Source organism: Sminthopsis crassicaudata, chromosome 6, assembly GCF_048593235.1.
Source record: "Sminthopsis crassicaudata isolate SCR6 chromosome 6, ASM4859323v1, whole genome shotgun sequence".
In the NCBI taxonomy this organism is placed as follows: domain Eukaryota; kingdom Metazoa; phylum Chordata; class Mammalia; order Dasyuromorphia; family Dasyuridae; genus Sminthopsis; species Sminthopsis crassicaudata.
This window is the reverse complement of record NC_133622.1, coordinates 134,735,295-134,879,473: the sequence shown is the minus strand read 5'-3', so window position 1 is coordinate 134,879,473 and position 144,179 is coordinate 134,735,295.

Here is a 144,179-nt window from a genome sequence, read left to right as displayed (position 1 = left end):
GCATTTTTCAAAAGGTAATACCTGGAAGATTTCTCTGCAATTCACTCTTTCCACTTAATAGGACGCCTGTCATGAAGCCGTTGATCCAGCTAAAATATAAAGAAGATAATGCATTGTGCACAAAATGTTTCATTGAAACAAATATGAGATTATTGATATCAACTATAATATCCCAAAATTCAAAAGGGACAAAGGGAAAACTTGACTCAATAGAATGTGAAATAGAGAAGAACATGTAGGAGAAGAAATTGTTTTTTCGAAAGAGAATAACTGGATCATTTCTTTGAATGTAAATTTTATGACTTAAAAGGATTGCTATTACAAAATCTTTGATCAAGCTTTAAATATAAAGAAGTTAATGAAACTTGTAGAGAAATATTCCACTGAAGCAAATGGGAGACAATTAACATCAAGTATAATGAACCCAAATGCAAGGGAAACAAAGAGAAACCTAGACACAATGGAATGGGTAATAGAGAAGAACAAGTGTCCAAAAGGAATGGATTTTTCAAAAGGAAATACCTGGAAGATTTCTCTGCAATTCACTCTTTCCACTTAATAGGACGCCTATTATGAAGCCTTTGATCCAGCTAAAATGTAAAGAAGATAATGCATTGTGCACAAAATGTTTCATTGAAACAAATATGAGAGAATTGATATCAACTAAAATATCCCCAAATTCAAAAGGAACAAAGAAAAAACTAAAATCAATAGAATGTGAAATAGAGAAGAATCAGTAAAAAAGGAATTGTTTTTCGAAAGGGAATAACTGGATCATTTCATTGAATGTAAATTTTATGACTTAAAAGGATTGCCGTTACAAAACCTTGGATCAAGCTTTAAGTATAAAGAAGTTATTGTAACTTGTACAGAAAGTTCCACTGAATCAAATTTGAGAGAATTAACATCAAAGGGAAAACTTTACATAGAAAGGGAAATAGAGAAGAACAAGTGTCCAAAAGGAATGGATTTTTCAAAAGGAAATACCTGGAAGATTTCTCTGCAATTCACTCTTTCCACTTAATAGCACGCCTGTCATGAAGCCGTTGATCCAGCTAAAATATAAAGAAGATAATGCATTGTGCACAAAATGTTTCATTGAAACAAATATGAGATTATTGATATCAACTATAATATCCCAAAATTCAAAAGGGACAAAGGGAAAACTTGACTCAATAGAATGTGAAATAGAGAAGAACATGTAAGAGAAGAAATTGTTTTTTCGAAAGAGAATAACTGGATCATTTCTTTGAATGTAAATTTTATGACTTAAAAGGATTGCTATTACAAAATCTTTGATCAAGCTTTAAATATAAAGAAGTTAATGAAACTTGTAGAGAAATATTCCACTGAAGCAAATGGGAGAGAATTAACATCAAGTATAATGAACCCAAATGCAAGGGAAACAAAGAGAAACCTAGACACAATGGAATGGGTAATAGAGAAGAACAAGTGTCCAAAAGGAATGGATTTTTCAAAAGGAAATACCTGGAAGATTTCTCTGCAATTCACTCTTTCCACTTAATAGGACGCCTATTATGAAGCCTTTGATCCAGCTAAAATATAAAGAAGATAATGCATTGTGCACAAAATGTTTCATTGAAACAAATATGAGAGAATTGATATCAACTAAAATATCCCCAAATTCAAAAGGAACAAAGAAAAAACTAAAATCAATAGAATGTGAAATAGAGAAGAATCAGTAAAAAAGGAATTGTTTTTCGAAAGGGAATAACTGGATCATTTCATTGATTGTAAATTTTATGACTTAAAAGGATTGCTGTTACAAAACCTTGGATCAAGCTTTAAGTATAAAGAAGTTATTGTAACTTGTAAAGAAAGTTCCACTGAATCAAATTTGAGAGAATTAACATCAAAGGGAAAACTTTACATAGAAAGGGAAATAGAGAAGAACAAGTGTCCAAAAGGAATGGATTTTTCAAAAGGAAATACCTGGAAGATTTCTCTGCAATTCACTCTTTCCACTTAATAGGACGCCTGTTATGAAGCCTTTGATCCAGCTAAAATATAAAGAAGATAATGCATTGTGCACAAAATGTTTCTTGAAGCAAATATGAGACAATATATATCAACTATAAAATCCCATACTGCAAAAGGAACAAAGGGAAAACTAGACTCAATAGAATGTGACATAGAGAAGAACAAGTAAGCAAAGGAATTGATTTTTCGAAAGAGAATAACTGGATCATTTCTTTGAATGTAAATTTTATGACTTAAAAGGATTGCTATTACAAAATCTTTGATCAAGCTTTAAATATAAAGAAGTTAATGAAACTTGTAGAGAAATATTCCACTGAAGCAAATGGGAGAGAATTAACATCAAGTATAATGAACCCAAATGCAAGGGAAACAAAGAGAAACCTAGACACAATGGAATGGGTAATAGAGAAGAACAAGTGTCCAAAAGGAATGGATTTTTCAAAAGGAAATAACTGGAAGATTTCTCTGCAATTCACTCTTTCCACTTAATAGGACGCCTATTATGAAGCCTTTGATCCAGCTAAAATGTAAAGAAGATAATGCATTGTGCACAAAATGTTTCATTGAAACAAATATGAGAGAATTGATATCAACTAAAATATCCCCAAATTCAAAAGGAAGAAAGAAAAAACTAAAATCAATAGAATGTGAAATAGAGAAGAATCAGTAAAAAAGGAATTGTTTTTCGAAAGGGAATAACTGGATCATTTCATTGAATGTAAATTTTATGACTTAAAAGGATTGCTGTTACAAAACCTTGGATCAAGCTTTAAGTATAAAGAAGTTATTGTAACTTGTACAGAAAGTTCCACTGAATCAAATTTGAGAGAATTAACATCAAAGGGAAAACTTTACATAGAAAGGGAAATAGAGAAGAACAAGTGTCCAAAAGGAATGGATTTTTCAAAAGGAAATACCTGGAAGATTTCTCTGCAATTCACTCTTTCCACTTAATAGCACGCCTGTCATGAAGCCGTTGATCCAGCTAAAATATAAAGAAGATAATGCATTGTGCACAAAATGTTTCATTGAAACAAATATGAGATTATTGATATCAACTATAATATCCCAAAATTCAAAAGGGACAAAGGGAAAACTAGACTCAATAGAATGTGAAATAGAGAAGAACATGTAGGAGAAGAAATTGTTTTTTCGAAAGAGAATAACTGGATCATTTCTTTGAATGTAAATTTTATGACTTAAAAGGATTGCTATTACAAAATCTTTGATCAAGCTTTAAATATAAAGAAGTTAATGAAACTTGTAGAGAAATATTCCACTGAAGCAAATGGGAGAGAATTAACATCAAGTATAATGAACCCAAATGCAAGGGAAACAAAGAGAAACCTAGACACAATGGAATGGGTAATAGAGAAGAACAAGTGTCCAAAAGGAATGGATTTTTCAAAAGGAAATACCTGGAAGATTTCTCTGCAATTCACTCTTTCCACTTAATAGGACGCCTATTATGAAGCCTTTGATCCAGCTAAAATATAAAGAAGATAATGCATTGTGCACAAAATGTTTCATTGAAACAAATATGAGAGAATTGATATCAACTAAAATATCCCCAAATTCAAAAGGAACAAAGAAAAAACTAAAATCAATAGAATGTGAAATAGAGAAGAATCAGTAAAAAAGGAATTGTTTTTCGAAAGGGAATAACTGGATCATTTCATTGATTGTAAATTTTATGACTTAAAAGGATTGCTGTTACAAAACCTTGGATCAAGCTTTAAGTATAAAGAAGTTATTGTAACTTGTATAGAAAGTTCCACTGAATCAAATTTGAGAGAATTAACATCAAAGGGAAAACTTTACATAGAAAGGGAAATAGAGAAGAACAAGTGTCCAAAAGGAATGGATTTTTCAAAAGGAAATACCTGGAAGATTTCTCTGCAATTCACTCTTTCCACTTAATAGGACGCCTGTCATGAAGCCTTTGATCCAGCTAAAATATAAAGAAGATAATGCATTGTGCACAAAATGTTTCTTGATGCAAATATGAGACAATATATATCAACTATAATATCCCATACTGCAAAAGGAACAAAAAGAAAACTAGACTCAATAGAATGTGACATAGAGAAGAACAAGTAAGCAAAGGAATTGTTTTTTCGAAAGAGAATAACTGGATCATTTCTTTGAATGTAAATTTTATGACTTAAAAGGATTGCTATTACAAAATCTTTGATCAAGCTTTAAATATAAAGAAGTTAATGAAACTTGTAGAGAAATATTCCACTGAAGCAAATGGGAGAGAATTAACATCAAGTATAATGAACCCAAATGCAAGGGAAACAAAGAGAAACCTAGACACAATGGAATGGGTAATAGAGAAGAACAAGTGTCCAAAAGGAATGGATTTTTCAAAAGGAAATACCTGGAAGATTTCTCTGCAATTCACTCTTTCCACTTAATAGGACGCCTATTATGAAGCCTTTGATCCAGCTAAAATATAAAGAAGATAATGCATTGTGCACAAAATGTTTCATTGAAACAAATATGAGAGAATTGATATCAACTAAAATATCCCCAAATTCAAAAGCAACAAAGAAAAAACTAAAATCAATAGAATGTGAAATAGAGAAGAATCAGTAAAAAAGGAATTGTTTTTCGAAAGGGAATAACTGGATCATTTCATTGATTGTAAATTTTATGACTTAAAAGGATTGCTGTTACAAAACCTTGGATCAAGCTTTAAGTATAAAGAAGTTATTGTAACGTGTACAGAAAGTTCCATTGAATCAAATTAGAGAGAATAGACATCAAAGGGAAAACATAACTACATAGAAAAGGAAATAGAGAACAAGTATCCAAAAGGAATGGATTTTTCAAAAGGAAATACCTGGAAGATTTCTCTGCAATTCACTCTTTCCACTTAATAGGACGCCTGTCATGAAGCCGTTGATCCAGCTAAAATATAAAGAAGATAATGCATTGTGCACAAAATGTTTCATTGAAACAAATATGAGATTATTGATATCAACTATAATATCCCAAAATTCAAAAGGGACAAAGGGAAAACTTGACTCAATAGAATGTGAAATAGAGAAGAACATGTAAGAGAAGAAATTGTTTTTTCGAAAGATAATAACTGGATCATTTCTTTGAATGTAAATTTTATGACTTAAAAGGATTGCTATTACAAAATCTTTGATCAAGCTTTAAATATAAAGAAGTTAATGAAACTTGTAGAGAAATATTCCACTGAAGCAAATGGGAGAGAATTAACATCAAGTATAATGAACCCAAATGCAAGGGAAACAAAGAGAAACCTAGACACAATGGAATGGGTAATAGAGAAGAACAAGTGTCCAAAAGGAATGGATTTTTCAAAAGGAAATACCTGGAAGATTTCTCTGCAATTCACTCTTTCCACTTAATAGGACGCCTATTATGAAGCCTTTGACCCAGCTAAAATATAAAGAAGATAATGCATTGTGCACAAAATGTTTCTTTGAAACAAATATGAGAGAATTGATATCAACTAAAATATCCCCAAATTCAAAAGGAACAAAGAAAAAACTAAAATCAATAGAATGTGAAATAGAGAAGAATCAGTAAAAAAGGAATTGTTTTTCGAAAGGGAATAACTGGATCATTTCATTGATTGTAAATTTTATGACTTAAAAGGATTGCTGTTACAAAACCTTGGATCAAGCTTTAAGTATAAAGAAGTTATTGTAACTTGTATAGAAAGTTCCACTGAATCAAATTTGAGAGAATTAACATCAAAGGGAAAACTTTACATAGAAAGGGAAATAGAGAAGAACAAGTGTCCAAAAGGAATGGATTTTTCAAAAGGAAATACCTGGAAGATTTCTCTGCAATTCACTCTTTCCACTTAATAGGACGCCTGTCATGAAGCCTTTGATCCAGCTAAAATATAAAGAAGATAATGCATTGTGCACAAAATGTTTCTTGATGCAAATATGAGACAATATATATCAACTATAATATCCCATACTGCAAAAGGAACAAAGGGAAAACTAGACTCAATAGAATGTGACATAGAGAAGAACAAGTAAGCAAAGGAATTGTTTTTTCGAAAGAGAATAACTGGATCATTTCTTTGAATGTAAATTTTATGACTTAAAAGGATTGCTATTACAAAATCTTTGATCAAGCTTTAAATATAAAGAAGTTAATGAAACTTGTAGAGAAATATTCCACTGAAGCAAATGGGAGAGAATTAACATCAAGTATAATGAACCCAAATGCAAGGGAAACAAAGAGAAACCTAGACACAATGGAATGGGTAATAGAGAAGAACAAGTGTCCAAAAGGAATGGATTTTTCAAAAGGAAATACCTGGAAGATTTCTCTGCAATTCACTCTTTCCACTTAATAGGACGCCTATTATGAAGCCTTTGATCCAGCTAAAATATAAAGAAGATAATGCATTGTGCACAAAATGTTTCATTGAAACAAATATGAGAGAATTGATATCAACTAAAATATCCCCAAATTCAAAAGGAACAAAGAAAAAAGTAAAATCAATAGAATGTGAAATAGAGAAGAATCAGTAAAAAAGGAATTGTTTTTCGAAAGGGAATAACTGGATCATTTCATTGATTGTAAATTTTATGACTTAAAAGGATTGCTGTTACAAAACCTTGGATCAAGCTTTAAGTATAAAGAAGTTATTGTAACGTGTACAGAAAGTTCCATTGAATCAAATTAGAGAGAATAGACATCAAAGGGAAAACATAACTACATAGAAAAGGAAATAGAGAACAAGTATCCAAAAGGAATGCATTTTTCAAAAGGAAATACCTGGAAGATTTCTCTGCAATTCACTCTTTCCACTTAATAGGACGCCTGTCATGAAGCCATTGATCCAGCTAAAATATAAAGAAGATAATGCATTGTGCACAAAATGTTTCATTGAAACAAATATGAGATTATTGATATCAACTATAATATCCCAAAATTCAAAAGGGACAAAGGGAAAACTTGACTCAATAGAATGTGAAATAGAGAAGAACATGTAAGAGAAGAAATTGTTTTTTCGAAAGAGAATAACTGGATCATTTCTTTGAATGTAAATTTTATGACTTAAAAGGATTGCTATTACAAAATCTTTGATCAAGCTTTAAATATAAAGAAGTTAATGAAACTTGTAGAGAAATATTCCACTGAAGCAAATGGGAGAGAATTAACATCAAGTATAATGAACCCAAATGCAAGGGAAACAAAGAGAAACCTAGACACAATGGAATGGGTAATAGAGAAGAACAAGTGTCCAAAAGGAATGGATTTTTCAAAAGGAAATACCTGGAAGATTTCTCTGCAATTCACTCTTTCCACTTAATAGGACGCCTATTATGAAGCCTTTGATCCAGCTAAAATATAAAGAAGATAATGCATTGTGCACAAAATGTTTCATTGAAACAAATATGAGAGAATTGATATCAACTAAAATATCCCCAAATTCAAAAGGAACAAAGAAAAAACTAAAATCAATAGAATGTGAAATAGAGAAGAATCAGTAAAAAAGGAATTGTTTTTCGAAAGGGAATAACTGGATCATTACATTGATTGTAAATTTTATGACTTAAAAGGATTGCTGTTACAAAACCTTGGATCAAGCATTAAGTATAAAGAAGTTATTGTAACGTGTACAGAAAGTTCCATTGAATCAAATTAGAGAGAATAGACATCAAAGGGAAAACATAACTACATAGAAAAGGAAATAGAGAATAAGTATCCAAAAGGAATGCATTTTTCAAAAGGAAATACCTGGAAGATTTCTCTGCAATTCACTCTTTCCACTTAATAGGACGCCTGTCATGAAGCCTTTGATCCAGCTAAAATATAAAGAAGATAATGCATTGTGCACAAAATGTTTCATTGAAACAAATATGAGATTATTGATATCAACTATAATATCCCAAAATTCAAAAGGGACAAAGGGAAAACTAGACTCAATAGAATGTGAAATAGAGAAGAACATGTAGGAGAAGAAATTGTTTTTTCGAAAGAGAATAACTGGATCATTTCTTTGAATGTAAATTTTATGACTTAAAAGGATTGCTATTACAAAATCTTTGATCAAGCTTTAAATATAAAGAAGTTAATGAAACTTGTAGAGAAATATTCCACTGAAGCAAATGGGAGAGAATTAACATCAAGTATAATGAACCCAAATGCAAGGGAAACAAAGAGAAACCTAGACACAATGGAATGGGTAATAGAGAAGAACAAGTGTCCAAAAGGAATGGATTTTTCAAAAGGAAATACCTGGAAGATTTCTCTGCAATTCACTCTTTCCACTTAATAGGACGCCTATTATGAAGCCTTTGATCCAGCTAAAATGTAAAGAAGATAATGCATTGTGCACAAAATGTTTCATTGAAACAAATATGAGAGAATTGATATCAACTAAAATATCCCCAAATTCAAAAGGAACAAAGAAAAAACTAAAATCAATAGAATGTGAAATAGAGAAGAATCAGTAAAAAAGGAATTGTTTTTCGAAAGGGAATAACTGGATCATTTCATTGATTGTAAATTTTATGACTTAAAAGGATTGCTGTTACAAAACCTTGGATCAAGCTTTAAGTATAAAGAAGTTATTGTAACGTGTACAGAAAGTTCCATTGAATCAAATTTGAGAGAATAGACATGAAAGGGAAAACATAACTACATAGAAAAGGAAATAGAGAACCAGTATCCAAAAGGAATGCATTTTTCAAAAGGTAATACCTGGAAGATTTCTCTGCAATTCACTCTTTCCACTTAATAGGACGCCTGTCATGAAGCCGTTGATCCAGCTAAAATATAAAGAAGATAATGCATTGTGCACAAAATGTTTCATTGAAACAAATATGAGATTATTGATATCAACTATAATATCCCAAAATTCAAAAGGGACAAAGGGAAAACTAGACTCAATAGAATGTGAAATAGAGAAGAACATGTAGGAGAAGAAATTGTTTTTTCGAAAGAGAATAACTGGATCATTTCTTTGAATGTAAATTTTATGACTTAAAAGGATTGCTATTACAAAATCTTTGATCAAGCTTTAAATATAAAGAAGTTAATGAAACTTGTAGAGAAATATTCCACTGAAGCAAATGGGAGAGAATTAACATCAAGTATAATGAACCAAAATGCAAGGGAAACAAAGAGAAACCTAGACACAATGGAATGGGTAATAGAGAAGAACAAGTGTCCAAAAGGAATGGATTTTTCAAAAGGAAATACCTGGAAGATTTCTCTGCAATTCACTCTTTCCACTTAATAGGACGCCTATTATGAAGCCTTTGATCCAGCTAAAATGTAAAGAAGATAATGCATTGTGCACAAAATGTTTCATTGAAACAAATATGAGAGAATTGATATCAACTAAAATATCCCCAAATTCAAAAGGAACAAAGAAAAAACTAAAATCAATAGAATGTGAAATAGAGAAGAATCAGTAAAAAAGGAATTGTTTTTCGAAAGGGAATAACTGGATCATTTCATTGATTGTAAATTTTATGACTTAAAAGGATTGCTGTTACAAAACCTTGGATCAAGCTTTAAGTATAAAGAAGTTATTGTAACGTGTACAGAAAGTTCCATTGAATCAAATTTGAGAGAATAGACATGAAAGGGAAAACATAACTACATAGAAAAGGAAATAGAGAACCAGTATCCAAAAGGAATGCATTTTTCAAAAGGTAATACCTGGAAGATTTCTCTGCAATTCACTCTTTCCACTTAATAGGACGCCTGTCATGAAGCCGTTGATCCAGCTAAAATATAAAGAAGATAATGCATTGTGCACAAAATGTTTCATTGAAACAAATATGAGATTATTGATATCAACTATAATATCCCAAAATTCAAAAGGGACAAAGGGAAAACTAGACTCAATAGAATGTGAAATAGAGAAGAACATGTAGGAGAAGAAATTGTTTTTTCGAAAGAGAATAACTGGATCATTTCTTTGAATGTAAATTTTATGACTTAAAAGGATTGCTATTACAAAATCTTTGATCAAGCTTTAAATATAAAGAAGTTAATGAAACTTGTAGAGAAATATTCCACTGAAGCAAATGGGAGAGAATTAACATCAAGTATAATGAACCCAAATGCAAGGGAAACAAAGAGAAACCTAGACACAATGGAATGGGTAATAGAGAAGAACAAGTGTCCAAAAGGAATGGATTTTTCAAAAGGAAATACCTGGAAGATTTCTCTGCAATTCACTCTTTCCACTTAATAGGACGCCTATTATGAAGCCTTTGATCCAGCTAAAATGTAAAGAAGATAATGCATTGTGCACAAAATGTTTCATTGAAACAAATATGAGAGAATTGATATCAACTAAAATATCCCCAAATTCAAAAGGAACAAAGAAAAAACTAAAATCAATAGAATGTGAAATAGAGAAGAATCAGTAAAAAAGGAATTGTTTTTCGAAAGGGAATAACTGGATCATTTCATTGAATGTAAATTTTATGACTTAAAAGGATTGCTGTTACAAAACCTTGGATCAAGCTTTAAGTATAAAGAAGTTATTGTAACTTGTACAGAAAGTTCCACTGAATCAAATTTGAGAGAATTAACATCAAAGGGAAAACTTTACATAGAAAGGGAAATAGAGAAGAACAAGTGTCCAAAAGGAATGGATTTTTCAAAAGGAAATACCTGGAAGATTTCTCTGCAATTCACTCTTTCCACTTAATAGGACGCCTGTCATGAAGCCGTTGATCCAGCTAAAATATAAAGAAGATAATGCATTGTGCACAAAATGTTTCATTGAAACAAATATGAGAGAATTGATATCAACTAAAATATCCCCAAATTCAAAAGGAACAAAGAAAAAACTAAAATCAATAGAATGTGAAATAGAGAAGAATCAGTAAAAAAGGAATTGTTTTTCGAAAGGGAATAACTGGATCATTACATTGATTGTAAATTTTATGACTTAAAAGGATTGCTGTTACAAAACCTTGGATCAAGCATTAAGTATAAAGAAGTTATTGTAACGTGTACAGAAAGTTCCATTGAATCAAATTAGAGAGAATAGACATCAAAGGGAAAACATAACTACATAGAAAAGGAAATAGAGAATAAGTATCCAAAAGGAATGCATTTTTCAAAAGGAAATACCTGGAAGATTTCTCTGCAATTCACTCTTTCCACTTAATAGGACGCCTGTCATGAAGCCTTTGATCCAGCTAAAATATAAAGAAGATAATGCATTGTGCACAAAATGTTTCATTGAAACAAATATGAGATTATTGATATCAACTATAATATCCCAAAATTCAAAAGGGACAAAGGGAAAACTAGACTGAATAGAATGTGAAATAGAGAAGAACATGTAGGAGAAGAAATTGTTTTTTCGAAAGAGAATAACTGGATCATTTCTTTGAATGTAAATTTTATGACTTAAAAGGATTGCTATTACAAAATCTTTGATCAAGCTTTAAATATAAAGAAGTTAATGAAACTTGTAGAGAAATATTCCACTGAAGCAAATGGGAGAGAATTAACATCAAGTATAATGAACCCAAATGCAAGGGAAACAAAGAGAAACCTAGACACAATGGAATGGGTAATAGAGAAGAACAAGTGTCCAAAAGGAATGGATTTTTCAAAAGGAAATACCTGGAAGATTTCTCTGCAATTCACTCTTTCCACTTAATAGGACGCCTATTATGAAGCCTTTGATCCAGCTAAAATGTAAAGAAGATAATGCATTGTGCACAAAATGTTTCATTGAAACAAATATGAGAGAATTGATATCAACTAAAATATCCCCAAATTCAAAAGGAACAAAGAAAAAACTAAAATCAATAGAATGTGAAATAGAGAAGAATCAGTAAAAAAGGAATTGTTTTTCGAAAGGGAATAACTGGATCATTTCATTGATTGTAAATTTTATGACTTAAAAGGATTGCTGTTACAAAACCTTGGATCAAGCTTTAAGTATAAAGAAGTTATTGTAACTTGTACAGAAAGTTCCACTGAATCAAATTTGAGAGAATTAACATCAAAGGGAAAACTTTACATAGAAAGGGAAATAGAGAAGAACAAGTGTCCAAAAGGAATGGATTTTTCAAAAGGAAATACCTGGAAGATTTCTCTGCAATTCACTCTTTCCACTTAATAGGACGCCTGTCATGAAGCCGTTGATCCAGCTAAAATATAAAGAAGATAATGCATTGTGCACAAAATGTTTCTTGAAGCAAATATGAGACAATATATATCAACTATAATATCCCATACTGCAAAAGGAACAAAGGGAAAACTAGACTCAATAGAATGTGACATAGAGAAGAACAAGTAAGCAAAGGAATTGATTTTTCGAAAGAGAATAACTGGATCATTTCTTTGAATGTAAATTTTATGACTTAAAAGGATTGCTATTACAAAATCTTTGATCAAGCTTTAAATATAAAGAAGTTAATGAAACTTGTAGAGAAATATTCCACTGAAGCAAATGGGAGAGAATTAACATCAAGTATAATGAACCCAAATGCAAGGGAAACAAAGAGAAACCTAGACACAATGGAATGGGTAATAGAGAAGAACAAGTGTCCAAAAGGAATGGATTTTTCAAAAGGAAATACCTGGAAGATTTCTCTGCAATTCACTCTTTCCACTTAATAGGACGCCTATTATGAAGCCTTTGATCCAGCTAAAATGTAAAGAAGATAATGCATTGTGCACAAAATGTTTCATTGAAACAAATATGAGAGAATTGATATCAACTAAAATATCCCCAAATTCAAAAGGAAGAAAGAAAAAACTAAAATCAATAGAATGTGAAATAGAGAAGAATCAGTAAAAAAGGAATTGTTTTTCGAAAGGGAATAACTGGATCATTTCATTGAATGTAAATTTTATGACTTAAAAGGATTGCTGTTACAAAACCTTGGATCAAGCTTTAAGTATAAAGAAGTTATTGTAACTTGTACAGAAAGTTCCACTGAATCAAATTTGAGAGAATGAACATCAAAGGGAAAACTTTACATAGAAAGGGAAATAGAGAAGAACAAGTGTCCAAAAGGAATGGATTTTTCAAAAGGAAATACCTGGAAGATTTCTCTGCAATTCACTCTTTCCACTTAATAGGACGCCTGTCATGAAGCCGTTGATCCAGCTAAAATATAAAGAAGATAATGCATTGTGCACAAAATGTTTCATTGAAACAAATATGAGATTATTGATATCAACTATAATATCCCAAAATTCAAAAGGGACAAAGGGAAAACTTGACTCAATAGAATGTGAAATAGAGAAGAACATGTAAGAGAAGAAATTGTTTTTTCGAAAGAGAATAACTGGATCATTTCTTTGAATGTAAATTTTATGACTTAAAAGGATTGCTATTACAAAATCTTTGATCAAGCTTTAAATATAAAGAAGTTAATGAAACTTGTAGAGAAATATTCCACTGAAGCAAATGGGAGAGAATTAACATCAAGTATAATGAACCCAAATGCAAGGGAAACAAAGAGAAACCTAGACACAATGGAATGGGTAATAGAGAAGAACAAGTGTCCAAAAGGAATGGATTTTTCAAAAGGAAATACCTGGAAGATTTCTCTGCAATTCACTCTTTCCACTTAATAGGACGCCTATTATGAAGCCTTTGATCCAGCTAAAATATAAAGAAGATAATGCATTGTGCACAAAATGTTTCATTGAAACAAATATGAGAGAATTGATATCAACTAAAATATCCCCAAATTCAAAAGGAACAAAGAAAAAACTAAAATCAATAGAATGTGAAATAGAGAAGAATCAGTAAAAAAGGAATTGTTTTTCGAAAGGGAATAACTGGATCATTTCATTGATTGTAAATTTTATGACTTAAAAGGATTGCTGTTACAAAACCTTGGATCAAGCTTTAAGTATAAAGAAGTTATTGTAACTTGTACAGAAAGTTCCACTGAATCAAATTTGAGAGAATTAACATCAAAGGGAAAACTTTACATAGAAAGGGAAATAGAGAAGAACAAGTGTCCAAAAGGAATGGATTTTTCAAAAGGAAATACCTGGAAGATTTCTCTGCAATTCACTCTTTCCACTTAATAGGACGCCTGTTATGAAGCCTTTGATCCAGCTAAAATATAAAGAAGATAATGCATTGTGCACAAAATGTTTCTTGAAGCAAATATGAGACAATATATATCAACTATAATATCCCATACTGCAAAAGGAACAAAGGGAAAACTAGACTCAATAGAATGTGACATAGAGAAGAACAAGTAAGCAAAGGAATTGATTTTTCGAAAGAGAATAACTGGATCATTTCTTTGAATGTAAATTTTATGACTTAAAAGGATTGCTATTACAAAATCTTTGATCAAGCTTTAAATATAAAGAAGTTAATGAAACTTGTAGAGAAATATTCCACTGAAGCAAATGGGAGAGAATTAACATCAAGTATAATGAACCCAAATGCAAGGGAAACAAAGAGAAACCTAGACACAATGGAATGGGTAATAGAGAAGAACAAGTGTCCAAAAGGAATGGATTTTTCAAAAGGAAATACCTGGAAGATTTCTCTGCAATTCACTCTTTCCACTTAATAGGACGCCTATTATGAAGCCTTTGATCCAGCTAAAATGTAAAGAAGATAATGCATTGTGCACAAAATGTTTCATTGAAACAAATATGAGAGAATTGATATCAACTAAAATATCCCCAAATTCAAAAGGAAGAAAGAAAAAACTAAAATCAATAGAATGTGAAATAGAGAAGAATCAGTAAAAAAGGAATTGTTTTTCGAAAGGGAATAACTGGATCATTTCATTGAATGTAAATTTTATGACTTAAAAGGATTGCTGTTACAAAACCTTGGATCAAGCTTTAAGTATAAAGAAGTTATTGTAACTTGTACAGAAAGTTCCACTGAATCAAATTTGAGAGAATGAACATCAAAGGGAAAACTTTACATAGAAAGGGAAATAGAGAAGAACAAGTGTCCAAAAGGAATGGATTTTTCAAAAGGAAATACCTGGAAGATTTCTCTGCAATTCACTCTTTCCACTTAATAGGACGCCTGTCATGAAGCCGTTGATCCAGCTAAAATATAAAGAAGATAATGCATTGTGCACAAAATGTTTCATTGAAACAAATATGAGATTATTGATATCAACTATAATATCCCAAAATTCAAAAGGGACAAAGGGAAAACTTGACTCAATAGAATGTGAAATAGAGAAGAACATGTAAGAGAAGAAATTGTTTTTTCGAAAGAGAATAACTGGATCATTTCTTTGAATGTAAATTTTATGACTTAAAAGGATTGCTATTACAAAATCTTTGATCAAGCTTTAAATATAAAGAAGTTAATGAAACTTGTAGAGAAATATTCCACTGAAGCAAATGGGAGAGAATTAACATCAAGTATAATGAACCCAAATGCAAGGGAAACAAAGAGAAACCTAGACACAATGGAATGGGTAATAGAGAAGAACAAGTGTCCAAAAGGAATGGATTTTTCAAAAGGAAATACCTGGAAGATTTCTCTGCAATTCACTCTTTCCACTTAATAGGACGCCTATTATGAAGCCTTTGATCCAGCTAAAATGTAAAGAAGATAATGCATTGTGCACAAAATGTTTCATTGAAACAAATATGAGAGAATTGATATCAACTAAAATATCCCCAAATTCAAAAGGAACAAAGAAAAAACTAAAATCAATAGAATGTGAAATAGAGAAGAATCAGTAAAAAAGGAATTGTTTTTCGAAAGGGAATAACTGGATCATTTCATTGATTGTAAATTTTATGACTTAAAAGGATTGCTGTTACAAAACCTTGGATCAAGCTTTAAGTATAAAGAAGTTATTGTAACTTGTACAGAAAGTTCCACTGAATCAAATTTGAGAGAATTAACATCAAAGGGAAAACTTTACATAGAAAGGGAAATAGAGAAGAACAAGTGTCCAAAAGGAATGGATTTTTCAAAAGGAAATACCTGGAAGATTTCTCTGCAATTCACTCTTTCCACTTAATAGGACGCCTGTTATGAAGCCTTTGATCCAGCTAAAATATAAAGAAGATAATGCATTGTGCACAAAATGTTTCTTGAAGCAAATATGAGACAATATATATCAACTATAATATCCCATACTGCAAAAGGAACAAAGGGAAAACTAGACTCAATAGAATGTGACATAGAGAAGAACAAGTAAGCAAAGGAATTGATTTTTCGAAAGAGAATAACTGGATCATTTCTTTGAATGTAAATTTTATGACTTAAAAGGATTGCTATTACAAAATCTTTGATCAAGCTTTAAATATAAAGAAGTTAATGAAACTTGTAGAGAAATATTCCACTGAAGCAAATGGGAGAGAATTAACATCAAGTATAATGAACCCAAATGCAAGGGAAACAAAGAGAAACCTAGACACAATGGAATGGGTAATAGAGAAGAACAAGTGTCCAAAAGGAATGGATTTTTCAAAAGGAAATAACTGGAAGATTTCTCTGCAATTCACTCTTTCCACTTAATAGGACGCCTATTATGAAGCCTTTGATCCAGCTAAAATGTAAAGAAGATAATGCATTGTGCACAAAATGTTTCATTGAAACAAATATGAGAGAATTGATATCAACTAAAATATCCCCAAATTCAAAAGGAAGAAAGAAAAAACTAAAATCAATAGAATGTGAAATAGAGAAGAATCAGTAAAAAAGGAATTGTTTTTCGAAAGGGAATAACTGGATCATTTCATTGAATGTAAATTTTATGACTTAAAAGGATTGCTGTTACAAAACCTTGGATCAAGCTTTAAGTATAAAGAAGTTATTGTAACTTGTACAGAAAGTTCCACTGAATCAAATTTGAGAGAATGAACATCAAAGGGAAAACTTTACATAGAAAGGGAAATAGAGAAGAACAAGTGTCCAAAAGGAATGGATTTTTCAAAAGGAAATACCTGGAAGATTTCTCTGCAATTCACTCTTTCCACTTAATAGGACGCCTGTCATGAAGCCGTTGATCCAGCTAAAATATAAAGAAGATAATGCATTGTGCACAAAATGTTTCATTGAAACAAATATGAGATTATTGATATCAACTATAATATCCCAAAATTCAAAAGGGACAAAGGGAAAACTTGACTCAATAGAATGTGAAATAGAGAAGAACATGTAAGAGAAGAAATTGTTTTTTCGAAAGAGAATAACTGGATCATTTCTTTGAATGTAAATTTTATGACTTAAAAGGATTGCTATTACAAAATCTTTGATCAAGCTTTAAATATAAAGAAGTTAATGAAACTTGTAGAGAAATATTCCACTGAAGCAAATGGGAGAGAATTAACATCAAGTATAATGAACCCAAATGCAAGGGAAACAAAGAGAAACCTAGACACAATGGAATGGGTAATAGAGAAGAACAAGTGTCCAAAAGGAATGGATTTTTCAAAAGGAAATACCTGGAAGATTTCTCTGCAATTCACTCTTTCCACTTAATAGGACGCCTATTATGAAGCCTTTGATCCAGCTAAAATATAAAGAAGATAATGCATTGTGCACAAAATGTTTCATTGAAACAAATATGAGAGAATTGATATCAACTAAAATATCCCCAAATTCAAAAGGAACAAAGAAAAAACTAAAATCAATAGAATGTGAAATAGAGAAGAATCAGTAAAAAAGGAATTGTTTTTCGAAAGGGAATAACTGGATCATTTCATTGATTGTAAATTTTATGACTTAAAAGGATTGCTGTTACAAAACCTTGGATCAAGCTTTAAGTATAAAGAAGTTATTGTAACTTGTACAGAAAGTTCCACTGAATCAAATTTGAGAGAATTAACATCAAAGGGAAAACTTTACATAGAAAGGGAAATAGAGAAGAACAAGTGTCCAAAAGGAATGGATTTTTCAAAAGGAAATACCTGGAAGATTTCTCTGCAATTCACTCTTTCCACTTAATAGGACGCCTGTTATGAAGCCTTTGATCCAGCTAAAATATAAAGAAGATAATGCATTGTGCACAAAATGTTTCTTGAAGCAAATATGAGACAATATATATCAACTATAATATCCCATACTGCAAAAGGAACAAAGGGAAAACTAGACTCAATAGAATGTGACATAGAGAAGAACAAGTAAGCAAAGGAATTGATTTTTCGAAAGAGAATAACTGGATCATTTCTTTGAATGTAAATTTTATGACTTAAAAGGATTGCTATTACAAAATCTTTGATCAAGCTTTAAATATAAAGAAGTTAATGAAACTTGTAGAGAAATATTCCACTGAAGCAAATGGGAGAGAATTAACATCAAGTATAATGAACCCAAATGCAAGGGAAACAAAGAGAAACCTAGACACAATGGAATGGGTAATAGAGAAGAACAAGTGTCCAAAAGGAATGGATTTTTCAAAAGGAAATACCTGGAAGATTTCTCTGCAATTCACTCTTTCCACTTAATAGGACGCCTATTATGAAGCCTTTGATCCAGCTAAAATATAAAGAAGATAATGCATTGTGCACAAAATGTTTCATTGAAACAAATATGAGAGAATTGATATCAACTAAAATATCCCCAAATTCAAAAGGAACAAAGAAAAAACTAAAATCAATAGAATGTGAAATAGAGAAGAATCAGTAAAAAAGGAATTGTTTTTCGAAAGGGAATAACTGGATCATTTCATTGATTGTAAATTTTATGACTTAAAAGGATTGCTGTTACAAAACCTTGGATCAAGCTTTAAGTATAAAGAAGTTATTGTAACTTGTACAGAAAGTTCCACTGAATCAAATTTGAGAGAATTAACATCAAAGGGAAAACTTTACATAGAAAGGGAAATAGAGAAGAACAAGTGTCCAAAAGGAATGGATTTTTCAAAAGGAAATACCTGGAAGATTTCTCTGCAATTCACTCTTTCCACTTAATAGGACGCCTGTTATGAAGCCTTTGATCCAGCTAAAATATAAAGAAGATAATGCATTGTGCACAAAATGTTTCTTGAAGCAAATATGAGACAATATATATCAACTATAATATCCCATACTGCAAAAGGAACAAAGGGAAAACTAGACTCAATAGAATGTGACATAGAGAAGAACAAGTAAGCAAAGGAATTGATTTTTCGAAAGAGAATAACTGGATCATTTCTTTGAATGTAAATTTTATGACTTAAAAGGATTGCTATTACAAAATCTTTGATCAAGCTTTAAATATAAAGAAGTTAATGAAACTTGTAGAGAAATATTCCACTGAAGCAAATGGGAGAGAATTAACATCAAGTATAATGAACCCAAATGCAAGGGAAACAAAGAGAAACCTAGACACAATGGAATGGGTAATAGAGAAGAACAAGTGTCCAAAAGGAATGGATTTTTCAAAAGGAAATACCTGGAAGATTTCTCTGCAATTCACTCTTTCCACTTAATAGGACGCCTATTATGAAGCCTTTGATCCAGCTAAAATGTAAAGAAGATAATGCATTGTGCACAAAATGTTTCATTGAAACAAATATGAGAGAATTGATATCAACTAAAATATCCCCAAATTCAAAAGGAACAAAGAAAAAACTAAAATCAATAGAATGTGAAATAGAGAAGAATCAGTAAAAAAGGAATTGTTTTTCGAAAGGGAATAACTGGATCATTTCATTGAATGTAAATTTTATGACTTAAAAGGATTGCTGTTACAAAACCTTGGATCAAGCTTTAAGTATAAAGAAGTTATTGTAACTTGTACAGAAAGTTCCACTGAATCAAATTTGAGAGAATTAACATCAAAGGGAAAACTTTACATAGAAAGGGAAATAGAGAAGAACAAGTGTCCAAAAGGAATGGATTTTTCAAAAGGAAATACCTGGAAGATTTCTCTGCAATTCACTCTTTCCACTTAATAGGACGCCTGTCATGAAGCCGTTGATCCAGCTAAAATATAAAGAAGATAATGCATTGTGCACAAAATGTTTCATTGAAACAAATATGAGATTATTGATATCAACTATAATATCCCAAAATTCAAAAGGGACAAAGGGAAAACTTGACTCAATAGAATGTGAAATAGAGAAGAACATGTAAGAGAAGAAATTGTTTTTTCGAAAGAGAATAACTGGATCATTTCTTTGAATGTAAATTTTATGACTTAAAAGGATTGCTATTACAAAATCTTTGATCAAGCTTTAAATATAAAGAAGTTAATGAAACTTGTAGAGAAATATTCCACTGAAGCAAATGGGAGAGAATTAACATCAAGTATAATGAACCCAAATGCAAGGGAAACAAAGAGAAACCTAGACACAATGGAATGGGTAATAGAGAAGAACAAGTGTCCAAAAGGAATGGATTTTTCAAAAGGAAATACCTGGAAGATTTCTCTGCAATTCACTCTTTCCACTTAATAGGACGCCTATTATGAAGCCTTTGATCCAGCTAAAATATAAAGAAGATAATGCATTGTGCACAAAATGTTTCATTGAAACAAATATGAGAGAATTGATATCAACTAAAATATCCCCAAATTCAAAAGGAACAAAGAAAAAACTAAAATCAATAGAATGTGAAATAGAGAAGAATCAGTAAAAAAGGAATTGTTTTTCGAAAGGGAATAACTGGATCATTTCATTGATTGTAAATTTTATGACTTAAAAGGATTGCTGTTACAAAACCTTGGATCAAGCTTTAAGTATAAAGAAGTTATTGTAACTTGTACAGAAAGTTCCACTGAATCAAATTTGAGAGAATTAACATCAAAGGGAAAACTTTACATAGAAAGGGAAATAGAGAAGAACAAGTGTCCAAAAGGAATGGATTTTTCAAAAGGAAATACCTGGAAGATTTCTCTGCAATTCACTCTTTCCACTTAATAGGACGCCTGTTATGAAGCCTTTGATCCAGCTAAAATATAAAGAAGATAATGCATTGTGCACAAAATGTTTCTTGAAGCAAATATGAGACAATATATATCAACTATAATATCCCATACTGCAAAAGGAACAAAGGGAAAACTAGACTCAATAGAATGTGACATAGAGAAGAACAAGTAAGCAAAGGAATTGATTTTTCGAAAGAGAATAACTGGATCATTTCTTTGAATGTAAATTTTATGACTTAAAAGGATTGCTATTACAAAATCTTTGATCAAGCTTTAAATATAAAGAAGTTAATGAAACTTGTAGAGAAATATTCCACTGAAGCAAATGGGAGAGAATTAACATCAAGTATAATGAACCCAAATGCAAGGGAAACAAAGAGAAACCTAGACACAATGGAATGGGTAATAGAGAAGAACAAGTGTCCAAAAGGAATGGATTTTTCAAAAGGAAATACCTGGAAGATTTCTCTGCAATTCACTCTTTCCACTTAATAGGACGCCTATTATGAAGCCTTTGATCCAGCTAAAATGTAAAGAAGATAATGCATTGTGCACAAAATGTTTCATTGAAACAAATATGAGAGAATTGATATCAACTAAAATATCCCCAAATTCAAAAGGAAGAAAGAAAAAACTAAAATCAATAGAATGTGAAATAGAGAAGAATCAGTAAAAAAGGAATTGTTTTTCGAAAGGGAATAACTGGATCATTTCATTGAATGTAAATTTTATGACTTAAAAGGATTGCTGTTACAAAACCTTGGATCAAGCTTTAAGTATAAAGAAGTTATTGTAACTTGTACAGAAAGTTCCACTGAATCAAATTTGAGAGAATGAACATCAAAGGGAAAACTTTACATAGAAAGGGAAATAGAGAAGAACAAGTGTCCAAAAGGAATGGATTTTTCAAAAGGAAATACCTGGAAGATTTCTCTGCAATTCACTCTTTCCACTTAATAGGACGCCTGTCATGAAGCCTTTGATCCAGCTAAAATATAAAGAAGATAATGCATTGTGCACAAAATGTTTCATTGAAACAAATATGAGATTATTGATATCAACTATAATATCCCAAAATTCAAAAGGGACAAAGGGAAAACTTGACTCAATAGAATGTGAAATAGAGAAGAACATGTAAGAGAAGAAATTGTTTTTTCGAAAGAGAATAACTGGATCATTTCTTTGAATGTAAATTTTATGACTTAAAAGGATTGCTATTACAAAATCTTTGATCAAGCTTTAAATATAAAGAAGTTAATGAAACTTGTAGAGAAATATTCCACTGAAGCAAATGGGAGAGAATTAACATCAAGTATAATGAACCCAAATGCAAGGGAAACAAAGAGAAACCTAGACACAATGGAATGGGTAATAGAGAAGAACAAGTGTCCAAAAGGAATGGATTTTTCAAAAGGAAATACCTGGAAGATTTCTCTGCAATTCACTCTTTCCACTTAATAGGACGCCTATTATGAAGCCTTTGATCCAGCTAAAATATAAAGAAGATAATGCATTGTGCACAAAATGTTTCATTGAAACAAATATGAGAGAATTGATATCAACTAAAATATCCCCAAATTCAAAAGGAACAAAGAAAAAACTAAAATCAATAGAATGTGAAATAGAGAAGAATCAGTAAAAAAGGAATTGTTTTTCGAAAGGGAATAACTGGATCATTTCATTGATTGTAAATTTTATGACTTAAAAGGATTGCTGTTACAAAACCTTGGATCAAGCTTTAAGTATAAAGAAGTTATTGTAACTTGTACAGAAAGTTCCACTGAATCAAATTTGAGAGAATTAACATCAAAGGGAAAACTTTACATAGAAAGGGAAATAGAGAAGAACAAGTGTCCAAAAGGAATGGATTTTTCAAAAGGAAATACCTGGAAGATTTCTCTGCAATTCACTCTTTCCACTTAATAGGACGCCTGTTATGAAGCCTTTGATCCAGCTAAAATATAAAGAAGATAATGCATTGTGCACAAAATGTTTCTTGAAGCAAATATGAGACAATATATATCAACTATAATATCCCATACTGCAAAAGGAACAAAGGGAAAACTAGACTCAATAGAATGTGACATAGAGAAGAACAAGTAAGCAAAGGAATTGATTTTTCGAAAGAGAATAACTGGATCATTTCTTTGAATGTAAATTTTATGACTTAAAAGGATTGCTATTACAAAATCTTTGATCAAGCTTTAAATATAAAGAAGTTAATGAAACTTGTAGAGAAATATTCCACTGAAGCAAATGGGAGAGAATTAACATCAAGTATAATGAACCCAAATGCAAGGGAAACAAAGAGAAACCTAGACACAATGGAATGGGTAATAGAGAAGAACAAGTGTCCAAAAGGAATGGATTTTTCAAAAGGAAATACCTGGAAGATTTCTCTGCAATTCACTCTTTCCACTTAATAGGACGCCTATTATGAAGCCTTTGATCCAGCTAAAATGTAAAGAAGATAATGCATTGTGCACAAAATGTTTCATTGAAACAAATATGAGAGAATTGATATCAACTAAAATATCCCCAAATTCAAAAGGAAGAAAGAAAAAACTAAAATCAATAGAATGTGAAATAGAGAAGAATCAGTAAAAAAGGAATTGTTTTTCGAAAGGGAATAACTGGATCATTTCATTGAATGTAAATTTTATGACTTAAAAGGATTGCTGTTACAAAACCTTGGATCAAGCTTTAAGTATAAAGAAGTTATTGTAACTTGTACAGAAAGTTCCACTGAATCAAATTTGAGAGAATTAACATCAAAGGGAAAACTTTACATAGAAAGGGAAATAGAGAAGAACAAGTGTCCAAAAGGAATGGATTTTTCAAAAGGAAATACCTGGAAGATTTCTCTGCAATTCACTCTTTCCACTTAATAGGACGCCTGTCATGAAGCCGTTGATCCAGCTAAAATATAAAGAAGATAATGCATTGTGCACAAAATGTTTCATTGAAACAAATATGAGATTATTGATATCAACTATAATATCCCAAAATTCAAAAGGGACAAAGGGAAAACTTGACTCAATAGAATGTGAAATAGAGAAGAACATGTAAGAGAAGAAATTGTTTTTTCGAAAGAGAATAACTGGATCATTTCTTTGAATGTAAATTTTATGACTTAAAAGGATTGCTATTACAAAATCTTTGATCAAGCTTTAAATATAAAGAAGTTAATGAAACTTGTAGAGAAATATTCCACTGAAGCAAATGGGAGAGAATTAACATCAAGTATAATGAACCCAAATGCAAGGGAAACAAAGAGAAACCTAGACACAATGGAATGGGTAATAGAGAAGAACAAGTGTCCAAAAGGAATGGATTTTTCAAAAGGAAATACCTGGAAGATTTCTCTGCAATTCACTCTTTCCACTTAATAGGACGCCTATTATGAAGCCTTTGATCCAGCTAAAATATAAAGAAGATAATGCATTGTGCACAAAATGTTTCATTGAAACAAATATGAGAGAATTGATATCAACTAAAATATCCCCAAATTCAAAAGGAACAAAGAAAAAACTAAAATCAATAGAATGTGAAATAGAGAAGAATCAGTAAAAAAGGAATTGTTTTTCGAAAGGGAATAACTGGATCATTTCATTGATTGTAAATTTTATGACTTAAAAGGATTGCTGTTACAAAACCTTGGATCAAGCTTTAAGTATAAAGAAGTTATTGTAACTTGTACAGAAAGTTCCACTGAATCAAATTTGAGAGAATTAACATCAAAGGGAAAACTTTACATAGAAAGGGAAATAGAGAAGAACAAGTGTCCAAAAGGAATGGATTTTTCAAAAGGAAATACCTGGAAGATTTCTCTGCAATTCACTCTTTCCACTTAATAGGACGCCTGTTATGAAGCCTTTGATCCAGCTAAAATATAAAGAAGATAATGCATTGTGCACAAAATGTTTCTTGAAGCAAATATGAGACAATATATATCAACTATAATATCCCATACTGCAAAAGGAACAAAGGGAAAACTAGACTCAATAGAATGTGACATAGAGAAGAACAAGTAAGCAAAGGAATTGTTTTTTCGAAAGAGAATAACTGGATCATTTCTTTGAATGTAAATTTTATGACTTAAAAGGATTGCTATTACAAAATCTTTGATCAAGCTTTAAATATAAAGAAGTTAATGAAACTTGTAGAGAAATATTCCACTGAAGCAAATGGGAGAGAATTAACATCAAGTATAATGAACCCAAATGCAAGGGAAACAAAGAGAAACCTAGACACAATGGAATGGGTAATAGAGAAGAACAAGTGTCCAAAAGGAATGGATTTTTCAAAAGGAAATACCTGGAAGATTTCTCTGCAATTCACTCTTTCCACTTAATAGGACGCCTATTATGAAGCCTTTGATCCAGCTAAAAGGTAAAGAAGATAATGCATTGTGCACAAAATATTTCATTGAAACAAATATGAGAGAATTGATATCAACTAAAATATCCCCAAATTCAAAAGGAACAAAGAAAAAACTAAAATCAATAGAATGTGAAATAGAGAAGAATCAGTAAAAAAGGAATTGTTTTTCGAAAGGGAATAACTGGATCATTTCATTGATTGTAAATTTTATGACTTAAAAGGATTGCTGTTACAAAACCTTGGATCAAGCTTTAAGTATAAAGAAGTTATTGTAACTTGTACAGAAAGTTCCACTGAATCAAATTTGAGAGAATTAACATCAAAGGGAAAACTTTACATAGAAAGGGAAATAGAGAAGAACAAGTGTCCAAAAGGAATGGATTTTTCAAAAGGAAATACCTGGAAGATTTCTCTGCAATTCACTCTTTCCACTTAATAGGACGCCTGTCATGAAGCCTTTGATCCAGCTAAAATATAAAGAAGATAATGCATTGTGCACAAAATGTTTCATTGAAACAAATATGAGATTATTGATATCAACTATAATATCCCAAAATTCAAAAGGGACAAAGGGAAAACTTGACTCAATAGAATGTGAAATAGAGAAGAACATGTAAGAGAAGAAATTGTTTTTTCGAAAGAGAATAACTGGATCATTTGTTTGAATGTAAATTTTATGACTTAAAAGGATTGCTATTACAAAATCTTTGATCAAGCTTTAAATATAAAGAAGTTAATGAAACTTGTAGAGAAATATTCCACTGAAGCAAATGGGAGAGAATTAACATCAAGTATAATGAACCCAAATGCAAGGGAAACAAAGAGAAACCTAGACACAATGGAATGGGTAATAGAGAAGAACAAGTGTCCAAAAGGAATGGATTTTTCAAAAGGAAATACCTGGAAGATTTCTCTGCAATTCACTCTTTCCACTTAATAGGACGCCTATTATGAAGCCTTTGATCCAGCTAAAATATAAAGAAGATAATGCATTGTGCACAAAATGTTTCTTTGAAACAAATATGAGAGAATTGATATCAACTAAAATATCCCCAAATTCAAAAGGAACAAAGAAAAAACTAAAATCAATAGAATGTGAAATAGAGAAGAATCAGTAAAAAAGGAATTGTTTTTCGAAAGGGAATAACTGGATCATTTCATTGATTGTAAATTTTATGACTTAAAAGGATTGCTGTTACAAAACCTTGGATCAAGCTTTAAGTATAAAGAAGTTATTGTAACTTGTACAGAAAGTTCCACTGAATCAAATTTGAGAGAATTAACATCAAAGGGAAAACTTTACATAGAAAGGGAAATAGAGAAGAACAAGTGTCCAAAAGGAATGGATTTTTCAAAAGGAAATACCTGGAAGATTTCTCTGCAATTCACTCTTTCCACTTAATAGGACGCCTGTCATGAAGCCTTTGATCCAGCTAAAATATAAAGAAGATAATGCATTGTGCACAAAATGTTTCTTGATGCAAATATGAGACAATATATATCAACTATAATATCCCATACTGCAAAAGGAACAAAGGGAAAACTAGACTCAATAGAATGTGACATAGAGAAGAACAAGTAAGCAAAGGAATTGTTTTTTCGAAAGAGAATAACTGGATCATTTCTTTGAATGTAAATTTTATGACTTAAAAGGATTGCTATTACAAAATCTTTGATCAAGCTTTAAATATAAAGAAGTTAATGAAACTTGTAGAGAAATATTCCACTGAAGCAAATGGGAGAGAATTAACATCAAGTATAATGAACCCAAATGCAAGGGAAACAAAGAGAAACCTAGACACAATGGAATGGGTAATAGAGAAGAACAAGTGTCCAAAAGGAATGGATTTTTCAAAAGGAAATACCTGGAAGATTTCTCTGCAATTCACTCTTTCCACTTAATAGGACGCCTATTATGAAGCCTTTGATCCAGCTAAAATATAAAGAAGATAATGCATTGTGCACAAAATGTTTCATTGAAACAAATATGAGAGAATTGATATCAACTAAAATATCCCCAAATTCAAAAGCAACAAAGAAAAAACTAAAATCAATAGAATGTGAAATAGAGAAGAATCAGTAAAAAAGGAATTGTTTTTCGAAAGGGAATAACTGGATCATTTCATTGATTGTAAATTTTATGACTTAAAAGGATTGCTGTTACAAAACCTTGGATCAAGCTTTAAGTATAAAGAAGTTATTGTAACGTGTACAGAAAGTTCCATTGAATCAAATTAGAGAGAATAGACATCAAAGGGAAAACATAACTACATAGAAAAGGAAATAGAGAACAAGTATCCAAAAGGAATGCATTTTTCAAAAGGAAATACCTGGAAGATTTCTCTGCAATTCACTCTTTCCACTTAATAGGACGCCTGTCATGAAGCCGTTGATCCAGCTAAAATATAAAGAAGATAATGCATTGTGCACAAAATGTTTCATTGAAACAAATATGAGATTATTGATATCAACTATAATATCCAAAAATTCAAAAGGGACAAAGGGAAAACTTGACTCAATAGAATGTGAAATAGAGAAGAACATGTAAGAGAAGAAATTGTTTTTTCGAAAGATAATAACTGGATCATTTCTTTGAATGTAAATTTTATGACTTAAAAGGATTGCTATTACAAAATCTTTGATCAAGCTTTAAATATAAAGAAGTTAATGAAACTTGTAGAGAAATATTCCACTGAAGCAAATGGGAGAGAATTAACATCAAGTATAATGAACCCAAATGCAAGGGAAACAAAGAGAAACCTAGACACAATGGAATGGGTAATAGAGAAGAACAAGTGTCCAAAAGGAATGGATTTTTCAAAAGGAAATACCTGGAAGATTTCTCTGCAATTCACTCTTTCCACTTAATAGGACGCCTATTATGAAGCCTTTGATCCAGCTAAAATATAAAGAAGATAATGCATTGTGCACAAAATGTTTCATTGAAACAAATATGAGAGAATTGATATCAACTAAAATATCCCCAAATTCAAAAGGAACAAAGAAAAAACTAAAATCAATAGAATGTGAAATAGAGAAGAATCAGTAAAAAAGGAATTGTTTTTCGAAAGGGAATAACTGGATCATTTCATTGATTGTAAATTTTATGACTTAAAAGGATTGCTGTTACAAAACCTTGGATCAAGCTTTAAGTATAAAGAAGTTATTGTAACTTGTATAGAAAGTTCCACTGAATCAAATTTGAGAGAATTAACATCAAAGGGAAAACTTTACATAGAAAGGGAAATAGAGAAGAACAAGTGTCCAAAAGGAATGGATTTTTCAAAAGGAAATACCTGGAAGATTTCTCTGCAATTCACTCTTTCCACTTAATAGGACGCCTGTCATGAAGCCTTTGATCCAGCTAAAATATAAAGAAGATAATGCATTGTGCACAAAATGTTTCTTGATGCAAATATGAGACAATATATATCAACTATAATATCCCATACTGCAAAAGGAACAAAGGGAAAACTAGACTCAATAGAATGTGACATAGAGAAGAACAAGTAAGCAAAGGAATTGTTTTTTCGAAAGAGAATAACTGGATCATTTCTTTGAATGTAAATTTTATGACTTAAAAGGATTGCTATTACAAAATCTTTGATCAAGCTTTAAATATAAAGAAGTTAATGAAACTTGTAGAGAAATATTCCACTGAAGCAAATGGGAGAGAATTAACATCAAGTATAATGAACCCAAATGCAAGGGAAACAAAGAGAAACCTAGACACAATGGAATGGGTAATAGAGAAGAACAAGTGTCCAAAAGGAATGGATTTTTCAAAAGGAAATACCTGGAAGATTTCTCTGCAATTCACTCTTTCCACTTAATAGGACGCCTATTATGAAGCCTTTGATCCAGCTAAAATATAAAGAAGATAATGCATTGTGCACAAAATGTTTCATTGAAACAAATATGAGAGAATTGATATCAACTAAAATATCCCCAAATTCAAAAGGAACAAAGAAAAAACTAAAATCAATAGAATGTGAAATAGAGAAGAATCAGTAAAAAAGGAATTGTTTTTCGAAAGGGAATAACTGGATCATTTCATTGATTGTAAATTTTATGACTTAAAAGGATTGCTGTTACAAAACCTTGGATCAAGCTTTAAGTATAAAGAAGTTATTGTAACTTGTATAGAAAGTTCCACTGAATCAAATTTGAGAGAATTAACATCAAAGGGAAAACTTTACATAGAAAGGGAAATAGAGAAGAACAAGTGTCCAAAAGGAATGGATTTTTCAAAAGGAAATACCTGGAAGATTTCTCTGCAATTCACTCTTTCCACTTAATAGGACGCCTGTCATGAAGCCTTTGATCCAGCTAAAATATAAAGAAGATAATGCATTGTGCACAAAATGTTTCTTGATGCAAATATGAGACAATATATATCAACTATAATATCCCATACTGCAAAAGGAACAAAGGGAAAACTAGACTCAATAGAATGTGACATAGAGAAGAACAAGTAAGCAAAGGAATTGTTTTTTCGAAAGAGAATAACTGGATCATTTCTTTGAATGTAAATTTTATGACTTAAAAGGATTGCTATTACAAAATCTTTGATCAAGCTTTAAATATAAAGAAGTTAATGAAACTTGTAGAGAAATATTCCACTGAAGCAAATGGGAGAGAATTAACATCAAGTATAATGAACCCAAATGCAAGGGAAACAAAGAGAAACCTAGACACAATGGAATGGGTAATAGAGAAGAACAAGTGTCCAAAAGGAATGGATTTTTCAAAAGGAAATACCTGGAAGATTTCTCTGCAATTCACTCTTTCCACTTAATAGGACGCCTATTATGAAGCCTTTGATCCAGCTAAAATATAAAGAAGATAATGCATTGTGCACAAAATGTTTCATTGAAACAAATATGAGAGAATTGATATCAACTAAAATATCCCCAAATTCAAAAGCAACAAAGAAAAAACTAAAATCAATAGAATGTGAAATAGAGAAGAATCAGTAAAAAAGGAATTGTTTTTCGAAAGGGAATAACTGGATCATTTCATTGATTGTAAATTTTATGACTTAAAAGGATTGCTGTTACAAAACCTTGGATCAAGCTTTAAGTATAAAGAAGTTATTGTAACTTGTATAGAAAGTTCCACTGAATCAAATTTGAGAGAATTAACATCAAAGGGAAAACTTTACATAGAAAGGGAAATAGAGAAGAACAAGTGTCCAAAAGGAATGGATTTTTCAAAAGGAAATACCTGGAAGATTTCTCTGCAATTCACTCTTTCCACTTAATAGGACGCCTGTCATGAAGCCTTTGATCCAGCTAAAATATAAAGAAGATAATGCATTGTGCACAAAATGTTTCTTGATGCAAATATGAGACAATATATATCAACTATAATATCCCATACTGCAAAAGGAACAAAGGGAAAACTAGACTCAATAGAATGTGACATAGAGAAGAACAAGTAAGCAAAGGAATTGTTTTTTCGAAAGAGAATAACTGGATCATTTCTTTGAATGTAAATTTTATGACTTAAAAGGATTGCTATTACAAAATCTTTGATCAAGCTTTAAATATAAAGAAGTTAATGAAACTTGTAGAGAAATATTCCACTGAAGCAAATGGGAGAGAATTAACATCAAGTATAATGAACCCAAATGCAAGGGAAACAAAGAGAAACCTAGACACAATGGAATGGGTAATAGAGAAGAACAAGTGTCCAAAAGGAATGGATTTTTCAAAAGGAAATACCTGGAAGATTTCTCTGCAATTCACTCTTTCCACTTAATAGGACGCCTATTATGAAGCGTTTGATCCAGCTAAAATATAAAGAAGATAATGCATTGTGCACAAAATGTTTCATTGAAACAAATATGAGAGAATTGATATCAACTAAAATATCCCCAAATTCAAAAGGAACAAAGAAAAAACTAAAATCAATAGAATGTGAAATAGAGAAGAATCAGTAAAAAAGGAATTGTTTTTCGAAAGGGAATAACTGGATCATTACATTGATTGTAAATTTTATGACTTAAAAGGATTGCTGTTACAAAACCTTGGATCAAGCATTAAGTATAAAGAAGTTATTGTAACGTGTACAGAAAGTTCCATTGAATCAAATTAGAGAGAATAGACATCAAAGGGAAAACATAACTACATAGAAAAGGAAATAGAGAATAAGTATCCAAAAGGAATGCATTTTTCAAAAGGAAATACCTGGAAGATTTCTCTGCAATTCACTCTTTCCACTTAATAGGACGCCTGTCATGAAGCCTTTGATCCAGCTAAAATATAAAGAAGATAATGCATTGTGCACAAAATGTTTCATTGAAACAAATATGAGATTATTGATATCAACTATAATATCCCAAAATTCAAAAGGGACAAAGGGAAAACTTGACTCAATAGAATGTGAAATAGAGAAGAACATGTAGGAGAAGAAATTGTTTTTTCGAAAGAGAATAACTGGATCATTTCTTTGAATGTAAATTTTATGACTTAAAAGGATTGCTATTACAAAATCTTTGATCAAGCTTTAAATATAAAGAAGTTAATGAAACTTGTAGAGAAATATTCCACTGAAGCAAATGGGAGAGAATTAACATCAAGTATAATGAACCCAAATGCAAGGGAAACAAAGAGAAACCTAGACACAATGGAATGGGTAATAGAGAAGAACAAGTGTCCAAAAGGAATGGATTTTTCAAAAGGAAATACCTGGAAGATTTCTCTGCAATTCACTCTTTCCACTTAATAGGACGCCTATTATGAAGCCTTTGATCCAGCTAAAATGTAAAGAAGATAATGCATTGTGCACAAAATGTTTCATTGAAAAAAATATGAGAGAATTGATATCAACTAAAATATCCCCAAATTCAAAAGGAACAAAGAAAAAACTAAAATCAATAGAATGTGAAATAGAGAAGAATCAGTAAAAAAGGAATTGTTTTTCGAAAGGGAATAACTGGATCATTTTATTGATTGTAAATTTTATGACTTAAAAGGATTGCTGTTACAAAACCTTGGATCAAGCTTTAAGTATAAAGAAGTTATTGTAACGTGTACAGAAAGTTCCATTGAATCAAATTTGAGAGAATAGACATGAAAGGGAAAACATAACTACATAGAAAAGGAAATAGAGAACCAGTATCCAAAAGGAATGCATTTTTCAAAAGGTAATACCTGGAAGATTTCTCTGCAATTCACTCTTTCCACTTAATAGGACGCCTGTCATGAAGCCGTTGATCCAGCTAAAATATAAAGAAGATAATGCATTGTGCACAAAATGTTTCATTGAAACAAAAACAGATTATTGATATCAACAATAATATCCCAAAATTCAAAAGGGACAAAGGGAAAACTAGACTCAATAGAATGTGAAATAGAGAAGAACATGTAGGAGAAGAAATTGTTTTTTCGAAAGAGAATAACTGGATCATTTCTTTGAATGTAAATTTTATGACTTAAAAGGATTGCTATTACAAAATCTTTGATCAAGCTTTAAATATAAAGAAGTTAATGAAACTTGTAGAGAAATATTCCACTGAAGCAAATGGGAGAGAATTAACATCAAGTATAATGAACCCAAATGCAAGGGAAACAAAGAGAAACCTAGACACAATGGAATGGGTAATAGAGAAGAACAAGTGTCCAAAAGGAATGGATTTTTCAAAAGGAAATACCTGGAAGATTTCTCTGCAATTCACTCTTTCCACTTAATAGGACGCCTATTATGAAGCCTTTGATCCAGCTAAAATATAAAGAAGATAATGCATTGTGCACAAAATGTTTCATTGAAACAAATATGAGAGAATTGATATCAACTAAAATATCCCCAAATTCAAAAGGAACAAAGAAAAAACTAAAATCAATAGAATGTGAAATAGAGAAGAATCAGTAAAAAAGGAATTGTTTTTCGAAAGGGAATAACTGGATCATTTCATTGAATGTAAATTTTATGACTTAAAAGGATTGCTGTTACAAAACCTTGGATCAAGCTTTAAGTATAAAGAAGTTATTGTAACTTGTACAGAAAGTTCCACTGAATCAAATTTGAGAGAATTAACATCAAAGGGAAAACTTTACATAGAAAGGGAAATAGAGAAGAACAAGTGTCCAAAAGGAATAGATTTTTCAAAAGGAAATACCTGGAAGATTTCTCTGCAATTCACTCTTTCCACTTAATAGGACGCCTATTATGAAGCCTTTGATCCAGCTAAAATATAAAGAAGATAATGCATTGTGCACAAAATGTTTCATTGAAACAAATATGAGAGAATTGATATCAACTAAAATATCCCCAAATTCAAAAGCAACAAAGAAAAAACTAAAATCAATAGAATGTGAAATAGAGAAGAATCAGTAAAAAAGGAATTGTTTTTCGAAAGGGAATAACTGGATCATTTCATTGATTGTAAATTTTATGACTTAAAAGGATTGCTGTTACAAAACCTTGGATCAAGCTTTAAGTATAAAGAAGTTATTGTAACGTGTACAGAAAGTTCCATTGAATCAAATTAGAGAGAATAGACATCAAAGGGAAAACATAACTACATAGAAAAGGAAATAGAGAACAAGTATCCAAAAGGAATGCATTTTTCAAAAGGAAATACCTGGAAGATTTCTCTGCAATTCACTCTTTCCACTTAATAGGACGCCTGTCATGAAGCCGTTGATCCAGCTAAAATATAAAGAAGATAATGCATTGTGCACAAAATGTTTCATTGAAACAAATATGAGATTATTGATATCAACTATAATATCCCAAAATTCAAAAGGGACAAAGGGAAAACTTGACTCAATAGAATGTGAAATAGAGAAGAACATGTAAGAGAAGAAATTGTTTTTTCGAAAGATAATAACTGGATCATTTCTTTGAATGTAAATTTTATGACTTAAAAGGATTGCTATTACAAAATCTTTGATCAAGCTTTAAATATAAAGAAGTTAATGAAACTTGTAGAGAAATATTCCACTGAAGCAAATGGGAGAGAATTAACATCAAGTATAATGAACCCAAATGCAAGGGAAACAAAGAGAAACCTAGACACAATGGAATGGGTAATAGAGAAGAACAAGTGTCCAAAAGGAATGGATTTTTCAAAAGGAAATACCTGGAAGATTTCTCTGCAATTCACTCTTTCCACTTAATAGGACGCCTATTATGAAGCCTTTGATCCAGCTAAAATATAAAGAAGATAATGCATTGTGCACAAAATGTTTCTTTGAAACAAATATGAGAGAATTGATATCAACTAAAATATCCCCAAATTCAAAAGGAACAAAGAAAAAACTAAAATCAATAGAATGTGAAATAGAGAAGAATCAGTAAAAAAGGAATTGTTTTTCGAAAGGGAATAACTGGATCATTTCATTGATTGTAAATTTTATGACTTAAAAGGATTGCTGTTACAAAACCTTGGATCAAGCTTTAAGTATAAAGAAGTTATTGTAACTTGTATAGAAAGTTCCACTGAATCAAATTTGAGAGAATTAACATCAAAGGGAAAACTTTACATAGAAAGGGAAATAGAGAAGAACAAGTGTCCAAAAGGAATGGATTTTTCAAAAGGAAATACCTGGAAGATTTCTCTGCAATTCACTCTTTCCACTTAATAGGACGCCTGTCATGAAGCCTTTGATCCAGCTAAAATATAAAGAAGATAATGCATTGTGCACAAAATGTTTCTTGATGCAAATATGAGACAATATATATCAACTATAATATCCCATACTGCAAAAGGAACAAAGGGAAAACTAGACTCAATAGAATGTGACATAGAGAAGAACAAGTAAGCAAAGGAATTGTTTTTTCGAAAGAGAATAACTGGATCATTTCTTTGAATGTAAATTTTATGACTTAAAAGGATTGCTATTACAAAATCTTTGATCAAGCTTTAAATATAAAGAAGTTAATGAAACTTGTAGAGAAATATTCCACTGAAGCAAATGGGAGAGAATTAACATCAAGTATAATGAACCCAAATGCAAGGGAAACAAAGAGAAACCTAGACACAATGGAATGGGTAATAGAGAAGAACAAGTGTCCAAAAGGAATGGATTTTTCAAAAGGAAATACCTGGAAGATTTCTCTGCAATTCACTCTTTCCACTTAATAGGACGCCTATTATGAAGCCTTTGATCCAGCTAAAATATAAAGAAGATAATGCATTGTGCACAAAATGTTTCATTGAAACAAATATGAGAGAATTGATATCAACTAAAATATCCCCAAATTCAAAAGGAACAAAGAAAAAACTAAAATCAATAGAATGTGAAATAGAGAAGAATCAGTAAAAAAGGAATTGTTTTTCGAAAGGGAATAACTGGATCATTACATTGATTGTAAATTTTATGACTTAAAAGGATTGCTGTTACAAAACCTTGGATCAAGCATTAAGTATAAAGAAGTTATTGTAACGTGTACAGAAAGTTCCATTGAATCAAATTAGAGAGAATAGAAATCAAAGGGAAAACATAACTACATAGAAAAGGAAATAGAGAATAAGTATCCAAAAGGAATGCATTTTTCAAAAGGAAATACCTGGAAGATTTCTCTGCAATTCACTCTTTCCACTTAATAGGACGCCTGTCATGAAGCCTTTGATCCAGCTAAAATATAAAGAAGATAATGCATTGTGCACAAAATGTTTCATTGAAACAAATATGAGATTATTGATATCAACTATAATATCCCAAAATTCAAAAGGGACAAAGGGAAAACTTGACTCAATAGAATGTGAAATAGAGAAGAACATGTAAGAGAAGAAATTGTTTTTTCGAAAGAGAATAACTGGATCATTTCTTTGAATGTAAATTTTATGACTTAAAAGGATTGCTATTACAAAATCTTTGATCAAGCTTTAAATATAAAGAAGTTAATGAAACTTGTAGAGAAATATTCCACTGAAGCAAATGGGAGAGAATTAACATCAAGTATAATGAACCCAAATGCAAGGGAAACAAAGAGAAACCTAGACACAATGGAATGGGTAATAGAGAAGAACAAGTGTCCAAAAGGAATGGATTTTTCAAAAGGAAATACCTGGAAGATTTCTCTGCAATTCACTCTTTCCACTTAATAGGACGCCTATTATGAAGCCTTTGATCCAGCTAAAATATAAAGAAGATAATGCATTGTGCACAAAATGTTTCATTGAAACAAATATGAGAGAATTGATATCAACTAAAATATCCCCAAATTCAAAAGGAACAAAGAAAAAACTAAAATCAATAGAATGTGAAATAGAGAAGAATCAGTAAAAAAGGAATTGTTTTTCAAAAGGGAATAACTGGATCATTACATTGATTGTAAATTTTATGACTTAAAAGGATTGCTGTTACAAAACCTTGGATCAAGCATTAAGTATAAAGAAGTTATTGTAACGTGTACAGAAAGTTCCATTGAATCAAATTAGAGAGAATAGACATCAAAGGGAAAACATAACTACATAGAAAAGGAAATAGAGAACAAGTATCCAAAAGGAATGCATTTTTCAAAAGGAAATACCTGGAAGATTTCTCTGCAATTCACTCTTTCCACTTAATAGGACGCCTGTCATGAAGCCTTTGATCCAGCTAAAATATAAAGAAGATAATGCATTGTGCACAAAATGTTTCATTGAAACAAATATGAGATTATTGATATCAACTATAATATCCCAAAATTCAAAAGGGACAAAGGGAAAACTAGACTCAATAGAATGTGAAATAGAGAAGAACATGTAGGAGAAGAAATTGTTTTTTCGAAAGAGAATAACTGGATCATTTCTTTGAATGTAAATTTTATGACTTAAAAGGATTGCTATTACAAAATCTTTGATCAAGCTTTAAATATAAAGAAGTTAATGAAACTTGTAGAGAAATATTCCACTGAAGCAAATGGGAGAGAATTAACATCAAGTATAATGAACCCAAATGCAAGGGAAACAAAGAGAAACCTAGACACAATGGAATGGGTAATAGAGAAGAACAAGTGTCCAAAAGGAATGGATTTTTCAAAAGGAAATACCTGGAAGATTTCTCTGCAATTCACTCTTTCCACTTAATAGGACGCCTATTATGAAGCCTTTGATCCAGCTAAAATGTAAAGAAGATAATGCATTGTGCACAAAATGTTTCATTGAAACAAATATGAGAGAATTGATATCAACTAAAATATCCCCAAATTCAAAAGGAACAAAGAAAAAACTAAAATCAATAGAATGTGAAATAGAGAAGAATCAGTAAAAAAGGAATTGTTTTTCGAAAGGGAATAACTGGATCATTTCATTGATTGTAAATTTTATGACTTAAAAGGATTGCTGTTACAAAACCTTGGATCAAGCTTTAAGTATAAAGAAGTTATTGTAACGTGTACAGAAAGTTCCATTGAATCAAATTTGAGAGAATAGACATGAAAGGGAAAACATAACTACATAGAAAAGGAAATAGAGAACCAGTATCCAAAAGGAATGCATTTTTCAAAAGGTAATACCTGGAAGATTTCTCTGCAATTCACTCTTTCCACTTAATAGGACGCCTGTCATGAAGCCGTTGATCCAGCTAAAATATAAAGAAGATAATGCATTGTGCACAAAATGTTTCATTGAAACAAATATGAGATTATTGATATCAACTATAATATCCCAAAATTCAAAAGGGACAAAGGGAAAACTAGACTCAATAGAATGTGAAATAGAGAAGAACATGTAGGAGAAGAAATTGTTTTTTCGAAAGAGAATAACTGGATCATTTCTTTGAATGTAAATTTTATGACTTAAAAGTATTGCTATTACAAAATCTTTGATCAAGCTTTAAATATAAAGAAGTTAATGAAACTTGTAGAGAAATATTCCACTGAAGCAAATGGGAGAGAATTAACATCAAGTATAATGAACCCAAATGCAAGGGAAACAAAGAGAAACCTAGACACAATGGAATGGGTAATAGAGAAGAACAAGTGTCCAAAAGGAATGGATTTTTCAAAAGGAAATACCTGGAAGATTTCTCTGCAATTCACTCTTTCCACTTAATAGGACGCCTATTATGAAGCCTTTGATCCAGCTAAAATATAAAGAAGATAATGCATTGTGCACAAAATGTTTCATTGAAACAAATATGAGAGAATTGATATCAACTAAAATATCCCCAAATTCAAAAGGAACAAAGAAAAAACTAAAATCAATAGAATGTGAAATAGAGAAGAATCAGTAAAAAAGGAATTGTTTTTCGAAAGGGAATAACTGGATCATTTCATTGATTGTAAATTTTATGACTTAAAAGGATTGCTGTTACAAAACCTTGGATCAAGCTTTAAGTATAAAGAAGTCATTGTAACTTGTACAGAAAGTTCCACTGAATCAAATTTGAGAGAATTAACATCAAAGGGAAAACTTTACATAGAAAGGGAAATAGAGAAGAACAAGTGTCCAAAAGGAATGGATTTTTCAAAAGGAAATACCTGGAAGATTTCTCTGCAATTCACTCTTTCCACTTAATAGGACACCTGTTATGAAGCCTTTGATCCAGCTAAAATATAAAGAAGATAATGCATTGTGCACAAAATGTTTCTTGAAGCAAATATGAGACAATATATATCAACTATAATGTCCCATACTGCAAAAGGAACAAAGGGAAAACTAGACTCAATAGAATGTGACATAGAGAAGAACAAGTAAGCAAAGGAATTGTTTTTTCGAAAGAGAATAACTGGATCATTTCTTTGAATGTAAATTTTATGACTTAAAAGGATTGCTATTACAAAATCTTTGATCAAGCTTTAAATATAAAGAAGTTAATGAAACTTGTAGAGAAATATTCCACTGAAGCAAATGGGAGAGAATTAACATCAAGTATAATGAACCCAAATGCAAGGGAAACAAAGAGAAACCTAGACACAATGGAATGGGTAATAGAGAAGAACAAGTGTCCAAAAGGAATGGATTTTTCAAAAGGAAATACCTGGAAGATTTCTCTGCAATTCACTCTTTCCACTTAATAGGACGCCTATTATGAAGCCTTTGATCCAGCTAAAATGTAAAGAAGATAATGCATTGTGCACAAAATGTTTCATTGAAACAAATATGAGAGAATTGATATCAACTAAAATATCCCCAAATTCAAAAGGAAGAAAGAAAAAACTAAAATCAATAGAATGTGAAATAGAGAAGAATCAGTAAAAAAGGAATTGTTTTTCGAAAGGGAATAACTGGATCATTTCATTGAATGTAAATTTTATGACTTAAAAGGATTGCTGTTACAAAACCTTGGATCAAGCTTTAAGTATAAAGAAGTTATTGTAACTTGTACAGAAAGTTCCACTGAATCAAATTTGAGAGAATTAACATCAAAGGGAAAACTTTACATAGAAAGGGAAATAGAGAAGAACAAGTGTCCAAAAGGAATGGATTTTTCAAAAGGAAATACCTGGAAGATTTCTCTGCAATTCACTCTTTCCACTTAATAGGACGCCTGTCATGAAGCCGTTGATCCAGCTAAAATATAAAGAAGATAATGCATTGTGCACAAAATGTTTCTTGATGCAAATATGAGACAATATATATCAACTATAATATCCCATACTGCAAAAGGAACAAAGGGAAAACTAGACTCAATAGAATGTGACATAGAGAAGAACAAGTAAGCAAAGGAATTGTTTTTTCGAAAGAGAATAACTGGATCATTTCTTTGAATGTAAATTTTATGACTTAAAAGGATTGCTATTACAAAATCTTTGATCAAGCTTTAAATATAAAGAAGTTAATGAAACTTGTAGAGAAATATTCCACTGAAGCAAATGGGAGAGAATTAACATCAAGTATAATGAACCCAAATGCAAGGGAAACAAAGAGAAACCTAGACACAATGGAATGGGTAATAGAGAAGAACAAGTGTCCAAAAGGAATGGATTTTTCAAAAGGAAATACCTGGAAGATTTCTCTGCAATTCACTCTTTCCACTTAATAGGACGCCTATTATGAAGCCTTTGATCCAGCTAAAATATAAAGAAGATAATGCATTGTGCACAAAATGTTTCATTGAAACAAATATGAGAGAATTGATATCAACTAAAATATCCCCAAATTCAAAAGGAACAAAGAAAAAACTAAAATCAATAGAATGTGAAATAGAGAAGAATCAGTAAAAAAGGAATTGTTTTTCGAAAGGGAATAACTGGATCATTACATTGATTGTAAATTTTATGACTTAAAAGGATTGCTGTTACAAAACCTTGGATCAAGCATTAAGTATAAAGAAGTTATTGTAACGTGTACAGAAAGTTCCATTGAATCAAATTAGAGAGAATAGACATCAAAGGGAAAACATAACTACATAGAAAAGGAAATAGAGAATAAGTATCCAAAAGGAATGCATTTTTCAAAAGGAAATACCTGGAAGATTTCTCTGCAATTCACTCTTTCCACTTAATAGGACGCCTGTCATGAAGCCTTTGATCCAGCTAAAATATAAAGAAGATAATGCATTGTGCACAAAATGTTTCATTGAAACAAATATGAGATTATTGATATCAACTATAATATCCCAAAATTCAAAAGGGACAAAGGGAAAACTTGACTCAATAGAATGTGAAATAGAGAAGAACATGTAGGAGAAGAAATTGTTTTTTCGAAAGAGAATAACTGGATCATTTCTTTGAATGTAAATTTTATGACTTAAAAGGATTGCTATTACAAAATCTTTGATCAAGCTTTAAATATAAAGAAGTTAATGAAACTTGTAGAGAAATATTCCACTGAAGCAAATGGGAGAGAATTAACATCAAGTATAATGAACCCAAATGCAAGGGAAACAAAGAGAAACCTAGACACAATGGAATGGGTAATAGAGAAGAACAAGTGTCCAAAAGGAATGGATTTTTCAAAAGGAAATACCTGGAAGATTTCTCTGCAATTCACTCTTTCCACTTAATAGGACGCCTATTATGAAGCCTTTGATCCAGCTAAAATGTAAAGAAGATAATGCATTGTGCACAAAATGTTTCATTGAAAAAAATATGAGAGAATTGATATCAACTAAAATATCCCCAAATTCAAAAGGAACAAAGAAAAAACTAAAATCAATAGAATGTGAAATAGAGAAGAATCAGTAAAAAAGGAATTGTTTTTCGAAAGGGAATAACTGGATCATTTTATTGATTGTAAATTTTATGACTTAAAAGGATTGCTGTTACAAAACCTTGGATCAAGCTTTAAGTATAAAGAAGTTATTGTAACGTGTACAGAAAGTTCCATTGAATCAAATTTGAGAGAATAGACATGAAAGGGAAAACATAACTACATAGAAAAGGAAATAGAGAACCAGTATCCAAAAGGAATGCATTTTTCAAAAGGTAATACCTGGAAGATTTCTCTGCAATTCACTCTTTCCACTTAATAGGACGCCTGTCATGAAGCCGTTGATCCAGCTAAAATATAAAGAAGATAATGCATTGTGCACAAAATGTTTCATTGAAACAAAAACAGATTATTGATATCAACAATAATATCCCAAAATTCAAAAGGGACAAAGGGAAAACTAGACTCAATAGAATGTGAAATAGAGAAGAACATGTAGGAGAAGAAATTGTTTTTTCGAAAGAGAATAACTGGATCATTTCTTTGAATGTAAATTTTATGACTTAAAAGGATTGCTATTACAAAATCTTTGATCAAGCTTTAAATATAAAGAAGTTAATGAAACTTGTAGAGAAATATTCCACTGAAGCAAATGGGAGAGAATTAACATCAAGTATAATGAACCCAAATGCAAGGGAAACAAAGAGAAACCTAGACACAATGGAATGGGTAATAGAGAAGAACAAGTGTCCAAAAGGAATGGATTTTTCAAAAGGAAATACCTGGAAGATTTCTCTGCAATTCACTCTTTCCACTTAATAGGACGCCTATTATGAAGCCTTTGATCCAGCTAAAATGTAAAGAAGATAATGCATTGTGCACAAAATGTTTCATTGAAACAAATATGAGAGAATTGATATCAACTAAAATATCCCCAAATTCAAAAGGAACAAAGAAAAAACTAAAATCAATAGAATGTGAAATAGAGAAGAATCAGTAAAAAAGGAATTGTTTTTCGAAAGGGAATAACTGGATCATTTCATTGAATGTAAATTTTATGACTTAAAAGGATTGCTGTTACAAAACCTTGGATCAAGCTTTAAGTATAAAGAAGTTATTGTAACTTGTACAGAAAGTTCCACTGAATCAAATTTGAGAGAATTAACATCAAAGGGAAAACTTTACATAGAAAGGGAAATAGAGAAGAACAAGTGTCCAAAAGGAATAGATTTTTCAAAAGGAAATACCTGGAAGATTTCTCTGCAATTCACTCTTTCCACTTAATAGGACGCCTATTATGAAGCCTTTGATCCAGCTAAAATATAAAGAAGATAATGCATTGTGCACAAAATGTTTCATTGAAACAAATATGAGAGAATTGATATCAACTAAAATATCCCCAAATTCAAAAGCAACAAAGAAAAAACTAAAATCAATAGAATGTGAAATAGAGAAGAATCAGTAAAAAAGGAATTGTTTTTCGAAAGGGAATAACTGGATCATTTCATTGATTGTAAATTTTATGACTTAAAAGGATTGCTGTTACAAAACCTTGGATCAAGCTTTAAGTATAAAGAAGTTATTGTAACGTGTACAGAAAGTTCCATTGAATCAAATTAGAGAGAATAGACATCAAAGGGAAAACATAACTACATAGAAAAGGAAATAGAGAACAAGTATCCAAAAGGAATGCATTTTTCAAAAGGAAATACCTGGAAGATTTCTCTGCAATTCACTCTTTCCACTTAATAGGACGCCTGTCATGAAGCCGTTGATCCAGCTAAAATATAAAGAAGATAATGCATTGTGCACAAAATGTTTCATTGAAACAAATATGAGATTATTGATATCAACTATAATATCCCAAAATTCAAAAGGGACAAAGGGAAAACTTGACTCAATAGAATGTGAAATAGAGAAGAACATGTAAGAGAAGAAATTGTTTTTTCGAAAGATAATAACTGGATCATTTCTTTGAATGTAAATTTTATGACTTAAAAGGATTGCTATTACAAAATCTTTGATCAAGCTTTAAATATAAAGAAGTTAATGAAACTTGTAGAGAAATATTCCACTGAAGCAAATGGGAGAGAATTAACATCAAGTATAATGAACCCAAATGCAAGGGAAACAAAGAGAAACCTAGACACAATGGAATGGGTAATAGAGAAGAACAAGTGTCCAAAAGGAATGGATTTTTCAAAAGGAAATACCTGGAAGATTTCTCTGCAATTCACTCTTTCCACTTAATAGGACGCCTATTATGAAGCCTTTGATCCAGCTAAAATATAAAGAAGATAATGCATTGTGCACAAAATGTTTCTTTGAAACAAATATGAGAGAATTGATATCAACTAAAATATCCCCAAATTCAAAAGGAACAAAGAAAAAACTAAAATCAATAGAATGTGAAATAGAGAAGAATCAGTAAAAAAGGAATTGTTTTTCGAAAGGGAATAACTGGATCATTTCATTGATTGTAAATTTTATGACTTAAAAGGATTGCTGTTACAAAACCTTGGATCAAGCTTTAAGTATAAAGAAGTTATTGTAACTTGTACAGAAAGTTCCACTGAATCAAATTTGAGAGAATTAACATCAAAGGGAAAACTTTACATAGAAAGGGAAATAGAGAAGAACAAGTGTCCAAAAGGAATGGATTTTTCAAAAGGAAATACCTGGAAGATTTCTCTGCAATTCACTCTTTCCACTTAATAGGACGCCTGTTATGAAGCCTTTGATCCAGCTAAAATATAAAGAAGATAATGCATTGTGCACAAAATGTTTCTTGAAGCAAATATGAGACAATATATATCAACTATAATATCCCATACTGCAAAAGGAACAAAGGGAAAACTAGACTCAATAGAATGTGACATAGAGAAGAACAAGTAAGCAAAGGAATTGATTTTTCGAAAGAGAATAACTGGATCATTTCTTTGAATGTAAATTTTATGACTTAAAAGGATTGCTATTACAAAATCTTTGATCAAGCTTTAAATATAAAGAAGTTAATGAAACTTGTAGAGAAATATTCCACTGAAGCAAATGGGAGAGAATTAACATCAAGCATAATGAACCCAAATGCAAGGGAAACAAAGAGAAACCTAGACACAATGGAATGGGTAATAGAGAAGAACAAGTGTCCAAAAGGAATGGATTTTTCAAAAGGAAATACCTGGAAGATTTCTCTGCAATTCACTCTTTCCACTTAATAGGACGCCTATTATGAAGCCTTTGATCCAGCTAAAATGTAAAGAAGATAATGCATTGTGCACAAAATGTTTCATTGAAACAAATATGAGAGAATTGATATCAACTAAAATATCCCCAAATTCAAAAGGAAGAAAGAAAAAACTAAAATCAATAGAATGTGAAATAGAGAAGAATCAGTAAAAAAGGAATTGTTTTTCGAAAGGGAATAACTGGATCATTTCATTGAATGTAAATTTTATGACTTAAAAGGATTGCTGTTACAAAACCTTGGATCAAGCTTTAAGTATAAAGAAGTTATTGTAACTTGTACAGAAAGTTCCACTGAATCAAATTTGAGAGAATTAACATCAAAGGGAAAACTTTACATAGAAAGGGAAATAGAGAAGAACAAGTGTCCAAAAGGAATGGATTTTTCAAAAGGAAATACCTGGAAGATTTCTCTGCAATTCACTCTTTCCACTTAATAGGACGCCTGTCATGAAGCCGTTGATCCAGCTAAAATATAAAGAAGATACTGCATTGTGCACAAAATGTTTCATTGAAACAAATATGAGATTATTGATATCAACTATAATATCCCAAAATTCAAAAGGGACAAAGGGAAAACTTGACTCAATAGAATGTGAAATAGAGAAGAACATGTAAGAGAAGAAATTGTTTTTTCGAAAGAGAATAACTGGATCATTTCTTTGAATGTAAATTTTATGACTTAAAAGGATTGCTATTACAAAATCTTTGATCAAGCTTTAAATATAAAGAAGTTAATGAAACTTGTAGAAAAATATTCCACTGAAGCAAATGGGAGAGAATTAACATCAAGTATAATGAACCCAAATGCAAGGGAAACAAAGAGAAACCTAGACACAATGGAATGGGTAATAGAGAAGAACAAGTGTCCAAAAGGAATGGATTTTTCAAAAGGAAATACCTGGAAGATTTCTCTGCAATTCACTCTTTCCACTTAATAGGACGCCTATTATGAAGCCTTTGATCCAGCTAAAATATAAAGAAGATAATGCATTGTGCACAAAATGTTTCATTGAAACAAATATGAGAGAATTGATATCAACTAAAATATCCCCAAATTCAAAAGGAACAAAGAAAAAACTAAAATCAATAGAATGTGAAATAGAGAAGAATCAGTAAAAAAGGAATTGTTTTTCGAAAGGGAATAACTGGATCATTTCATTGATTGTAAATTTTATGACTTAAAAGGATTGCTGTTACAAAACCTTGGATCAAGCTTTAAGTATAAAGAAGTTATTGTAACTTGTACAGAAAGTTCCACTGAATCAAATTTGAGAGAATTAACATCAAAGGGAAAACTTTACATAGAAAGGGAAATAGAGAAGAACAAGTGTCCAAAAGGAATGGATTTTTCAAAAGGAAATACCTGGAAGATTTCTCTGCAATTCACTCTTTCCACTTAATAGGACGCCTGTTATGAAGCCTTTGATCCAGCTAAAATATAAAGAAGATAATGCATTGTGCACAAAATGTTTCTTGAAGCAAATATGAGACAATATATATCAACTATAATATCCCATACTGCAAAAGGAACAAAGGGAAAACTAGACTCAATAGAATGTGACATAGAGAAGAACAAGTAAGCAAAGGAATTGTTTTTTCGAAAGAGAATAACTGGATCATTTCTTTGAATGTAAATTTTATGACTTAAAAGGATTGCTATTACAAAATCTTTGATCAAGCTTTAAATATAAAGAAGTTAATGAAACTTGTAGAGAAATATTCCACTGAAGCAAATGGGAGAGAATTAACATCAAGTATAATGAACCCAAATGCAAGGGAAACAAAGAGAAACCTAGACACAATGGAATGGGTAATAGAGAAGAACAAGTGTCCAAAAGGAATGGATTTTTCAAAAGGAAATACCAGGAAGATTTCTCTGCAATTCACTCTTTCCACTTAATAGGACGCCTATTATGAAGCCTTTGATCCAGCTAAAATGTAAAGAAGATAATGCATTGTGCACAAAATATTTCATTGAAACAAATATGAGAGAATTGATATCAACTAAAATATCCCCAAATTCAAAAGGAACAAAGAAAAAACTAAAATCAATAGAATGTGAAATAGAGAAGAATCAGTAAAAAAGGAATTGTTTTTCGAAAGGGAATAACTGGATCATTTCATTGAATGTAAATTTTATGACTTAAAAGGATTGCTGTTACAAAACCTTGGATCAAGCTTTAAGTATAAAGAAGTTATTGTAACTTGTACAGAAAGTTCCACTGAATCAAATTTGAGAGAATTAACATCAAAGGGAAAACTTTACATAGAAAGGGAAATAGAGAAGAACAAGTGTCCAAAAGGAATGGATTTTTCAAAAGGAAATACCTGGAAGATTTCTCTGCAATTCACTCTTTCCACTTAATAGGACGCCTGTCATGAAGCCGTTGATCCAGCTAAAATATAAAGAAGATAATGCATTGTGCACAAAATGTTTCATTGAAACAAATATGAGATTATTGATATCAACTATAATATCCCAAAATTCAAAAGGGACAAAGGGAAAACTTGACTCAATAGAATGTGAAATAGAGAAGAACATGTAAGAGAAGAAATTGTTTTTTCGAAAGAGAATAACTGGATCATTTGTTTGAATGTAAATTTTATGACTTAAAAGGATTGCTATTACAAAATCTTTGATCAAGCTTTAAATATAAAGAAGTTAATGAAACTTGTAGAGAAATATTCCACTGAAGCAAATGGGAGAGAATTAACATCAAGTATAATGAACCCAAATGCAAGGGAAACAAAGAGAAACCTAGACACAATGGAATGGGTAATAGAGAAGAACAAGTGTCCAAAAGGAATGGATTTTTCACAAGGAAATACCTGGAAGATTTCTCTGCAATTCACTCTTTCCACTTAATAGGACGCCTATTATGAAGCCTTTGATCCAGCTAAAATATAAAGAAGATAATGCATTGTGCACAAAATGTTTCTTTGAAACAAATATGAGAGAATTGATATCAACTAAAATATCCCCAAATTCAAAAGGAACAAAGAAAAAACTAAAATCAATAGAATGTGAAATAGAGAAGAATCAGTAAAAAAGGAATTGTTTTTCGAAAGGGAATAACTGGATCATTTCATTGATTGTAAATTTTATGACTTAAAAGGATTGCTGTTACAAAACCTTGGATCAAGCTTTAAGTATAAAGAAGTCATTGTAACTTGTACAGAAAGTTCCACTGAATCAAATTTGAGAGAATTAACATCAAAGGGAAAACTTTACATAGAAAGGGAAATAGAGAAGAACAAGTGTCCAAAAGGAATGGATTTTTCAAAAGGAAATACCTGGAAGATTTCTCTGCAATTCACTCTTTCCACTTAATAGGACGCCTGTTATGCAGCCTTTGATCCAGCTAAAATATAAAGAAGATAATGCATTGTGCACAAAATGTTTCTTGAAGCAAATATGAGACAATATATATCAACTATAAAATCCCATACTGCAAAAGGAACAAAGGGAAAACTAGACTCAATAGAATGTGACATAGAGAAGAACAAGTAAGCAAAGGAATTGATTTTTCGAAAGAGAATAACTGGATCATTTCTTTGAATGTAAATTTTATGACTTAAAAGGATTGCTATTACAAAATCTTTGATCAAGCTTTAAATATAAAGAAGTTAATGAAACTTGTAGAGAAATATTCCACTGAAGCAAATGGGAGAGAATTAACATCAAGTATAATGAACCCAAATGCAAGGGAAACAAAGAGAAACCTAGACACAATGGAATGGGTAATAGAGAAGAACAAGTGTCCAAAAGGAATGGATTTTTCAAAAGGAAATACCTGGAAGATTTCTCTGCAATTCACTCTTTCCACTTAATAGGACGCCTATTATGAAGCCTTTGATCCAGCTAAAATGTAAAGAAGATAATGCATTGTGCACAAAATGTTTCATTGAAACAAATATGAGAGAATTGATATCAACTAAAATATCCCCAAATTCAAAAGGAACAAAGAAAAAACTAAAATCAATAGAATGTGAAATAGAGAAGAATCAGTAAAAAAGGAATTGTTTTTCGAAAGGGAATAACTGGATCATTTCATTGAATGTAAATTTTATGACTTAAAAGGATTGCTGTTACAAAACCTTGGATCAAGCTTTAAGTATAAAGAAGTTATTGTAACTTGTACAGAAAGTTCCACTGAATCAAATTTGAGAGAATTAACACCAAAGGGAAAACTTTACATAGAAAGGGAAATAGAGAAGAACAAGTGTCCAAAAGGAATGCATTTTTCAAAAGGAAATACCTGGAAGATTTCTCTGCAATTCACTCTTTCCACTTAATAGGACGCCTGTCATGAAGCCGTTGATCCAGCTAAAATATAAAGAAGATAATGCATTGTGCACAAAATGTTTCATTGAAACAAATATGAGATTATTGATATCAACTATAATATCCCAAAATTCAAAAGGGACAAAGGGAAAACTTGACTCAATAGAATGTGAAATAGAGAAGAACATGTAAGAGAAGAAATTGTTTTTTCGAAAGATAATAACTGGATCATTTCTTTGAATGTAAATTTTATGACTTAAAAGGATTGCTATTACAAAATCTTTGATCAAGCTTTAAATATAAAGAAGTTAATGAAACTTGTAGAGAAATATTCCACTGAAGCAAATGGGAGAGAATTAACATCAAGTATAATGAACCCAAATGCAAGGGAAACAAAGAGAAACCTAGACACAATGGAATGGGTAATAGAGAAGAACAAGTGTCCAAAAGGAATGGATTTTTCAAAAGGAAATACCTGGAAGATTTCTCTGCAATTCACTCTTTCCACTTAATAGGACGCCTATTATGAAGCCTTTGATCCAGCTAAAATATAAAGAAGATAATGCATTGTGCACAAAATGTTTCTTTGAAACAAATATGAGAGAATTGATATCAACTAAAATATCCCCAAATTCAAAAGGAACAAAGAAAAAACTAAAATCAATAGAATGTGAAATAGAGAAGAATCAGTAAAAAAGGAATTGTTTTTCGAAAGGGAATAACTGGATCATTTCATTGATTGTAAATTTTATGACTTAAAAGGATTGCTGTTACAAAACCTTGGATCAAGCTTTAAGTATAAAGAAGTTATTGTAACTTGTACAGAAAGTTCCACTGAATCAAATTTGAGAGAAATAACATCAAAGGGAAAACTTTACATAGAAAGGGAAATAGAGAAGAACAAGTGTCCAAAAGGAATGGATTTTTCAAAAGGAAATACCTGGAAGATTTCTCTGCAATTCACTCTTTCCACTTAATAGGACGCCTGTTATGAAGCCTTTGATCCAGCTAAAATATAAAGAAGATAATGCATTGTGCACAAAATGTTTCTTGAAGCAAATATGAGACAATATATATCAACTATAATATCCCATACTGCAAAAGGAACAAAGGGAAAACTAGACTCAATAGAATGTGACATAGAGAAGAACAAGTAAGCAAAGGAATTGTTTTTTCGAAAGAGAATAACTGGATCATTTCTTTGAATGTAAATTTTATGACTTAAAAGGATTGCTATTACAAAATCTTTGATCAAGCTTTAAATATAAAGAAGTTAATGAAACTTGTAGAGAAATATTCCACTGAAGCAAATGGGAGAGAATTAACATCAAGTATAATGAACCCAAATGCAAGGGAAACAAAGAGAAACCTAGACACAATGGAATGGGTAATAGAGAAGAACAAGTGTCCAAAAGGAATGGATTTTTCAAAAGGAAATACCTGGAAGATTTCTCTGCAATTCACTCTTTCCACTTAATAGGACGCCTATTATGAAGCCTTTGATCCAGCTAAAATGTAAAGAAGATAATGCATTGTGCACAAAATATTTCATTGAAACAAATATGAGAGAATTGATATCAACTAAAATATCCCCAAATTCAAAAGGAACAAAGAAAAAACTAAAATCAATAGAATGTGAAATAGAGAAGAATCAGTAAAAAAGGAATTGTTTTTCGAAAGGGAATAACTGGATCATTTCATTGAATGTAAATTTTATGACTTAAAAGGATTGCTGTTACAAAACCTTGGATCAAGCTTTAAGTATAAAGAAGTTATTGTAACTTGTACAGAAAGTTCCACTGAATCAAATTTGAGAGAATTAACATCAAAGGGAAAACTTTACATAGAAAGGGAAATAGAGAAGAACAAGTGTCCAAAAGGAATGGATTTTTCAAAAGGAAATACCTGGAAGATTTCTCTGCAATTCACTCTTTCCACTTAATAGGACGCCTGTCATGAAGCCTTTGATCCAGCTAAAATATAAAGAAGATAATGCATTGTGCACAAAATGTTTCATTGAAACAAATATGAGATTATTGATATCAACTATAATATCCCAAAATTCAAAAGGGACAAAGGGAAAACTTGACTCAATAGAATGTGAAATAGAGAAGAACATGTAAGAGAAGAAATTGTTTTTTCGAAAGAGAATAACTGGATCATTTGTTTGAATGTAAATTTTATGACTTAAAAGGATTGCTATTACAAAATCTTTGATCAAGCTTTAAATATAAAGAAGTTAATGAAACTTGTAGAGAAATATTCCACTGAAGCAAATGGGAGAGAATTAACATCAAGTATAATGAACCCAAATGCAAGGGAAACAAAGAGAAACCTAGACACAATGGAATGGGTAATAGAGAAGAACAAGTGTCCAAAAGGAATGGATTTTTCAAAAGGAAATACCTGGAAGATTTCTCTGCAATTCACTCTTTCCACTTAATAGGACGCCTATTATGAAGCCTTTGATCCAGCTAAAATATAAAGAAGATAATGCATTGTGCACAAAATGTTTCTTTGAAACAAATATGAGAGAATTGATATCAACTAATATATCCCCAAATTCAAAAGGAACAAAGAAAAAACTAAAATCAATAGAATGTGAAATAGAGAAGAATCAGTAAAAAAGGAATTGTTTTTCGAAAGGGAATAACTGGATCATTTCATTGATTGTAAATTTTATGACTTAAAAGGATTGCTGTTACAAAACCTTGGATCAAGCTTTAAGTATAAAGAAGTTATTGTAACTTGTACAGAAAGTTCCACTGAATCAAATTTGAGAGAATTAACATCAAAGGGAAAACTTTACATAGAAAGGGAAATAGAGAAGAACAAGTGTCCAAAAGGAATGGATTTTTCAAAAGGAAATACCTGGAAGATTTCTCTGCAATTCACTCTTTCCACTTAATAGGACGCCTGTCATGAAGCCTTTGATCCAGCTAAAATATAAAGAAGATAGTGCATTGTGCACAAAATGTTTCTTGATGCAAATATGAGACAATATATATCAACTATAATATCCCATACTGCAAAAGGAACAAAGGGAAAACTAGACTCAATAGAATGTGACATAGAGAAGAACAAGTAAGCAAAGGAATTGTTTTTTCGAAAGAGAATAACTGGATCATTTCTTTGAATGTAAATTTTATGACTTAAAAGGATTGCTATTACAAAATCTTTGATCAAGCTTTAAATATAAAGAAGTTAATGAAACTTGTAGAGAAATATTCCACTGAAGCAAATGGGAGAGAATTAACATCAAGTATAATGAACCCAAATGCAAGGGAAACAAAGAGAAACCTAGACACAATGGAATGGGTAATAGAGAAGAACAAGTGTCCAAAAGGAATGGATTTTTCAAAAGGAAATACCTGGAAGATTTCTCTGCAATTCACTCTTTCCACTTAATAGGACGCCTATTATGAAGCCTTTGATCCAGCTAAAATATAAAGAAGATAATGCATTGTGCACAAAATGTTTCATTGAAACAAATATGAGAGAATTGATATCAACTAAAATATCCCCAAATTCAAAAGCAACAAAGAAAAAACTAAAATCAATAGAATGTGAAATAGAGAAGAATCAGTAAAAAAGGAATTGTTTTTCGAAAGGGAATAACTGGATCATTTCATTGATTGTAAATTTTATGACTTAAAAGGATTGCTGTTACAAAACCTTGGATCAAGCTTTAAGTATAAAGAAGTTATTGTAACGTGTACAGAAAGTTCCATTGAATCAAATTAGAGAGAATAGACATCAAAGGGAAAACATAACTACATAGAAAAGGAAATAGAGAACAAGTATCCAAAAGGAATGCATTTTTCAAAAGGAAATACCTGGAAGATTTCTCTGCAATTCACTCTTTCCACTTAATAGGACGCCTGTCATGAAGCCGTTGATCCAGCTAAAATATAAAGAAGATAATGCATTGTGCACAAAATGTTTCATTGAAACAAATATGAGATTATTGATATCAAGTATAATATCCCAAAATTCAAAAGGGACAAAGGGAAAACTTGACTCAATAGAATGTGAAATAGAGAAGAACATGTAAGAGAAGAAATTGTTTTTTCGAAAGATAATAACTGGATCATTTCTTTGAATGTAAATTTTATGACTTAAAAGGATTGCTATTACAAAATCTTTGATCAAGCTTTAAATATAAAGAAGTTAATGAAACTTGTAGAGAAATATTCCACTGAAGCAAATGGGAGAGAATTAACATCAAGTATAATGAACCCAAATGCAAGGGAAACAAAGAGAAACCTAGACACAATGGAATGGGTAATAGAGAAGAACAAGTGTCCAAAAGGAATGGATTTTTCAAAAGGAAATACCTGGAAGATTTCTCTGCAATTCACTCTTTCCACTTAATAGGACGCCTATTATGAAGCCTTTGATCCAGCTAAAATATAAAGAAGATAATGCATTGTGCACAAAATGTTTCATTGAAACAAATATGAGAGAATTGATATCAACTAAAATATCCCCAAATTCAAAAGGAACAAAGAAAAAACTAAAATCAATAGAATGTGAAATAGAGAAGAATCAGTAAAAAAGGAATTGTTTTTCGAAAGGGAATAACTGGATCATTTCATTGATTGTAAATTTTATGACTTAAAAGGATTGCTGTTACAAAACCTTGGATCAAGCTTTAAGTATAAAGAAGTTATTGTAACTTGTATAGAAAGTTCCACTGAATCAAATTTGAGAGAATTAACATCAAAGGGAAAACTTTACATAGAAAGGGAAATAGAGAAGAACAAGTGTCCAAAAGGAATGGATTTTTCAAAAGGAAATACCTGGAAGATTTCTCTGCAATTCACTCTTTCCACTTAATAGGACGCCTGTCATGAAGCCTTTGATCCAGCTAAAATATAAAGAAGATAATGCATTGTGCACAAAATGTTTCTTGATGCAAATATGAGACAATATATATCAACTATAATATCCCATACTGCAAAAGGAACAAAGGGAAAACTAGACTCAATAGAATGTGACATAGAGAAGAACAAGTAAGCAAAGGAATTGTTTTTTCGAAAGAGAATAACTGGATCATTTCTTTGAATGTAAATTTTATGACTTAAAAGGATTGCTATTACAAAATCTTTGATCAAGCTTTAAATATAAAGAAGTTAATGAAACTTGTAGAGAAATATTCCACTGAAGCAAATGGGAGAGAATTAACATCAAGTATAATGAACCCAAATGCAAGGGAAACAAAGAGAAACCTAGACACAATGGAGTGGGTAATAGAGAAGAACAAGTGTCCAAAAGGAATGGATTTTTCAAAAGGAAATACCTGGAAGATTTCTCTGCAATTCACTCTTTCCACTTAATAGGACGCCTATTATGAAGCCTTTGATCCAGCTAAAATATAAAGAAGATAATGCATTGTGCACAAAATGTTTCATTGAAACAAATATGAGAGAATTGATATCAACTAAAATATCCCCAAATTCAAAAGGAACAAAGAAAAAACTAAAATCAATAGAATGTGAAATAGAGAAGAATCAGTAAAAAAGGAATTGTTTTTCGAAAGGGAATAACTGGATCATTTCATTGATTGTAAATTTTATGACTTAAAAGGATTGCTGTTACAAAACCTTGGATCAAGCTTTAAGTATAAAGAAGTTATTGTAACGTGTACAGAAAGTTCCATTGAATCAAATTAGAGAGAATAGACATCAAAGGGAAAACATAACTACATAGAAAAGGAAATAGAGAACAAGTATCCAAAAGGAATGCATTTTTCAAAAGGAAATACCTGGAAGATTTCTCTGCAATTCACTCTTTCCACTTAATAGGACGCCTGTCATGAAGCCATTGATCCAGCTAAAATATAAAGAAGATAATGCATTGTGCACAAAATGTTTCATTGAAACAAATATGAGATTATTGATATCAACTATAATATCCCAAAATTCAAAAGGGACAAAGGGAAAACTTGACTCAATAGAATGTGAAATAGAGAAGAACATGTAAGAGAAGAAATTGTTTTTTCGAAAGAGAATAACTGGATCATTTCTTTGAATGTAAATTTTATGACTTAAAAGGATTGCTATTACAAAATCTTTGATCAAGCTTTAAATATAAAGAAGTTAATGAAACTTGTAGAGAAATATTCCACTGAAGCAAATGGGAGAGAATTAACATCAAGTATAATGAACCCAAATGCAAGGGAAACAAAGAGAAACCTAGACACAATGGAATGGGTAATAGAGAAGAACAAGTGTCCAAAAGGAATGGATTTTTCAAAAGGAAATACCTGGAAGATTTCTCTGCAATTCACTCTTTCCACTTAATAGGACGCCTATTATGAAGCCTTTGATCCAGCTAAAATATAAAGAAGATAATGCATTGTGCACAAAATGTTTCATTGAAACAAATATGAGAGAATTGATATCAACTAAAATATCCCCAAATTCAAAAGGAACAAAGAAAAAACTAAAATCAATAGAATGTGAAATAGAGAAGAATCAGTAAAAAAGGAATTGTTTTTCGAAAGGGAATAACTGGATCATTACATTGATTGTAAATTTTATGACTTAAAAGGATTGCTGTTACAAAACCTTGGATCAAGCATTAAGTATAAAGAAGTTATTGTAACGTGTACAGAAAGTTCCATTGAATCAAATTAGAGAGAATAGACATCAAAGGGAAAACATAACTACATAGAAAAGGAAATAGAGAATAAGTATCCAAAAGGAATGCATTTTTCAAAAGGAAATACCTGGAAGATTTCTCTGCAATTCACTCTTTCCACTTAATAGGACGCCTGTCATGAAGCCTTTGATCCAGCTAAAATATAAAGAAGATAATGCATTGTGCACAAAATGTTTCATTGAAACAAATATGAGATTATTGATATCAACTATAATATCCCAAAATTCAAAAGGGACAAAGGGAAAACTAGACTCAATAGAATGTGAAATAGAGAAGAACATGTAGGAGAAGAAATTGTTTTTTCGAAAGAGAATAACTGGATCATTTCTTTGAATGTAAATTTTATGACTTAAAAGGATTGCTATTACAAAATCTTTGATCAAGCTTTAAATATAAAGAAGTTAATGAAACTTGTAGAGAAATATTCCACTGAAGCAAATGGGAGAGAATTAACATCAAGTATAATGAACCCAAATGCAAGGGAAACAAAGAGAAACCTAGACACAATGGAATGGGTAATAGAGAAGAACAAGTGTCCAAAAGGAATGGATTTTTCAAAAGGAAATACCTGGAAGATTTCTCTGCAATTCACTCTTTCCACTTAATAGGACGCCTATTATGAAGCCTTTGATCCAGCTAAAATGTAAAGAAGATAATGCATTGTGCACAAAATGTTTCATTGAAACAAATATGAGAGAATTGATATCAACTAAAATATCCCCAAATTCAAAAGCAACAAAGAAAAAACTAAAATCAATAGAATGTGAAATAGAGAAGAATCAGTAAAAAAGGAATTGTTTTTCGAAAGGGAATAACTGGATCATTTCATTGATTGTAAATTTTATGACTTAAAAGGATTGCTGTTACAAAACCTTGGATCAAGCTTTAAGTATAAAGAAGTTATTGTAACGTGTACAGAAAGTTCCATTGAATCAAATTTGAGAGAATAGACATGAAAGGGAAAACATAACTACATAGAAAAGGAAATAGAGAACCAGTATCCAAAAGGAATGCATTTTTCAAAAGGTAATACCTGGAAGATTTCTCTGCAATTCACTCTTTCCACTTAATAGGACGCCTGTCATGAAGCCGTTGATCCAGCTAAAATATAAAGAAGATAATGCATTGTGCACAAAATGTTTCATTGAAACAAATATGAGATTATTGATATCAACTATAATATCCCAAAATTCAAAAGGGACAAAGGGAAAACTAGACTCAATAGAATGTGAAATAGAGAAGAACATGTAGGAGAAGAAATTGTTTTTTCGAAAGAGAATAACTGGATCATTTCTTTGAATGTAAATTTTATGACTTAAAAGGATTGCTATTACAAAATCTTTGATCAAGCTTTAAATATAAAGAAGTTAATGAAACTTGTAGAGAAATATTCCACTGAAGCAAATGGGAGAGAATTAACATCAAGTATAATGAACCCAAATGCAAGGGAAACAAAGAGAAACCTAGACACAATGGAATGGGTAATAGAGAAGAACAAGTGTCCAAAAGGAATGGATTTTTCAAAAGGAAATACCTGGAAGATTTCTCTGCAATTCACTCTTTCCACTTAATAGGACGCCTATTATGAAGCCTTTGATCCAGCTAAAATGTAAAGAAGATAATGCATTGTGCACAAAATGTTTCATTGAAACAAATATGAGAGAATTGATATCAACTAAAATATCCCCAAATTCAAAAGCAACAAAGAAAAAACTAAAATCAATAGAATGTGAAATAGAGAAGAATCAGTAAAAAAGGAATTGTTTTTCGAAAGGGAATAACTGGATCATTTCATTGATTGTAAATTTTATGACTTAAAAGGATTGCTGTTACAAAACCTTGGATCAAGCTTTAAGTATAAAGAAGTTATTGTAACTTGTATAGAAAGTTCCACTGAATCAAATTTGAGAGAATTAACATCAAAGGGAAAACTTTACATAGAAAGGGAAATAGAGAAGAACAAGTGTCCAAAAGGAATGGATTTTTCAAAAGGAAATACCTGGAAGATTTCTCTGCAATTCACTCTTTCCACTTAATAGGACGCCTGTCATGAAGCCTTTGATCCAGCTAAAATATAAAGAAGATAATGCATTGTGCACAAAATGTTTCTTGATGCAAATATGAGACAATATATATCAACTATAATATCCCATACTGCAAAAGGAACAAAGGGAAAACTAGACTCAATAGAATGTGACATAGAGAAGAACAAGTAAGCAAAGGAATTGTTTTTTCGAAAGAGAATAACTGGATCATTTCTTTGAATGTAAATTTTATGACTTAAAAGGATTGCTATTACAAAATCTTTGATCAAGCTTTAAATATAAAGAAGTTAATGAAACTTGTAGAGAAATATTCCACTGAAGCAAATGGGAGAGAATTAACATCAAGTATAATGAACCCAAATGCAAGGGAAACAAAGAGAAACCTAGACACAATGGAGTGGGTAATAGAGAAGAACAAGTGTCCAAAAGGAATGGATTTTTCAAAAGGAAATACCTGGAAGATTTCTCTGCAATTCACTCTTTCCACTTAATAGGACGCCTATTATGAAGCCTTTGATCCAGCTAAAATATAAAGAAGATAATGCATTGTGCACAAAATGTTTCATTGAAACAAATATGAGAGAATTGATATCAACTAAAATATCCCCAAATTCAAAAGGAACAAAGAAAAAACTAAAATCAATAGAATGTGAAATAGAGAAGAATCAGTAAAAAAGGAATTGTTTTTCGAAAGGGAATAACTGGATCATTTCATTGATTGTAAATTTTATGACTTAAAAGGATTGCTGTTACAAAACCTTGGATCAAGCTTTAAGTATAAAGAAGTTATTGTAACGTGTACAGAAAGTTCCATTGAATCAAATTAGAGAGAATAGACATCAAAGGGAAAACATAACTACATAGAAAAGGAAATAGAGAACAAGTATCCAAAAGGAATGCATTTTTCAAAAGGAAATACCTGGAAGATTTCTCTGCAATTCACTCTTTCCACTTAATAGGACGCCTGTCATGAAGCCATTGATCCAGCTAAAATATAAAGAAGATAATGCATTGTGCACAAAATGTTTCATTGAAACAAATATGAGATTATTGATATCAACTATAATATCCCAAAATTCAAAAGGGACAAAGGGAAAACTTGACTCAATAGAATGTGAAATAGAGAAGAACATGTAAGAGAAGAAATTGTTTTTTCGAAAGAGAATAACTGGATCATTTCTTTGAATGTAAATTTTATGACTTAAAAGGATTGCTATTACAAAATCTTTGATCAAGCTTTAAATATAAAGAAGTTAATGAAACTTGTAGAGAAATATTCCACTGAAGCAAATGGGAGAGAATTAACATCAAGTATAATGAACCCAAATGCAAGGGAAACAAAGAGAAACCTAGACACAATGGAATGGGTAATAGAGAAGAACAAGTGTCCAAAAGGAATGGATTTTTCAAAAGGAAATACCTGGAAGATTTCTCTGCAATTCACTCTTTCCACTTAATAGGACGCCTATTATGAAGCCTTTGATCCAGCTAAAATATAAAGAAGATAATGCATTGTGCACAAAATGTTTCATTGAAACAAATATGAGAGAATTGATATCAACTAAAATATCCCCAAATTCAAAAGGAACAAAGAAAAAACTAAAATCAATAGAATGTGAAATAGAGAAGAATCAGTAAAAAAGGAATTGTTTTTCGAAAGGGAATAACTGGATCATTACATTGATTGTAAATTTTATGACTTAAAAGGATTGCTGTTACAAAACCTTGGATCAAGCATTAAGTATAAAGAAGTTATTGTAACGTGTACAGAAAGTTCCATTGAATCAAATTAGAGAGAATAGACATCAAAGGGAAAACATAACTACATAGAAAAGGAAATAGAGAATAAGTATCCAAAAGGAATGCATTTTTCAAAAGGAAATACCTGGAAGATTTCTCTGCAATTCACTCTTTCCACTTAATAGGACGCCTGTCATGAAGCCTTTGATCCAGCTAAAATATAAAGAAGATAATGCATTGTGCACAAAATGTTTCATTGAAACAAATATGAGATTATTGATATCAACTATAATATCCCAAAATTCAAAAGGGACAAAGGGAAAACTAGACTCAATAGAATGTGAAATAGAGAAGAACATGTAGGAGAAGAAATTGTTTTTTCGAAAGAGAATAACTGGATCATTTCTTTGAATGTAAATTTTATGACTTAAAAGGATTGCTATTACAAAATCTTTGATCAAGCTTTAAATATAAAGAAGTTAATGAAACTTGTAGAGAAATATTCCACTGAAGCAAATGGGAGAGAATTAACATCAAGTATAATGAACCCAAATGCAAGGGAAACAAAGAGAAACCTAGACACAATGGAATGGGTAATAGAGAAGAACAAGTGTCCAAAAGGAATGGATTTTTCAAAAGGAAATACCTGGAAGATTTCTCTGCAATTCACTCTTTCCACTTAATAGGACGCCTATTATGAAGCCTTTGATCCAGCTAAAATGTAAAGAAGATAATGCATTGTGCACAAAATGTTTCATTGAAACAAATATGAGAGAATTGATATCAACTAAAATATCCCCAAATTCAAAAGCAACAAAGAAAAAACTAAAATCAATAGAATGTGAAATAGAGAAGAATCAGTAAAAAAGGAATTGTTTTTCGAAAGGGAATAACTGGATCATTTCATTGATTGTAAATTTTATGACTTAAAAGGATTGCTGTTACAAAACCTTGGATCAAGCTTTAAGTATAAAGAAGTTATTGTAACGTGTACAGAAAGTTCCATTGAATCAAATTTGAGAGAATAGACATGAAAGGGAAAACATAACTACATAGAAAAGGAAATAGAGAACCAGTATCCAAAAGGAATGCATTTTTCAAAAGGTAATACCTGGAAGATTTCTCTGCAATTCACTCTTTCCACTTAATAGGACGCCTGTCATGAAGCCGTTGATCCAGCTAAAATATAAAGAAGATAATGCATTGTGCACAAAATGTTTCATTGAAACAAATATGAGATTATTGATATCAACTATAATATCCCAAAATTCAAAAGGGACAAAGGGAAAACTAGACTCAATAGAATGTGAAATAGAGAAGAACATGTAGGAGAAGAAATTGTTTTTTCGAAAGAGAATAACTGGATCATTTCTTTGAATGTAAATTTTATGACTTAAAAGGATTGCTATTACAAAATCTTTGATCAAGCTTTAAATATAAAGAAGTTAATGAAACTTGTAGAGAAATATTCCACTGAAGCAAATGGGAGAGAATTAACATCAAGTATAATGAACCCAAATGCAAGGGAAACAAAGAGAAACCTAGACACAATGGAATGGGTAATAGAGAAGAACAAGTGTCCAAAAGGAATGGATTTTTCAAAAGGAAATACCTGGAAGATTTCTCTGCAATTCACTCTTTCCACTTAATAGGACGCCTATTATGAAGCCTTTGATCCAGCTAAAATGTAAAGAAGATAATGCATTGTGCACAAAATGTTTCATTGAAACAAATATGAGAGAAGTGATATCAACTAAAATATCCCCAAATTCAAAAGGAACAAAGAAAAAACTAAAATCAATAGAATGTGAAATAGAGAAGAATCAGTAAAAAAGGAATTGTTTTTCGAAAGGGAATAACTGGATCATTTCATTGAATGTAAATTTTATGACTTAAAAGGATTGCTGTTACAAAACCTTGGATCAAGCTTTAAGTATAAAGAAGTTATTGTAACTTGTACAGAAAGTTCCACTGAATCAAATTTGAGAGAATTAACATCAAAGGGAAAACTTTACATAGAAAGGGAAATAGAGAAGAACAAGTGTCCAAAAGGAATGGATTTTTCAAAAGGAAATACCTGGAAGATTTCTCTGCAATTCACTCTTTCCACTTAATAGGACGCCTGTCATGAAGCCGTTGATCCAGCTAAAATATAAAGAAGATAATGCATTGTGCACAAAATGTTTCATTGAAACAAATATGAGAGAATTGATATCAACTAAAATATCCCCAAATTCAAAAGTAACAAAGAAAAAACTAGACTCAATAGAATGTGAAATAGAGAAGAACATGTAGGAGAAGAAATTGTTTTTTCGAAAGAGAATAACTGGATCATTTCTTTGAATGTAAATTTTATGACTTAAAAGGATTGCTATTACAAAATCTTTGATCAAGCTTTAAATATAAAGAAGTTAATGAAACTTGTAGAGAAATATTCCACTGAAGCAAATGGGAGAGAATTAACATCAAGTATAATGAACCCAAATGCAAGGGAAACAAAGAGAAACCTAGACACAATGGAATGGGTAATAGAGAAGAACAAGTGTCCAAAAGGAATGGATTTTTCAAAAGGAAATACCTGGAAGATTTCTCTGCAATTCACTCTTTCCACTTAATAGGACGCCTATTATGAAGCCTTTGATCCAGCTAAAATGTAAAGAAGATAATGCATTGTGCACAAAATGTTTCATTGAAACAAATATGAGAGAATTGATATCAACTAAAATATCCCCAAATTCAAAAGGAACAAAGAAAAAACTAAAATCAATAGAATGTGAAATAGAGAAGAATCAGTAAAAAAGGAATTGTTTTTCGAAAGGGAATAACTGGATCATTTCATTGATTGTAAATTTTATGACTTAAAAGGATTGCTGTTACAAAACCTTGGATCAAGCTTTAAGTATAAAGAAGTTATTGTAACGTGTACAGAAAGTTCCATTGAATCAAATTTGAGAGAATAGACATGAAAGGGAAAACATAACTACATAGAAAAGGAAATAGAGAACCAGTATCCAAAAGGAATGCATTTTTCAAAAGGTAATACCTGGAAGATTTCTCTGCAATTCACTCTTTCCACTTAATAGTACGCCTGTCATGAAGCCGTTGATCCAGCTAAAATATAAAGAAGATAATGCATTGTGCACAAAATGTTTCATTGAAACAAATATGAGATTATTGATATCAACTATAATATCCCAAAATTCAAAAGGGACAAAGGGAAAACTAGACTCAATAGAATGTGAAATAGAGAAGAACATGTAGGAGAAGAAATTGTTTTTTCGAAAGAGAATAACTGGATCATTTCTTTGAATGTAAATTTTATGACTTAAAAGGATTGCTATTACAAAATCTTTGATCAAGCTTTAAATATAAAGAAGTTAATGAAACTTGTAGAGAAATATTCCACTGAAGCAAATGGGAGAGAATTAACATCATGTATAATGAACCCAAATGCAAGGGAAACAAAGAGAAACCTAGACACAATGGAATGGGTAATAGAGAAGAACAAGTGTCCAAAAGGAATGGATTTTTCAAAAGGAAATACCTGGAAGATTTCTCTGCAATTCACTCTTTCCACTTAATAGGACGCCTATTATGAAGCCTTTGATCCAGCTAAAATGTAAAGAAGATAATGCATTGTGCACAAAATGTTTCATTGAAACAAATATGAGAGAATTGATATCAACTAAAATATCCCCAAATTCAAAAGGAACAAAGAAAAAACTAAAATCAATAGAATGTGAAATAGAGAAGAATCAGTAAAAAAGGAATTGTTTTTCGAAAGGGAATAACTGGATCATTTCATTGAATGTAAATTTTATGACTTAAAAGGATTGCTGTTACAAAACCTTGGATCAAGCTTTAAGTATAAAGAAGTTATTGTAACTTGTACAGAAAGTTCCACTGAATCAAATTTGAGAGAATTAACATCAAAGGGAAAACTTTACATAGAAAGGGAAATAGAGAAGAACAAGTGTCCAAAAGGAATGGATTTTTCAAAAGGAAATACCTGGAAGATTTCTCTGCAATTCACTCTTTCCACTTAATAGGACGCCTGTCATGAAGCCGTTGATCCAGCTAAAATATAAAGAAGATAATGCATTGTGCACAAAATGTTTCATTGAAACAAATATGAGAGAATTGATATCAACTAAAATATCCCCAAATTCAAAAGGAACAAAGAAAAAACTAAAATCAATAGAATGTGAAATAGAGAAGAATCAGTAAAAAAGGAATTGTTTTTCGAAAGGGAATAACTGGATCATTACATTGATTGTAAATTTTATGACTTAAAAGGATTGCTGTTACAAAACCTTGGATCAAGCATTAAGTATAAAGAAGTTATTGTAACGTGTACAGAAAGTTCCATTGAATCAAATTAGAGAGAATAGACATCAAAGGGAAAACATAACTACATAGAAAAGGAAATAGAGAATAAGTATCCAAAAGGAATGCGTTTTTCAAAAGGAAATACCTGGAAGATTTCTCTGCAATTCACTCTTTCCACTTAATAGGACGCCTGTCATGAAGCCTTTGATCCAGCTAAAATATAAAGAAGATAATGCATTGTGCACAAAATGTTTCATTGAAACAAATATGAGATTATTGATATCAACTATAATATCCCAAAATTCAAAAGGGACAAAGGGAAAACTAGACTCAATAGAATGTGAAATAGAGAAGAACATGTAGGAGAAGAAATTGTTTTTTCGAAAGAGAATAACTGGATCATTTCTTTGAATGTAAATTTTATGACTTAAAAGGATTGCTATTACAAAATCTTTGATCAAGCTTTAAATATAAAGAAGTTAATGAAACTTGTAGAGAAATATTCCACTGAAGCAAATGGGAGAGAATTAACATCAAGTATAATGAACCCAAATGCAAGGGAAACAAAGAGAAACCTAGACACAATGGAATGGGTAATAGAGAAGAACAAGTGTCCAAAAGGAATGGATTTTTCAAAAGGAAATACCTGGAAGATTTCTCTGCAATTCACTCTTTCCACTTAATAGGACGCCTATTATGAAGCCTTTGATCCAGCTAAAATGTAAAGAAGATAATGCATTGTGCACAAAATGTTTCATTGAAACAAATATGAGAGAATTGATATCAACTAAAATATCCCCAAATTCAAAAGGAACAAAGAAAAAACTAAAATCAATAGAATGTGAAATAGAGAAGAATCAGTAAAAAAGGAATTGTTTTTCGAAAGGGAATAACTGGATCATTTCATTGATTGTAAATTTTATGACTTAAAAGGATTGCTGTTACAAAACCTTGGATCAAGCTTTAAGTATAAAGAAGTTATTGTAACGTGTACAGAAAGTTCCATTGAATCAAATTTGAGAGAATAGACATCAAAGGGAAAACATAACTACATAGAAAAGGAAATAGAGAACCAGTATCCAAAAGGAATGCATTTTTCAAAAGGTAATACCTGGAAGATTTCTCTGCAATTCACTCTTTCCACTTAATAGGACGCCTGTCATGAAGCCGTTGATCCAGCTAAAATATAAAGAAGATAATGCATTGTGCACAAAATGTTTCATTGAAACAAATATGAGATTATTGATATCAACTATAATATCCCAAAATTCAAAAGGGACAAAGGGAAAACTAGACTCAATAGAATGTGAAATAGAGAAGAACATGTAGGAGAAGAAATTGTTTTTTCGAAAGAGAATAACTGGATCATTTCTTTGAATGTAAATTTTATGACTTAAAAGGATTGCTATTACAAAATCTTTGATCAAGCTTTAAATATAAAGAAGTTAATGAAACTTGTAGAGAAATATTCCACTGAAGCAAATGGGAGAGAATTAACATCAAGTATAATGAACCCAAATGCAAGGGAAACAAAGAGAAACCTAGACACAATGGAATGGGTAATAGAGAAGAACAAGTGTCCAAAAGGAATGGATTTTTCAAAAGGAAATACCTGGAAGATTTCTCTGCAATTCACTCTTTCCACTTAATAGGACGCCTATTATGAAGCCTTTGATCCAGCTAAAATGTAAAGAAGATAATGCATTGTGCACAAAATGTTTCATTGAAACAAATATGAGAGAATTGATATCAACTAAAATATCCCCAAATTCAAAAGGAACAAAGAAAAAACTAAAATCAATAGAATGTGAAATAGAGAAGAATCAGTAAAAAAGGAATTGTTTTTCGAAAGGGAATAACTGGATCATTTCATTGAATGTAAATTTTATGACTTAAAAGGATTGCTGTTACAAAACCTTGGATCAAGCTTTAAGTATAAAGAAGTTATTGTAACTTGTACAGAAAGTTCCACTGAATCAAATTTGAGAGAATTAACATCAAAGGGAAAACTTTACATAGAAAGGGAAATAGAGAAGAACAAGTGTCCAAAAGGAATGGATTTTTCAAAAGGAAATACCTGGAAGATTTCTCTGCAATTCACTCTTTCCACTTAATAGGACGCCTGTCATGAAGCCGTTGATCCAGCTAAAATATAAAGAAGATAATGCATTGTGCACAAAATGTTTCATTGAAACAAATATGAGATTATTGATATCAACTATAATATCCCAAAATTCAAAAGGGACAAAGGGAAAACTTGACTCAATAGAATGTGAAATAGAGAAGAACATGTAAGAGAAGAAATTGTTTTTTCGAAAGAGAATAACTGGATCATTTCTTTGAATGTAAATTTTATGACTTAAAAGGATTGCTATTACAAAATCTTTGATCAAGCTTTAAATATAAAGAAGTTAATGAAACTTGTAGAGAAATATTCCACTGAAGCAAATGGGAGAGAATTAACATCAAGTATAATGAACCCAAATGCAAGGGAAACAAAGAGAAACCTAGACACAATGGAATGGGTAATAGAGAAGAACAAGTGTCCAAAAGGAATGGATTTTTCAAAAGGAAATACCTGGAAGATTTCTCTGCAATTCACTCTTTCCACTTAATAGGACGCCTATTATGAAGCCTTTGATCCAGCTAAAATATAAAGAAGATAATGCATTGTGCACAAAATGTTTCATTGAAACAAATATGAGAGAATTGATATCAACTAAAATATCCCCAAATTCAAAAGGAACAAAGAAAAAACTAAAATCAATAGAATGTGAAATAGAGAAGAATCAGTAAAAAAGGAATTGTTTTTCGAAAGGGAATAACTGGATCATTTCATTGATTGTAAATTTTATGACTTAAAAGGATTGCTGTTACAAAACCTTGGATCAAGCTTTAAGTATAAAGAAGTTATTGTAACTTGTACAGAAAGTTCCACTGAATCAAATTTGAGAGAATTAACATCAAAGGGAAAACTTTACATAGAAAGGGAAATAGAGAAGAACAAGTGTCCAAAAGGAATGGATTTTTCAAAAGGAAATACCTGGAAGATTTCTCTGCAATTCACTCTTTCCACTTAATAGGACGCCTGTTATGAAGCCTTTGATCCAGCTAAAATATAAAGAAGATAATGCATTGTGCACAAAATGTTTCTTGAAGAAAATATGAGACAATATATATCAACTATAATATCCCATACTGCAAAAGGAACAAAGGGAAAACTAGACTCAATAGAATGTGACATAGAGAAGAACAAGTAAGCAAAGGAATTGATTTTTCGAAAGAGAATAACTGGATCATTTCTTTGAATGTAAATTTTATGACTTAAAAGGATTGCTATTACAAAATCTTTGATCAAGCTTTAAATATAAAGAAGTTAATGAAACTTGTAGAGAAATATTCCACTGAAGCAAATGGGAGAGAATTAACATCAAGTATAATGAACCCAAATGCAAGGGAAACAAAGAGAAACCTAGACACAATGGAATGGGTAATAGAGAAGAACAAGTGTCCAAAAGGAATGGATTTTTCAAAAGGAAATACCTGGAAGATTTCTCTGCAATTCACTCTTTCCACTTAATAGGACGCCTATTATGAAGCCTTTGATCCAGCTAAAATGTAAAGAAGATAATGCATTGTGCACAAAATGTTTCATTGAAACAAATATGAGAGAATTGATATCAACTAAAATATCCCCAAATTCAAAAGGAAGAAAGAAAAAACTAAAATCAATAGAATGTGAAATAGAGAAGAATCAGTAAAAAAGGAATTGTTTTTCGAAAGGGAATAACTGGATCATTTCATTGAATGTAAATTTTATGACTTAAAAGGATTGCTGTTACAAAACCTTGGATCAAGCTTTAAGTATAAAGAAGTTATTGTAACTTGTACAGAAAGTTCCACTGAATCAAATTTGAGAGAATTAACATCAAAGGGAAAACTTTACATAGAAAGGGAAATAGAGAAGAACAAGTGTCCAAAAGGAATGGATTTTTCAAAAGGAAATACCTGGAAGATTTCTCTGCAATTCACTCTTTCCACTTAATAGGACGCCTGTCATGAAGCCGTTGATCCAGCTAAAATATAAAGAAGATAATGCATTGTGCACAAAATGTTTCATTGAAACAAATATGAGATTATTGATATCAACTATAATATCCCAAAATTCAAAAGGGACAAAGGGAAAACTTGACTCAATAGAATGTGAAATAGAGAAGAACATGTAAGAGAAGAAATTGTTTTTTCGAAAGAGAATAACTGGATCATTTCTTTGAATGTAAATTTTATGACTTAAAAGGATTGCTATTACAAAATCTTTGATCAAGCTTTAAATATAAAGAAGTTAATGAAACTTGTAGAGAAATATTCCACTGAAGCAAATGGGAGAGAATTAACATCAAGTATAATGAACCCAAATGCAAGGGAAACAAAGAGAAACCTAGACACAATGGAATGGGTAATAGAGAAGAACAAGTGTCCAAAAGGAATGGATTTTTCAAAAGGAAATACCTGGAAGATTTCTCTGCAATTCACTCTTTCCACTTAATAGGACGCCTATTATGAAGCCTTTGATCCAGCTAAAATATAAAGAAGATAATGCATTGTGCACAAAATGTTTCATTGAAACAAATATGAGAGAATTGATATCAACTAAAATATCCCCAAATTCAAAAGGAACAAAGAAAAAACTAAAATCAATAGAATGTGAAATAGAGAAGAATCAGTAAAAAAGGAATTGTTTTTCGAAAGGGAATAACTGGATCATTTCATTGATTGTAAATTTTATGACTTAAAAGGATTGCTGTTACAAAACCTTGGATCAAGCTTTAAGTATAAAGAAGTTATTGTAACTTGTACAGAAAGTTCCACTGAATCAAATTTGAGAGAATTAACATCAAAGGGAAAACTTTACATAGAAAGGGAAATAGAGAAGAACAAGTGTCCAAAAGGAATGGATTTTTCAAAAGGAAATACCTGGAAGATTTCTCTGCAATTCACTCTTTCCACTTAATAGGACGCCTGTTATGAAGCCTTTGATCCAGCTAAAATATAAAGAAGATAATGCATTGTGCACAAAATGTTTCTTGAAGCAAATATGAGACAATATATATCAACTATAATATCCCATACTGCAAAAGGGACAAAGGGAAAACTTGACTCAATAGAATGTGAAATAGAGAAGAACATGTAAGAGAAGAAATTGTTTTTTCGAAAGAGAATAACTGGATCATTTCTTTGAATGTAAATTTTATGACTTAAAAGGATTGCTATTACAAAATCTTTGATCAAGCTTTAAATATAAAGAAGTTAATGAAACTTGTAGAGAAATATTCCACTGAAGCAAATGGGAGAGAATTAACATCAAGTATAATGAACCCAAATGCAAGGGAAACAAAGAGAAACCTAGACACAATGGAATGGGTAATAGAGAAGAACAAGTGTCCAAAAGGAATGGATTTTTCAAAAGGAAATACCTGGAAGATTTCTCTGCAATTCACTCTTTCCACTTAATAGGACGCCTATTATGAAGCCTTTGATCCAGCTAAAATATAAAGAAGATAATGCATTGTGCACAAAATGTTTCATTGAAACAAATATGAGAGAATTGATATCAACTAAAATATCCCCAAATTCAAAAGGAACAAAGAAAAAACTAAAATCAATAGAATGTGAAATAGAGAAGAATCAGTAAAAAAGGAATTGTTTTTCGAAAGGGAATAACTGGATCATTACATTGATTGTAAATTTTATGACTTAAAAGGATTGCTGTTACAAAACCTTGGATCAAGCATTAAGTATAAAGAAGTTATTGTAACGTGTACAGAAAGTTCCATTGAATCAAATTAGAGAGAATAGACATCAAAGGGAAAACATAACTACATAGAAAAGGAAATAGAGAATAAGTATCCAAAAGGAATGCATTTTTCAAAAGGAAATACCTGGAAGATTTCTCTGCAATTCACTCTTTCCACTTAATAGGACGCCTGTCATGAAGCCTTTGATCCAGCTAAAATATAAAGAAGATAATGCATTGTGCACAAAATGTTTCATTGAAACAAATATGAGATTATTGATATCAACTATAATATCCCAAAATTCAAAAGGGACAAAGGGAAAACTAGACTCAATAGAATGTGAAATAGAGAAGAACATGTAGGAGAAGAAATTGTTTTTTCGAAAGAGAATAACTGGATCATTTCTTTGAATGTAAATTTTATGACTTAAAAGGATTGCTATTACAAAATCTTTGATCAAGCTTTAAATATAAAGAAGTTAATGAAACTTGTAGAGAAATATTCCACTGAAGCAAATGGGAGAGAATTAACATCAAGTATAATGAACCCAAATGCAAGGGAAACAAAGAGAAACCTAGACACAATGGAATGGGTAATAGAGAAGAACAAGTGTCCAAAAGGAATGGATTTTTCAAAAGGAAATACCTGGAAGATTTCTCTGCAATTCACTCTTTCCACTTAATAGGACGCCTATTATGAAGCCTTTGATCCAGCTAAAATGTAAAGAAGATAATGCATTGTGCACAAAATGTTTCATTGAAACAAATATGAGAGAATTGATATCAACTAAAATATCCCCAAATTCAAAAGGAACAAAGAAAAAACTAAAATCAATAGAATGTGAAATAGAGAAGAATCAGTAAAAAAGGAATTGTTTTTCGAAAGGGAATAACTGGATCATTTCATTGATTGTAAATTTTATGACTTAAAAGGATTGCTGTTACAAAACCTTGGATCAAGCTTTAAGTATAAAGAAGTTATTGTAACGTGTACAGAAAGTTCCATTGAATCAAATTTGAGAGAATAGACATGAAAGGGAAAACATAACTACATAGAAAAGGAAATAGAGAACCAGTATCCAAAAGGAATGCATTTTTCAAAAGGTAATACCTGGAAGATTTCTCTGCAATTCACTCTTTCCACTTAATAGGACGCCTGTCATGAAGCCGTTGATCCAGCTAAAATATAAAGAAGATAATGCATTGTGCACAAAATGTTTCATTGAAACAAATATGAGATTATTGATATCAACTATAATATCCCAAAATTCAAAAGGGACAAAGGGAAAACTAGACTCAATAGAATGTGAAATAGAGAAGAACATGTAGGAGAAGAAATTGTTTTTTCGAAAGAGAATAACTGGATCATTTCTTTGAATGTAAATTTTATGACTTAAAAGGATTGCTATTACAAAATCTTTGATCAAGCTTTAAATATAAAGAAGTTAATGAAACTTGTAGAGAAATATTCCACTGAAGCAAATGGGAGAGAATTAACATCAAGTATAATGAACCCAAATGCAAGGGAAACAAAGAGAAACCTAGACACAATGGAATGGGTAATAGAGAAGAACAAGTGTCCAAAAGGAATGGATTTTTCAAAAGGAAATACCTGGAAGATTTCTCTGCAATTCACTCTTTCCACTTAATAGGACGCCTATTATGAAGCCTTTGATCCAGCTAAAATGTAAAGAAGATAATGCATTGTGCACAAAATGTTTCATTGAAACAAATATGAGAGAAGTGATATCAACTAAAATATCCCCAAATTCAAAAGGAACAAAGAAAAAACTAAAATCAATAGAATGTGAAATAGAGAAGAATCAGTAAAAAAGGAATTGTTTTTCGAAAGGGAATAACTGGATCATTTCATTGAATGTAAATTTTATGACTTAAAAGGATTGCTGTTACAAAACCTTGGATCAAGCTTTAAGTATAAAGAAGTTATTGTAACTTGTACAGAAAGTTCCACTGAATCAAATTTGAGAGAATTAACATCAAAGGGAAAACTTTACATAGAAAGGGAAATAGAGAAGAACAAGTGTCCAAAAGGAATGGATTTTTCAAAAGGAAATACCTGGAAGATTTCTCTGCAATTCACTCTTTCCACTTAATAGGACGCCTGTCATGAAGCCGTTGATCCAGCTAAAATATAAAGAAGATAATGCATTGTGCACAAAATGTTTCATTGAAACAAATATGAGAGAATTGATATCAACTAAAATATCCCCAAATTCAAAAGTAACAAAGAAAAAACTAGACTCAATAGAATGTGAAATAGAGAAGAACATGTAGGAGAAGAAATTGTTTTTTCGAAAGAGAATAACTGGATCATTTCTTTGAATGTAAATTTTATGACTTAAAAGGATTGCTATTACAAAATCTTTGATCAAGCTTTAAATATAAAGAAGTTAATGAAACTTGTAGAGAAATATTCCACTGAAGCAAATGGGAGAGAATTAACATCAAGTATAATGAACCCAAATGCAAGGGAAACAAAGAGAAACCTAGACACAATGGAATGGGTAATAGAGAAGAACAAGTGTCCAAAAGGAATGGATTTTTCAAAAGGAAATACCTGGAAGATTTCTCTGCAATTCACTCTTTCCACTTAATAGGACGCCTATTATGAAGCCTTTGATCCAGCTAAAATGTAAAGAAGATAATGCATTGTGCACAAAATGTTTCATTGAAACAAATATGAGAGAATTGATATCAACTAAAATATCCCCAAATTCAAAAGGAACAAAGAAAAAACTAAAATCAATAGAATGTGAAATAGAGAAGAATCAGTAAAAAAGGAATTGTTTTTCGAAAGGGAATAACTGGATCATTTCATTGATTGTAAATTTTATGACTTAAAAGGATTGCTGTTACAAAACCTTGGATCAAGCTTTAAGTATAAAGAAGTTATTGTAACGTGTACAGAAAGTTCCATTGAATCAAATTTGAGAGAATAGACATGAAAGGGAAAACATAACTACATAGAAAAGGAAATAGAGAACCAGTATCCAAAAGGAATGCATTTTTCAAAAGGTAATACCTGGAAGATTTCTCTGCAATTCACTCTTTCCACTTAATAGGACGCCTGTCATGAAGCCGTTGATCCAGCTAAAATATAAAGAAGATAATGCATTGTGCACAAAATGTTTCATTGAAACAAATATGAGATTATTGATATCAACTATAATATCCCAAAATTCAAAAGGGACAAAGGGAAAACTAGACTCAATAGAATGTGAAATAGAGAAGAACATGTAGGAGAAGAAATTGTTTTTTCGAAAGAGAATAACTGGATCATTTCTTTGAATGTAAATTTTATGACTTAAAAGGATTGCTATTACAAAATCTTTGATCAAGCTTTAAATATAAAGAAGTTAATGAAACTTGTAGAGAAATATTCCACTGAAGCAAATGGGAGAGAATTAACATCATGTATAATGAACCCAAATGCAAGGGAAACAAAGAGAAACCTAGACACAATGGAATGGGTAATAGAGAAGAACAAGTGTCCAAAAGGAATGGATTTTTCAAAAGGAAATACCTGGAAGATTTCTCTGCAATTCACTCTTTCCACTTAATAGGACGCCTATTATGAAGCCTTTGATCCAGCTAAAATGTAAAGAAGATAATGCATTGTGCACAAAATGTTTCATTGAAACAAATATGAGAGAATTGATATCAACTAAAATATCCCCAAATTCAAAAGGAACAAAGAAAAAACTAAAATCAATAGAATGTGAAATAGAGAAGAATCAGTAAAAAAGGAATTGTTTTTCGAAAGGGAATAACTGGATCATTTCATTGAATGTAAATTTTATGACTTAAAAGGATTGCTGTTACAAAACCTTGGATCAAGCTTTAAGTATAAAGAAGTTATTGTAACTTGTACAGAAAGTTCCACTGAATCAAATTTGAGAGAATTAACATCAAAGGGAAAACTTTACATAGAAAGGGAAATAGAGAAGAACAAGTGTCCAAAAGGAATGGATTTTTCAAAAGGAAATACCTGGAAGATTTCTCTGCAATTCACTCTTTCCACTTAATAGGACGCCTGTCATGAAGCCGTTGATCCAGCTAAAATATAAAGAAGATAATGCATTGTGCACAAAATGTTTCATTGAAACAAATATGAGAGAATTGATATCAACTAAAATATCCCCAAATTCAAAAGGAACAAAGAAAAAACTAAAATCAATAGAATGTGAAATAGAGAAGAATCAGTAAAAAAGGAATTGTTTTTCGAAAGGGAATAACTGGATCATTACATTGATTGTAAATTTTATGACTTAAAAGGATTGCTGTTACAAAACCTTGGATCAAGCATTAAGTATAAAGAAGTTATTGTAACGTGTACAGAAAGTTCCATTGAATCAAATTAGAGAGAATAGACATCAAAGGGAAAACATAACTACATAGAAAAGGAAATAGAGAATAAGTATCCAAAAGGAATGCGTTTTTCAAAAGGAAATACCTGGAAGATTTCTCTGCAATTCACTCTTTCCACTTAATAGGACGCCTGTCATGAAGCCTTTGATCCAGCTAAAATATAAAGAAGATAATGCATTGTGCACAAAATGTTTCATTGAAACAAATATGAGATTATTGATATCAACTATAATATCCCAAAATTCAAAAGGGACAAAGGGAAAACTAGACTCAATAGAATGTGAAATAGAGAAGAACATGTAGGAGAAGAAATTGTTTTTTCGAAAGAGAATAACTGGATCATTTCTTTGAATGTAAATTTTATGACTTAAAAGGATTGCTATTACAAAATCTTTGATCAAGCTTTAAATATAAAGAAGTTAATGAAACTTGTAGAGAAATATTCCACTGAAGCAAATGGGAGAGAATTAACATCAAGTATAATGAACCCAAATGCAAGGGAAACAAAGAGAAACCTAGACACAATGGAATGGGTAATAGAGAAGAACAAGTGTCCAAAAGGAATGGATTTTTCAAAAGGAAATACCTGGAAGATTTCTCTGCAATTCACTCTTTCCACTTAATAGGACGCCTATTATGAAGCCTTTGATCCAGCTAAAATGTAAAGAAGATAATGCATTGTGCACAAAATGTTTCATTGAAACAAATATGAGAGAATTGATATCAACTAAAATATCCCCAAATTCAAAAGGAACAAAGAAAAAACTAAAATCAATAGAATGTGAAATAGAGAAGAATCAGTAAAAAAGGAATTGTTTTTCGAAAGGGAATAACTGGATCATTTCATTGATTGTAAATTTTATGACTTAAAAGGATTGCTGTTACAAAACCTTGGATCAAGCTTTAAGTATAAAGAAGTTATTGTAACGTGTACAGAAAGTTCCATTGAATCAAATTTGAGAGAATAGACATCAAAGGGAAAACATAACTACATAGAAAAGGAAATAGAGAACCAGTATCCAAAAGGAATGCATTTTTCAAAAGGTAATACCTGGAAGATTTCTCTGCAATTCACTCTTTCCACTTAATAGGACGCCTGTCATGAAGCCGTTGATCCAGCTAAAATATAAAGAAGATAATGCATTGTGCACAAAATGTTTCATTGAAACAAATATGAGATTATTGATATCAACTATAATATCCCAAAATTCAAAAGGGACAAAGGGAAAACTAGACTCAATAGAATGTGAAATAGAGAAGAACATGTAAGAGAAGAAATTGTTTTTTCGAAAGAGAATAACTGGATCATTTCTTTGAATGTAAATTTTATGACTTAAAAGGATTGCTATTACAAAATCTTTGATCAAGCTTTAAATATAAAGAAGTTAATGAAACTTGTAGAGAAATATTCCACTGAAGCAAATGGGAGAGAATTAACATCAAGTATAATGAACCCAAATGCAAGGGAAACAAAGAGAAACCTAGACACAATGGAATGGGTAATAGAGAAGAACAAGTGTCCAAAAGGAATGGATTTTTCAAAAGGAAATACCTGGAAGATTTCTCTGCAATTCACTCTTTCCACTTAATAGGACGCCTATTATGAAGCCTTTGATCCAGCTAAAATGTAAAGAAGATAATGCATTGTGCACAAAATGTTTCATTGAAACAAATATGAGAGAATTGATATCAACTAAAATATCCCCAAATTCAAAAGGAACAAAGAAAAAACTAAAATCAATAGAATGTGAAATAGAGAAGAATCAGTAAAAAAGGAATTGTTTTTCGAAAGGGAATAACTGGATCATTTCATTGAATGTAAATTTTATGACTTAAAAGGATTGCTGTTACAAAACCTTGGATCAAGCTTTAAGTATAAAGAAGTTATTGTAACTTGTACAGAAAGTTCCACTGAATCAAATTTGAGAGAATTAACATCAAAGGGAAAACTTTACATAGAAAGGGAAATAGAGAAGAACAAGTGTCCAAAAGGAATGGATTTTTCAAAAGGAAATACCTGGAAGATTTCTCTGCAATTCACTCTTTCCACTTAATAGGACGCCTGTCATGAAGCCGTTGATCCAGCTAAAATATAAAGAAGATAATGCATTGTGCACAAAATGTTTCATTGAAACAAATATGAGATTATTGATATCAACTATAATATCCCAAAATTCAAAAGGGACAAAGGGAAAACTTGACTCAATAGAATGTGAAATAGAGAAGAACATGTAAGAGAAGAAATTGTTTTTTCGAAAGAGAATAACTGGATCATTTCTTTGAATGTAAATTTTATGACTTAAAAGGATTGCTATTACAAAATCTTTGATCAAGCTTTAAATATAAAGAAGTTAATGAAACTTGTAGAGAAATATTCCACTGAAGCAAATGGGAGAGAATTAACATCAAGTATAATGAACCCAAATGCAAGGGAAACAAAGAGAAACCTAGACACAATGGAATGGGTAATAGAGAAGAACAAGTGTCCAAAAGGAATGGATTTTTCAAAAGGAAATACCTGGAAGATTTCTCTGCAATTCACTCTTTCCACTTAATAGGACGCCTATTATGAAGCCTTTGATCCAGCTAAAATATAAAGAAGATAATGCATTGTGCACAAAATGTTTCATTGAAACAAATATGAGAGAATTGATATCAACTAAAATATCCCCAAATTCAAAAGGAACAAAGAAAAAACTAAAATCAATAGAATGTGAAATAGAGAAGAATCAGTAAAAAAGGAATTGTTTTTCGAAAGGGAATAACTGGATCATTTCATTGATTGTAAATTTTATGACTTAAAAGGATTGCTGTTACAAAACCTTGGATCAAGCTTTAAGTATAAAGAAGTTATTGTAACTTGTACAGAAAGTTCCACTGAATCAAATTTGAGAGAATTAACATCAAAGGGAAAACTTTACATAGAAAGGGAAATAGAGAAGAACAAGTGTCCAAAAGGAATGGATTTTTCAAAAGGAAATACCTGGAAGATTTCTCTTCAATTCACTCTTTCCACTTAATAGGACGCCTGTTATGAAGCCTTTGATCCAGCTAAAATATAAAGAAGATAATGCATTGTGCACAAAATGTTTCTTGAAGCAAATATGAGACAATATATATCAACTATAATATCCCATACTGCAAAAGGGACAAAGGGAAAACTTGACTCAATAGAATGTGAAATAGAGAAGAACATGTAAGAGAAGAAATTGTTTTTTCGAAAGAGAATAACTGGATCATTTCTTTGAATGTAAATTTTATGACTTAAAAGGATTGCTATTACAAAATCTTTGATCAAGCTTTAAATATAAAGAAGTTAATGAAACTTGTAGAGAAATATTCCACTGAAGCAAATGGGAGAGAATTAACATCAAGTATAATGAACCCAAATGCAAGGGAAACAAAGAGAAACCTAGACACAATGGAATGGGTAATAGAGAAGAACAAGTGTCCAAAAGGAATGGATTTTTCAAAAGGAAATACCTGGAAGATTTCTCTGCAATTCACTCTTTCCACTTAATAGGACGCCTATTATGAAGCCTTTGATCCAGCTAAAATATAAAGAAGATAATGCATTGTGCACAAAATGTTTCATTGAAACAAATATGAGAGAATTGATATCAACTAAAATATCCCCAAATTCAAAAGGAACAAAGAAAAAACTAAAATCAATAGAATGTGAAATAGAGAAGAATCAGTAAAAAAGGAATTGTTTTTCGAAAGGGAATAACTGGATCATTACATTGATTGTAAATTTTATGACTTAAAAGGATTGCTGTTACAAAACCTTGGATCAAGCATTAAGTATAAAGAAGTTATTGTAACGTGTACAGAAAGTTCCATTGAATCAAATTAGAGAGAATAGACATCAAAGGGAAAACATAACTACATAGAAAAGGAAATAGAGAATAAGTATCCAAAAGGAATGCATTTTTCAAAAGGAAATACCTGGAAGATTTCTCTGCAATTCACTCTTTCCACTTAATAGGACGCCTGTCATGAAGCCATTGATCCAGCTAAAATATAAAGAAGATAATGCATTGTGCACAAAATGTTTCATTGAAACAAATATGAGATTATTGATATCAACTATAATATCCCAAAATTCAAAAGGGACAAAGGGAAAACTTGACTCAATAGAATGTGAAATAGAGAAGAACATGTAAGAGAAGAAATTGTTTTTTCGAAAGAGAATAACTGGATCATTTCTTTGAATGTAAATTTTATGACTTAAAAGGATTGCTATTACAAAATCTTTGATCAAGCTTTAAATATAAAGAAGTTAATGAAACTTGTAGAGAAATATTCCACTGAAGCAAATGGGAGAGAATTAACATCAAGTATAATGAACCCAAATGCAAGGGAAACAAAGAGAAACCTAGACACAATGGAATGGGTAATAGAGAAGAACAAGTGTCCAAAAGGAATGGATTTTTCAAAAGGAAATACCTGGAAGATTTCTCTGCAATTCACTCTTTCCACTTAATAGGACGCCTATTATGAAGCCTTTGATCCAGCTAAAATATAAAGAAGATAATGCATTGTGCACAAAATGTTTCATTGAAACAAATATGAGAGAATTGATATCAACTAAAATATCCCCAAATTCAAAAGGAACAAAGAAAAAACTAAAATCAATAGAATGTGAAATAGAGAAGAATCAGTAAAAAAGGAATTGTTTTTCGAAAGGGAATAACTGGATCATTTCATTGATTGTAAATTTTATGACTTAAAAGGATTGCTGTTACAAAACCTTGGATCAAGCTTTAAGTATAAAGAAGTTATTGTAACTTGTACAGAAAGTTCCACTGAATCAAATTTGAGAGAATTAACATCAAAGGGAAAACTTTACATAGAAAGGGAAATAGAGAAGAACAAGTGTCCAAAAGGAATGGATTTTTCAAAAGGAAATACCTGGAAGATTTCTCTGCAATTCACTCTTTCCACTTAATAGGACGCCTGTTATGAAGCCTTTGATCCAGCTAAAATATAAAGAAGATAATGCATTGTGCACAAAATGTTTCTTGAAGCAAATATGAGACAATATATATCAACTATAATATCCCATACTGCAAAAGGAACAAAGGGAAAACTAGACTCAATAGAATGTGACATAGAGAAGAACAAGTAAGCAAAGGAATTGATTTTTCGAAAGAGAATAACTGGACCATTTCTTTGAATGTAAATTTTATGACTTAAAAGGATTGCTATTACAAAATCTTTGATCAAGCTTTAAATATAAAGAAGTTAATGAAACTTGTAGAGAAATATTCCACTGAAGCAAATGGGAGAGAATTAACATCAAGTATAATGAACCCAAATGCAAGGGAAACAAAGAGAAACCTAGACACAATGGAATGGGTAATAGAGAAGAACAAGTGTCCAAAAGGAATGGATTTTTCAAAAGGAAATAACTGGAAGATTTCTCTGCAATTCACTCTTTCCACTTAATAGGACGCCTATTATGAAGCCTTTGATCCAGCTAAAATGTAAAGAAGATAATGCATTGTGCACAAAATGTTTCATTGAAACAAATATGAGAGAATTGATATCAACTAAAATATCCCCAAATTCAAAAGGAAGAAAGAAAAAACTAAAATCAATAGAATGTGAAATAGAGAAGAATCAGTAAAAAAGGAATTGTTTTTCGAAAGGGAATAACTGGATCATTTCATTGAATGTAAATTTTATGACTTAAAAGGATTGCTGTTACAAAACCTTGGATCAAGCTTTAAGTATAAAGAAGTTATTGTAACTTGTACAGAAAGTTCCACTGAATCAAATTTGAGAGAATTAACATCAAAGGGAAAACTTTACATAGAAAGGGAAATAGAGAAGAACAAGTGTCCAAAAGGAATGGATTTTTCAAAAGGAAATACCTGGAAGATTTCTCTGCAATTCACTCTTTCCACTTAATAGGACGCCTGTCATGAAGCCGTTGATCCAGCTAAAATATAAAGAAGATAATGCATTGTGCACAAAATGTTTCATTGAAACAAATATGAGATTATTGATATCAACTATAATATCCCAAAATTCAAAAGGGACAAAGGGAAAACTTGACTCAATAGAATGTGAAATAGAGAAGAACATGTAAGAGAAGAAATTGTTTTTTCGAAAGAGAATAACTGGATCATTTCTTTGAATGTAAATTTTATGACTTAAAAGGATTGCTATTACAAAATCTTTGATCAAGCTTTAAATATAAAGAAGTTAATGAAACTTGTAGAGAAATATTCCACTGAAGCAAATGGGAGAGAATTAACATCAAGTATAATGAACCCAAATGCAAGGGAAACAAAGAGAAACCTAGACACAATGGAATGGGTAATAGAGAAGAACAAGTGTCCAAAAGGAATGGATTTTTCAAAAGGAAATACCTGGAAGATTTCTCTGCAATTCACTCTTTCCACTTAATAGGACGCCTATTATGAAGCCTTTGATCCAGCTAAAATATAAAGAAGATAATGCATTGTGCACAAAATGTTTCATTGAAACAAATATGAGAGAATTGATATCAACTAAAATATCCCCAAATTCAAAAGGAACAAAGAAAAAACTAAAATCAATAGAATGTGAAATAGAGAAGAATCAGTAAAAAAGGAATTGTTTTTCGAAAGGGAATAACTGGATCATTTCATTGATTGTAAATTTTATGACTTAAAAGGATTGCTGTTACAAAACCTTGGATCAAGCTTTAAGTATAAAGAAGTTATTGTAACTTGTACAGAAAGTTCCACTGAATCAAATTTGAGAGAATTAACATCAAAGGGAAAACTTTACATAGAAAGGGAAATAGAGAAGAACAAGTGTCCAAAAGGAATGGATTTTTCAAAAGGAAATACCTGGAAGATTTCTCTGCAATTCACTCTTTCCACTTAATAGGACGCCTGTTATGAAGACTTTGATCCAGCTAAAATATAAAGAAGATAATGCATTGTGCACAAAATGTTTCTTGAAGCAAATATGAGACAATATATATCAACTATAATATCCCATACTGCAAAAGGAACAAAGGGAAAACTAGACTCAATAGAATGTGACATAGAGAAGAACAAGTAAGCAAAGGAATTGTTTTTTCGAAAGAGAATAACTGGATCATTTCTTTGAATGTAAATTTTATGACTTAAAAGGATTGCTATTACAAAATCTTTGATCAAGCTTTAAATATAAAGAAGTTAATGAAACTTGTAGAGAAATATTCCACTGAAGCAAATGGGAGAGAATTAACATCAAGTATAATGAACCCAAATGCAAGGGAAACAAAGAGAAACCTAGACACAATGGAATGGGTAATAGAGAAGAACAAGTGTCCAAAAGGAATGGATTTTTCAAAAGGAAATACCTGGAAGATTTCTCTGCAATTCACTCTTTCCACTTAATAGGACGCCTATTATGAAGCCTTTGATCCAGCTAAAATGTAAAGAAGATAATGCATTGTGCACAAAATGTTTCATTGAAACAAATATGAGAGAATTGATATCAACTAAAATATCCCCAAATTCAAAAGGAAGAAAGAAAAAACTAAAATCAATAGAATGTGAAATAGAGAAGAATCAGTAAAAAAGGAATTGTTTTTCGAAAGGGAATAACTGGATCATTTCATTGAATGTAAATTTTATGACTTAAAAGGATTGCTGTTACAAAACCTTGGATCAAGCTTTAAGTATAAAGAAGTTATTGTAACTTGTACAGAAAGTTCCACTGAATCAAATTTGAGAGAATTAACATCAAAGGGAAAACTTTACATAGAAAGGGAAATAGAGAAGAACAAGTGTCCAAAAGGAATGGATTTTTCAAAAGGAAATACCTGGAAGATTTCTCTGCAATTCACTCTTTCCACTTAATAGGACGCCTGTCATGAAGCCGTTGATCCAGCTAAAATATAAAGAAGATAATGCATTGTGCACAAAATGTTTCATTGAAACAAATATGAGATTATTGATATCAACTATAATATCCCAAAATTCAAAAGGGACAAAGGGAAAACTTGACTCAATAGAATGTGAAATAGAGAAGAACATGTAAGAGAAGAAATTGTTTTTTCGAAAGAGAATAACTGGATCATTTCTTTGAATGTAAATTTTATGACTTAAAAGGATTGCTATTACAAAATCTTTGATCAAGCTTTAAATATAAAGAAGTTAATGAAACTTGTGGAGAAATATTCCACTGAAGCAAATGGGAGAGAATTAACATCAAGTATAATGAACCCAAATGCAAGGGAAACAAAGAGAAACCTAGACACAATGGAATGGGTAATAGAGAAGAACAAGTGTCCAAAAGGAATGGATTTTTCACAAGGAAATACCTGGAAGATTTCTCTGCAATTCACTCTTTCCACTTAATAGGACGCCTATTATGAAGCCTTTGATCCAGCTAAAATATAAAGAAGATAATGCATTGTGCACAAAATGTTTCTTTGAAACAAATATGAGAGAATTGATATCAACTAAAATATCCCCAAATTCAAAAGGAACAAAGAAAAAACTAAAATCAATAGAATGTGAAATAGAGAAGAATCAGTAAAAAAGGAATTGTTTTTCGAAAGGGAATAACTGGATCATTTCATTGATTGTAAATTTTATGACTTAAAAGGATTGCTGTTACAAAACCTTGGATCAAGCTTTAAGTATAAAGAAGTTATTGTAACTTGTACAGAAAGTTCCACTGAATCAAATTTGAGAGAATTAACATCAAAGGGAAAACTTTACATAGAAAGGGAAATAGAGAAGAACAAGTGTCCAAAAGGAATGGATTTTTCAAAAGGAAATACCTGGAAGATTTCTCTGCAATTCACTCTTTCCACTTAATAGGACGCCTGTTATGAAGCCTTTGATCCAGCTAAAATATAAAGAAGATAATGCATTGTGCACAAAATGTTTCTTGAAGCAAATATGAGACAATATATATCAACTATAATATCCCATACTGCAAAAGGAACAAAGGGAAAACTAGACTCAATAGAATGTGACATAGAGAAGAACAAGTAAGCAAAGGAATTGTTTTTTCGAAAGAGAATAACTGGATCATTTCTTTGAATGTAAATTTTATGACTTAAAAGGATTGCTATTACAAAATCTTTGATCAAGCTTTAAATATAAAGAAGTTAATGAAACTTGTAGAGAAATATTCCACTGAAGCAAATGGGAGAGAATTAACATCAAGTATAATGAACCCAAATGCAAGGGAAACAAAGAGAAACCTAGACACAATGGAATGGGTAATAGAGAAGAACAAGTGTCCAAAAGGAATGGATTTTTCAAAAGGAAATACCTGGAAGATTTCTCTGCAATTCACTCTTTCCACTTAATAGGACGCCTATTATGAAGCCTTTGATCCAGCTAAAATGTAAAGAAGATAATGCATTGTGCACAAAATGTTTCATTGAAACAAATATGAGAGAATTGATATCAACTAAAATATCCCCAAATTCAAAAGGAAGAAAGAAAAAACTAAAATCAATAGAATGTGAAATAGAGAAGAATCAGTAAAAAAGGAATTGTTTTTCGAAAGGGAATAACTGGATCATTTCATTGAATGTAAATTTTATGACTTAAAAGGATTGCTGTTACAAAACCTTGGATCAAGCTTTAAGTATAAAGAAGTTATTGTAACTTGTACAGAAAGTTCCACTGAATCAAATTTGAGAGAATTAACATCAAAGGGAAAACTTTACATAGAAAGGGAAATAGAGAAGAACAAGTGTCCAAAAGGAATGGATTTTTCAAAAGGAAATACCTGGAAGATTTCTCTGCAATTCACTCTTTCCACTTAATAGGACGCCTGTCATGAAGCCGTTGATCCAGCTAAAATATAAAGAAGATAATGCATTGTGCACAAAATGTTTCATTGAAACAAATATGAGATTATTGATATCAACTATAATATCCCAAAATTCAAAAGGGACAAAGGGAAAACTTGACTCAATAGAATGTGAAATAGAGAAGAACATGTAAGAGAAGAAATTTTTTTTTCGAAAGAGAATAACTGGATCATTTGTTTGAATGTAAATTTTATGACTTAAAAGGATTGCTATTACAAAATCTTTGATCAAGCTTTAAATATAAAGAAGTTAATGAAACTTGTAGAGAAATATTCCACTGAAGCAAATGGGAGAGAATTAACATCAAGTATAATGAACCCAAATGCAAGGGAAACAAAGAGAAACCTAGACACAATGGAATGGGTAATAGAGAAGAACAAGTGTCCAAAAGGAATGGATTTTTCAAAAGGAAATACCTGGAAGATTTCTCTGCAATTCACTCTTCCACTTAATAGGACGCCTATTATGAAGCCTTTGATCCAGCTAAAATATAAAGAAGATAATGCATTGTGCACAAAATGTTTCTTTGAAACAAATATGAGAGAATTGATATCAACTAAAATATCCCCAAATTCAAAAGGAACAAAGAAAAAACTAAAATCAATAGAATGTGAAATAGAGAAGAATCAGTAAAAAAGGAATTGTTTTTCGAAAGGGAATAACTGGATCATTTCATTGATTGTAAATTTTATGACTTAAAAGGATTGCTGTTACAAAACCTTGGATCAAGCTTTAAGTATAAAGAAGTTATTGTAACTTGTATAGAAAGTTCCACTGAATCAAATTTGAGAGAATTAACATCAAAGGGAAAACTTTACATAGAAAGGGAAATAGAGAAGAACAAGTGTCCAAAAGGAATGGATTTTTCAAAAGGAAATACCTGGAAGATTTCTCTGCAATTCACTCTTTCCACTTAATAGGACGCCTGTCATGAAGCCTTTGATCCAGCTAAAATATAAAGAAGATAATGCATTGTGCACAAAATGTTTCATTGAAACAAATATGAGATTATTGATATCAACTATAATATCCCAAAATTCAAAAGGGACAAAGGGAAAACTAGACTCAATAGAATGTGACATAGAGAAGAACAAGTAAGCAAAGGAATTGTTTTTTCGAAAGAGAATAACTGGATCATTTCTTTGAATGTAAATTTTATGACTTAAAAGGATTGCTATTACAAAATCTTTGATCAAGCTTTAAATATAAAGAAGTCAATGAAACTTGTAGAGAAATATTCCACTGAAGCAAATGGGAGAGAATTAACATCAAGTATAATGAACCCAAATGCAAGGGAAACAAAGAGAAACCTAGACACAATGGAATGGGTAATAGAGAAGAACAAGTGTCCAAAAGGAATGGATTTTTCAAAAGGAAATACCTGGAAGATTTCTCTGCAATTCACTCTTTCCACTTAATAGGACGCCTATTATGAAGCCTTTGATCCAGCTAAAATATAAAGAAGATAATGCATTGTGCACAAAATGTTTCATTGAAACAAATATGAGAGAATTGATATCAACTAAAATATCCCCAAATTCAAAAGGAAGAAAGAAAAAACTAAAATCAATAGAATGTGAAATAGAGAAGAATCAGTAAAAAAGGAATTGTTTTTCGAAAGGGAATAACTGGATCATTTCATTGAATGTAAATTTTATGACTTAAAAGGATTGCTGTTACAAAACCTTGGATCAAGCTTTAAGTATAAAGAAGTTATTGTAACTTGTACAGAAAGTTCCACTGAATCAAATTTGAGAGAATTAACATCAAAGGGAAAACTTTACATAGAAAGGGAAATAGAGAAGAACAAGTGTCCAAAAGGAATGGATTTTTCAAAAGGAAATACCTGGAAGATTTCTCTGCAATTCACTCTTTCCACTTAATAGGACGCCTGTCATGAAGCCGTTGATCCAGCTAAAATATAAAGAAGATAATGCATTGTGCACAAAATGTTTCATTGAAACAAATATGAGATTATTGATATCAACTATAATATCCCAAAATTCAAAAGGGACAAAGGGAAAACTTGACTCAATAGAATGTGAAATAGAGAAGAACATGTAAGAGAAGAAATTGTTTTTTCGAAAGAGAATAACTGGATCATTTCTTTGAATGTAAATTTTATGACTTAAAAGGATTGCTATTACAAAATCTTTGATCAAGCTTTAAATATAAAGAAGTTAATGAAACTTGTAGAGAAATATTCCACTGAAGCAAATGGGAGAGAATTAACATCAAGTATAATGAACCCAAATGCAAGGGAAACAAAGAGAAACCTAGACACAATGGAATGGGTAATAGAGAAGAACAAGTGTCCAAAAGGAATGGATTTTTCAAAAGGAAATACCTGGAAGATTTCTCTGCAATTCACTCTTCCACTTAATAGGACGCCTATTATGAAGCCTTTGATCCAGCTAAAATATAAAGAAGATAATGCATTGTGCACAAAATGTTTCTTTGAAACAAATATGAGAGAATTGATATCAACTAAAATATCCCCAAATTCAAAAGGAACAAAGAAAAAACTAAAATCAATAGAATGTGAAATAGAGAAGAATCAGTAAAAAAGGAATTGTTTTTCGAAAGGGAATACCTGGATCATTTCATTGATTGTAAATTTTATGACTTAAAAGGATTGCTGTTACAAAACCTTGGATCAAGCTTTAAGTATAAAGAAGTTATTGTAACTTGTATAGAAAGTTCCACTGAATCAAATTTGAGAGAATTAACATCAAAGGGAAAACTTTACATAGAAAGGGAAATAGAGAAGAACAAGTGTCCAAAAGGAATGGATTTTTCAAAAGGAAATACCTGGAAGATTTCTCTGCAATTCACTCTTTCCACTTAATAGGACGCCTGTCATGAAGCCTTTGATCCAGCTAAAATATAAAGAAGATAATGCATTGTGCACAAAATGTTTCATTGAAACAAATATGAGATTATTGATATCAACTATAATATCCCAAAATTCAAAAGGGACAAAGGGAAAACTAGACTCAATAGAATGTGACATAGAGAAGAACAAGTAAGCAAAGGAATTGTTTTTTCGAAAGAGAATAACTGGATCATTTCTTTGAATGTAAATTTTATGACTTAAAAGGATTGCTATTACAAAATCTTTGATCAAGCTTTAAATATAAAGAAGTTAATGAAACTTGTAGAGAAATATTCCACTGAAGCAAATGGGAGATAATTAACATCAAGTATAATGAACCCAAATGCAAGGGAAACAAAGAGAAACCTAGACACAATGGAATGGGTAATAGAGAAGAACAAGTGTCCAAAAGGAATGGATTTTTCAAAAGGAAATACCTGGAAGATTTCTCTGCAATTCACTCTTTCCACTTAATAGGACGCCTATTATGAAGCCTTTGATCCAGCTAAAATATAAAGAAGATAATGCATTGTGCACAAAATGTTTCATTGAAACAAATATGAGAGAATTGATATCAACTAAAATATCCCCAAATTCAAAAGGAACAAAGAAAAAACTAAAATCAATAGAATGTGAAATAGAGAAGAATCAGTAAAAAAGGAATTGTTTTTCGAAAGGGAATAACTGGATCATTTTATTGATTGTAAATTTTATGACTTAAAAGGATTGCTGTTACAAAACCTTGGATCAAGCTTTAAGTATAAAGAAGTTATTGTAACTTGTACAGAAAGTTCCACTGAATCAAATTAGAGAGAATAGACATCAAAGGGAAACCATAACTACATAGAAAAGGAAATAGAGAACAAGTATCCAAAAGGAATGCATTTTTCAAAAGGAAATACCTGGAAGATTTCTCTGCAATTCACTCTTTCCACTTAATAGGACGCCTGTCATGAAGCCATTGATCCAGCTAAAATATAAAGAAGATAATGCATTGTGCACAAAATGTTTCATTGAAACAAATATGAGATTATTGATATCAACTATAATATCCCAAAATTCAAAAGGGACAAAGGGAAAACTTGACTCAATAGAATGTGAAATAGAGAAGAACATGTAAGAGAAGAAATTGTTTTTTCGAAAGAGAATAACTGGATCATTTCTTTGAATGTAAATTTTATGACTTAAAAGGATTGCTATTACAAAATCTTTGATCAAGCTTTAAATATAAAGAAGTTAATGAAACTTGTAGAGAAATATTCCACTGAAGCAAATGGGAGAGAATTAACATCAAGTATAATGAACCCAAATGCAAGGGAAACAAAGAGAAACCTAGACACAATGGAATGGGTAATAGAGAAGAACAAGTGTCCAAAAGGAATGGATTTTTCAAAAGGAAATACCTGGAAGATTTCTCTGCAATTCACTCATTCCACTTAATAGGACGCCTATTATGAAGCCTTTGATCCAGCTAAAATATAAAGAAGATAATGCATTGTGCACAAAATGTTTCATTGAAACAAATATGAGAGAATTGATATCAACTAAAATATCCCCAAATTCAAAAGGAACAAAGAAAAAACTAAAATCAATAGAATGTGAAATAGAGAAGAATCAGTAAAAAAGGAATTGTTTTTCGAAAGGGAATAACTGGATCATTTCATTGATTGTAAATTTTATGACTTAAAAGGATTGCTGTTACAAAACCTTGGATCAAGCTTTAAGTATAAAGAAGTTATTGTAACTTGTACAGAAAGTTCCACTGAATCAAATTTGAGAGAATTAACATCAAAGGGAAAACTTTATATAGAAAGGGAAATAGAGAAGAACAAGTGTCCAAAAGGAATGGATTTTTCAAAAGGAAATACCTGGAAGATTTCTCTGCAATTCACTCTTTCCACTTAATAGGACGCCTGTTATGAAGCCTTTGATCCAGCTAAAATATAAAGAAGATAATGGATTGTGCACAAAATGTTTCTTGAAGCAAATATGAGACAATATATATAAACTATAATATCCCATACTGCAAAAGGAACAAAGGGAAAACTAGACTCAATAGAATGTGACATAGAGAAGAACAAGTAAGCAAAGGAATTGTTTTTTCGAAAGAGAATAACTGGATCATTTCTTTGAATGTAAATTTTATGACTTAAAAGGATTGCTATTACAAAATCTTTGATCAAGCTTTAAATATAAAGAAGTTAATGAAACTTGTAGAGAAATATTCCACTGAAGCAAATGGGAGAGAATTAACATTAAGTATAATGAACCCAAATGCAAGGGAAACAAAGAGAAACCTAGACACAATGGAATGGGTAATAGAGAAGAACAAGTGTCCAAAAGGAATGGATTTTTCAAAAGGAAATACCTGGAAGATTTCTCTGCAATTCACTCTTTCCACTTAATAGGACGCCTATTATGAAGCCTTTGATCCAGCTAAAATATAAAGAAGATAATGCATTGTGCACAAAATGTTTCATTGAAACAAATATGAGAGAATTGATATCAACTAAAATATCCCCAAATTCAAAAGGAAGAAAGAAAAAACTAAAATCAATAGAATGTGAAATAGAGAAGAATCAGTAAAAAAGGAATTGTTTTTCGAAAGGGAATAACTGGATCATTTCATTGAATGTAAATTTTATGACTTAAAAGGATTGCTGTTACAAAACCTTGGATCAAGCTTTAAGTATAAAGAAGTTATTGTAACTTGTACAGAAAGTTCCACTGAATCAAATTTGAGAGAATTAACATCAAAGGGAAAACTTTACATAGAAAGGGAAATAGAGAAGAACAAGTGTCCAAAAGGAATGGATTTTTCAAAAGGAAATACCTGGAAGATTTCTCTGCAATTCACTCTTTCCACTTAATAGGACGCCTGTCATGAAGCCGTTGATCCAGCTAAAATATAAAGAAGATAATGCATTGTGCACAAAATGTTTCATTGAAACAAATATGAGATTATTGATATCAACTATAATATCCCAAAATTCAAAAGGGACAAAGGGAAAACTTGACTCAATAGAATGTGAAATAGAGAAGAACATGTAAGAGAAGAAATTGTTTTTTCGAAAGAGAATAACTGGATCATTTCTTTGAATGTAAATTTTATGACTTAAAAGGATTGCTATTACAAAATCTTTGATCAAGCTTTAAATATAAAGAAGTTAATGAAACTTGTAGAGAAATATTCCACTGAAGCAAATGGGAGAGAATTAACATCAAGTATAATGAACCCAAATGCAAGGGAAACAAAGAGAAACCTAGACACAATGGAATGGGTAATAGAGAAGAACAAGTGTCCAAAAGGAATGGATTTTTCAAAAGGAAATACCTGGAAGATTTCTCTGCAATTCACTCTTTCCACTTAATAGGACGCCTATTATGAAGCCTTTGATCCAGCTAAAATATAAAGAAGATAATGCATTGTGCACAAAATGTTTCATTGAAACAAATATGAGAGAATTGATATCAACTAAAATATCCCCAAATTCAAAAGGAACAAAGAAAAAACTAAAATCAATAGAATGTGAAATAGAGAAGAATCAGTAAAAAAGGAATTGTTTTTCGAAAGGGAATAACTGGATCATTTCATTGATTGTAAATTTTATGACTTAAAAGGATTGCTGTTACAAAACCTTGGATCAAGCTTTAAGTATAAAGAAGTTATTGTAACTTGTACAGAAAGTTCCACTGAATCAAATTTGAGAGAATTAACATCAAAGGGAAAACTTTACATAGAAAGGGAAATAGAGAAGAACAAGTGTCCAAAAGGAATGGATTTTTCAAAAGGAAATACCTGGAAGATTTCTCTGCAATTCACTCTTTCCACTTAATAGGACGCCTGTTATGAAGACTTTGATCCAGCTAAAATATAAAGAAGATAATGCATTGTGCACAAAATGTTTCTTGAAGCAAATATGAGACAATATATATCAACTATAATATCCCATACTGCAAAAGGAACAAAGGGAAAACTAGACTCAATAGAATGTGACATAGAGAAGAACAAGTAAGCAAAGGAATTGTTTTTTCGAAAGAGAATAACTGGATCATTTCTTTGAATGTAAATTTTATGACTTAAAAGGATTGCTATTACAAAATCTTTGATCAAGCTTTAAATATAAAGAAGTTAATGAAACTTGTAGAGAAATATTCCACTGAAGCAAATGGGAGAGAATTAACATCAAGTATAATGAACCCAAATGCAAGGGAAACAAAGAGAAACCTAGACACAATGGAATGGGTAATAGAGAAGAACAAGTGTCCAAAAGGAATGGATTTTTCAAAAGGAAATACCTGGAAGATTTCTCTGCAATTCACTCTTTCCACTTAATAGGACGCCTATTATGAAGCCTTTGATCCAGCTAAAATGTAAAGAAGATAATGCATTGTGCACAAAATGTTTCATTGAAACAAATATGAGAGAATTGATATCAACTAAAATATCCCCAAATTCAAAAGGAAGAAAGAAAAAACTAAAATCAATAGAATGTGAAATAGAGAAGAATCAGTAAAAAAGGAATTGTTTTTCGAAAGGGAATAACTGGATCATTTCATTGAATGTAAATTTTATGACTTAAAAGGATTGCTGTTACAAAACCTTGGATCAAGCTTTAAGTATAAAGAAGTTATTGTAACTTGTACAGAAAGTTCCACTGAATCAAATTTGAGAGAATTAACATCAAAGGGAAAACTTTACATAGAAAGGGAAATAGAGAAGAACAAGTGTCCAAAAGGAATGGATTTTTCAAAAGGAAATACCTGGAAGATTTCTCTGCAATTCACTCTTTCCACTTAATAGGACGCCTGTCATGAAGCCGTTGATCCAGCTAAAATATAAAGAAGATAATGCATTGTGCACAAAATGTTTCATTGAAACAAATATGAGATTATTGATATCAACTATAATATCCCAAAATTCAAAAGGGACAAAGGGAAAACTTGACTCAATAGAATGTGAAATAGAGAAGAACATGTAAGAGAAGAAATTGTTTTTTCGAAAGAGAATAACTGGATCATTTCTTTGAATGTAAATTTTATGACTTAAAAGGATTGCTATTACAAAATCTTTGATCAAGCTTTAAATATAAAGAAGTTAATGAAACTTGTGGAGAAATATTCCACTGAAGCAAATGGGAGAGAATTAACATCAAGTATAATGAACCCAAATGCAAGGGAAACAAAGAGAAACCTAGACACAATGGAATGGGTAATAGAGAAGAACAAGTGTCCAAAAGGAATGGATTTTTCACAAGGAAATACCTGGAAGATTTCTCTGCAATTCACTCTTTCCACTTAATAGGACGCCTATTATGAAGCCTTTGATCCAGCTAAAATATAAAGAAGATAATGCATTGTGCACAAAATGTTTCTTTGAAACAAATATGAGAGAATTGATATCAACTAAAATATCCCCAAATTCAAAAGGAACAAAGAAAAAACTAAAATCAATAGAATGTGAAATAGAGAAGAATCAGTAAAAAAGGAATTGTTTTTCGAAAGGGAATAACTGGATCATTTCATTGATTGTAAATTTTATGACTTAAAAGGATTGCTGTTACAAAACCTTGGATCAAGCTTTAAGTATAAAGAAGTTATTGTAACTTGTACAGAAAGTTCCACTGAATCAAATTTGAGAGAATGAACATCAAAGGGAAAACTTTACATAGAAAGGGAAATAGAGAAGAACAAGTGTCCAAAAGGAATGGATTTTTCAAAAGGAAATACCTGGAAGATTTCTCTGCAATTCACTCTTTCCACTTAATAGGACGCCTGTTATGAAGCCTTTGATCCAGCTAAAATATAAAGAAGATAATGCATTGTGCACAAAATGTTTCTTGAAGCAAATATGAGACAATATATATCAACTATAATATCCCATACTGCAAAAGGAACAAAGGGAAAACTAGACTCAATAGAATGTGACATAGAGAAGAACAAGTAAGCAAAGGAATTGTTTTTTCGAAAGAGAATAACTGGATCATTTCTTTGAATGTAAATTTTATGACTTAAAAGGATTGCTATTACAAAATCTTTGATCAAGCTTTAAATATAAAGAAGTTAATGAAACTTGTAGAGAAATATTCCACTGAAGCAAATGGGAGAGAATTAACATCAAGTATAATGAACCCAAATGCAAGGGAAACAAAGAGAAACCTAGACACAATGGAATGGGTAATAGAGAAGAACAAGTGTCCAAAAGGAATGGATTTTTCAAAAGGAAATACCTGGAAGATTTCTCTGCAATTCACTCTTCCACTTAATAGGACGCCTATTATGAAGCCTTTGATCCAGCTAAAATATAAAGAAGATAATGCATTGTGCACAAAATGTTTCTTTGAAACAAATATGAGAGAATTGATATCAACTAAAATATCCCCAAATTCAAAAGAAACAAAGAAAAAACTAAAATCAATAGAATGTGAAATAGAGAAGAATCAGTAAAAAAGGAATTGTTTTTCGAAAGGGAATAACTGGATCATTTCATTGATTGTAAATTTTATGACTTAAAAGGATTGCTGTTACAAAACCTTGGATCAAGCTTTAAGTATAAAGAAGTTATTGTAACTTGTATAGAAAGTTCCACTGAATCAAATTTGAGAGAATTAACATCAAAGGGAAAACTTTACATAGAAAGGGAAATAGAGAAGAACAAGTGTCCAAAAGGAATGGATTTTTCAAAAGGAAATACCTGGAAGATTTCTCTGCAATTCACTCTTTCCACTTAATAGGACGCCTGTCATGAAGCCTTTGATCCAGCTAAAATATAAAGAAGATAATGCATTGTGCACAAAATGTTTCATTGAAACAAATATGAGATTATTGATATCAACTATAATATCCCAAAATTCAAAAGGGACAAAGGGAAAACTAGACTCAATAGAATGTGACATAGAGAAGAACAAGTAAGCAAAGGAATTGTTTTTTCGAAAGAGAATAACTGGATCATTTCTTTGAATGTAAATTTTATGACTTAAAAGGATTGCTATTACAAAATCTTTGATCAAGCTTTAAATATAAAGAAGTCAATGAAACTTGTAGAGAAATATTCCACTGAAGCAAATGGGAGAGAATTAACATCAAGTATAATGAACCCAAATGCAAGGGAAACAAAGAGAAACCTAGACACAATGGAATGGGTAATAGAGAAGAACAAGTGTCCAAAAGGAATGGATTTTTCAAAAGGAAATACCTGGAAGATTTCTCTGCAATTCACTCTTTCCACTTAATAGGACGCCTATTATGAAGCCTTTGATCCAGCTAAAATATAAAGAAGATAATGCATTGTGCACAAAATGTTTCATTGAAACAAATATGAGAGAATTGATATCAACTAAAATATCCCCAAATTCAAAAGGAAGAAAGAAAAAACTAAAATCAATAGAATGTGAAATAGAGAAGAATCAGTAAAAAAGGAATTGTTTTTCGAAAGGGCATAACTGGATCATTTCATTGAATGTAAATTTTATGACTTAAAAGGATTGCTGTTACAAAACCTTGGATCAAGCTTTAAGTATAAAGAAGTTATTGTAACTTGTACAGAAAGTTCCACTGAATCAAATTTGAGAGAATTAACATCAAAGGGAAAACTTTACATAGAAAGGGAAATAGAGAAGAACAAGTGTCCAAAAGGAATGGATTTTTCAAAAGGAAATACCTGGAAGATTTCTCTGCAATTCACTCTTTCCACTTAATAGGACGCCTGTCATGAAGCCGTTGATCCAGCTAAAATATAAAGAAGATAATGCATTGTGCACAAAATGTTTCATTGAAACAAATATGAGATTATTGATATCAACTATAATATCCCAAAATTCAAAAGGGACAAAGGGAAAACTTGACTCAATAGAATGTGAAATAGAGAAGAACATGTAAGAGAAGAAATTTTTTTTTCGAAAGAGAATAACTGGATCATTTGTTTGAATGTAAATTTTATGACTTAAAAGGATTGCTATTACAAAATCTTTGATCAAGCTTTAAATATAAAGAAGTTAATGAAACTTGTAGAGAAATATTCCACTGAAGCAAATGGGAGAGAATTAACATCAAGTATAATGAACCCAAATGCAAGGGAAACAAAGAGAAACCTAGACACAATGGAATGGGTAATAGAGAAGAACAAGTGTCCAAAAGGAATGGATTTTTCAAAAGGAAATACCTGGAAGATTTCTCTGCAATTCACTCTTCCACTTAATAGGACGCCTATTATGAAGCCTTTGATCCAGCTAAAATATAAAGAAGATAATGCATTGTGCACAAAATGTTTCTTTGAAACAAATATGAGAGAATTGATATCAACTAAAATATCCCCAAATTCAAAAGGAACAAAGAAAAAACTAAAATCAATAGAATGTGAAATAGAGAAGAATCAGTAAAAAAGGAATTGTTTTTCGAAAGGGAATACCTGGATCATTTCATTGATTGTAAATTTTATGACTTAAAAGGATTGCTGTTACAAAACCTTGGATCAAGCTTTAAGTATAAAGAAGTTATTGTAACTTGTATAGAAAGTTCCACTGAATCAAATTTGAGAGAATTAACATCAAAGGGAAAACTTTACATAGAAAGGGAAATAGAGAAGAACAAGTGTCCAAAAGGAATGGATTTTTCAAAAGGAAATACCTGGAAGATTTCTCTGCAATTCACTCTTTCCACTTAATAGGACGCCTGTCATGAAGCCTTTGATCCAGCTAAAATATAAAGAAGATAATGCATTGTGCACAAAATGTTTCATTGAAACAAATATGAGATTATTGATATCAACTATAATATCCCAAAATTCAAAAGGGACAAAGGGAAAACTAGACTCAATAGAATGTGACATAGAGAAGAACAAGTAAGCAAAGGAATTGTTTTTTCGAAAGAGAATAACTGGATCATTTCTTTGAATGTAAATTTTATGACTTAAAAGGATTGCTATTACAAAATCTTTGATCAAGCTTTAAATATAAAGAAGTCAATGAAACTTGTAGAGAAATATTCCACTGAAGCAAATGGGAGAGAATTAACATCAAGTATAATGAACCCAAATGCAAGGGAAACAAAGAGAAACCTAGACACAATGGAATGGGTAATAGAGAAGAACAAGTGTCCAAAAGGAATGGATTTTTCAAAAGGAAATACCTGGAAGATTTCTCTGCAATTCACTCTTTCCACTTAATAGGACGCCTATTATGAAGCCTTTGATCCAGCTAAAATATAAAGAAGATAATGCATTGTGCACAAAATGTTTCATTGAAACAAATATGAGAGAATTGATATCAACTAAAATATCCCCAAATTCAAAAGGAAGAAAGAAAAAACTAAAATCAATAGAATGTGAAATAGAGAAGAATCAGTAAAAAAGGAATTGTTTTTCGAAAGGGAATAACTGGATCATTTCATTGAATGTAAATTTTATGACTTAAAAGGATTGCTGTTACAAAACCTTGGATCAAGCTTTAAGTATAAAGAAGTTATTGTAACTTGTACAGAAAGTTCCACTGAATCAAATTTGAGAGAATTAACATCAAAGGGAAAACTTTACATAGAAAGGGAAATAGAGAAGAACAAGTGTCCAAAAGGAATGGATTTTTCAAAAGGAAATACCTGGAAGATTTCTCTGCAATTCACTCTTTCCACTTAATAGGACGCCTGTCATGAAGCCGTTGATCCAGCTAAAATATAAAGAAGATAATGCATTGTGCACAAAATGTTTCATTGAAACAAATATGAGATTATTGATATCAACTATAATATCCCAAAATTCAAAAGGGACAAAGGGAAAACTTGACTCAATAGAATGTGAAATAGAGAAGAACATGTAAGAGAAGAAATTTTTTTTTCGAAAGAGAATAACTGGATCATTTGTTTGAATGTAAATTTTATGACTTAAAAGGATTGCTATTACAAAATCTTTGATCAAGCTTTAAATATAAAGAAGTTAATGAAACTTGTAGAGAAATATTCCACTGAAGCAAATGGGAGAGAATTAACATCAAGTATAATGAACCCAAATGCAAGGGAAACAAAGAGAAACCTAGACACAATGGAATGGGTAATAGAGAAGAACAAGTGTCCAAAAGGAATGGATTTTTCAAAAGGAAATACCTGGAAGATTTCTCTGCAATTCACTCTTCCACTTAATAGGACGCCTATTATGAAGCCTTTGATCCAGCTAAAATATAAAGAAGATAATGCATTGTGCACAAAATGTTTCTTTGAAACAAATATGAGAGAATTGATATCAACTAAAATATCCCCAAATTCAAAAGGAACAAAGAAAAAACTAAAATCAATAGAATGTGAAATAGAGAAGAATCAGTAAAAAAGGAATTGTTTTTCGAAAGGGAATACCTGGATCATTTCATTGATTGTAAATTTTATGACTTAAAAGGATTGCTGTTACAAAACCTTGGATCAAGCTTTAAGTATAAAGAAGTTATTGTAACTTGTATAGAAAGTTCCACTGAATCAAATTTGAGAGAATTAACATCAAAGGGAAAACTTTACATAGAAAGGGAAATAGAGAAGAACAAGTGTCCAAAAGGAATGGATTTTTCAAAAGGAAATACCTGGAAGATTTCTCTGCAATTCACTCTTTCCACTTAATAGGACGCCTGTCATGAAGCCTTTGATCCAGCTAAAATATAAAGAAGATAATGCATTGTGCACAAAATGTTTCATTGAAACAAATATGAGATTATTGATATCAACTATAATATCCCAAAATTCAAAAGGGACAAAGGGAAAACTAGACTCAATAGAATGTGACATAGAGAAGAACAAGTAAGCAAAGGAATTGTTTTTTCGAAAGAGAATAACTGGATCATTTCTTTGAATGTAAATTTTATGACTTAAAAGGATTGCTATTACAAAATCTTTGATCAAGCTTTAAATATAAAGAAGTTAATGAAACTTGTAGAGAAATATTCCACTGAAGCAAATGGGAGATAATTAACATCAAGTATAATGAACCCAAATGCAAGGGAAACAAAGAGAAACCTAGACACAATGGAATGGGTAATAGAGAAGAACAAGTGTCCAAAAGGAATGGATTTTTCAAAAGGAAATACCTGGAAGATTTCTCTGCAATTCACTCTTTCCACTTAATAGGACGCCTATTATGAAGCCTTTGATCCAGCTAAAATATAAAGAAGATAATGCATTGTGCACAAAATGTTTCATTGAAACAAATATGAGAGAATTGATATCAACTAAAATATCCCCAAATTCAAAAGGAACAAAGAAAAAACTAAAATCAATAGAATGTGAAATAGAGAAGAATCAGTAAAAAAGGAATTGTTTTTCGAAAGGGAATAACTGGATCATTTCATTGATTGTAAATTTTATGACTTAAAAGGATTGCTGTTACAAAACCTTGGATCAAGCTTTAAGTATAAAGAAGTTATTGTAACTTGTACAGAAAGTTCCACTGAATCAAATTAGAGAGAATAGACATCAAAGGGAAAACATAACTACATAGAAAAGGAAATAGAGAACAAGTATCCAAAAGGAATGCATTTTTCAAAAGGAAATACCTGGAAGATTTCTCTGCAATTCACTCTTTCCACTTAATAGGACGCCTGTCATGAAGCCATTGATCCAGCTAAAATATAAAGAAGATAATGCATTGTGCACAAAATGTTTCATTGAAACAAATATGAGATTATTGATATCAACTATAATATCCCAAAATTCAAAAGGGACAAAGGGAAAACTTGACTCAATAGAATGTGAAATAGAGAAGAACATGTAAGAGAAGAAATTGTTTTTTCGAAAGAGAATAACTGGATCATTTCTTTGAATGTAAATTTTATGACTTAAAAGGATTGCTATTACAAAATCTTTGATCAAGCTTTAAATATAAAGAAGTTAATGAAACTTGTAGAGAAATATTCCACTGAAGCAAATGGGAGAGAATTAACATCAAGTATAATGAACCCAAATGCAAGGGAAACAAAGAGAAACCTAGACACAATGGAATGGGTAATAGAGAAGAACAAGTGTCCAAAAGGAATGGATTTTTCAAAAGGAAATACCTGGAAGATTTCTCTGCAATTCACTCTTTCCACTTAATAGGACGCCTATTATGAAGCCTTTGATCCAGCTAAAATATAAAGAAGATAATGCATTGTGCACAAAATGTTTCATTGAAACAAATATGAGAGAATTGATATCAACTAAAATATCCCCAAATTCAAAAGGAACAAAGAAAAAACTAAAATCAATAGAATGTGAAATAGAGAAGAATCAGTAAAAAAGGAATTGTTTTTCGAAAGGGAATAACTGGATCATTTCATTGATTGTAAATTTTATGACTTAAAAGGATTGCTGTTACAAAACCTTGGATCAAGCTTTAAGTATAAAGAAGTTATTGTAACTTGTACAGAAAGTTCCACTGAATCAAATTTGAGAGAATTAACATCAAAGGGAAAACTTTATATAGAAAGGGAAATAGAGAAGAACAAGTGTCCAAAAGGAATGGATTTTTCAAAAGGAAATACCTGGAAGATTTCTCTGCAATTCACTCTTTCCACTTAATAGGACGCCTGTTATGAAGCCTTTGATCCAGCTAAAATATAAAGAAGATAATGGATTGTGCACAAAATGTTTCTTGAAGCAAATATGAGACAATATATATAAACTATAATATCCCATACTGCAAAAGGAACAAAGGGAAAACTAGACTCAATAGAATGTGACATAGAGAAGAACAAGTAAGCAAAGGAATTGTTTTTTCGAAAGAGAATAACTGGATCATTTCTTTGAATGTAAATTTTATGACTTAAAAGGATTGCTATTACAAAATCTTTGATCAAGCTTTAAATATAAAGAAGTTAATGAAACTTGTAGAGAAATATTCCACTGAAGCAAATGGGAGAGAATTAACATTAAGTATAATGAACCCAAATGCAAGGGAAACAAAGAGAAACCTAGACACAATGGAATGGGTAATAGAGAAGAACAAGTGTCCAAAAGGAATGGATTTTTCAAAAGGAAATACCTGGAAGATTTCTCTGCAATTCACTCTTTCCACTTAATAGGACGCCTATTATGAAGCCTTTGATCCAGCTAAAATATAAAGAAGATAATGCATTGTGCACAAAATGTTTCATTGAAACAAATATGAGAGAATTGATATCAACTAAAATATCCCCAAATTCAAAAGGAACAAAGAAAAAACTAAAATCAATAGAATGTGAAATAGAGAAGAATCAGTAAAAAAGGAATTGTTTTTCGAAAGGGAATAACTGGATCATTTCATTGATTGTAAATTTTATGACTTAAAAGGATTGCTGTTACAAAACCTTGGATCAAGCTTTAAGTATAAAGAAGTTATTGTAACTTGTACAGAAAGTTCCACTGAATCAAATTTGAGAGAATTAACATCAAAGGGAAAACTTTACATAGAAAGGGAAATAGAGAAGAACAAGTGTCCAAAAGGAATGGATTTTTCAAAAGGAAATACCTGGAAGATTTCTCTGCAATTCACTCTTTCCACTTAATAGGACGCCTGTCATGAAGCCTTTGATCCAGCTAAAATATAAAGAAGATAATGCATTGTGCACAAAATGTTTCATTGAAACAAATATGAGATTATTGATATCAACTATAATATCCCAAAATTCAAAAGGGACAAAGGGAAAACTAGACTCAATAGAATGTGACATAGAGAAGAACAAGTAAGCAAAGGAATTGTTTTTTCGAAAGAGAATAACTGGATCATTTCTTTGAATGTAAATTTTATGACTTAAAAGGATTGCTATTACAAAATCTTTGATCAAGCTTTAAATATAAAGAAGTTAATGAAACTTGTAGAGAAATATTCCACTGAAGCAAATGGGAGAGAATTAACATCAAGTATAATGAACCCAAATGCAAGGGAAACAAAGAGAAACCTAGACACAATGGAATGGGTAATAGAGAAGAACAAGTGTCCAAAAGGAATGGATTTTTCAAAAGGAAATACCTGGAAGATTTCTCTGCAATTCACTCTTTCCACTTAATAGGACGCCTATTATGAAGCCTTTGATCCAGCTAAAATATAAAGAAGATAATGCATTGTGCACAAAATGTTTCATTGAAACAAATATGAGAGAATTGATATCAACGAAAATATCCCCAAATTCAAAAGGAACAAAGAAAAAACTAAAATCAATAGAATGTGAAATAGAGAAGAATCAGTAAAAAAGGAATTGTTTTTCGAAAGGGAATAACTGGATCATTTCATTGATTGTAAATTTTATGACTTAAAAGGATTGCTGTTACAAAACCTTGGATCAAGCTTTAAGTATAAAGAAGTTATTGTAACTTGTACAGAAAGTTCCACTGAATCAAATTAGAGAGAATAGACATCCAAGGGAAAACATAACTACATAGAAAAGGAAATAGAGAACAAGTATCCAAAAGGAATGCATTTTTCAAAAGGAAATACCTGGAAGATTTCTCTGCAATTCACTCTTTCCACTTAATAGGACGCCTCTTATGAAGCCTTTGATCCAGCTAAAATATAAAGAAGATAATGCATTGTGCACAAAATGTTTCTTGAAGCAAATATGAGACAATATATATCAACTATAATATCCCATACTGCAAAAGGAACAAAGGGAAAACTAGACTCAATAGAATGTGACATAGAGAAGAACAAGTAAGCAAAGGAATTGTTTTTTCGAAAGAGAATAACTGGATCATTTCTTTGAATGTAAATTTTATGACTTAAAAGGATTGCTATTACAAAATCTTTGATCAAGCTTTAAATATAAAGAAGTTAATGAAACTTGTAGAGAAATATTCCACTGAAGCAAATGGGAGAGAATTAACATCAAGTATAATGAACCCAAATGCAAGGGAAACAAAGAGAAACCTAGACACAATGGAATGGGTAATAGAGAAGAACAAGTGTCCAAAAGGAATGGATTTTTCAAAAGGAAATACCTGGAAGATTTCTCTGCAATTCACTCTTTCCACTTAATAGGACGCCTATTATGAAGCCTTTGATCCAGCTAAAATGTAAAGAAGATAATGCATTGTGCACAAAATGTTTCATTGAAACAAATATGAGAGAATTGATATCAACTAAAATATCCCCAAATTCAAAAGGAACAAAGAAAAAACTAAAATCAATAGAATGTGAAATAGAGAAGAATCAGTAAAAAAGGAATTGTTTTTCGAAAGGGAATAACTGGATCATTTCATTGAATGTAAATTTTATGACTTAAAAGGATTGCTGTTACAAAACCTTGGATCAAGCTTTAAGTATAAAGAAGTTATTGTAACTTGTACAGAAAGTTCCACTGAATCAAATTTGAGAGATTTAACATCAAAGGGAAAACTTTACATAGAAAGGGAAATAGAAAGGAACAAGTGTCCAAAAGGAATGGATTTTTCAAAAGGAAATACCTGGAAGATTTCTCTGCAATTCACTCTTTCCACTTAATAAGATGCCTGTCATGAAGCCGTTGATCCAGCTAAAATATAAAGAAGATAATGCATTGTGCACAAAATGTTTCATTGAAACAAATATGAGATTATTGATATCAACTATAATATCCCAAAATTCAAAAGGGACAAAGGGAAAACTTGACTCAATAGAATGTGAAATAGAGAAGAACATGTAAGAGAAGAAATTGTTTTTTCGAAAGAGAATAACTGGATCATTTCTTTGAATGTAAATTTTATGACTTAAAAGGATTGCTATTACAAAATCTTTGATCAAGCTTTAAATATAAAGAAGTTAATGAAACTTGTAGAGAAATATTCCACTGAAGCAAATGGGAGAGAATTAACATCAAGTATAATGAACCCAAATGCAAGGGAAACAAAGAGAAACCTAGACACAATGGAATGGGTAATAGAGAAGAACAAGTGTCCAAAAGGAATGGATTTTTCAAAAGGAAATACCTGGAAGATTTCTCTGCAATTCACTCTTTCCACTTAATAGGACGCCTATTATGAAGCCTTTGATCCAGCTAAAATATAAAGAAGATAATGCATTGTGCACAAAATGTTTCTTTGAAACAAATATGAGAGAATTGATATCAACTAAAATATCCCCAAATTCAAAAGGAACAAAGAAAAAACTAAAATCAATAGAATGTGAAATAGAGAAGAATCAGTAAAAAAGGAATTGTTTTTCGAAAGGGAATAACTGGATCATTTCATTGATTGTAAATTTTATGACTTAAAAGGATTGCTGTTACAAAACCTTGGATCAAGCTTTAAGTATAAAGAAGTTATTGTAACTTGTACAGAAAGTTCCACTGAATCAAATTTGAGAGAATAAACATCAAAGGGAAAACTTTACATAGAAAGGGAAATAGAGAAGAACAAGTGTCCAAAAGGAATGGATTTTTCAAAAGGAAATACCTGGAAGATTTCTCTGCAATTCACTCTTTCCACTTAATAGGACGGCTGTTATGAAGCCTTTGATCCAGCTAAAATATAAAGAAGATAATGCATTGTGCACAAAATGTTTCTTGAAGCAAATATGAGACAATATATATCAACTATAATATCCCATACTGCAAAAGGAACAAAGGGAAAACTAGACTCAATAGAATGTGACATAGAGAAGAACAAGTAAGCAAAGGAATTGTTTTTTCGAAAGAGAATAACTGGATCATTTCTTTGAATGTAAATTTTATGACTTAAAAGGATTGCTATTACAAAATCTTTGATCAAGCTTTAAATATAAAGAAGTTAATGAAACTTGTAGAGAAATATTCCACTGAAGCAAATGGGAGAGAATTAACATCAAGTATAATGAACCCAAATGCAAGGGAAACAAAGAGAAACCTAGACACAATGGAATGGGTAATAGAGAAGAACAAGTGTCCAAAAGGAATGGATTTTTCAAAAGGAAATACCTGGAAGATTTCTCTGCAATTCACTCTTTCCACTTAATAGGACGCCTATTATGAAGCCTTTGATCCAGCTAAAATATAAAGAAGATAATGCATTGTGCACAAAATGTTTCATTGAAACAAATATGAGAGAATTGATATCAACTAAAATATCCCCAAATTCAAAAGGAACAAAGAAAAAACTAAAATCAATAGAATGTGAAATAGAGAAGAATCAGTAAAAAAGGAATTGTTTTTCGAAAGGGAATAACTGGATCATTTCATTGATTGTAAATTTTATGACTTAAAAGGATTGCTGTTACAAAACCTTGGATCAAGCTTTAAGTATAAAGAAGTTATTGTAACTTGTACAGAAAGTTCCACTGAATCAAATTTGAGAGAATTAACATCAAAGGGAAAACTTTACATAGAAAGGGAAATAGAGAAGAACAAGTGTCCAAAAGGAATGGATTTTTCAAAAGGAAATACCTGGAAGATTTCTCTGCAATTCACTCTTTCCACTTAATAGGACGCCTCTTATGAAGCCTTTGATCCAGCTAAAATATAAAGAAGATAATGCATTGTGCACAAAATGTTTCTTGAAGCAAATATGAGACAATATATATCAACTATAATATCCCATACTGCAAAAGGAACAAAGGGAAAACTAGACTCAATAGAATGTGACATAGAGAAGAACAAGTAAGCAAAGGAATTGTTTTTTCGAAAGAGAATAACTGGATCATTTCTTTGAATGTAAATTTTATGACTTAAATGGATTGCTATTACAAAATCTTTGATCAAGCTTTAAATATAAAGAAGTTAATGAAACTTGTAGAGAAATATTCCACTGAAGCAAATGGGAGAGAATTAACATCAAGTATAATGAACCCAAATGCAAGGGAAACAAAGAGAAACCTAGACACAATGGAATGGGTAATAGAGAAGAACAAGTGTCCAAAAGGAATGGATTTTTCAAAAGGAAATACCTGGAAGATTTCTCTGCAATTCACTCTTTCCACTTAATAGGACGCCTATTATGAAGCCTTTGATCCAGCTAAAATGTAAAGAAGATAATGCATTGTGCACAAAATGTTTCATTGAAACAAATATGAGAGAATTGATATCAACTAAAATATCCCCAAATTCAAAAGGAACAAAGAAAAAACTAAAATCAATAGAATGTGAAATAGAGAAGAATCAGTAAAAAAGGAATTGTTTTTCGAAAGGGAATAACTGGATCATTTCATTGAATGTAAATTTTATGACTTAAAAGGATTGCTGTTACAAAACCTTGGATCAAGCTTTAAGTATAAAGAAGTTATTGTAACTTGTACAGAAAGTTCCACTGAATCAAATTTGAGAGAATTAACATCAAAGGGAAAACTTTACATAGAAAGGGAAATAGAGAAGAACAAGTGTCCAAAAGGAATGGATTTTTCAAAAGGAAATACCTGGAAGATTTCTCTGCAATTCACTCTTTCCACTTAATAAGATGCCTGTCATGAAGCCGTTGATCCAGCTAAAATATAAAGAAGATAATGCATTGTGCACAAAATGTTTCATTGAAACAAATAAGAGATTATTGATATCAACTATAATATCCCAAAATTCAAAAGGGACAAAGGGAAAACTTGACTCAATAGAATGTGAAATAGAGAAGAACATGTAAGAGAAGAAATTGTTTTTTCGAAAGAGAATAACTGGATCATTTCTTTGAATGTAAATTTTATGACTTAAAAGGATTGCTATTACAAAATCTTTGATCAAGCTTTAAATATAAAGAAGTTAATGAAACTTGTAGAGAAATATTCCACTGAAGCAAATGGGAGAGAATTAACATCAAGTATAATGAACCCAAATGCAAGGGAAACAAAGAGAAACCTAGACACAATGGAATGGGTAATAGAGAAGAACAAGTGTCCAAAAGGAATGGATTTTTCAAAAGGAAATACCTGGAAGATTTCTCTGCAATTCACTCTTTCCACTTAATAGGACGCCTATTATGAAGCCTTTGATCCAGCTAAAATATAAAGAAGATAATGCATTGTGCACAAAATGTTTCTTTGAAACAAATATGAGAGAATTGATATCAACTAAAATATCCCCAAATTCAAAAGGAACAAAGAAAAAACTAAAATCAATAGAATGTGAAATAGAGAAGAATCAGTAAAAAAGGAATTGTTTTTCGAAAGGGAATAACTGGATCATTTCATTGATTGTAAATTTTATGACTTAAAAGGATTGCTGTTACAAAACCTTGGATCAAGCTTTAAGTATAAAGAAGTTATTGTAACTTGTACAGAAAGTTCCACTGAATCAAATTTGAGAGAATAAACATCAAAGGGAAAACTTTACATAGAAAGGGAAATAGAGAAGAACAAGTGTCCAAAAGGAATGGATTTTTCAAAAGGAAATACCTGGAAGATTTCTCTGCAATTCACTCTTTCCACTTAATAGGACGGCTGTTATGAAGCCTTTGATCCAGCTAAAATATAAAGAAGATAATGCATTGTGCACAAAATGTTTCTTGAAGCAAATATGAGACAATATATATCAACTATAATATCCCATACTGCAAAAGGAACAAAGGGAAAACTAGACTCAATAGAATGTGACATAGAGAAGAACAAGTAAGCAAAGGAATTGTTTTTTCGAAAGAGAATAACTGGATCATTTCTTTGAATGTAAATTTTATGACTTAAAAGGATTGCTATTACAAAATCTTTGATCAAGCTTTAAATATAAAGAAGTTAATGAAACTTGTAGAGAAATATTCCACTGAAGCAAATGGGAGAGAATTAACATCAAGTATAATGAACCCAAATGCAAGGGAAACAAAGAGAAACCTAGACACAATGGAATGGGTAATAGAGAAGAACAAGTGTCCAAAAGGAATGGATTTTTCAAAAGGAAATACCTGGAAGATTTCTCTGCAATTCACTCTTTCCACTTAATAGGACGCCTATTATGAAGCCTTTGATCCAGCTAAAATATAAAGAAGATAATGCATTGTGCACAAAATGTTTCATTGAAACAAATATGAGAGAATTGATATCAACTAAAATATCCCCAAATTCAAAAGGAACAAAGAAAAAACTAAAATCAATAGAATGTGAAATAGAGAAGAATCAGTAAAAAAGGAATTGTTTTTCGAAAGGGAATAACTGGATCATTTCATTGATTGTAAATTTTATGACTTAAAAGGATTGCTGTTACAAAACCTTGGATCAAGCTTTAAGTATAAAGAAGTTATTGTAACTTGTACAGAAAGTTCCACTGAATCAAATTTGAGAGAATTAACATCAAAGGGAAAACTTTATATAGAAAGGGAAATAGAGAAGAACAAGTGTCCAAAAGGAATGGATTTTTCAAAAGGAAATACCTGGAAGATTTCTCTGCAATTCACTCTTTCCACTTAATAAGATGCCTGAAATGAAGCCGTTGATCCAGCTAAAATATAAAGAAGATAATGCATTGTGCACAAAATGTTTCATTGAAACAAATATGAGATTATTGATATCAACTATAATATCCCAAAATTCAAAAGGGACAAAGGGAAAACTTGACTCAATAGAATGTGAAATAGAGAAGAACATGTAAGAGAAGAAATTGTTTTTTCGAAAGAGAATAACTGGATCATTTCTTTGAATGTAAATTTTATGACTTAAAAGGATTGCTATTACAAAATCTTTGATCAAGCTTTAAATATAAAGAAGTTAATGAAACTTGTAGAGAAATATTCCACTGAAGCAAATGGGAGAGAATTAACATCAAGTATAATGAACCCAAATGCAAGGGAAACAAAGAGAAACCTAGACACAATGGAATGGGTAATAGAGAAGAACAAGTGTCCAAAAGGAATGGATTTTTCAAAAGGAAATACCTGGAAGATTTCTCTGCAATTCACTCTTTCCACTTAATAGGACGCCTATTATGAAGCCTTTGATCCAGCTAAAATATAAAGAAGATAATGCATTGTGCACAAAATGTTTCTTTGAAACAAATATGAGAGAATTGATATCAACTAAAATATCCCCAAATTCAAAAGGAACAAAGAAAAAACTAAAATCAATAGAATGTGAAATAGAGAAGAATCAGTAAAAAAGGAATTGTTTTTCGAAAGGGAATAACTGGATCATTTCATTGATTGTAAATTTTATGACTTAAAAGGATTGCTGTTACAAAACCTTGGATCAAGCTTTAAGTATAAAGAAGTTATTGTAACTTGTACAGAAAGTTCCACTGAATCAAATTTGAGAGAATAAACATCAAAGGGAAAACTTTACATAGAAAGGGAAATAGAGAAGAACAAGTGTCCAAAAGGAATGGATTTTTCAAAAGGAAATACCTGGAAGATTTCTCTGCAATTCACTCTTTCCACTTAATAGGACGGCTGTTATGAAGCCTTTGATCCAGCTAAAATATAAAGAAGATAATGCATTGTGCACAAAATGTTTCTTGAAGCAAATATGAGACAATATATATCAACTATAATATCCCATACTGCAAAAGGAACAAAGGGAAAACTAGACTCAATAGAATGTGACATAGAGAAGAACAAGTAAGCAAAGGAATTGTTTTTTCGAAAGAGAATAACTGGATCATTTCTTTGAATGTAAATTTTATGACTTAAAAGGATTGCTATTACAAAATCTTTGATCAAGCTTTAAATATAAAGAAGTTAATGAAACTTGTAGAGAAATATTCCACTGAAGCAAATGGGAGAGAATTAACATCAAGTATAATGAACCCAAATGCAAGGGAAACAAAGAGAAACCTAGACACAATGGAATGGGTAATAGAGAAGAACAAGTGTCCAAAAGGAATGGATTTTTCAAAAGGAAATACCTGGAAGATTTCTCTGCAATTCACTCTTTCCACTTAATAGGACGCCTATTATGAAGCCTTTGATCCAGCTAAAATATAAAGAAGATAATGCATTGTGCACAAAATGTTTCATTGAAACAAATATGAGAGAATTGATATCAACTAAAATATCCCCAAATTCAAAAGGAACAAAGAAAAAACTAAAATCAATAGAATGTGAAATAGAGAAGAATCAGTAAAAAAGGAATTGTTTTTCGAAAGGGAATAACTGGATCATTTCATTGATTGTAAATTTTATGACTTAAAAGGATTGCTGTTACAAAACCTTGGATCAAGCTTTAAGTATAAAGAAGTTATTGTAACGTGTACAGAAAGTTCCATTGAATCAAATTAGAGAGAATAGACATCAAAGGGAAAACATAACTACATAGAAAAGGAAATAGAGAACAAGTATCCAAAAGGAATGCATTTTTCAAAAGGAAATACCTGGAAGATTTCTCTGCAATTCACTCTTTCCACTTAATAGGACGCCTGTCATGAAGCCGTTGATCCAGCTAAAATATAAAGAAGATAATGCATTGTGCACAAAATGTTTCATTGAAACAAATATGAGATTATTGATATCAACTATAATATCCCAAAATTCAAAAGGGACAAAGGGAAAACTAGACTCAATAGAATGTGAAATAGAGAAGAACATGTAGGAGAAGAAATTGTTTTTTCGAAAGAGAATAACTGGATCATTTCTTTGAATGTAAATTTTATGACTTAAAAGGATTGCTATTACAAAATCTTTGATCAAGCTTTAAATATAAAGAAGTTAATGAAACTTGTAGAGAAATATTCCACTGAAGCAAATGGGAGAGAATTAACATCAAGTATAATGAACCCAAATGCAAGGGAAACAAAGAGAAACCTAGACACAATGGAATGGGTAATAGAGAAGAACAAGTGTCCAAAAGGAATGGATTTTTCAAAAGGAAATACCTGGAAGATTTCTCTGCAATTCACTCTTTCCACTTAATAGGACGCCTATTATGAAGCCTTTGATCCAGCTAAAATGTAAAGAAGATAATGCATTGTGCACAAAATGTTTCATTGAAACAAATATGAGAGAATTGATATCAACTAAAATATCCCCAAATTCAAAAGGAACAAAGAAAAAACTAAAATCAATAGAATGTGAAATAGAGAAGAATCAGTAAAAAAGGAATTGTTTTTCGAAAGGGAATAACTGGATCATTTCATTGATTGTAAATTTTATGACTTAAAAGGATTGCTGTTACAAAACCTTGGATCAAGCTTTAAGTATAAAGAAGTTATTGTAACATGTACAGAAAGTTCCATTGAATCAAATTTGAGAGAATAGACATCAAAGGGAAAACATAACTACATAGAAAAGGAAATAGAGAACAAGTATCCAAAAGGAATGCATTTTTCAAAAGGAAATACCTGGAACATTTCTCTGCAATTCACTCTTTCCACTTAATAGGACGCCTGTCATGAAGCCATTGATCCAGCTAAAATATAAAGAAGATAATGCATTGTGCACAAAATGTTTCATTGAAACAAATATGAGATTATTGATATCAACTATAATATCCCAAAATTCAAAAGGGACAAAGGGAAAACTAGACTCAATAGAATGTGAAATAGAGAAGAACATGTAGGAGAAGAAATTGTTTTTTCGAAATAGAATAACTGGATCATTTCTTTGAATGTAAATTTTATGACTTAAAAGGATTGCTATTACAAAATCTTTGATCAAGCTTTAAATATAAAGAAGTTAATGAAACTTGTAGAGAAATATTCCACTGAAGCAAATGGGAGAGAATTAACATCAAGTATAATGAACCCAAATGCAAGGGAAACAAAGAGAAACCTAGACACAATGGAATGGGTAATAGAGAAGAACAAGTGTCCAAAAGGAATGGATTTTTCAAAAGGAAATACCTGGAAGATTTCTCTGCAATTCACTCTTTCCACTTAATAGGACGCCTGTTATGAAGCCGTTGATCCAGCTAAAATATAAAGAAGACAATGCATTGTGCACAAAATGTTTCATTGAAACAAATATGAGATTATTGATATCAACTATAATATTCCAAAATTCAAAAGGAACAAAGGGAAAACTAGACTCAATAGAATGTGAAATAGAGAAGAACATGTAAGAGAAGAAATTGTTTTTTCGAAAGAGAATAACTGGATCATTTCTTTGAATGTAAATTTTATGACTTAAAAGGATTGCTATTACAAAACCTTTGATCAAGCTTTAAATATAAAGAAGTTAATGAAACTTGTAGAGAAATATTCCACTGAAGCAAATGGGAGGGAATTAACATCAAGTATAATGAAGCCAAATGCAAGGGAAACAAAGAGAAACCTAGACACAATGGAATGGGTAATAGAGAAGAACAAGGCAGCAAAGGAATGGACTTTTCAAAAGTGAACAACTGGAAGACTGCTCTGCACGTTCACCCTTTCCGCTGAATAAGATTCCTTTGAAACAGCTTTAAATATAAAGAAGTTAATGCATTGTGCACAAAATGTTTCCTTGAAGCAAATATGAGACAATATATATCAACTATAATATCCCATATTGCAAAAGGAACAAAGGGAAAACTAGACTCAATAGAATGTGACATAGAGAAGAACAAGTAAGCAAAGGAATTGTTTCATTGAAAGGGAATAACTGGATCATTTCTTTGAACGTAAATTTTATGACTTAAAAGGATTGCTGTTTCAAAACCCTGCATCAAGCTTTAAATATAAAGAAGTTATTGTAACGTGTACAGAAAGTTCCATTGAATCAAATTTGAGAGAATTAACATCAAAGGGAAAACTTTACATAGAAAAGGAAATAGAGAAGGAAAAGTATCCAAAAGGAATGGATTTTTCAAAAGGAAATACCTGGAAGATTTCTCTGCAATTCACTCTTTCCACTTAATAGGACGCCTGTTATGAAGCCTTAGATCCAGCTAAAATATAAAGAAGATAAGGCATTGTGCACAAAATGTTTCATTGAAACAAATATGAGAGAATTGATATCAACTAAAATATCCCCAAATGCAAAAGGAACAAAGAAAAAACTAAAATAAATAGAATGTGAAATAGAGAAGAACAAGTAAAAAAGGAATTGTTTTTCGAAAGGGAATAACTGGATCATTTCATTGAATGTAAATTTTATGACTTAAAAGGATTGCTGTTACAAAACCTTGGATCAAGCTTTAAGTATAAAGAAGTTATTGTAACTTGTACAGAAAGTTCCACTGAATCAAATTTGAGAGAATTAACATCAAAGGGAAAACTTTACATAGAAAGGGAAATAGAGAAGAACAAGTATCCAAAAGGAATGGATTTTTCAAAAGGAAATACCTGGAAGATTTCTCTGCAATTCACTCTTTCCACTTAATAAGATGCCTGTTATGAAGCCGTTGATCCAGCTAAAATATAAAGAAGATAATGCATTGTGCACAAAATGTTTCATTGAAATAAATATGAGATTATTGATATCAACTATAATATTCTAAAATTCAAAAGGAACAAAGGGAAAACTAGACTCAATAGAATGTGAAATAGAGAAGAACAAGTGAGAGAAGAAATTGTTTTTTCGAAAGGGAATAACTGGATCATTTCTTTGAATGTAAATTTTATGACATAAAAGGATTGCTATTACAAAACCTTTGATCAAGCTTTAAATATAAAGAAGTTAATGAAACTTGTAGAGAAATATTCCACTGAAGCAAATGGGAGAGAATTAACATCAAGTATAATGAACCCAAATGCAAGGGAAAGAAAGAGAAACCTAGACACAATGGAATGGGTAATAGAGAAGAACAAGTGTGCAAAAGGAATGGATTTTTCAAAAGGAAATACCTGGAAGATTTATCTGCAATTCACTCTTTCCACTTAATAGGACGCCTATTATGAAGCCTTTGATCCAGCTAAAATATAAAGAAGATAATGCATTGTGCACAAAATGTTTCATTGAAACAAATATGAGAGAATTGATATCAACTAAAATATCCCCAAATGCAAAAGGAACAAAGAAAAAACTAAAATCAATGGAATGTCAAATAGAGAAGAATCAGTAAAAATGTAATTGTTTTTCGAAAGGGAATAACTGGATCATTTCTTTGAATATAAATTTTATGACTTAAAAGGATTGTTGTTTCAAAACCTTGCATCAAGCTTTAAATATAAAGAAGTTATTGTAACGTGTACAGAAAGTTCCATTGAATCAAATTTGAGAGAATTAACATCAAAGGGAAAACTTTACATAGAAAAGGAAATAGAGAAGAAAAAGTATCCAAAAGGAATGGATTTTTCAAAAGGAAATACCTGGAAGATTTCTCTGCAATTCACTCTTTCCACTTAATAGGACGCCTGTTATGAAGCTTTAGATCCAGCTAAAATATAAAGAAGATAAGGCATTGTGCACAAAATGTTTCTTGAAGCAAATATGAGACAATATATATCAACTATAATATCCCATACTGCAAAAGGAACAAAGGGAAAACTAGACTCAATAGAATGTGACATAGAGAAGAACAAGTAAGCAAAGGAATTGTTTCTTTGAAAGGGAATAACTGGATCATTTCTTTGAACGTAAATTTTATGACTTAAAAGGATTGCTGTTACAAAACTTTGGATCAAGCTTTAAGTATAAAGAAGTTATTGTAACTTGTACAGAAAGTTCCACTGAATCAAATTTGAGAGAATTAACATCAAAGGGAAAACTTTACATAGAAAGGGAAATAGAGAAGAACAAGTATCCAAAAGGAATGGATTTTTCAAAAGGAAATACCTGGAAGATTTCTCTGCAATTCACTCTTTCCACTTAATAGGACGCCTGTTATGAAGCCGTTGATCCAGCTAAAATATAAAGAAGATAATGCATTGTGCACAAAATGTTTCATTGAAACAAATATGAGATTATTGATATCAACTATAATATTCCAAAATTCAAAAGGAACAAAGGGAAAACTAGACTCAATAGAATGTGAAATAGAGAAGAACATGTAAGAGAAGAAATTGTTTTTTCGAAAGAGAATAACTGGATCATTTCTTTGAATGTAAATTTTATGACTTAAAAGGATTGCTATTACAAAACCTTTGATCAAGCTTTAAATATAAAGAAGTTAATGAAACTTGTAGAGAAATATTCCACTGAAGCAAATGGGAGACAATTAACATCAAGTATAATGAACCCAAATGCAAGGGAAACAAAGAGAAACCTAGACACAATGGAATGGGTAATAGAGAAAAACAAGGAAGGAAAGGAATGGACTTTTCAAAAGTGAACAACTGGAAGACTGCTCTGCAGGTTCACCCTTTCCGCTGATTAAGATTTCTTTTGACACAGCTTTAAATATAAAGAGGTTAATGCATTGTGAACAAAATGTTTCCTTGAAGCAAATATGAGACAATATATATCAACTATAATATCCCAAACTGCAAAAGGAACAAAAAGAATACTAGACTCAATAGAATGTGACATAGAGAAGAACAAGTAAGCAAAGGAATTGTTTCATTGAAAGGGAATAACTGGATCATTTCTTTGAACGTAAATTTTATGACTTAAAAGGATTGCTGTTATAAAACCTTGGATCAAGATTTAAATATAAAGAAGTTATTGTAACTTGTACAGAAAGTTCCATTGAATCAAATTTGAGAGAATTAACATCAAAGGGAAAATTTAATTACATAGAAAAGGAAATAGAGAAGGAAAAGTATACAAAAGGAATGGATTTTTCAAAAGGAAATAACTGGAAGATTTCTCTGCAATTCACTCTTTCCACTTAATAGGACGCCTATTATGAAGGCTTAGATCCAGCTAAAATATAAAGAAGATAATGCATTGTGCACAAAATGTTTCATTGAAACAAATATGAGAGAATTGATATCAACTATAATATCCCCAAATGCAAGGGAACAAAGAAAAAACTAAAATCTATAGAATGTGAAATAGAGAAGAACAAGTAAAAAAGGAATTGTTTTTTGACAGGGAATAACTGGATCATTTCTTTGAATGTAAATTAGGTGACTGAAAAGGATTGCTGTTACAAAACCTGTGATTAAGCTTTAAATATAAAGAAGTTATTGTAACTTGTACAAAAAGTTCACTGAATCAAATTTGAGAGAATTAACATCAAAGGGAAAACGTAACTACATAGAAAAGGAAATCGAGAAGAACAAGTATCGAAAAGGAATGGATTTTTCAAAAGGAAATAACTGGAAGATTTCTCTGCAATTCACTGTTTCCACTTAATAGGACTCCTGTTATGAAGCCTTTGATCCAGCTAAAATATAAAGAAGATAATGCATTGTGCACAAAATTTTTCACTGAAACAAATATGAGAGAATTGATATCAACTATAACATCCCAAAATGCAAAAGTAACAAAGGGAAAACGAGACTCAATAGAATGTGAAATAGAGAAGAACAACAAAGAAAAAGGATAGTTTTTTCACATGGGAATCACCGGAACATTGCTTTGGACAGACACTTTTTAGACTGAACAGGATTGCTGTTACAAATCCTTTCATCAAGCTTTAAATATAAAGAAGATAATGAATCATTTACAGAAAGTCCCACTGAATCAAATGGCAGATGATTAACATCAACTATAAAGATCGAAAATGCACAGAAATCAAAGGGAAAACGACTCAATAGAGGAGGAAATAGAGAACAAGTATCCAAAAGCATGAATTTTTCAAAAGGGAATAACTGGATAATTTGTCTGCAATTCTCACTTTCTGCTGAATAGGATTCTGTTAAGAATCCTTTGATCAGCATTAAATATAAAGGAGGTAATGCATTGTACCAAAATTTACAATGAACTAAATACGAGAGAATTGGTATCACCTAAAATATCCCAAACTGCAAAAGAAAGAAAGGGAAAACTGGACTCAATAGAATGTGAAATAAAGAACAACTAAGAAAAAGAATTGTTTTTTTTTTTTTTTTTGTTTTTTTTTGTAAGGGAATCACGGGAACATTGCTTTGGAGAAAAACTTTTTAGACTGAAAAGGATTGCTGTTACAAAACCTTTGATGAAGCTTAAAATACTAAAAAGATAATACACCTTGTATAGAAAGATCCACTGAATCAAATGGGAGAGAATTAACATCAACTATAAAAATCCAAAATGTACAGGAATCAAAGGGAAAAGTTGACTCAATAGAAGGGGAAGTAGAGAAGACCAATCGTCTAAAAGCATGAAATGTTCAAAAGGGAATAACTGGAAGATATGTCTGCCATTCAGTCTTTCCTCTGCATCACATGCTAAGAATCCTTTAATCCAGCATTAAATATAAAGAATGTAAAGCATTGTAACCAAAAAGTTCCATTGATGCAAATACAAGAGAATTGGGATCCACTGTAATATCCCCAACTGCAAAAGAAACAAAGGGAAAACTAGACTCAATAGATTGTGAAATAGGTAACCAGTAAGAAAATTAATTGTTTTTTTCGTAAGGGAATAAGCGGATCATTGCTTTGGACAAAAACTTTTTAGACTGCAAAGGATTGCTTTTACAAAAACTTTGACCAAGCTTCAAATATATAAAAGATAATGCACCTTGTATAGAAAGTTCCACTGAATCAAATGGGAGAGAATTAACATCAACTATATTGATCCAAAATACACAGGAATCAAAGGGAAAAGTTGACACAACAGAAGGGGAAATGGAGAAGCACAAGTAAGTATCCAAAGGCATGGATTTTTCAAAAGCGAATAAATGGAAGATTTGTCTGCAATTCACTCTTTCCACTGAATAGGATTGTGTTAAGATTCCTTTGATCTAGCATTAAATATAAAGATGGTAATGCATTGTACCAAAAAAGTTCCATTGATGATAATACGAGAGAATTGGTATCAATTCTAACATCCCAAGCTGCAAAAGCAACAAAGGAAAACGAGTCTCAATAGAATGTGAAATAGAGAAGAACAACGAAAAAAAAGGACAGTTTTTTCGCATGGGAATCACCGGAACATTGCTTTGGATAGACACTTTTTAGACTGAACAGGATTGCTGTTACAAAACCTTTCATCAAGCTTTAAAAATAAAGAAGATAATGAATCATTTCCAGAAAGTCCCACTGAATCAAATGGCAGATGATTAACATCAACTATAAGGATTGAAAATGCACAGAAGTCAAAGGGAAAATGACTCAATAGAGGAGGAAATAGAGAACAAGTATCCAAAAGCATGAATTTTTCAAAAAGGGAATAACTGGATAATTTGTCTGCAACTCTCACTTTCTGCTGAATAGGATTCTGTTAAGAATCCTTTGATCAGCATTAAATATAAAGTAGGTAATGCATTGTACCAAAAAAGTTCCAATGATGAAAATACGAGAGAATTGGTATCAACTCTAACATCCCAAACTGCAAAAGTAACAAAGGGAAAACTAGACTCAATAAAATGTGAAATAGAGAAACAATAAGAAAAGGAATTGTTTTTTTCATAAGGGAATAACCGGATCATTGCTTTGCACAAAAACTTTTAGACTGCAAAGGATTGCTGTTACAAAACCTTTGCTGAAGCTTTAAATATAAAAAAAGATAAGGCACCTTGTGTAGAAAGTTCAAGTGAATCAAATGGGAGAGAATTACTATCAACTATAGTGATCCAAAATACACAGGAATCAAAGGGAAAAGTTGACACAACAGAAGGGGAAATGGAGAAGAACAAGTATCCAAAGGCATGGATTTTTCAAAGGGAAATACCCAGAAGATTTGTCTGCAATTCACTCTTTCCATTGAATAGAATTGTGTTAAGATTCCTTTGATCTAGCATTAAATATAAAGAAGGTAATTCATTGTACCAAAAAAGTTCCATTGATGAAAATACGAGAGAATTGGTATCAACTGTAACATCCCAAACTGCAAAGAAACAAAGGAAAACTAGACTGAATAGAATGTGAAGTAGAAAATGACAAGTAAAAAAAGGGATTGTTTTTAGTAAAAGGAATAATTGGAACATTGCTTTGGAGAAAAACTTTTTAGACTGCAAAGGATTGCTGTTACAAAACCTTTAATGAAGCTTAAAATATAAAAAAGATAATACACCTTGTATAGAAAGATCCACTGAATCAAACGGGAGAGAATTAACATCAACTATAAAAATCCAAAATGCACAGGAATCAAAGGGAAAAGTTGACTCAATAGAAGGGGAAGTAGAGAAGACCAATTGTCTAAAGGTATGAAATGTTCAAAAGGGAATAACTGGAAGATTTGTCTGCAATTGAGTCTTTCCGCTGAATAGCATTCTGTTAAGAATCCTTTGATCCAGCATTAAATTTAAAGAAGGTAATGCATTGTACCAAAAAAGTTCCATTGATGAAAATACGAGAGAATTGGGATCCACTCTAATATCCCAAACTGCAAAAGAAACAAAGGGAAAACTGGACTCAATAGAATGTGAAATAGAGAACAACTAAGAAAAGGAATTTTTTTTTTTTTTTTTTTTTTTTTTTTTTTTATAAGGGAATCACGGGAACATTGCTTTGGAGAAAAACTTTTTAGACTGCAAAGGATTGCTGTTACAAAACCTTTGATGAAGCTTAAAATATAAAAAAGATAATACACCTTATATAGAAAGATCCACTGAATCAAATGGGAGAGAATTAACATCAACTATAAGGATCCAAAATATTCAGGAATCAAAGGGAAAAGTTGACTCAATGGAGGGGGAAGTAGAAAAGACCAATTGTCTAAAAGCATGAAATGTTCAAAAGGGAATAACTGGAAGATATGTCTGCCATTCAGTGTTTCCGCTGAATAGCATGCTAAGAATCCTTTGATCCAGCATTAAATATAAAGAATGTAAAGCATTGTAACCAAAAAGTTCCATTGATGCAAATACAAGAGAATTGGGATCCACTCGAATATCCCAAACTGCAAAAGAAACAAAGGGAAAACTAGACTCAATAGAATGTGAAATAGGTAACCAGTAAGAAAAATAATTGTTTTTTCGTAAGGGAATAAGCGGATCATTGCTTTGGACAAAAACTTTTTAGACTGCAAAGGATTGCTTTTACAAAAACTTTGATCAAGCTTCAAATATATAAAAGATAATGCACCTTGTATAGAAAGTTCCACTGAATCAAATGGGACAGAATTAACATCAACTATATTGATCCAAAATACACAGGAATCAAAGGGAAAAGTTGACACAACTGAAGGGGAAATAGAGAAGCACAAGTATCCAAAGGCATGGATTTTTCAAAGGGGAATACCCAGAAGATTTGTCAGCAATTCACTCTTTCCACTGAATAGAATTGTGTTAAGATTCCTTTGATCTAGCATTAAATATAAAGAAGGTAATTCATTGTACCAAAAACGTTCCATTGATGAAAATACGAGAGAATTGGTATCAACTCTAACATCCCAAACTGCAAAAGAAACAAAGGAAAACTAGACTGAATAGAATGTGAAGTAGAAAATGACAAGTAAAAAAAGGGATTGTTTTTAGTAAAAGGAATAATTGGAACATTGCTTGGGACAGAAACTTTTTAGACTGAAAAGGATTGCTATTACAAAACCGTTCATCAAGCTTTAAATATAAAAAAGATAATGCACCTTATAAAGAAAGCTGCACTGAATCAAATGGGAGAGAATTAACATCAACTATAAGGATCCAAAATATTCAGGAATCAAAGGGAAAAGTTGACTCAATGGAGGGGGAAGTAGAAAAGACCAATTGTCTAAAAGCATGAAATGTTCAAAAGGGAATAACTGGAAGATTTGTCTGCCATTCAGTGTTTCCGCTGAATAGCATGCTAAGAATCCTTTGATCTAGCATTAAATATAAAGAATGTAATGCATTGTAACAAAAAAGTTCCATTGATGCAAATACAAGAGAATTGGGATCCACTCGAATATCCCCAACTGCAAAAGAAACAAAGGGAAAACTAGACTCAATAGAATGTGAAATAGGTAACGAGTAAGAAAAATAATTGTTTTTTCGTAAGGGAATAAGCGGATCATTGCTTTGGACAAAAACTTTTTAGACTGCAAAGGATTGCTTTTACAAAAACTTTGATCAAGCTTCAAATATACAAAAGATAATGCACCTTGTATAGAAAGATCCACTGAATCAAATGGGAGAGAATTAACATCAACTATATTGATCCAAAATACACAGGAATCAAGGGGATAAGTTGACACAACAGAAGGGGAAATGGAGAAGCACAAGTATCCAAAGGCATGGATTTTTCAAAAGCGAATAACTGGATGATTTTTGTGCAATTCACTCTTTCCACTGAATAGGATTGTGTTAAGATTCCTTTGATCTAGCATTAAATATAAAGATGGTAATGCATTGTACCAAAAAAGTTCCATTGATGATAATACGAGAGAATTGGTATCAATTCTAACATCCCAAACTGCAAAAGCAACAAAGGAAAACGAGTCTCAATAGAATGTGAAATAGAGAAGAACAATGAAAAAAAAGGATAGTTTTTTTGTATGGGAATCACCGGAACATTGCTTTGGACAGACACTTTTCTGACTGAACAGGATTGCTGTTACAAATCCTTTCATCAAGCTTTAAAAATAAAGAAGATAATGAATCATTTCCAGAAAGTCCCACTGAATCAAATGGCAGATGATTAACATCAACTATAAGGATTGAAAATGCACAGAAGTCAAAGGGAAAATGACTCAATAGAGGAGGAAATAGAGAACAAGTATCCAAAAGCATGAATTTTTCAAAAAGGGAATAACTGGATAATTTGTCTGCAACTCTCACTTTCTGCTGAATAGGATTCTGTTAAGAATCCTTTGATCAGCATTAAATATAAAGTAGGTAATGCATTATACCAAAAAAGTTCCAATGATGAAAATACGAGAGAATTGGTATCAACTCTAACATCCCAAACTGCAAAAGTAACAAAGGGAAAACTAGACTCAATAAAATGTGAAATAGAGAAACAATAAGAAAAGGAATTGTTTTTTTCATAAGGGAATAACCGGATCATTGCTTTGCACAAAAACTTTTAGACTGCAAAGGATTGCTGTTCCAAAACCTTTGCTGAAGCTTTAAATATAAAAAAAGATAAGGCACCTTGTGTAGAAAGTTCAAGTGAATCAAATGGGAGAGAATTAACATCAACTATAGTGATCCAAAATACACAGGAATCAAAGGGAAAAGTTGACACAACAGAAGGGGAAATGGAGAAGAACAAGTATCCAAAGGCATGGATTTTTCAAAGGGGAATACCCAGAAGATTTGTCTGCAATTCACTCTTTCCACTGAATAGAATTGTGTTAAGATTCCTTTGATCTAGCATTAAATATAAAGAAGGTAATGCATTGTACCAAAAAAGTTCCAATGATGAAAATACGAGAGAATTGGTATCAACTCTAACATCCCAAACTGCAAAAGAAACGAAGGAAAACGAGTCTCAATAGAATGTGAAATAGAGAAGAACAACGAAGAAAAAGGATAGTTTTTTCGTATGGGAATCACCGGAACATTGCTTTGGACAGACACTTTTTAGACTGAACAGGATTGCTGTTACAAAACCTTTCATCAAGTTTTAAATATAAAAAAGATAATGCACCTTATAAAGAAAGCTGCACTGAATCAAATGGGAGAGAATTAAAATCAACTATATTGATCCAAAATACACAGGAATCAAAGGCAAATGTTGACACAACAGAAGGGGAAATAGAGAAGCACAAGTAACCAAAGGCATGGATTTTTCAAAAGCGAATAACTGGAGCATTTGTCTACAATTCTCTCTTTCTGGTGAATAGGATTCTGTTAAGAATCCTTTGATCCAGCATTAAATATAAAGCAGGTAATGCATTGTCCCAAAAAAAGGTCCAATGAAGTAAATACGAGAGAATTGTGATCAACTCTAATATCCCTAACAGTAAAAGAAACAATGGGAAAAATAGATTCAATGGAATGTGAAATACAGAAACAGTAAGAAAAGGAATTGCTTTTTCCTAAGGGAATAACCAGATCATTGCTTTGGACAAAAACTTTTTAGACTTCAAAGGATTGCTTTTACAAAACCTTTGATCAAGCTTTAAATATAAAAAAGATAATGCATCTTGTATAAAAAGTTCCACTCAATTAAATGGGAGAGAATTAACATCAAGTATAAGGATCGAAAATGCACAGGATTCAAAGGGAAAAGTTGATTCAATAGAAGGGGAAATAGAGAAGAACAGGGACTCAAAGGCATGGATTTTTCAAAAGGGAATAACTGGATGATTTGTCTGCAATTCACCCTTTACCCTGAATAGGATTCTGTTAAGAATCTTTTTATCCAGCATTAAATATAAAGGAGGTAATGCATTGTGCCAAAAAAGTTCCATTGATGATAATATGAGAGAATTGGTATCAACTCTAACATCCCAAACTGCAAAAGAAACAAAGGAAAACTAGACTCAATAGAATGTGAAGTAGAGAAGGACAAGTAAAAAAAGGATTTGTTTTTTCTTAAGGGAATAACCGGAACATTGCTTTGGATAGAAACTTTTTAGACTGAAAAGGATTGCTGTTACAAATCCTTTGATCAACCTTAAATATAAAGAAGATAATTAATAATTAACAGAAAGTTCCACTCAATCAAATGGGAGAGGATTAACATGCACAGGAATCAAAGGGAAAACGACTCAATAGAGGGGGAAATAGAGAACAAGTATCCAAAAGCATGAATTTTTCTAAAGGGAACAACTGGAGGATTTGTCTGCAATTCTCTCTTTCTGCTGAATAGGATTCTGTTGAGAATCCTTTGATCCAGCATTAAATATAAAGAAGGTAATGCATTGTACCAAAAAAAGTTCCATTGATGAAAATACGAGAGAATTGGGATCAACTCTAACATCCCAAACTGCAAAAGAAACAAAGGAAAACTACTCTCAATAGAATGTGAAGGAGAGAAAGACAAGTAAAAAAAGGAATTGTTTTTTTGTAAGGGAATAACCGGATCATTGCTTTGGACAGAAACTTTTTAGACTGCAAAGGATTGCTGTTACAAAACCTTTGATCAAGTTTTAATATAAGGAAAATAATGAATCATTTACAAAAACTTCCACTGAATCAAATGGGAGAGCATTAACATCAACTATAATGATCAAAAATACACAGGAATGAAAGGGAAAATTTGACTCAATTGAAGGGGAAGTATAGAAGAACAATTATCCAAAAGCATGAAATTTTCAAAAGGCAATAACTGGAAGATTTGTCTGCAATTCACTCTCTACACTGAATAGGATTATGTTAAGAATCCTTTAATCCAGCATTAAATATCAAGATGGTAATGCATTGTGACAAAAAAGTTCCTTTGCTGCAAATACGAGAGAATTGGTATCAACTATAATATCCCAAACTGCAAAAGAAACAAAGGAAAAACTAGACTCAATAGAATGTGAAATAGAGAACAAGCAAGAAAAGGATTTTTTTTCGTAAGGGAATAACCGGAACATTGCTATGGACAGAAACTTTTTTAGACTGCAAAGGATTGCTGTTACAAAACCTTTGATCAAGCTTTAAATATAAAGAAGATAATGCACTTTGTATAGAAAGTACCACTGAATCAAATGGGAGAGAATAAACATCAACTATAATGATGCAAAATGCACAGGAATCAAAGGGAAAATTGACACAATAGAAGGGGAAATAGAGTAGAACAAGTATCCAAAAGAATGGATTTTTCAAAAAGGAATAATTGGATGATTTGTCTGCAAATCACCCTTACTGCTGAATAGGATTGATTCTCTTAAGAATCATTTGATACAGCATTAAATATAAAGAGCGTAATGGATTGTACCAAAAACATTCCATTGATGAAAATACGAGAGAATTGATCAACTCTAATATGCCAAACTGCAAAAGAAACAGAGGGAAAACTAGACTCAATACAATGTGAAATAGAGAAGTACAAGTAAGAAAAGGAATTGTTTTTTTCGTAAGGGAATAATCGGAAAATTGCTTTGGACAAAAACTTTTTAGACTGAAAGGGATTGCTGCTACAAAACCTTTGATCAAGCTTTAAATATAAAGAAGATAATGCATTTTGTATAGAAAGTACCACTGAATCAAATGGGAGAGAATAAACATCAGCTATAATGATCCAAAATGCACAGGAATCAACGGGAAAAGTTTACTCAATAGAAGGGGAAATACAGAAGAACAAGTATCCAAAGGCATGGATTTTTGAAAAGGGAATAACTGGAAGATTTGTCTGCAATTCACTCTTTCTGCTAAATAGGATTCTGTTAAGATTCCTTTGATCTAGCATTAAATATAAAGAAGGTAATGCATTGTACCAAAAAGTTCCATTGATGAAAATACAAGAGAATTGGTATCAACTCTAACATCCCAAACTGCAAAAGAAACAAAGGAAAACTAGACTCAATAGAATGTGAAGTAGAGAATTACAAGTAAAAAAAGGAATTGTTTTTTCCTAAGGGAATAACCGCAACATTGCTTGGGACAGAAACTTTTTAGACTGAAAATGATTGCTGTTACAAAACCTTTGATGAAGCTTTAAATATAAAGAAGATAATGAATCATTTGCAAAATGTTCCACTGAATAAAATGGGAGAGGATTAACATCAATTATAAGGATCGAAAATGCACAGGAATCAAAGGGAAAACGACTCAATAGAGGGGGAAATAGAGAACAAGTATCCAAAAGCCTGAATTTTTCAAAAGGGAATAACTGGAGGACTTGTCTGCAATTCACTCTTTCTGCTAAATAGGATTCTGTTAAGATTCCTTTGATCTAGCATTAAATATAAAGAAGGTAATGCATTGTACCAAAAAAGTTCCATTGATGAAAATACGAGACAATTGGTATCAACTCTCACATCCCAAACTGCAAACTAAACAAAGGAAAACTAGACTCAATAGAATGTGAAGTAGGCAAGCACAAGTAAGAAAATTAATTGTTTTTTTGTAAGGGAATAACCGGATCATTGCTTTGGACAAAAAATTTTTAGACTGAAAAGGATTGCTGTTACAAAACCCTTGATGAAGCTTTAAATATTAAAGAGGTTAAGGCAACTTGTACCGAAAGTTCCACTGAAGCAAATGGGAGCGAATTAACATCAATTATAATGATCCAAAATGCAAGGGAAAGTAAGGGAAACCTAGACCCCATAGAATGGGAAATGGAGAAGAACAAGTATCCAAAGGAATGGATTTTTCAAAAGGAAACAACTGGAAGATTTTTCTGCAATTAACTCTTTCCACTTAATAGGACTCCTGTTAAAAAGCCTTTGATCCAGCTTAAATATAAAGAAGATAATACATTGTGCACAGAAAGTTTCATTGAAGCAAATATGAGAGAATTGATATCAACTATAATATCCCAAACTGCAAAAGGAAAAAAGGGAAAACTAGATTCAATGGAATGTGAAATAGCGAAGAACAAGGAAGAAAAGGAATTGTTTTTTGAAAGGGAATAACTGGATCATTTCTTTAAACTTAAACTTTTTAGACTGAAAAGGATTGCTGTTACGTAACCTTTGATCAAGCTTTAAATATAAAGAAGTTGATGCAACTTGTACAGAAAGTTCCATTGAAGCAAATGGGAGAGAATTAACATCAATTATAATGACTGGAAATGGAAGGGAAACTAAGGGAAACCTAGACCCAATAGAATGGGAAATGGAGAGGAACATGTATTCAAAGGAATGGAGTTTTCAATAGGGAATACCTGGAAGATTTCTCAGCACATTCACCCTTTCTGCTGAATAGGACTCCTGTTAAGAATCCTGTGAAACAGCTTTAAATATAAAGAAGGTAATGCATTGTGCACAAAAATTCTATTGAAGCAAATGCCAGAGAATTGATATCAACTATAATATCCCAAACTACAAAAGAAACAAAGGGAAAATTAGACTCAATAGAATGTGACATAGAGGAAAACAAGTAAGTAAGGGAATTATTTCTTCAAAAGGAAATAGCCGGAACATTGCTTTGGAGAAAAACTTTTTAGACTGAAAAGGATTGCTGTTACGGAACCTTTGAACCAGCTATAAATATAAAGAGGTTAATGCAACTTTTTCCCGAAAGTTCTATTGAAGCAAATGGGAGAGAATTAACATCAATTATAATGATCCAAAATGGAAGGGAAACTAAGGGAAACTTAGACCCAATTGAATGGGAAATGGAGAAGAACAAGTATCCAAAGGAATAGCTTTTCTAAAGGGAATACCTGGATGATTTCTCTGCACATTCACCCTTTCCGCTGAATAGGACTCCTGTTAAGAATGCTTTGATACATCTTTAAATATAAAGAACATAAGGCATTGTGCACAAAAATTCTATTGAAGCAAATGCCAGAGAATTGGTATCAACTATAATACCCAAACTACAAAAGAAACAAAGGGAAAATTAGACTCAATAGAATGTGACAGAGAGAAAAACAACTAAGTAAGGGAATTGTTTTTTCAAAAGGGAATAACTGGTTCATTTCTTTGGACATAAATTTTATGACTGAAAAGGATTGCTGTTACAAAACCTTTGATCAAGCTTTAATTATAAAGAAGTTAATGCAACTTGTACAGAAAGTTCCACTGAAGCAAATGGGAGAGAATTAACATCAAGTATAACGATCCCAAATACAAGGGAAACAAATAGAAACCTAGACTTAATAGAATGGGTAATAGAGAAGAACAAGTAAGCAAAAGAATGGACATTGCAAAAGGGAATAACTGGAAGACTGCTTGCACATTCACCCTTTCCGCTGAATAAGAATCCTTTGATACAGCTTTAAGTATAAAGAAAACAATGCATTGTGCACAAAAATTCTATTGAAGTAAATGCAAGAGAATTGATATCAGTTATAATATACCAAACTGCAAAAGAAACAAAGGGAAAATTAGATTCAATAGAATGTGACATAGAGGAGAACAAGTTAGTAAGGGAATTTTTTCTTCAAAAGGAAATAACCAGAACATTGCTTTGGAAAAAAAAACTTTTTAGACTGAAAAGGATTGCTGTCACAAAACCTTTGATCAAGCTTTAAATATAAAGAAGTTAATGCAACTTGTACAGAAAGTTCCACTGAAGCAAATGGGAGAGAATTAACATCAAGTATAATGATCCCAAATGCAAGGGACACAAAGCGACACCTAGACTCAATAGAATGGGTAATAGAGAAGAACAAGTAAGCAAAGGAATGGACTTTTCAAAAGGGAATAACTGGAAGACTGCTCTGCATATTCACCCTTTCCGCTGTATAAGAATCCTTTGATACAGCTTTAAATATAAAGAAGATAATGCATTGTGCACAAAAATTCTATTTTAGCAAGTGCCAGAGAATTGATATCAACTATAATATCCCAAACTGCAAAAGGAACAAAGGGTAAACTAGACTCAATAAAATGTGAAATAGAGAAGAACAAGTTTGAAAAGGAATTGTTTTTTCGAAAGGGAATAACTGGATCATTTCTTTGGATGTAAACTATTTACACTGAAAAGGATTGCTGTTATGAAACCTTTTATAAAGTTTAAATATAAAGAAGATAATGAATCGTATAGAGAAAGTTCCAGTAAAGAAAATACGAGAGAATTAACATCAAATATCATGATCAAAAATGCACAGGAATCACTGGGAAAACAAGATTCAATTGAATGGTAAATAGAAAAGAACAAGTATCCAAAGACATGGATTTTTCCAAAGGGAATAACTGGAAGATTTCTCTGCAATTCACTCTTTCTGCTAAATAGGATTCCTCTTAAGAATCCTTTGATCCAGCATTAAATATAAAGAAGATAATGCATAGTACAAAAAAAGTTCCTTTGAAGCAAATACGAGAGAACTGATATCAACAATAATATCCCAAACTGCAAAAGTAACAAAGGGAAAATTAGACTCAGTAGAATGGGAAATAGAGAAGAACAAGTAAGAAAAGGAATTGATGTTTCAATAGGACTGGGACACTGATGCATTGTTGGTGGAGTTGTGAAAGAATTCAACCATTCTGGATAGCAATCTGGCATTATGCCCAAAAAGTTATCAAAATAAGCATACCCTTTGACCTAGCAGTGTTACTACTGCACTTATATCCCAAGGAAATAATAAAGCAGGGTAAGGGACCTTTATGTGCCAAAATGTTTTTGGCAGCCCTTTTTATAGTGGCTAGCAACTGGAAAATGAATGGATGTCCATCAATTGGAGAATAGTTGGGTTAATCATGGTATATGAATGTTATGGAATATTATTGTTCTATAAGAAATGACCAATAGGAGGAATACAGAGAGGCTTGGAAAGACTTACATCAACTGATGCTGAGTTAAACGAGCAGAACTAGGAGATCATTATACACTTCAATAATGATACTGTGTGAGGATGTGTTCTGATGGAAGTGGATATCTTCAACGTAAAGAAGATCTAATTCAATTCCATTTGATCAATGATGGACAGAATCAGCTACACACAGAAAAGGAACACTGGGAAATGAGTGTAAACTGTGAGCATTTTATATCCGTTTTTTGTTGTTGTTGTTGTTTTTCTTCCCAGATTATTTTTACCTTCTGAATACAATTCTTCCTTTGCAACAACAACAAAATTCGGTTCTGCACATATATATTGTACCTAGGATATAGTATAAGATATTTAATATGTATGGGAATAGCTGCCATCTAGTTGAGGGAAGGAGTGGAGGGAAGGAGGGGAAATATTCAGAACAGAAGGGAATAAAATGGATAATGTTGTAAAAAAAATTAACTATACATATGTACTGTCAAAAAATGTTATAATTATAAAATTAATTTAAAAAACAATATGGAAAACAATGTAGAAAAGAGGTTTTTTTCTAGAAAGAAGACCCAGAAAAGATTCTAGAAAATAGTTTTCTGGATTGAGATTTTATTATAGTATCGAAAAATGAATGTTTTCTGGATTGAAGTTTTAGAAAACAATATGGAAAAGGTTGATGCTCCAGAAAAGAATGTAGAAAAGAGGTTTTTTTCTAGAGAGAGGATTTACAAAAAAATCTAGAAAAGAATGTTTTCTGGATTGAGGGTCTAGAATAGGATCTAGAAAAAGAGTTGTTTCTAGAGAGAGTATCCAGAAAGGGATCTAGGAAAGATAGAGGATCCTGAAAAAAATCTAGAAGTGATTGTTTTATGGATTGAGCCTCTGGAAAAGAGTTGTTTCTAGAGAGAGGATCCAGAACAGATTCTAGAAAAAAAAATGTTTTCTAAATTGTTGTACTAGAAAAGAATCTAGAAAAGACTTGTTTGTAGAGAGAGGATCCAGAAAAGAATTAGAAAAGAATATATTCTAGATTGAGGCTCTAGAATAGAAAAGACTTTTTTCTAGAGAGAGGATCCAGACAAGATTCTAGGAAAAATGGTTTCCAGACTGAGGTTCTAGAAAAGAATCTAGAAAAGACTGGATTCTAGAGAGAAGATCTAGAAAAAGAATCTAGAAAAATGTTTTCTAGAATGAGGCTCTAGACAAGAATCTTCAAAAACATTTTTTCAAGAGATATGATCCATAAAATAATCTAGAAAAGAAAGTTTTCTAGATTCAGGCTCTAGAAAAGAATTTAGAAAAGACTCGTTTCTAAAGATAGAATCAAGAAAACAATCTAGAAAGACTTTTTCTGGAGTGCAGCTATAGAAAAAGATCTAGAAAAGGTTGAAGCTCCAGGAAAGACGTGAGCAAAGAATGTTTTCTTGCTTGAAAATCCAGAAAAGGGTCTGAAAAGATAGAAGTTCCAGAAAATAATCTAGATGATTGAGGCTCCATAAAATGATCTAGAAAAGAGTTTTTTCTAGAAAGAAAAAGCTGAAAAGAAGCTAGAAAAAAATTTTCTGAATTGAGGCTCTAGAAAAGATTCTAGCAAAGTTGTTTTTAAAGAGAGGATCCAGAAAAGAAATCTAGAATTTTTTTTTTAGATTGAGATTGTAGAAAAAAAACTATAGAAAGGTTGTTTATAGAATGGAAATCCAGAAAAGAACTAGAAAAGTTTTTTGTAACCAGAAAATAATCTAGAAAACAGAGAGGTTTTTTTTTTTTTTTTTTTTTTTTTTTTTTTTTTTTTTTTTTTTTTTTTACTGAGGCTCTAGAAAAGATTGAGGCTTCAAAAATAATCTAAAAAGGTTTGGAGGTCTAAAAATGAATCTAGAAAAATATGTTTTCTTGATTGAGGGAATAGAAAAGAATCTAGAAAAAAAGATGTTTATAGAGAGAGAATCCAGAAAAGAATATAGAAAAGATTGTTTTCTCTATTGAAGCTCTATTTTAGGATCTAGAAAAGAATATTTTCTGTATTGAGCATTTAGACAACAATATGTAAAAGTAGGTGCTCCAGAAAAGAATGTAGAAAAGAGGATTTTTTCTAGAGAGAGGATTCATTAAAGAATGGAGAAAAAATGTTTTGTTTTGTTTTGTTTTGTTTTTGTTTTTGTTTTTTCTTTTTTTTCTGGATTGAGGCTCTAGAATAGAATCTGGGCAAGAGTTTTTTCTAGAGAGAGTATCCATAAAAGCATCTAGGAAAGACTGAGGATCCAGAAAAAATATGGAAGATATTGTTTTATGGATTGAGGCTCTGGAAAAGAGTTGTTTTTAGAGAGAGGATCCAAATAAGTTCCTAGAAAATATTTTTTCTACATTGATGCTGTAGAAAAGAATCTAGAAAAAAACATGTTTCTAGAGAGAGAGGTTCCAGAAAAGATTCTAGAAAAGAATGTTTTCTAGATTGATGTCCTAGAAAAGATTTATTTCTAGGGATAAAATCTAGAAAAGAAACTAGAAAAATGTTTTCTAAAATGAGGCTCTAGAAAAGAATGTAGAAAAACATTGTTTCAAGAAAGATGATCCATAAAAGAATCTAGAAAAGAACGATTTTTAGATTGCGGCTCTAGAACAGAATCTAGAAAAGACTTCTTTATAAAGACAAAATCAAGAAAAGAAACAAGAAAAGTCTTTTGATAGATTGAGGCTATAGAAAAGGATCTAGAAAAGGTTGAAGCTCCAGGAAAGACGCTAGTAAAAAATGTTTTCTGGCTTTACAATCCAGAAAAAGATCTGAAAAGACTGAAGTTCCAGAAAATAATCTAGAAAAGATTGAGGCTCCAGAAAATGATTCAGAAAAGTTGTGTGTGTGTGTGTTTTTTTTTTTTTTTTCTAGAGAGACGAATGAGAAAAAAAGCTAGGAAAAATATTTCTTCATTAGGCTCTGGAAAAGTTTCTAGCAAAGCTCTTTTTCGAGAGATGATCTAGAAAAAAATCTAAAAAAATTTAGAAAATATAGTGAATCCATAGAAGAATTTCAAAGAGAAGGTTTTCTAGAGAGAGGATAGAGAAAAATTACTAGAACATTTTTTTAACTGAGGCTGTAAAAAAGAAACTATATAAGGTTTGTTTATAAAAAGAGATCGAGAAAAAAATTTAGAAAGATTGAGGTACAGAAAATAATCTAGAAAACAGTGAGGATTTTTTGTTTATTGAGGCTGTAGACATAATTGAGGCTGCAAAAATTATCTAGAAAGGTTTGGGGGTCTAGAAGTGAACTAGAAAAAAATGTTTCTTGATTGAGGCTCTAGAAAAGAATCAAGAAAAAGGATGTTTCGAGAGAGAGGATATAGAAAGGAATGTAGAAAAGATTGTTTTCTGAATTAAGGCTTTATTATAGGATCTAGAAAAGAATGTTTTTTGGATTGAGGCACTGGAAAAAAATCCACAAAAGACTAGTTTCTAGAGAGACGATCCAGAAAAGAATGGAGAAAAGAATATATTCTAGATGCAGGCTCTAGAAAAGGATCTAGAAAAGAATTGTTTCTAGGGACAGGATCTAGAAGATATTCTAAAAAAAGAATGTTTTCTAGACTGAGGTTCTAGAAAAGAATCTAGAAAAGGCTGGTTTCTAGAAAGAAGATCTAGAAAAGAATGTATTAAATGATTACTGGAAGGAGGATGTAGAAAAGAATCTAGAAAAACATTGTTTCAAAATAGATGATCCATCAAAGAATCTAGAAAAGAACGTTTTCTAAATTGAGATTCCAGAAAATAATCTAGAAAAAACTTTTTCTAAAGATAGAATCGAGAAATGCATCTAGAAAAGACATCTTCTGCATTACAGCTATAGAAAAGGATCTAGAAAAGGTTGAAGGTCCAGGAAAGACGCTAGTAAAAAATGTTTTCTGGCTTGAAAATCCAGAAAAGGATCTGAAAAGATTGAAGTTCCAGAAAATAATCTAGAAAAGATTGAGGCTTCAGAAAATGATCTAGGAAAGAGTTTTTTCTAGAGAGACAAAGCAGAATAGAAGCTGTAAAAAAATTTCTGAATTGAGGCTCTAGAAAATATTCTAGCAGAGTTGTTTTTAGAGAGAGGATCCAGAAAAAAAAATCTAGAAAAAATTTGAGAATCCATAAAAGAATCTAAAAAAGAATGTTTTCTAGGGAGAGGATCCAGAAAAAATCTGGAATAATTTTTTTTAGATTGAGGCTGTAGAAAAGAAACTATACAAGGATCGTTTATAGAAAGCAGATGCAGAAAATAATTTAGAAAAGGATCCAGAGGAGAGGATCCAGAAAATAATACAGAAAACAGTGAGGGTTATTTTATTGAGGCTCTAGAAAACACTGAGGCTCCAAATAAAATCTAGGATGGTTTGGGGGACTACAAATGAATCTAGAAAAAATGTTTTCTTGATTTAAGTTCTAGAAAAGAATCTAGAAAAAAAGATATTTCTAGAGAGAGGATGCAGAAAAAAATGTGGGAAAGATTGTTTTCTAAATTGAAGTGCTATTATAGGATCTAAAAAAGAATGTTTTCTGGATTGAGGATTTAGACAACAATATAGACAAGACTGATGCACCAGAAAAGAATATAGAAAGAGGGTTTATTTTTTTCTAGAGAGAGAATTCATAAAATAATCTAGAAAAGATTGTTTTTCTGGATTGAGGCTCTAGAATAGGAACTAGAAAAGAGTTGTTTCTAGAGAGAGTATCCAAAAAAGGTTCTAGAAAATATCGAGGATCCAGAAAAAAAATCTAGAAGAGATTGTTTAATGGATTGGGGCTCTGGAAAAGGGTAGTTTCTAGAGATAAGATCCAAGAAAGACCCTAGAAAAGAATGTTTTCTAAATTGAGGGTCTAGAAAAGGACTTAGAAAAGAATTTTTTCTAGAGAGGAGATCCAGAAAAGATTCTAGAATAGATTGTTTTCTAGATTGGGGTTCTAGAATAGAATCTAGAAAAGATTTCTTTCTAAAGCAAGAATCCAGAAAAAAATCTAGAAAAGACTTTTTCTGGATTACAGTTATAGAAAAGGATCAAGAAAAGGTTGAAGATCCACGAAAGATGCTAGCAAAAAATGTTTTCTGGCTTGAAAATCCAGAAAAGAATTTGAAAAGATTGAAGTTCCAGAAAATAATCTAGAAAAGAGTTTTTTCTAGAGAGACAAAGCAGAAAAGAAGCTAGAAAAAATTTTCTGAATTGAGACCCTAGAAAAGATTCTAGCACTGTTGTTTTTTAGAGAGAGTATCCAGAAAAATAATCTAGAAGAATTTTTTTAATTGACGCTATAGAAAAGAAACTATACAAGAGTCGTTTCTACAGAGCAGATCCAGAAAAGAATTTAGAAAAGACTGAGGAACCAGAAAATAATCTAGAAAACACTGAGTGTTATTTTATTGTGGCGCTAGAAAAGATTGAAGCTTCAAAAATAATCTAAAAAGGTGTGGGCATCTAGAAATGAATCTACAAAAAAAATGTTTTCTTGATTGAGCCTCGAGAAAAGAATCTAGAAAAAAAGATGTTTATAGAGAGAGCATCCAGAAAACAATATAGAAAATATCGTTTTCTGGACTAAGGCTCTATTATAGGATCTGGAAAAGACTTTTCTGGATTGAGGGTTTAGACAACAATATAGAAAATGTTGATTGATGCTCCAGAAAAGAATGTAGAAGAGAGGTTTTTTTCTAGAGATAGGATTCATAAAAGAATCTAAAAAAGAATGTTTTTTTCTGAATTGAGGCTCAAGGATAGAACCTAGAAAATAGTTGTTTCTGGAGAGAGGATCCAGAAAAAAAGTAGAAAGGGATATTTTCTAGATTTAGGCAATAGAAAAAAAATCTAGAAAAAAATTATTCTCTAGAGAGAGGATCCAGAAGTGATTCTAGAAAGGAATGTTTTCTACACTGAACTTCTAGAAAATAATCTAGAAAAGTCTGGTTTCTAGAGTGAAGATCGAGAAAATAATCTAGAAAAGTGTTTTCTAGACTGAGGCTGTAGAAAAGAATCTAGAAAAACATGATTTCAAGAGAGATGATGCATAAAAGAATCTAGAAAGTAATGCTTTCTAGAATGAGACTCTAGAAAATAATCTAGAAAACACGTTTCTAAAGATAGAATCCAGAAAAGAATCTAGAAAACTCTTTTATTAGATTGCAGCCATAGAAAAGGGTTTAGAAAAGGTTGAAGCTCCAGGAAAGACGCTAGTAAAGAATGTTTTCTTGCTTAAAAATCCAGAAAATATCTGAAAAGATTGAAGTTCCAGAAAATGATCAAGAAAAGATTGAGGCTTCCAAAAATTATCATGGATAGGCCAAGTGAATATAATAAAGATGACAATACTCTCCAAACTAATCTATTTATTTAGTGCTATACCAATCAGACTCCAAAGAAACTATTTTAATGACCTAGAAAAAATAACAACAAAATTCATGTAGAAGAATAAAAGGTCGAGAATTTCAAGGGAATTAATGAAAAAAAAAGTCAGATGAAGGTGGTCTAGGTGTACCTGATCTAAAGCTATATTATATAGCAGCAGTGACCAAAACTATTTGGTATTGGCTAAGAAATAGACCAGTCGATCAGTGGAACAGATTAAGTACAAAGGACAAAAAAGGGTATAACTATAGTAATCTAGTGTTTGACAAACCCAAAGATACCAACATTTGGCATAAAAATTCATTATTTGAAAAAAAACTGTTGGGAAAACTGGAAATTAGTATTGCAGAAATTAGATATGGACCCATACTTAACACCATATATCAAGATAAGATTAAAATGGGCCCATGATTTAGGCATAAAGAATGAGAGCATAAATAGATTAGAGGAAATGAGGATAGTCTACCTCTCAGACCTGTAAAGGAGGAAGGAATTTATGACCAGAAGAGAACTAGAGATCATTATTGATCACAAAATAGAAGAAGATTTTGATTACATCAAACTAAAAGGTTTCTGTACAAACAAAACTAATGCAAACAAGATTAGAAGGGAAGTAACAAATTTGTTAAATATTTTTATAGCTAAAGGTTCTGATAGGTTGAAGGTCCAGGAAAGACGCTAGTAAAGAATGTTTTCTGGCTTGAAAATCCAGAAAAGGATCTGAAAAGATTGAAGTTCCAGAAAATAATCTAGAAAAGATTGAGGCTTCAGAAAATGATCTAGGAAAGAGTTTTTTCTAGAGAGACAAAGCAGAATAGAAGCTGTAAAAAAATTTCTGAATTGAGGCTCTAGAAAAGATTCTAGCAGAGTTGTTTTTAGAGAGAGGATCCAGAAAAAAAAATCTAGAAAAATTTGAGAATCCATAAAAGAATCTAGAAAATAAATATATAGAGAACTGACCCTAATTTATAAGAAATCAAACCATTCTCCAATTGATAAATGGTCAAAGGATATGAACAGAGAATTCTCAGATGATGAAATTGAAACTATATCCACTCATATGAAAGTGCATCCCAAATCACTACTGATCAGAGAAATGCAAAGTAAGACAACTCTGAGATACCACTACACACCTGTCAGATTGGCTAAGATGACAGGAACAAATAATGATGAATGCTGGAGGGGACGTGGGAAAACTGGGACACTAATGCATTGTTGGTGGAGTTGTGAAACAATCCAGCCATTCTGGAGAGCAATTTGGAACTATGCCCAAAAAGTTATCAAAGTGTGCATACCCTTTGATCCAACAGTGCTACTACTGGGCTTATATCCCAAAGAAATACTGAAGAGGGGAAAGGGACCTGTATGTGCCAAAATGTTTGTGGCAGCTCTTTTCGTAGTGGCTAGAAACTGGAAAATGAATGCATGTCCATCAATTGGAGAATGGTTGGGTAAATTATGGTATATGAAGGTTATGGAATATTATTGATCTGTAAGAAATGACCAGCAGGATGAATTCAGAAAGGTTTGGAGAGACTTACATGAACTGATGCTGAGTGAAATGAGCAGAACCAGAAGATCACTATACACTTCAACAACAATACTGTATGAAGATATATTCTGATGGAAGTGGATATCTTCAACATAAAGAAGATCCAACTCACTTCCAGTTGATCAATGATGGACAGAAACAGCTACACCCAAAGAAGGATCACTAGGAATTTAATGTAAAGTGTTAGCACTACTGTCTTTCTACCCAGGTTACTTATACCTTTGGAATCCAATTCTTAACGTGCAACAAGAAAATTGGATTTACACACATATATTGTATCTAGGTTATACTGTAACACATGTAAAATGTATGGGATTGCCTGTCATGTAGGGGAGGAAGTAGACGGAGGGAGGGGAAAATTTGGAAACTTGAATACAAGGGATAATGTTATAAAAAAAATTGCTCATGCATATGTACTGTCAAAAAATTTATAATTACAAAATTAATTTTAAAAAAATTAAAAATAAAAAAATAAATTGGATGAGGGTAAGGAAAGGATCATAATTATATCTCTATACATAGAAACCATTCAATAAATGGTTGTGGAATGAATGATTAAAAAATTAATAGGGTAAATCAAATGGCTAAATGTCACTTTAAATTCATTGATACTTTAGTAATTAAGATTTTGAATGTAAATAAATCTTCTGTTCACATTCTGGGCATACGCATCTACTCCAACATCACCTTTAGACAAAGCGGACAGCATAGAAATCATGACCGAATTTTTAAGCATCCAGACAAATTGTTTTTTTTTTCTCTCTAAATTAATAGCACATTGTAGCATATCTCCAATTTCATTATTCCAGCCTTAGGCTGATATCCTCAGGTCAAACATCCAATGATTAAGAAATAAGTGGAATGTTATTACTGCACAGGAAACTAAATTAGTGATTATTTGAAAGTTTGGTTCCAGCCCCTCTCCTAGACTGCCCTGTTTCCATAAATATTGATGATCTCCCTTCTTCCCCAACTCCAACACACCTATGGAACTTAACATAGTTCTTACTCAAATCTCTAACTAGGAGGTTGAAAAAGAAACTCATAAAACTAAACATAGTATTAGAAAATTTTAGCAGTCCCTTTTTGGTTTGTTTCATACACTTAATTAAGTGATATTATTTTGGGTATTCTCTATATGTTACATAATGTAGTTGGAAAAGGGTATACTAAAGTGTATTATTAATAGACAATAAATGGTTAAATTGTAACCATCATATGTACTTTTATATGGTAAAAATTTGATTTCAAATTAGGAAAAATGGAGGGGAAGGACAAGTTATGCTCATTTTAGCATAAGAGACTAGTCTGTTTCAAGTTTATTATTATAGACAATAATAAAAATGGCTTGTGGTATGATGTTTGAGGCTTTATTAAATATTTTCCTTACAATTTCTTCATGAAAGAGGAAATTAAAAGTTTATTTGTCCTTATTTTACTGATAACAGGATCAGTAAAATGGAGCTAAAAGGAATTGTAGAGTTGCTGCAGATCAAATCTCTCATTTTACCACCTAGTAAACTGAGATTTGGAAAAGTTATCAGTTACCTGAGGTCACATAGGAAATAAATGCTCACATGGTTGGAGTTTAAATCCAGAAATTTGGATTCTAAATCTAGCACTCACATCGTTTAAGTAAATTGTTCACTGCCAAAATAGCACAGTCAGTCAGTCAACAAGCATTTATTAAATGACTGCTACATATCAAGCACTGTGCAAAAGGTAAAGGAAATTAATTCCCAATTTAATAGGGAAGACAATAGACAAACAACTATGCACAAACAAGATGTATACACGATAAATAGGAATTAGTGAAAAAGACATAATAGGAGAATCACTGACTACAGACAGAGCATCTGGTACTTAATTCCCTATGGAACCCTGGACAAGTTACAACCACCTTGGACCTCAGTTTCCTCATCTGTAAAATAAGGAGTCAGCTTCTGCAGTTCCTTCCAGTTTTGAGTCTCTGATCCTAAAACTGAATAGCAACTACCAGAGTCATGAATTTTCATATATGTATCTCAAATTGCCCTTCAATGTGAATTGACTATATTGCTGTGGTTTAAAACAAAGTAATCATTTGTATTAAAAGTCTAAAATTAAGTAAAACTTACAAGTTCAAGTTAAATGAGTGTAGAAGTTGGGGCCGAGTTATAGGTGTGTTTTTAGTAAAAGAAAATATATCACAAAATACTTTAAAATAAATTTACCTTTGTAATTTTGTTCTCTAACACTAGCTTTGTTCTCTAACATGTATACTTGTGTACACACGTACATATACATACACAAACCTCTGCAATATGGCTTCTATCTCTACCACCACTCTATGGAAAGAGTTCTCTACAAGGTTACAAATTATTTCCTTATTGCTAAAACCATTTTTTAATCCTCCTCAATGACATTGGAAGATATCATACTATGGACACCCTTTTTCAACTTGATACACATCTACTCCCTTGATCTTACTCTTTTAGGATCTTCCTACTTCTCTGACTATTCCTCTATCTTTTCCTTTCTCCTCACTTCCCACTTAAACATGGGTATTTCCCCACTATCCTGTTCATGTACCTTTTCTCTTATCTCTTTACTCTCTTCCCTTTAGTCATTTCATCCATGCCTATCAATCCAATTATTAACTCTAAGCAGATAGCTTCCAAATCTATATCTCCATATCTATATCTTTCTATATCTCTATTCCTATATTCACAATCACCAGAATATTTTGTTGGTATTTCAGACTCAATTTATCTAGACCTATATTCACCATCTTTCTCCTTAAACTTTCCTTTCACAACTTACCTAATTAATCCTAATTAGGAATTATTTTTGACTTTTCCCTTTATCTTATCCCATACATTTAATCAATTGATAAATTGCCAAGACACCATCCTCCTTCCCACTTGAACTGCAACTGCCTTAGTTCAGATTCTCACATATTTTCACTTGTCAGTAGCCTCTTAACTGATTTTCTTGTCTTTGGCTTACCCCCTCCCATCATTAACATTGCTGTATCTTCTCTATTCATTGTTAAAAATCATATAAATTGACTTGAAAATGTTTTGTTTCACCCCCCTTACCTATTTAATTAAGTATGAATAGGACCTGATCCTGGTATGGAGGCCCCAATAAGCTAGCTTGAATTTATCCAAGGTTACTACTCTTCTTATTTTCTAAGCCCCCATTCTCATCCTGTTATCTTCCAACTCTGCGCCTTTGATCATTCTGTTCTCTAAATCTGAAAAATTATCTTCCATTTTCTATCTCCATTTATTGATGTCCTCTTCTTTTAAAGCTTGACTCAGATTACTTACTTTATAGAGCTGTTCATGGACATCTTCCAATTCTAGGTAAAAGAAGTCTCCACCTGCCTGAATTTCTCAAATCATTTTGCCTAAACTTCTTTATACTTACCTGTCTCTTCCTTCAAAGTTATTTAGAATATATATTCTCTTCACTTCCCAAACTCTCCTTCCCTTATTACTTTTTAAGTCTTTGAAAATAGAGCCTTAAATATCTTATATATACATTACAAAGAGGTAAAAATTAGGCTTGGAACAAAACAATCTCTTAACAATTAGAGCTAAAAGGCCCCCTAAGTTTCAATAATAGACAAGCAAAGAATCAGAATGCATATATACCCATACATGAACTCTGGGAGTTCTCATCTCAACATCTACTCACACAGGGGAGTTTAGTCCCTCAGGAGCACGTCTCAAGATTTTAAAAGTATCCTTGAAGGATTGGGGTATATTTCCAATATCAGTTTCCTCTTTCTTCATCTTTCTTATATCATTGATTAATTTAGTGATTAGTGCCCTGGTATGCTTTAATCAATTAACATTAATTAAGATTTTGCAAAATAATTTGTATTGAAAAGGCATAGCAAGAACTAAAGTATAAACAATTCTTTCAAATACCAATGAGTCACCACCTCAGTATATGGGAAATATAACTCAAACTTTTCAAATTGTCTTGCAAATACAGCAAAACCAATGGAAAAAAAAAAACTGATGTCTTACTGAAGCAGACCACAGAATTCTTGATGTTAATCTATTGCTGGACTGGGTCAAACAGGCCCCTCCTCCAGGCCTCAATGGTGTAGAGTTTTCAAACTCTGGCATGGACACCAGTTCCCAAACTTCCAGTCTCAAAATTTGCCAAGTCTCAGCTATCTCCAATATTTCTTCAGGCAAAAAAAAAATAGCCTTACACAACAGATAGAAATACCAGTAAAGCCATGTGTTCATCATTCCATTTTAATCATGGAAAAGGTATATTTTGGTCCTCTTCTTCCCCAGATTTTACAAAAGTTATTGCTCCCTTACACAAATGTAACTAAGAAGTTAACAGCTGAGTGGGAATCTTTTTTACACATATCCAATTTCATCCTAGAAACTAATCAAAAAGGACCTTCAGTGAATGGATCCAATACATGCTCCAAAATATTCAATGAGAGATTGTATCAAGCCTTGATACAATCCAAGCACTCTGCACAGGCTCATAAGGATTGTTTTCTCATTGGCCAATCACACAAATATGAGAAATAACATTCAACAGCCATTCAATATGAAGGAAATTTGTCTATTTCCTCAAGTAACTTAAAGTGTAAGTAATATGATTTATGTGTATAAAGAGTTATTAGCTCGTCCCCCAAAGTAAACCAGAACAGAATTTTAACCACACTCCTTCTTACAATCAGAGAACCAGAGAGAATATTTGATGGATATGTGTTAAAGAGTTCTAAAGCAGACCTATCTAATTTAAACTTATTAATGCTCTGTGCAAATACAACCCAACCCTGAGTAAATTCAAAGAGAGAAACAGGGAGAGGGACAGAAAAGAAGAAATATACTTCCTGTTCCAATAAACCATGCTCTAAACAAACAGTCCAAAACCCAATTTATGTGGTTTTATTAGCAACAAAATGTTCTGGTTGGAGTAAGAGTAGTCGGTAGAGTTTTGTTCATGTTTTTAAGGACTGTTTTTGTATATGCTTCAGTTTTGCAGTCATTCATACTAAATTTCTGTGAAATTCGAACTTTGAAAGTGTTAAATGGAGAATGTCCTGTATTCATAGGGGATAAAATTCTTCAGTAACTCAGCTTGAAATAATTCTAGAATATGACTTCAAATTCAAAAGAGTAGCATGACACAATGACACTGGCCTTCAATTTAGAATCATAAGATTTGGGTTCACTTTTGATTCTGGTCCCTATTAGATGAGGGACCTGAGGTAAGTTCACTTTCCTTCAGAAATTCAGTTTCTTCATTTGTAAAACAGGGAACAGACTAGATGGCTTCTAACAGCTCTTCCAGCACTAAATATTTTATATTTTGAGGAATTTTATACACATACTTTTCCCCATACTTTTTGAGAATTTTATACACAATCATCAGAATTCAACCAAGCCCCCTGAGGTGGTTTATTATCTCACTCTAGGGCATTATACTGCTGTAAATTTATATATATAGCACTTGCAATTCTCCAAAATATTTCTATACAAGTTATATCCTATATCTCTTGTTATGACGCATGTGAAAAAATCTCACGAAGTTGATCAGAGAGATATTTTCTCTTCTTCTTCTCTATCCTTGACTATCCTTGATGAAGACATGGACCCAAAGTGATTAACTCATGCAAGACTACACTGCAAGGCACTATCAAGAGCTGGGAATGGAACCCATATCTCTAAATTATTCCCAGTCTAATTCTCTTTCTGCTCTTACATGCTATTTGCACCAATGTTGTCTCATCCCATTAAGCAAATTATTTCAGGATGTTGAGATCCTTGATTGTTACCCAGAGTCCATGGAGAAGGACTACTGAGCATTTTAGACTACAAAAAATTATACTATGGCTCCAGGGATACCATTAGGCAAGATATATTTTTACTAAGATTCAAGAGGAGAAGAGAGAAGTAGTTTTTTTGCTTGCTGAGGACTACCAATTTTTTTTTTTTAATCTGATAATCACAATAGAGAGGTCCATTGTCTTCCTTGGGAAGAATCAAAAATATGAAATAGAAACTTCTAAGACTTGTCAGAATAGATGATTAGTCTCTGTTTCTAATGATTTAGAAGGACATAAATTATACTTACACAAAGAATTTAGGATCCATTACTAAAGATTAGGACATTTGAGTCAGTCAGTGGAAGACTTTAGGCACACAAGGGGCGTTTTCATCACATTGCCCATCAGAAATAAGGACTTTAGAAAAGAAAAACAGATATGCAAAGTGAATATCTGATTTAAGAAAAATATGCAACTCATAATGCAGCCCAAATTCAAGTTAGATTTTTGGCTGACATATTTCACTATTGGTATATATTAAGCTAATGTTTTCAGTCAACTAAATTTCCACAATTTTTTTTTTTCAGATTTCCTGCTGTCTAGCCATGCCTTCATCATCTTATACTTGTGAAGCTGACATTTTTATTCAAATGTAAGACTTAATATTTTTTCCTGTTAAGCTTAATCTTAATATTATACATTGGGGTATTGGAGTACTGGGGAGTTGTTCCTAATTTTTTTTTGATTTATCATTTTTAAAAATTGATTCTTTTTGAATCTAAATACTGCAACCCAACATTAGCTGCTAGGAATATTGGCCTTTTGCTAGCTAGGGTCTAGCTAACAAAAATGATATCATGCCACTATTAATTGACCATTATACATCCTGGGAAGTTTCAATGTACTCAGTAACTGATTTTGTCATCTTCATTTTAGTAATGAATGCAAGGCTTCTCTGCTCAAAATCAGTTCAGCAAACAAGCTAATCCAGGTATTTAGATTAGCAAATTTTCCTAATTACATTATGGAAGATAAAGCCATAGGGATCATGGTACAGGCCATCTGCTGATTGATTCTTCCTAAGGCCCCCATTCCACTTGGTCCATGTTTATCTATTCAGCACCAATAACCATATAACTAGACATAAAGGCAGAGACGTTGAGTTCTGTACTTTCCTCAATCAAGGTACATATACTACTGTATTTCTCTGACATTGCTGTGATTGTGGAACTGAAGGACCAAGGAACTATATGCGTGCATGTCTGTGAATAATCAACTGACTGAGTTGTGATTCTTGAGTGCTTATGTTCCTTCTTGGTATTTCACCCATTATCTCCTCAAAGTGACCCTTTCAAACTTTATGTCATCCACAAATTTGATGAGCATGCCATCTATACCTTTAACTAAATCATTGAGAGATAATGTGTTTATTAAGCATTTACCATGTGACAGTTTCTGGGAATACAAATTTAAATTAAATTAAAAAAAAAAAAAAACTCTCCCAACTCTCCAGAATGTTACAGATGAATAAGGGAAAATAACATGTAAAGAGGTACTATTGTATGGAGAGGCAAAGTCAAGGGTGGAGCCAAGAGATAGGTGAGCATATTAAGACCTGGACCAGTCAAGAAATAGTGGTCTTAGGAATTTGGCAATGGGGAAGACTGATGAGTCAGAAACATCTTCATGATGAGAGATTGGTGTGAATATAGAATAGACTGGATAGTCAGGAAAGAGTCAGAAAAAGGGTGATCAGGTTGAAGAGATGATAAATAAAACTAGACCAACTAGATACCCTGAAGAAGTCTACTGAAGCCCTTCCTTTAAGTGAAGTTGAACCATTTATGACTAGTCTTAGTAGAAGTCATTTAACCAATTTTGAATCAATTTATTTATATTGACATCTAACCCAAAGTTTCTTAAACTGTGGATCATATAATTGAATGTTGGGGTCATGATAAGTTCGGCAACAGTCAAATATTTCATCAAGATTTAATTCTTTGTGTTTAAAAAAAAAGTAAAGTGCATCATCTCATTAGTATGCAAATTTTATTTTGTCTTTAATAAATGGTAAAATTACATACATATATATATATACTAAAGAATTGTTTTTAAATAGATTTGTTTGTGATTTATTGTCCACAAATGTATAATTTGCATACCTATTTTATATTCTTATGTACCTGGAGTTGTGTAAAAATTTCTTGGGTGAAAAGGGATTGTGAATAGAAAAAACTTAAGACCTGCTCTAGTCCTTATCTCTACATCTTGTCTATATTACAGGCAGGAAGATCTTGAATTAGCCATCCTGGAGACATCTAATATACACTGACTCTTCCTCAAATACCTACCCTAATCACTCAGTTTGTCAGCCTACTCACTTCCCATGACTTACTCCTCCACCCCATCTCAGCTACACACAAAGACTCTTGCGCTTTTCATTATCCACAAATGCATCACCTTCATGTTCCAAAGCCCTGAGATATCTTTATCTGACTATAATTTATTGGCTTTCTACCCTTGCTTTGCTTTCCCTTACCAAACCCAACCCTTTATCCACACCATACCATATCCAATCCCTTAACCCTTTCATTTTATCCTAGACTATCTCCCCTGTACTAACTTTTCTTTCCCCCAACTCTACATCTTGGTGATCAGCTCAAATATTATTATAATATCAATTACACCTTGTCTCACTTTTGGATGACTCCCATCTTCTATCTGCCATCTTCGTTCTTGAGTATGTTACCAAATGCCAGGGGAGAAAAATCACACAGTTCTGTGTCAATTTTAATTTGTTATATAACCTTAACTGGATCCTCACTGCCACTAGGTTATTCTGCTACACATCAGTTCACTATGCTACTCTTCACAGTAGTTCTTCCAAACCGTTTTTTCCTTCCTCAAAATATAATAGTTTCCCTTCCTGACAATCTCTCAACTGAAGAGCTTGTCTCAGAACAATTGAGACCATTCACCATGAGTTCCTTCCTCTCCCATTTTCCTTTTTTGTATCACTCCTCTTTCTTCTTCACTTTTTCCTTATATGAAGAAGTGGCTCTGCTTCTTACTAAGACCCACCTGCTTCTAGCAATCCCATTCCATTCTATCTCCAAATCCAATTTTTATTAACACTCCTTTTTAACCTCTCTAAAG